Source organism: Quercus lobata, chromosome 11 (assembly GCF_001633185.2).
Source record: "Quercus lobata isolate SW786 chromosome 11, ValleyOak3.0 Primary Assembly, whole genome shotgun sequence".
In the NCBI taxonomy this organism is placed as follows: Eukaryota; Viridiplantae; Streptophyta; class Magnoliopsida; order Fagales; family Fagaceae; genus Quercus; species Quercus lobata.
In genome coordinates this window covers 8,421,013-8,565,191 of record NC_044914.1, presented here as the reverse complement: position 1 = coordinate 8,565,191, position 144,179 = coordinate 8,421,013, and the positions used below count along the sequence as shown (strand labels likewise).

The 144,179-nt window shown below is 34.7% G+C and overlaps 3 protein-coding genes and 1 long non-coding RNA gene across 11 annotated transcripts; 1 reads left to right on the top strand and 3 right to left on the bottom strand.

Annotated features, from left to right (window-relative positions):
* The first annotated feature begins 16,801 nt into the window (after positions 1 to 16,801).
* Positions 16,802 to 17,460, top strand: LOC115966346 (probable E3 ubiquitin-protein ligase XERICO). The gene is made up of 2 exons (XM_031085594.1): positions 16,802 to 17,233; positions 17,428 to 17,460. Exons 1-2 carry the CDS (start codon positions 16,802 to 16,804, stop codon positions 17,458 to 17,460), a joined length of 465 nt encoding a protein of 154 aa, XP_030941454.1.
* A 20,997-nt stretch (positions 17,461 to 38,457) lies between these two features.
* On the bottom strand, positions 38,458 to 63,985 carry LOC115968634 (cycloartenol Synthase-like). Of its 5 annotated transcripts, XR_004086781.1 has the most exons (6): positions 62,324 to 62,411; positions 51,845 to 51,934; positions 39,782 to 39,958; positions 39,437 to 39,511; positions 38,987 to 39,070; positions 38,458 to 38,720 (listed from the first exon to the last, which is right to left on the bottom strand). XR_004086781.1 is itself a non-coding variant. In XM_031088073.1 (5 exons), the coding sequence occupies exons 1-5, from the start codon at positions 63,172 to 63,174 to the stop codon at positions 43,345 to 43,347; spliced, it is 447 nt and encodes a 148-aa protein (XP_030943933.1). In that variant the 5' UTR covers positions 63,175 to 63,592; the 3' UTR covers positions 42,229 to 43,344. The 5 variants fall into 5 exon arrangements, 4 of the variants coding, with proteins under 4 accessions (XP_030943933.1, XP_030943934.1, XP_030943932.1 ...); XM_031088073.1 differs by lacking the exons at positions 38,458 to 38,720; positions 38,987 to 39,070; positions 39,437 to 39,511; positions 39,782 to 39,958 and adding exons at positions 42,229 to 43,353; positions 43,472 to 43,567; positions 63,139 to 63,592 and having other exon boundaries at positions 62,324 to 62,539; XM_031088074.1 differs by lacking the exons at positions 38,458 to 38,720; positions 38,987 to 39,070; positions 39,437 to 39,511; positions 39,782 to 39,958 and adding exons at positions 42,229 to 43,567; positions 63,906 to 63,985 and having other exon boundaries at positions 62,324 to 62,539.
* A 22,946-nt stretch (positions 63,986 to 86,931) lies between these two features.
* Positions 86,932 to 89,343, bottom strand: LOC115969253. The gene is made up of 3 exons (XR_004086908.1): positions 88,839 to 89,343; positions 87,257 to 87,445; positions 86,932 to 87,096 (listed from the first exon to the last, which is right to left on the bottom strand). It is a non-coding gene; the product is annotated as an uncharacterized LOC115969253 (long non-coding RNA).
* A 1,256-nt stretch (positions 89,344 to 90,599) lies between these two features.
* Positions 90,600 to 141,687, bottom strand: LOC115969279 (cycloartenol synthase-like). 4 transcript variants are annotated; one of them, XM_031088898.1, is made up of 19 exons: positions 141,583 to 141,687; positions 140,931 to 141,146; positions 139,378 to 139,563; positions 125,202 to 125,291; positions 115,793 to 115,987; positions 113,941 to 114,025; positions 113,088 to 113,254; positions 110,224 to 110,412; positions 100,476 to 100,589; positions 100,199 to 100,321; positions 99,991 to 100,113; positions 95,202 to 95,300; positions 94,099 to 94,155; positions 93,971 to 94,017; positions 93,532 to 93,675; positions 91,959 to 92,136; positions 91,655 to 91,729; positions 91,187 to 91,270; positions 90,600 to 90,920 (listed from the first exon to the last, which is right to left on the bottom strand). In XM_031088898.1, the coding sequence occupies exons 2-19, from the start codon at positions 141,126 to 141,128 to the stop codon at positions 90,798 to 90,800; spliced, it is 2,277 nt and encodes a 758-aa protein (XP_030944758.1). In that variant the 5' UTR covers positions 141,129 to 141,146; positions 141,583 to 141,687; the 3' UTR covers positions 90,600 to 90,797. The 4 variants fall into 4 exon arrangements, with proteins under 4 accessions (XP_030944758.1, XP_030944759.1, XP_030944760.1 ...); XM_031088899.1 differs by lacking the exon at positions 141,583 to 141,687 and adding an exon at positions 141,258 to 141,326; XM_031088900.1 differs by lacking the exon at positions 125,202 to 125,291.
* Positions 141,688 to 144,179: the final 2,492 nt, after the last annotated feature.

Genomic DNA, 144,179 nt, shown 5'->3' with positions numbered 1-144,179 from the left:
AGTGTTAGGGAAAAAATGTATTGACCCCTTGCAAATTAATTAATTAATTACCCAAGTTAATTAATTAGATCAAATTTCATGCAATAGCGTGGTAGCACAAACAAATCACCAAAATATCTAAATGCAGCAGAAAATAAATTTGACACAGGTGATTTGTTTACGAATAGGGAAAACCACCAAGGCAAAACCTCACTGGGTGATTTTAAGGTCACCACTCCCAAGAATCCACTATTATCAATCACAAGCAGTTACAAGTATAAGGAATCTTACCTAACCCTTTGGCCTATCCTGAAATACTAACCTACAGTTGAACCCTTACCCCAATACACAATTGGACTTGTATTGTAACGACAATCTTTTCCTTGATGCACAGATTCCAATATGTGACTAACTCCAGCAACTTGAAAAGATTGTTGGCTACAAAGTTCTTCAGTTCATCAATGATGAAAATCAAGAAGCTCCTTGGTCACAAAACCGTTGGCGTAAAGACACAATAGCTTCTTCAGAGAGAATAATGAACTAGGTTACTTTTTGAATTTTTCTCCATGTATAACAGCCTTTAAAATAAGCTTTATATATGTCTAGGTTTGTGAGAAGAAAAAAAAAAACCTTACACTACATGTCAACTAGGGCCAAAAATCAGATCTAGAATTTCTGATTTCATAAGTCTAGACAAAAACAGCTTCTGTCGAGCTTCGACTTTAAATCTCGATAGAAGTCTTTCTGTCGAGATTGCTGTCGATTTTTAATGAACAACTCTTCTTCACTTGTTTCTTGATAAGATCTTCATGGCTTTAGCACTTAACTTGAACAACATGTTTCTTGAAGTCTTAAACCCATCCTAGATCTACCCAATTACAAGTAAAGTGCATTTTGTCAAAGGATTAGCCAATTACATAAAATATGTCCCTAACAAAAAGGAAAACCCTAATCCTATTCTTTTTCATCTTGGACTATATGGCTGATGAACTATGCTAATCCTAATCTTAAATACCTTGGTATAACTTCTTGCTGCAATAATAATGTTTGTTACACTACTTTAACTGTCTTAAAAGTACGTGATACTTATTTGTGGTATTTGGATAGTGGTTGTTCCAGGCACATAACAGGAAATAAAGTTTTATTCAAGACCCTCTTTGAAGGAAAAATAGGAACTGTCACATTTGGAGATGAAAGTAAATTAGTCATTCATGGTATTGGTACAGTAGATATATCAGGGTTACCTGTCTTTGAAGATGTGTGGTATGTGGATGAATTAAAGGCTAATCTAAGTAGCTTAGTAGCCTAACTGAGAGAAAAGAGAGTGAGAACCTATAGAGCAAGCGTCTCAACTATGAATGTCATCAAAACTAACCTTTGCAACAAATTGGAAACGAGTTTTTTATGAACGCTATGATGTTATTCATTGAAAGGGACATCGCTGCGACAGTTAGTATGGATTCAATCATCGATGATTTTGTAGATTCAAAAAAATTCCGAGTTCCCTTTTCATAAATGATTGCATTTTAATATATTAAGAATACATTATGTCAGATTTAGGCCCCTGAACAAACAAGGTTTAACCAATTTTTAGGCCAAAATGTTAATTAGATTAATTATACAAGCCTTAGTTTAAACATATAATCAAATATATTATGTACAGTGGAAAAGTAAATAACATAATGATATAATGACCCAGGAAACAGTTTCACTATAAGCTGGAGATTTACAATCAAGAATAGCCCTATTCGTAGTAAATTGAACTTCAGTTACCTAATTCAATTTTGAATGCCACAAACTTCCTTTACAATGAACCAATACAACGTGAATCTCCAATCCACACACTTCAAAATCTTATTGAGGATTTAGATCTCTAGCACCCTTTATGACTAGAATGAGGCAGCAACTTCTACCACACCAGATCTTGAGTTTCTTCAAAGAATACCACTAGTAGATTATATGAGAGAGATTTGGGTAAAAAAATCCCAGATTTAGAATAGAAGGCACATGAGGCACTCTTCTCTCTCTAAAACATCTCTAGGTTTGCTTATAATGTCCTTTAAATATTGCAACAAATAGATCACTGTACGTTTTTAGACCCCTCAAACACAAACAGATTAACCTAGTTATTTAGCCAAGTGATTAACTTAGGTAAATTATGCAGATCTAGGTTAACACAGAGAAATCCTATCATTGAAACAGTGTGGAAAATATATAACACAACGATGTGATAACTCAGGAAAACCAAACCAGTAAAAAACTTGGGGAGGATTTAACCTAGCTATCCTCAAGGTAAAACAGATCCACTATGAAAGAATTGAAGTTTACACAATAGTGACTTAGACCACTAACATCCTATTACTACCTCGAGTTGGAAACTTACTACCATGACCACGTGACAACTCCGAGTCTACGGACTACTTCTTTCTTGGATTCACAGCAACCACAAGTACTCCCACTTGTGTTTTCTTTAAGTTCTTTATGCAGCAATTGAAATGGTCACCAAGCTCTCGACATCAATCTTGAGATTGGATACCGTAAGTATGTATGAAGGCAAACACCTCTAGATCTCACAAGAGATTCATACACACAGTATAAACAACAACACTAAAACGTGGCTAGAGTTTTTTCTTTTATACTTAAGGCAAAACATAAAACCCTACACATCAAATGGGCTTAGGCTGAGTTGGAAAATCTACAGAAAAAATAATCTGCACGAGCTTCGATCGATCGAGTCTAATTTTTGATCGATCGAGCCTTGCAGAAAGTCAATAGTAATTTTTTGCAATTACTCAATTCCAACTTTACATACAAATACTTTGAGCAAGTCTAAAACAAGACTAAATATTTTGATCATGGTTTGCCAACATTACATAATGAAATTCTAATACATTTAAACCTAAAGTCTTAGAACCTAACAAACTCCCCCTTTGGCAATCCATGACAAAACACAAAATAAACAAAATGCTCAAAGTTTACAAAAACAACCCATTACAATAACATGCCCAACAAAAACAAATTCAACCTAACTACTATCTATCAGTTGCAAGTGTAAACAGCAGCACGACCGAATCAACCTGTATATTCCTGTAACACTTAACAAACACATAAACGCATGTGTGGAAAATACAAGTAAAACAAAATAAATTCTTGATTTCACATAACATAAAATAAAAGATATATATCATGAATAACCTCATAAATATAAATCAATAATCAATGTAGCACGATGTGAAACAAGAAACAAAAATAAGAAAAAGATGTCTCCCCCTATCTTATACAACTCATAAAAAATAAAGACATCAAATAATAAATACATCATAAGCCAAAAAAAAAAAAAAATCTCCCTCTATCTCCATCCATATGTACTCCCCCTTTTTGTGACGAATTGCCAAAGGGCAATCACTCATCAGCAAAAGGAGGTGGCAAAGGTGACTGTCTAAAACTCGCCAACTCTACACACAATGCCTGTAGCTCGGTAAGCATGTCCACCAAAAGCTGACCATGAGCCACCTTAATGGTCATGACAATGTCCAACATATGATGAATGCTCGAATCATCCGAAATAGAAGGTGGAGGAGCAGCAATAGCAGCAATCGAATCAACGAACTCATCAGCAACCGGATCACCTGAAGAAGAAGGAGGAGGAGGTGCACCAGAGGAAGACCCTACTCTAAGGTGTTTAGAGCTAGCTCTCATCTGAGCAGCTCTCTGCCAAAGGAAGGTGGCACCTATGGGAGTTATGATATGAACAGGCTTAGATGCCTGAAACTCCTCTAAACCTAAATGTAACAAAATCCAATGAATAAAAATGAGGAAAAACAGACCATGAGCAATAGAACTACTCCTATGAACCTTAACCAAAGATTAAATAAAAAGACGAGGTAAACTCATAGGAGCATCTGTGACAAGGGCATACAAAAATGCACATCTCTCTAAAGGAATAGTATGCAAATACGAGATGGGCTAGATCGAATGGCAAGAAATCTGGAAAAAGAGATAATGAATCTCGATTAACTCGTGAGAAGTGATTCGAGGATCAGAACCCCACTAGATAGAAGTCCCAGTAAGATATGACATAATATTATCAAGGGGAGGAGACTCATCGTAAGGATAAAAAGGATGCTGGACCTTAGGCACCCCAAGAGTAGAGGCCACTACCGTAGGAGTAATGGTGTACTCTTCACCTTGCATCCAACTCTTCACATACTGAGTGTTGGAATCATTGGAGTGGACAGAGAGGTTCCAGTAGAACTCTCTGATCAAGGTAGTCGGAGGAGGATGGCCAATATCCATCAAAGGCAACCAACCCCTACGCTCAAAATTTCTCCTAATCTCCAGGTCAAGCTCATCTAAAACTACTTTCCTCTCAGCCCACACAGATCTAAGAAGGGTCAACTTCTCATAAGTCTCTTGGTTTTTCTCACTCAAAAACTTCTCACTATCAAAGGATGGGTCAGAAGATGAAGAGGATGTCCTATGGGCTCTAGTCTTCCTAACAATGATGCTAAGGTTGGAATAGGATAGACAAAAGAGAGACAAAAGAAAAGAAAAAAACAAGAAAAACCCAAGGGCAGACTGCATCAGACACAATTAGAGCAAAAACAATATAGAAAATAACAATTTATATGATGCATGAATAGTATTAACACATGATGCATGCTCTAATGCATTGAGAATAGTCCAATTACACTTTAGAAATACAAAATTGGCTTGAACATAGAGTGTATATCAAAAACCCCAAATTTTGAAAACCCACTTTCAAAAATCCCAACAAATTGATCGATTGATTATTACACAAGTTAGATAACAGAATATAATGACCAAATCAATCAATCAAACAAGCCAATTGCATCAATTTATGCTTAATTGAACAAAATCCCCAATTCGGGTAGTTTCAAGCCCTACAAAATTCAAATTTTCCCAATTCATCAAATTAAATCACAAAGATCAATTTTATATCATCCCTCAACAAAAATCCATTGATCAATTTTGAAAGAAAAGATTGAAAACACCAAAAACCCCAAAATTTTCATAGGTTCGAATTTCTCCCTAAAATGCATAAAAAAATGGATGAAACATGAAAATAAATGAAAAAGGAGGGGTAAAAGGGTCTTACCAGCCTTAGAAGACAAAAACCTTTGAAAATTTTTGGGAGAAAACGACAAAAGTTGGCTTGACTTGGATCAGTCGAAGAGAGAGAGAGCCAAATAGTTTTTGAAAAAGTTTGAATAGTGAAGAAAACGTGTTTTTAAAAAACTCTCTGAACGATTTTCGATTAATCAAAAAATAGATTCGATCAATCAAAAATTAAATTCGATCAATCCAGCAATGATCAAGCATCAATCGAGCCAGGCAGATTCAAACCAAATTTTAATCGCAATTTCGATCGGTTAAGAAATAGGTTCAATCGATCGAAAATCTGGAAAAAACAAATTTTTGAAAAACAGAGCAATTTCATGCAGAAACTCCACAAAACATAGTATTTTATGAATAGTATGCATGAATATGAGATGAAATGTTTTTCAAAATCACTTGTATTGAACCCAGATCTCCCAAAAATAAAATTTTCAATCACTTTCTCCTTAAATTTCAAACTTCAAACACATTTTGCATTAAAATCAAAGAATTTTCAATCTTGGATGTCCACAACAAAATCACACACAATAACATGTACAAAATTTATCAAAGAGTAACTTGTGTAGTGTGTGCAACTAGCAAAAACTTGAGATACATGTGAGGTGATATGTGAATAGTAATCAAGCACAATTTCTACAAAATTCATCACATAAATTTGAAAGAGACTATTACCTAAAGAGTTACATCATATAACTCTCACATCTCCTAGAAAATAAGTTTGCAATCATGCAAGTTTCTTGATTTGCCTCATAATGCACACACCAATTTTATTTGATTAGAAACTTATTGAAATAGCCAAAAAAATGTACTCACCAATTTTAATTGATTGAATTTATTATAGCCCAATAATGTACACACCAATTTTAGCATTTAAACTGAGGCTACACCTTATGTTCTTTTTGTGCATGTGCTATACTTTCTCGAGCACAAAATCTTATGATATGCACTAAGGTGTTCATGATTGGCTAGTAAACAGTGGTGAGATGGTTATTTATGCCTTTCTGAGTAAGTTCAAGTCCAACAATCAAAGGCATGTGACTTCAAGATCAAGATCAAGTGATCAAAAACTATAAACATCTTCCCACACAACATGCACTATAATATTCAAACTAGTAAAGTGCAATAAATAAGCTCATCCAAGCTAAACAAGATACATAAAAATGTTATGTAAAGATAACATGGCCAACCTTGATTTCAAATTCAAGAAAATAATGCAAAACACATTTTGCTTCCCCTTTCCTTTTTTTGGAAAAGAAATAACAAAAACACCCTAGCATGAAATGCATGAATGATATGCAATGCAAATCCTAGAAAAAAACATAAAGCAAAAACAACAAAGAAGAATGGTCACAAAAAATAGAACGACGAAGCACAAGGACCATGTCAGAAAGACTTAATTAGATCGAGCATTTTTCATCCAAAACACTTTTTAGATGCAACTCCTGCATTAGAGTTATTATTCACATTAGAATGGTGAGCAACTCTAAGATTGGAATAAAGGTTCAAAGTCTTTATCAATTCACCAATAAGTACGATAAGATCTTGTGCTTGAGGCACAGATACTTTTGGCTTATTTGCTCACTTAGCAGCTTGCAACTTGAAACAATTTGGACGAATGTGCCTAGACTTTCCACAAAAATGACAAACCCATGCAGGTCTATCGTACATCTTGTCCTTAGAAAGGTTAGAAGTCTTAATTTTAGACTCTTGAAGATCAACCCTAATCTTCCTAGGAGGAGTAACTCTGGCTTGTTTGACAATCTCACACATGAAAGGCTCAAAAGAAGAAACAAAGTTTGTGGAATGAGTCTTAGAAACAGTGATGATATCTTCAAAACCTAGACAAGTTTTGTCTAAGGGAGACTTTTAAATACTCAACATGTTTTCAAGTTTAGAACTAGTAGACCTATTTGTTTGTTCTCTAACAACAGATAATTCAAGTTCTAAATTCTTAACTTTATCAAGCAACAACATGTTCCCAGTCTTCACCTTATCAAGCAATTCATTAGTATCAAAAAATTTCAAGAGCAAATTCTTTTTATCAAGTTTAAGAGAAGCAATTTTCTGTAAGCCTAAGTCAACATTCATAGCATCCTTTGCATCAACCTTGCAAAGCTTATTATAGGCTTCTTGCAAATTAGCATTCTCAAAGAGTTCCCCATCAGAAGGGTTCTCATCAGCCCCAACACTTTCATCAACTATAGCAGTAGCTGTGAAAGTAATGAAATTTCCATCCTCATCACTACCAAACTCATTATCAAAGACTTCATCATCACTAAGGGTTACCGCCATAGCCTTACCCTTTGATCTCAAGAATGTAAGACATTTTGATTTCACATGACGATACCCTTGACAACCAAAACATTGTTGACCCATAGAATCATTAGAGGTTTGACCAACTTTCTCTTTAGGTTTTTCATTATTGTTCACCTTAGTTATTTTTACCTCTTGCCTTTCTGTTATTGTTCCTAAGAAAGTTTCTAAAGTTCTTGGCAAGATATACAATCTTTGTAGTAGAGAGCTCATCATCAAATCCATTCACATCAACATCATCAACAGACTTAAGAGCCATTGATTTGGATTTTCTTGTCTTAGGTATGTCCAACTCATAAGACTGAAGAGATCCTACAAGTTCATCAACAGGGATGGAGTCCACATCCTTGCTTTCAGTAATGGCAGTCACTTTGGGTCTAAAGTCCTCAGTCAAAGATCTAAGAATCTTCCTAAAAACTTTAGGTTGATCATAGATTTCACCCAAATTATAAGCAGAGTTAACAATATCATTCAATTTAGCATAGAATTCATCAAAGCATTCATCATCAGACATTCGAATACTTTCAAATCTAGAGGTTAACTGCTTTAGTTTATTAATCTTAACTGCCTTTGTGCCTTCATGCACAATTTGGAGAATATTCCAAGCAGTATGAGCAACCTCAACATTAGAGATTCTCTTGAATTCCTCTATAGAAACAGTATTAAAAATAACATTCATGGTTTTGCTATTAAAAGCGACTGCTTCTTTTTGAGACGTTTGCCACTCACTAACTAGAGTAGTGGGCTTCTCCCATCCGTATTCAACGGAGTTCCAAACTCTCTCATCAATAGATTTCAGGAATGCTTTCATCCTTACTTTCCAGTAAGTATAGTTGTTCCCATCAACGTGAGGTGGAATCACAAGAGAATGGTCGTGTTCCATGACAGTAGGGGTCAAGGATCAATTCTTAGATCAAAGTATCTAAATGTTAGAGCTAACTTGCTCTGATACCATTTGTACATTTTTAGACCCCTTAAACACAAACAAATTAACCTAGTTATTTAGTCAAGTGATTAATTTAGGTAAATTATGCAGATCTAGGTTAACACAGATAAATCATATGATTGAAACAGTGCGGAAAATAAATAATACAACGATATAATAACCCAGGAAAACCAAACTAGTAAAAAACCTGGGGAGGATTTAACCTAACTATCCTCAAGGTAAAACAAATTCACTATGAAAGAATTGAAGTTTACACAATAGCGATTTAGACCACTAACATCCTATTACTACCTCGAGTAGGAAACTTACTACCACGACCACGTGATAGCTCCGGGTCCACGGACTACTTCTTTCTTGGATTTACAGCAACCACAAGTACTCCCACTTGTGTTTTCTTTAAGCTCTTTATGCAGCAATTAAAACGATCACCAAGCTCTCGACATTAATCTTGAGATTGGAAACCCTAAGTATGTATGAAGGAAAACATCTCTAGATCTCACAGGAGATTCATACACATAGCATAAACAACTACACTAAAATGTGGTTAGAGTTTTTCCTTTTATACTTAAGGCAAAACATAAAACTCTACATGTCAAACGGGCTTGGGCTAAGTTGGAAAATCTGCAGAAAAAACAATCTACACGAGCTTCGATCGATCGAGTCTAATTTTCGATCGATCGAGCCTTGCAGAAAGTCAATAGTAATTTTCTGCAATTACTCGATTCCAACTTTACATACATATACTTTGAGCAAGTCTAAAACAAGACTAAACGTTTTGATCATGGTTTGCCAACCTTACATAATAAAATTCTAATACATTTAAACCTAAAGTCTTCAAAAAAAAAAAAAAAAAAAAAAAAAAAAAAAAACCACCCTGAAGTCTTAGAACCTAACAATCACGATTTAAGCTTGAAACAAACAATTTATAGGCTTTTTACGTTTGCTGATTTTTGTTGATCCGCGACTCTCAATCAAGCAAAACTGTGAAAAATCCAGATCCTTGAATTAGCTTCTTTCTTGTTCTTGCACATTGAATACCAACATCTTGAGCTTTGTCTAATCAATTCTATATACTCTATGAGTTATATTTAGACAAGTTTGTGCTCACGTGTTTGCCAATAAAACTATAAAAGTATAGATCCTAACAAATGATTTCATGTATTTGTCTTTGTCAACTATTTGTTAATACTAAATAAATGCTTATTTGGAGTTTCATAATGATATATATAAATATATATATATATATATATATATATTAATACTTCTGCCTCTAACTCCAAGTTCTAACTCTATCTTTAATCTCAAAGGAAAAAAAAAAAAAAAAAAAAAAAAACCAAGAGCTATCAGGTAGTTGTATGCTCCTAATGAAATTTCTTTGCTATACATGCTTCTATTTCTTTCCCCGATGACCAGGGTTCAGTTTCATGAGTGATTTCAGACCCTCAATAACTCCTACAACGCATTCCACATACCTATATTATGACCTGAGAAAATTACAAATAAAAAAGTTTGGAACATAAGATTATTACAAACCCATTACTTTTGTTATAAATATACAAAACCATTACTTATGTCTACATTAATTATTAAAGACTACTAATCTATATATAAGAAAGCAAAAATTACACTATACCATCTTAAATTATACCCTATATTACACTTTGCACCCTAAACTTTTTAAATGCATGTTTTGTACCCTAAACTATGATCTCTATTACACTTTGCACTCAAATATCAAGTTTACTATTAACTTGGATGGGAATTCAAAGTCTAGGGTGCAAATTAAGTGTAATAGGAAGTATAGTTTAGGGTAGTAAAATGTAATTTTTTTTAAAGTATTGAGAAAATGGGCAATTGGGTCTTTTCACGCGATATCATACTTTTTCGTCCAAGTTAATAGCAAACTTGACATTATAGTGCAAAGTGTAACAAGGGTCATAGTTTAAGGTGCAACACATGCATTGGAAAAGTTTAAGGTGTAAAGTGTAATTAGGGGTATAGTTTAGAGTGGTAAAGTGTAATTTTTCCTATAAGAAAGATCATACGTAAATATTTAGAGATTAAAATTGGAGCTAAGCAACATAGAATGATGTTGATGTCTTGCAGTAATGTAATACAAGACTTGAGTATCTATGCAATAAAATTAAAAAAAATAAAAAAATAAAAAATAATAGTTATTGTCAATTTGGTTTTTACATTTTGGTAAGAGTCAATTTAATTTTTGATGTTTTTAACTTGCAGCAATTTGGTCTATATCGTCAACTCATTAACGAAAATTGACTACAATTGACTATAAGTTGAAAATAACAATGACTAAATTGACTATTACCAAAATGTAGAGACCAAATTAATAGTGACCACAAAATATCAAGACCAATGCGGAATTTTTGTTTTTGTTTCTTTTTTTAATCTAAGACTTCTTTTTGGTTTCCTCTTTACCATTATTACCAACAAAATAAATAAATTAGTAAAAGACTTCCATATATTTAGCAAAGCCAGTAGTGGTTCTAGGAATTCTTTTTAGGGTGGTCACTAAGAAAGTTAAAATATACAAAATCTAAAAAATAAATAACTTAAATATATCAATGTCACCAAAAAAAAAACACGCAAATAAATGAAGTATTATATGAGAGAGAGAGAGAGAGAGAGAGAGAGAGAGAAATGATATTTACTAAAACTATGAGCAAAGTCGCAAAGGAGAGCAAAATTGTTGCTGGCACTGCCAAGGAGAACCCACGACCATAGTGTTTCTCTTTATATCTTTTTTTTTTGAGGAAAAATATAATTTAAGATTATATTTAAGTAATGTTTTGCACGGGTTACAAATTTGAATGATTAGAGATTTTTATTTATTTTTGTTTATGAATAGGCTTTGTTTAAAAGAATTTTTCACCTGTTGTTGTTTGATCTAGTCTTATTTTTGTTTGAGTTATTTTTGTTGTTATTTGGACTAATTTTTATTGTTAATATTTAAGCCTTTTTTTAAGAGGTTCAGAATTATATTTGGGGGGTCAGAATTATTTTGGAAAAATAATATGTCTACAGCATTTTCATAACATATCTTATGCTATAAGTTATTATTTGTTGGTAAAAAAGTGATGTTAGTATTGAACCTAAATTAGATTAGTAACATCTTACCATATAAGATTTATTGTAAAAATTATTATGATTCTCAAGCCAAGGTGTTCAACATTTTTTTAAGGGTAATCACAATAAGTTAGTTTAGTATATAAATTGTTTTTTGCAAGTTAGACATCAATGTAAAAAGGCCTGGACTTGGGACTGCATTTCTTAAACTGATCTTTCAAACTGTCCTGTTGTCACTTGTCAGTAGTGGTATCCAACCCACCTACCCAACTTGACCATACCCAACCCCCCATCCCGATCTCGGTGGGTCGATTGCAGGTCTCCTCTTTCAAAACCCATGATATCTCAATCTTTTCAGCAACCTTTTCAACTTGATTTGACGAATTTCGGCGAGCAACACAACTATACCGGCAGAGATATACTAGATCCGATGAGTTTTCTGCACGATTTGGTGGAAATCTCATTGGATCCAATGAGATCTTCGCCAAATCTAGCTAGATCTCATTGAATCTTGGCTGGATTTGGCTAAATCTCAACGCTTTTCAACGTTTTTTGGTGGTTTTCTACATAACCCGAAACCGATCACCACCCGACTAAAACTCGACACTTGAAACCCAACACTCTTATGGGTCAGTTGCGGGTTTGGGAACTCCCCACTTGATCTAGTCGGGTCGGTTATGGGTTGAGCACAAACCTAACCTGAACAGACCTGTGGACAGACCTACGTGTTAGATTCTATTTTGTCTTTCTTTTTCATTTGTTTTTATTACAAGTTTGATGTCCTTCATAGTTTGATATTTCACGTTTATGATAAGCGCTAGTCTTAATCTTAAATTTGTGGGATCATCCTCAATAAATAAAGCCATAAGCCTAATATGACATCTCTTAGACCTTGCAAAATTCAGAGTTTTATGCATTAAATATGAATTTCTTTTTATGAATATATCCTCAACAAAAGTAGTTACAATAAATTTAATGTTTCTTATCGATATATTAATCATTCCCATCTACTCATGACCAAATTTTCTTGAGCGACTTTCCCTCATCTCTTCATCCTAGGGGACCATTCCTATCTTTAAGTCAATTTTCACAATTCAAATCCTATATTTTATTGTATTTTCACTTAACCATATATCTTAACATTCTCATTTAAGCTACACTCATTTTCTGAATATGTTCCCTCTTAACAAATGAACATTCAAGTAAAGTTTATTATACGACTTGTGTGATTTTGATTAGCTTTGTTCTTTTAGTTTGTTAACTTCTTTATTTAGGTAAAGTTTTTTAATAATTATTTAAAATTTTATTTTCATCAATTTTTAACAAATAAGCAAGAAATGGAATGCTAAAACTAATTCAAAATTTACTATAAAATGTTTACAAATTGATGTGAAAATGAAAATAGTAAAGTTTTGAAAAAAGAAAAAAGAAAAGAGAAGACTAATGGTATGGATATTACAAAATTTACTATATATTACAAAATTGATATATCAACAATCACAAAAAAAAAAAAAAAAAAAAAAAAAAAAAAATTGTAATCTTCATTTAATATGTTGTTGAGGAAAATGCTAAAGTTAGTACAAATTTTAATATAAAAGCTTTACAAATTGTGTATTGGGTTCTAATACAATAACAAGCCACAAAACCACTCAAAATCCATTGCAGTTGAAGAGATGGTATTTGTATAGTTTCATTTTACTGTTTGTCAATACTTTCTTTAACAAATTAATAGCAAATCGTTATAGATTTGTTATACAATGTTCCTAAATACTTGAGTAATTTTTTAAGTGTTTACAACATTTTTATAGTGTTCTTCATCTTCATTTTCTCATTAGTATATTCTTTGGGATTTTAAGAAAACAAATTCAATTTTGTGTTTAAAATTATTTATTTATCTATTCACTATTCACATATTGGATTGGATCATGATACTATCTACACAATACATTTTCTTTTTCTTTTTTTTTTTTTAAAAATTTCCTTTACTTTTTTCCTCTTTGGAATTGTACTCTTGGTTTTTTTTTTTTAGTTATTAAGGAGAAATAGTTGCAATCATCATTTATAAAGCTGCAACCAGCATTTTTGCTTGGGATCAACCACCTATTTCTATTGCATGACTTCAAAACCTTATTAAAAAAATTGAATTTGATTATGCATTGGGTATTTGACTTGATCACATCACATTTGATATGTTTTACATATTCGGGAGAATGAGTTTGACTTTAATGTGAGTTTTATTTTTCACTTTCTTTTTTATTTTGATTGTAGTTTTGTTAAGTTTTTTTTTTTTTTTTTTTTTTTTTATTTTTTATTTAAATACAGTTTTTAGTGTTTTGGATTATAGTGTAGAAAATTTTGGGTTTGAGAAAGTTTTTTTAAAACTAAAAGAATAATTTCCAAATTCTATATAATTTTTAATGAAACATAAAATATTATAAATAACTTTTTTTATAAAAAATGAATATTTTCACTAGCTTACCTTTTGAATTTCTGATAAAAATTGTGTTGATTTCATTTTGGTACAACAAAAATTATATATTACATTTATAATTTTTCTATAATAAATGAAAATATGATTATAAAATACATTACTCTTTATTGAATTAGTCCAAATTACAAAACTAAATTTAGTAAAACCACCTTAAAAAAATTATCATGCACTAGGGGCAGCTGTACATGTAACTTAGGGGAGCGAAATGAACTTCTCGACCAGCTAGTTAATATATATATATATATATATATATATACCAAAAATAAAATTTTGAACACCCTGAACCTTTTTATTTTTTAATCTCAACTAAAATAAGTTTGAATATGATTATTTTAATACTACTTTCACAATATTTTCAATGTAAAAGTTTAGTGGCCAATTCTAACTAGTTGTTATTTGGACCCACAACTAACATCACTTGTTTACCTACTATTAACAACTTGTCACCTAGATTTTGTTGTGAAATTTTTGTGAAAGTGTTGTGTCAGTAGCACTACTATTAAAATATTTAATTTTATTAAAAAAAAGTTTCAAATTTTTGCTCCTTTGTTATTTAAAAAAGAAAGAAAAAAAAAGAAAAAAAACCTTATCTCTAGAACTCTAGCTCACTTTAGCATTGACAGTGGAATGAAGCTGTTTTTCCCTACACTTTTCTTTTTCATTAGCAAAAAATTACACCACCTATACCACCAACATATATTTATCTATATATATATATATATATATATGATTCTTTCTTTATTATCTCTATCTTTTTTTCTCCCTTCTATGTTTTCTTTCTCTCTATCTTGTCAAATAGTTTGATAAGTTATCTACAAATTTCCAAGTCCAAAAAGTATTTTACTATTTGTTCTCATTCCAAGAAAGTGACCACATGTATGGTTAAAAAGCCATACACTTTCAAAACTAAAAACTTATATCAATTACAATTTTTTTTTCTTAATTTCATGTTTATTCACAATCCAATTCCCAAGTGTGTTACTATTCTTATTTATCATACAATTTTATTTAATTGATAATACATATGAATATAATAAGTTATTATTAGTTTGACAAAACTATATGATTAGTTATTTAATTCTATTTGTTCATGCATTCAATGATTGTTGTCATATCGATCTTTAAACTATTAATAATTTTTTTAGGCTATTGTACAATATAGTTGTATTGTATACTAAATTGTATTTAGAATACTATTTTAGATTATTGTATATATAAGGACAAAGTTTAGTTTCAAAATTGGTTGTAGCCTAAAGCTACAACTTTACTTAATAAAATAAACGTTACTACATATTTTAAAAATCTAACCGTTGAATTACATGTTCTTTACACTCTCAATACACATGTCAAATTTTTTGTCAATTGGATATTATTTACTATATGATCTATAAATTTGTATTTTATGCATAATTTTAAATTACAAAAACTTGCAATTTAAACAATTTATTGTATTTAGAATACTATTTTAGATTATTGTTTATATAGGGACAAATTTTAGTTACAAAATTTATTGTAGCTACAAAATTTATTGTAGCCTTAGACTACAACTTTACTCAATAAAACAAATATTACTATATATTTTGAAAATCTAACCGTTGAATTAGACGTTCTTTATGCTCTCAATACACTAGTCAAATTTTTTGTCAATTGGATATTATTTACTATGTGATCTATAAGTTTATATTTTATACATAATTTTAAATTACAAAAACTTGCAATTTAAACAATTTATTGATGATATAACTATTTTTTTTATATACAAGATAGAAATTCCACTCTGGCCTAATCTAAGTATATGTGTGTGTGAAACTCACTCCTGGAGACTTGAATTCTAGCCCTTACCCCCCACACCCCATAAGTACTTAATACATTTAGAGTGACCATTACGTCAAAGGTGCGCGGTGGTATATAACTATTGTTCTTTAATATGGAAGTTGTATACACACAAAAAAGGGCAAAAAACAACTTACCCGCCTGTAGCTTGGCCGAAATTTAAGTTGTTTTGTATACACACAAAAAAGGGCAAAAAACAACTTACCCACGTGTGGCTTGGCCGAAATTTAAGTTGTTTTGTATACACACAAAAAAGGGCAAAAAACAACTTACCCATGTGTGGCTTAGCCGAAATTTAAGTTGTTTACCTTTGATTTAAAATTTGATACTTTACTCACTTGAAGTTAACTCAGTTATAATTCCGTAACTCACTTCTATTAAAAAACAGGGTTAAATATGTCATTTTGCTCTATTTTTATGTCTCTTTCTTCCAAAAATACAAAAATACAAGATCAAATAAGATCAGAAAGAATCTAGCGGTATACTTGTATCAAGGGATTTCAAATAACAGGTAAACAACTTAAATTTTGGTTAAACCTCAAGTGGGTAAAGTATCAAATTTCAAACCACATTTAAATAACATAAATTTCGGTCAAACTAGAGGTAGGTAAGTTGTAATTTGGCAAAAAATAATTTTTATAAAAATAATTTTTTTTACTCACCCCCACTCACAACAAATTCCCAACTCCACCACTATTGACCTCCCAAAAAAAAAATTTCTGGAGCAACACAACGGACAGATCAGCAACTAGTATTTATAAAAATTAAGTATATGCGCATCCGCTCTATATAGCGCGCGGCATTAAGTATTGACTATCAACAGTTGCTTTCCTGTTGATTTCGTACAACCAGGCCCAGATGAGTTGGGATAATATTTTATATAATTATCATATGTCAACCACGAAGAAAAGAAACAGCTCTCTTAATAACTATTTTGGAAAGAAGTGCAAGCTATATCATGGTTTATTTTCTTTCAACCACTTCAACATCTATTTCCCTCTCTCACAATAATCATGGGGTTAGTCTGTATTGCAATGAAGATAGCAAAATCCATAAACATTAGATCTTTACTAGGCATGCTGGGCCATATAAAGTTCATTGTTATGGTGGCCCTCACACGTCTAGGTCTGCTCAAACCGCCAGAACAAGCAGCTGAGACTGAAGAACATTCCACTAGTTATGTTCTTGTAATGGATGGTTTAACTCCATCACTAATCGCAGTCGACAGTCTAATGGTGTTGATCAAGAAGAGGGTTCCTGTGATAGAATATAGTGGTTTTGTTGAAAGACATAGAGCACTGAATGATGATGAAGACGTGGATATGGAAATGGAATGTTCTGTCTGCTTGAATTGCGTGGAGAGAAGCCATGAGATCAGAGAGCTTTGTAATTGCTACCATGTGTTTCACAAGGAGTGCCTGGATAGATGGGTGGATGAGGGTCAGGTGACCTGCCCTTTGTGCAGAACTCTACTGTTTCCAGCAAAGACAGAAAGGATAATTTAGATGTTATAAGAGATATCAAGGTAGTATATTTGTTTGGTTAGAAGTATGAGACAGGAGCTAGTGGGCTCACAAATCTCATCTTCAGGCATCAATGATTCTATATCACTTATCTGAACTTTTTGAATTGGCTCCAGATTGTCAAAAGACATGATGAATATGATGTGTAAAAAACAAAAAATTATGGAAATCACCGTACACAATTCTGATTATGATGTGTAAGGAGTGTATACTATTTTGAGTGTGTAACGATATACGTTTCTTAAGTTACTATGCTTCACATTGTCTCTAGGGCAGTGATTATCACAAATCTGTCCGGTTTCATTGTCATTGTTTTCGTTTATTATGGATATTTGTGTAAAAATTGTGGACATCTTGCACGCAATTTTGGATATGATGTGCATGAAGTGTGTGACAAAAATTTTCTTGATCTCCAAAGCCTAGTATATGGCTTTTTTTTTGGGGGGGGGGGGGGGGTGGGGTTCTCTATCTCTCATTTCTATTTAGATTGACAATCAACTTTTCATGAAAAAATAATGTAGAATAGACCACTATGACATTCCTAGACTCTCACGTGCGCTTGAAATCGTCGCGCAAGGCACTAGTAGAAATCATTGGCCATGAAGTCGGAATTGCAAGAAATTTGGCAAGTTAAAGCGAAACAACCTTCTGAGCAATAGTCATCTCATTGTCACGAGGTACCTCCTGAAAATAGCGAATTCCTCCATTTAGGCCTTGAAAATTGTGATTCTACTATTTATAATAATTTTTGTTTTCTTTATAACTTTTTATTTAAAAGTTAGAATAAGGCCCTACTTCTTTTGAGACGACTTTTAAGATCATTATTTTATGATTCTGCCTTTAACTTAATTTTGTCATTTTTGGAAAATTTTGGTATTTTGTCACCTAATCGTGTAATTAGTGCAAATTAGGGATTCAAACATTTCCTAATCGTCTTAGGGCTTTACTTTCTTAGTATTTATATGTTTTGTAGCCGTCAAAGGCAAATCACATTATTATCAATAAAATTGCAGAGTCTTTCTCAAACTTTTCTTTGGAGGATTCCAGTTTATCTCATTGTGAATTTAGAGAATCCCTCATGGGTTCAAGGTTTACTACCCAGAAGCTAACAGTTTAGTTTCTATCCATCAAAGAGAACATCATGTATGCTCTCTTCAGGCTTTTGCTCTATAAGAAAACATGATATTTATATGAATCAAACTGTAAGTGAATTCAATTTAGAACCAATACAAAATGACAGCAAGATAATCATATCAATCATCCAAGACAAATCAGGGATCTTAATTAGAAAACAAGTAAGATATCAATCATTAATATGGAATAGGAAACTTAATGAAACAAGTGGCAAGTAGTGTGGAGGCAGTCACATAATTATACATATTAGAGCAACAATCACGAGTTAATGACTAATTTCACTTAAAAATAAATTAAGAGATAAACTGTCTTTTGTCCTAATATGTTTTGTTTCACGCACTCAACAACAACGTAACAAATATGTATAGACAACATTGACTTAATAGGATGACTCTAGTCTAGTCTACTATTTTCTTCGATTGCTACGGTATGTGACTGGACCTAATCAAACAATGACTTGATAATGATAGATCCACAAATATTGTTCATATAGTTTCAAGCTTTTTGCCCTTCTCTCAGTTGAAAGTGCAGCGCTTATCTTCGTTGTCCGTTTTCCTGCGCGGTGTCCTTTTCCTTACGTTGTTGTTGTTGAGTGCGTGAAACGAAACATATCAGGACAAAAGACACTTTATCTCTTAATTTATTTTTAAGTGAAATTAGTCGTTCACGAGTGTACAATAATTTGACAAAAATTATATATATATATAAATATAAATGAATTTAAGTTAGATCTAGTATATCTTCGTAAGAAAGCTACACTTATATTTTTGGTTTTGATGTTTATAAGATCTTAAGGTGAGATAGACACTACTTGTGTGCATTTGGTTTCAAATTGAAAAGCTAGATTATTTTACTATTCGGCTTATTTTTTTAACTATTTGTGGACCTCACTGTAATTTTTTGGTACTATCCATGAGTCTTACTGTACCATTTCAACTAACTTTTAATTTTATCTACAATATTTTCAATAAAAAATTTTCAGTTTCAACAAAATAAATGAATTCCAAATAGACCCATTATCTCATTAATGTTTTATATAATTTAATTACGTACTGCCTCCGCAATTAATATGCACCACTTTATAATTTATTTGTTTAATATTCCACACCTTTCCTCTCTGAACTTATCTCTTACAGATTCATCTTCTTGCGTAGGCCACAAAACCAGCAAAGAACAGAGCGAGTTGACATGGCAAGTAGCGTTGTACCCACTGGCACTTCACTTATATTCAAGCAACTCAACGAGACATGTTGCAGTCCCTCATAACTACTCAAGCTGCACACTATGAAGCATGAGTGCGTTTCCGGGTTCAGGTGCGGGTGCGAGTGCAGGACTCGACAATTTTAAAAAAAGTAAGGTGCGACTATTAAAAAATTATTAAAAATATTTTTATATAGTAAATTTAATATTTTTATATAAAAAAATTCAAATAAATGGTAGAATTTATTATTAAAAAAAATTATTTATGATTTATTTTTAATAAAATCAATATTTTTGATAATTGCAAACAAAAACCCCCATTTCAAGAAGGTTCCTTTACTCATTTTCCAATTCCCAAAACCATTCACATTAAATAATTGACTTTTCCACTTACTTAATTTATATTCTTTCGTTACGTACCTTTATTCTTCTATCCATTTTTTTGTGTCTTCTCATCTTCTTCTTTCCTTTTTTTTTTTTCCCTCTCACAAGGCCACATGAAGCAAAAGAATGGCAGCCGCTGCTCATTTCAGAGGCTGTTTTAGCTGGAATCGGCCGTATCAGCCTGTTTCAGTGTCCATATCGGCCGGAATCGACCGTATCGGCATGTTTAGGTGGTCGTTTTGGCCATATTGATTCCCGTTTCCGCTGAAATCGGCCCGTTTTGGCCCGAATCGGCGTGAATCTGGCTGGATCGGTGCGAATCAAAAAAGAAAAAAAGAAAAAAAAAAGGGATAGTCGGTGTGTCGGACACCAAATGCCACGTCTGGCCACATCGGACTTCAATACGGCAACCTTGGAGCCGTGTAGGTGGTTTCTAGGTTGCACATGGTCGGCTTTTGGATACCTTGATGGGTGACATGGCTGACTTGCGTATTATTCAACTACATCAGTTGAGAAGTTTCTTGTGTTGCTCAACCTCCTGGATCCTCTGATTGAGTTTGCTTTAACAATAAATGCAGTGATATGAGTTGATGGATTAGGGGGAGTGTTATTCTTTTTGGAGAGAGACTTTTTTTTTTTTTGGTTCGGTAGTTGTATTTGTAAAGCAATATGATAAAGATGAGTCAAAAAGACCTATAGTAGAGCTGTGATAATACTAAACTGTAGGTAGCTTGAGTTAGGTGTTATCAGTGGAATTAGTTACTGATCCAAGTCCACGGGTCAGCACCTGAATCGTCTATGCATGCGTCAGCACTTGATTAGTTTATGCTATGGTTTGTTAGGTTATTTCTACACTCTACGGAGTTAGTTATGTATTTGGAGTATGTAATTAGAATCAACTAGTTACTAACTCGTGCGATATACGGAATAGTTAAATAATAATTAAAAGTATTTATTTTGCTTAAACGTCTATGACTTGACTTTAAAAATGTATAACTTGAAAATAAATGAAAATAAGTAATTTTTTGTTCAGTATAATGGTTTAGAAAAATTCTTTTTCTTTCATGTCATTGGTTCCACATAACACATCCAGACGTGGGCTATTCTATGGTGATGACTTCACACAATACTAAACTGCAATTAAATTTACTATCTACCACCAATGTAATCTATGTTATCTTGATAGTAGATCTACAAATTATATTCTCACATCCTCCATCATTTAGAAGATAACTGAAGTAATGATTATATATAATGTACAAGTTTTATTCTTTTACAATATAAAATTATTAAAATAATTAAAATAAAATCTAATTTTTTGGAAATTTTTTGAAATAGAATTTTGAATTTTTTAAAACTTAGTTAATAGAGTTTCTATTTTACCTAAAAGTGAACTATCACAATTAATGAGAATTTAACCATTCTTTTGCAAAGAGAAGATAGCCTTAGGCTCAATTTTTATTTTTTATCATAAGATGTTACAGTTAGACCTATACCATATATAATATGTTAGTCCATTATGATAGTTCCAAATAATATCCGAATACCTATCTATATGAGTTTCTTTTTAATGATGCCATAAAGGATGGAGTTTAGTAGAAGTCATTTAAGATCCAATGAATCCAATAATTTTTTTTTAAAAAAAATGTAATTTCAAAAGTCTTTTAATTGTAAATTTTTTTAATCATAAAATAGACTCTATCTAAACTCTAAAGGAAAGCATTCGGAATAATCACATCATTGATACCATATCATGATGGTTGCAAATAGCAATATTATTATTCATGATTAATAAATGAACAATGAAAATGTGAATTAACAATTTAACAATTCAAATACCAAGTTTAAACTATAACAACACATATACAAAAGACTCCAAATATTGAAACATACTTCTTTTGCCATTTTCATTATTCAATCAAAACCAAAGTTTCAAAGATAATTCCAATTCAATTAAACAACAATCTCCAAAAGCCTCTAACTAATACAATCACTGTTTATTTTATTTTATTTTTTTTCAGATTGTGCATTCTTTAGTTCTTTTTTCTTTTATATTTCATCGAACTTTTTCTAATTGACAAAAATATCTCTCATGTATGTTAATATTAAACTTGATAAGAAAAACTTTACATACCTTTTGTTTTGAAGGCGCTCCAAAAAGCAAAATCAATGCAAGAGACTGTATAGCAAAGTAGTGTTGGAAGAATAATCCAAAAAAAAAAAAAAACCTATTTAAAATATAATATAGGAATGAAAGTTGAGTTGAAATTGTAACAAATATTCCCTAAAAAAACTATTTATAATATAATATAGGGTATGGATTCCTAATCAAATTTGGTTATATAATTTTGTTTTAAAGGATGAATATGTTGGTAGAGTCCATTTGATATAAAATTTAAATCCTATTGAAATTAAAAATGATATATATTTGTTAAGTCTCATTTGATATAATTATAGAGTTTAAATCCTATTGAAATTATAATTTCTAATCAACTTTAATATATATAAAATAAAATAAAAAATGAGAAAAAGAAGAGAAGGAAAGCGTGATTGATAGATATAAGGAAATATGATAGATTTTTATTTTTATTTTTAAATGTCATCAATGTCGAAATTATCAAATTAATGGAGATATATTCCGCTTTTTGGGATACATTTATATTAATGGAGTTACTATATAGTTTGTTAGTACTATCCAAAAATTCCCTAATTAGGTGATAATTTAAGATTCCTTTAAGTATAGTGGTTGTATGGCACCAAACAACTAAATTTAATTTTTTAAAAAAGAAATTTAATAAATTTATGCAATTTGGTGTTATAAAATTGAAAGAATTAAATCTAATTAAATCAAGTTAAAAATATAAATAAAAATACTGATGTGGAAAATTGTGGAGAGAAAATCAAAAGTCAAAGGTTTCAGTTATATATATATATATATATATATATATATATATATATAAAAGATATCAAGAACTCAGAATTTCATTCTATCAAAATCTTTCATTTCCCTTACTCTGGTTTTCAGTATGTACTTTGGGGTTTCTGTACTTTTTTTTTTTTTTTTTTTTTAACTTTTTTGAAACTCTATGCTTTCATGGTTTTTGCTAACATGTGGTATCAAGCTATTTAATACCACATGCTCTATATTTGTTGCTTATCTTTAGCATAGCATTGTGAGATACTCTTCATCCATCTTTATTCCACACATGGCTTTGATGGTTTCTTTTGAGTGTTTCAAGAAAGACATGTACATTCCAATCAAGAAACTCAGAGCCTATTTGGTAGTCTTTCAAGTTTTGTTATTCAAAATGATGCGAAAACTGTAGTTTAAAAAATATTGTGAAAATACGTATTTAAAGTACTCATAAAGAAAAAAAATGTGTTTGGCACCATCTTTCAAACAACATATTTTAAAATGTGAGAAAATATAATTCTATGTTTGGTATGTGTATATATTTTTTTAAAAGTGGTAACTTTCTAACAAGTACAATTAGTTTATTAACATTTATTAGAGGAGTACATGTGAGAGAGAAGGAAGGAAAAGAGAGAAAGAAAAAATAAATAAATAAATAAAGATGAGGTGTGCATGTGAGAGAGAGAGAGAGAAAGTCGTAGTTATGTTAAGTCTCATCAAGTGGATCTCACACTTTTCTAAATATTTACAAAAGTGTCATTGAGTAATGTTATTTGAAAACTGAAATCTGGTGGAAGGATATTTCTAAATTCAATGTTTAAACACTCTAAAATGAAAAACACAACTTAAACATTCCTAAATGAAATCCCTTACCAAACGTGTTTTTTTTTTTTTTTTTGGCCCACTGTTTTTAGTATTTAAACTCTGAAAATTATTGAACTACCTTACCAAACAACCCTCAACCTCTTTTTTCGACTTTTAGGTTAGATGTTTTAGGTTGGGAATATTATTTAATTGGGCTTTATGTATCAATTTTGGTTTTGTCATGGATTTCTAAAAGCAGAGATTGTTAGATTTAAGTTTTAGGGTCCGTTCGGTTAGGGTGAAACAGGGAGGATAGAAAATAGATAAGAGAAAAGTTGAGAGAAAACTGATTTTATAGGTGTTTGATTGGAGAGAAGGGGAGGATGAAATTGGTAGAGCCCAAATATTTTCTCCCCTAGCCTACCAAAATATTTTCTCCCGTAGCCTATTTAGGCAGAAAATAGAGGGGAGAGGAATTGTTACAGTCAATGACTAAACTACCCCCCTCCTCCTCTTATGTTTCTTGGTTAATTGCTTGTCGTATGTTTTTTTTTCTCCTTCCCGGGTGTTATACAACAAGTGCCACTATTTTTTCATTTTTGTGGGTGCTCTGACTGCTTTATTTTGTTTTGCTCTTCTTCTTCTTTCCTTTTTTTTTTTCCTTAACTAGACGTGATATTTATCTGTGCTTCATACAAGTACCACTATTATTTCATTTTTGTAGGTCATTTCTTTTGTTTTGCTCTTCTTCTTTTTTAACTAGATGTGAATTTATTTTTATTTTTTACTTTTTTTTTGGGCATATTTTTCTTTTTAAATATATTTGGGTGATTGCTTTTTTTTTTTTTTTTTTTTTTTTTTTTTGGTTGGTTGTTGGCCACTTTTTTTTTTTTTTTAATTGGGCATCATTTTTTTTAATAAGGGCATATGAGTAAACTTATACAAACTCTTTTTTTTTTTTTTTTCATCTCTCCACTTTTCCATCCCCAACCAAATACAAATGAAGGAAACTATGGTTATATTTGATTATCGTTTTTGTTTTTTGTTGACTTGTTTTTAAGAATAAAATCAAAAAATAAATTTGTTATGTTTTCCAAGTTAAAAACCCGCTTGGTTAGTTGAAAAGGAAAAACACCGCACAAAAGAAGTTCTCATTAATTTCTGTATTTTTAGCATCCTTTATAACATAAGCACAGAAGAAGAAGAAAATGGAAGATGAGGGAAAATCTGAAGTTTTGGTTGTGATGGGATTTAAGTCCCTTCCAACGAGATTAATGTATGGGTTCATTTAAGTTCTAACATACATCAGATCAGACCAATATTTGAACTATTGGATTACTTTCCCTTTTTTTTTTTAGTATATGTTAATTTCTTGTCTTAATAAAATATTTATTAGCAAATGTCAAAAGAAATGGTTCTCCTAGCTACCAAAAAAGATTTTTGAGTTAGAAAATAGAAAACTATTCTTTAGATAGAAAACTGGGAGACAAAACAGTTAACAAACATACCCTAAAATCTCTTCTATCCTCCTAATTTTTCATTCCCTTCCAATTTTTTGTCTTCACACTTTTTCATCATCCCAACCAAACGAACCCTTAGGTTGGCAACTTGTGAGCAAAAATGTCTTGTAAATTTAAAGCCTCTATGTGTTGCGCAAGTACTAAAACTCACTGTGCAAGAATTAAGAATTCCACAACTTTCCATAGATGTTCGATTAGCGAAACTGATGTAGGACACAATTTAATATTTAATTTTTTTAATTATTAATTATAGTATTTTTATGTAATTTTTATTATTTTACGTTTAGGTTATTTATTTCCTTCCTTTTAGGTGTTTTTAGTGTTGTTTAGTCAAATTAGGTTTTCATATGCTTTAGGGTTTCTAGTTGCACTAGGTTTTGTTTTTACTATTTAAACGCATTGTAGCCTCAAAAGGCAATTTAGTTTTCAAACTATTATTAATAAACACAAACTTTTGTCAAATCATTTCTTTGGTGGATTCTAGTTTTCTTCAGGCTTCTGCGATATTATTTGGTATTAGAGCCTTGACATACCTTGATCTAATGGCTAATCGGCAAGACAGTAATCACCACAACAATGACGGTGGTAACGATGTCAACAACCCAGTCCTCACTAGGGTTGAGTTCCTCAAGTTTCGTAAAGAGGCTCGTGATGAGAATCAACAATTTCGTGAAAAGAGTCGAAAATTATAGGCAAAATCAAGCAAATGATTACTACTCTTCTTGCTAGGAAATCATCTCACAACAACAATGATCTATATATTCAATGACGCGCTCTTAACTACAAGAAAATTTCATTCTTTGACGGAGACATGTGTAAGTTGGATTTTATTGACTGGCTTCTTGATTTCAAAGAGTATTTTAATTTTTTGGAAGATTTGTGATGAAGAAAAAGTGTGGCTTGCATCTAATAAATTGGATGATGAAGCAGAGGAATGGTGGGAACATATTCAAATAGATAGAAAACGACGAGGTAAGCATCCAATCTACTCTTGGCAAAGAATGAAAATGATATTAATTGATTTATGGTTTGCCAATGACTATTATGATATACTGGATTATACAAGTCTTGATTATAAATCTACATATTCATATGAAAAGCAATATGTTCAAAACAAGGAAGGTCAACCACAAAACCAAAATTATCACAATCAAGCCCATGTGCCAAGTAAAGTAAAGGATCTAAGGGTTGAGAAGAAGCAGCCTATTTCTAAAGAAAATTTTGAAGTGGGGTTAAAAAAGATCAAGACTTGCAACAAGTTATTGAATTGAAAATTGAAGATACCACTTGCCAAAAACTTGATGAAGAGGTCAAAGAAAAGAAGTTTGAGCTGATTGTGGATAATGACAGAAATCAAGAGACGGTCATTGTTGAGAATATTGTAGAAGATCCAATTGAGGTTAAATATGAGGATAAGTCCGCAAACTCACAATCCTCAGGTTTTGGTTGATTTGTTGAAGATGACTACACAATATGTTGATTTTCTTGGAGTAGAAAATTTTAATTTTATTATTATTCCTTTGTTGATTGATGTTGCAAATAAATTGAAGGTAGATGAGAATAAATTTTATGCTACACTTTATGAAGAATTCAAGTTTCAAAACCGGATCAAGTCATTAAAGCATTCAAAGTATTTGTTTATTTGGAGCGGAAAATTTCAGATTTCGACCATCAACTCGTGGAAGAGTTTGTTTCAAGTGGAGGGGTCTGATGTAGGACACAATTTAATATTTAAATTTTGCAATTATTTAATTTTTGTATTTGAAAGTTCAAATAGTGTATAAAACACTCTTGAACGTTTAGAACCCCAATTACAAAATAACCAATTCAAACTTTATGACAAACAACTAGTGTGCGGAAAATAAACAAAAGCTATAAACAGAATTGGTAAACAATCTAAGCCAATTAAAATCACAACCACAGCAAATAATAAAAGGTAAAGATAAAAGGAAAGGAAGATGCAAACACAAGGACAACACACAATGTGTTATCGAAGAGGAAATCGAAGCCCTCGACATAAAACCTATCCGCTGCCCTCCAAGCGGTAAGTAATCCACTAGAAAATGTAGTTGGGATACATGAATAGCAATAGACCCTCCAAGCCTAATCTATCCAGTGTACCTAAGCCCTCCAATCTTCTTGCTCCAATGAGGTTGCGCCGAACCTATTTCTTTTCTAACTTCCCGGATTCCGCTACTTGACCATAGCATCAACCAATGTAAATTTGTCCTTCCTAACTGCTTCCCAGAACACCAAACAACCCTCTCACAGTAATGGATATGGTGAGAAAAAGGTTTTGGTAAAAAGGCCTCTCAAGGGCTTAACAATGGAGAGGAAGAAAGTTGAGGAATTTGAAGAGTCTCTTATGTAAAGATTGTGGATGAATCAATCTTGTTTTAGTTTAGGGTTTCTCTCTCAAAATTCTCTCTGGAAGCTCTCTTTCTTTTGTGGGTATAAGGGGTATTTATACTGGGATGAGAATGGAATGTGAAGAGTCAAGTTTTTCAAAATAAGGCTGGCTCACGGCATGGCCTCACGGCTTAACTGAGTCACGAGATCCAGCTGTGAGATAACAGAATGGCTAGTTGTCCTATTTTGTCCTGTAATGCTCTAGCTAGCATGATGCTTAAACTTCTGGCATGCTTGGCACGTGTGCTGCTTCTGGCGGCTTGAAGCCGTGAGTCACCAGCGTGATCCAATCGCGAGTCTCTGTTTTCTTGCACACTCTTGAGTATTTCAACACTCTATCTCACTCACTACCCTTATAACAATCCCACCTAAATACAGGGTTACTAAATGCTGAAATACAAACAAATTTTTTACGGAATAAAGCTAACAAGATGGTTGATTAAATTCAACCTTATAGTATTTTTATGTAATTTTTGTTATTTTAGGTTTAGGTTATTTATTTCCTTCTTTTTAGGTGCTTTTAGTGTTGTTTAGTCAAATTAGGGTTTTATATACTTCCGTAACCACCTTAAGGTTTTTAGTTGCCCCAGGTTTTGTTTTTACTATTTAAAAGTATTATAGCCTCCAAAGGCTATTTAGTTTTCAAACTGTTATCAATAAACATAGACTTTTGTCAAATTATTTCTTCGATGGATTCCAGTTTTCTTCTCCTTGTGGATTCAAGAAAACCCCTCGTGGATACGAGGTTTACTACCAGAAACTAACTGTTTAGTTTTTGTTCCACCAAGAAAGTATCGTGTGTGCTTTCTTCAGACTTCCGTGACGTCAGAAACAAGATCACTACAAAACAGTGCAACGATGGCATAAATGTGGGCTACCTATTATTTCTTTTTACCGGTTACTTCTCTTTTTCTCTCGTATTTTTTCCAGCTAAAATCTGTTTATATATATATATATATATATATATATATATATTTATATATATATATATATATATATATATATATTCAGTATAGCTAAATACATCCTGATATTCCTCGATATTTGGAGCAGCATGAACAGTGACGGAGCCAGGATTCAAACTTAGGGGGGGCCGAAGTTTTTTTTTCAAAGATTTAAATGATAAAAAAAAAAATTGAATATCAATACTAGAGGTTGACAAAGTTGCTTTATTAGCATTAATTTATTAATTATTATTTTTATTTTTTCTTTTGAAAAAAAATTAATAATAGGATTTTATAATCAAGAGTTTTGTAAGTCAATTGACACGTCTTAATATTTTCAAGGCCTAAATAATGTGTGGATGGAGTGATCAATATGTGGCATAGGAGTTGTCTCTATGGGTAAATGTTATTGGGTTTTTGTGATTTTTTTGCTAGGATTTGTAATTGATTTGTTGTTATTGTTTTTGCTTAGACTGGGTTTATGATTTGTCTAAAGATTTTTCTCATTATCCGAATATGTGCATTTTTTTTTTTTTAGATTTTTCTTGTTATCTATTTGTTGGATTTCTTGGGTCAATTTGTATTTTTTTTTTTTTGGGTGGGGGGGGGGGGGGGGGAAGTGTATAAATTTAAGAGACAGAATTTAAATTCTTTTTGTTAATATACATGCTAGTTTTTTTTTTCAAAGGTTGTGTGTGTGTGTGTTGGGAGGGTGGGGGGGGGGTGGGGGCATGGCCTCCCTCAGCCCTTGAGTAGTTCCATCCCTGAGCATGAAATAGTTGCATTTTTGGGGAGAGAGGGGGGGGTGGCAAGTGTATAATTTAAGAGACAGAATTTAAATTCTTTTTGTTAATATACATGCTAGTATTTTTTTTTCAAAGGTTGTGTGTGTGTGTGTGTGTGTGTGTGTTGGGGGGGGTGTGGGGGCATGGCCTCTCTCAACCCTTGAGTAATTCCATCCCTGATCATGAAATAGTTGCATTTCTGCACTGGCTTAGGTACTAATATAGCAAATATCAACTAGTACAATATGAAATTTACTCCCTTAGTTCAAAGTGCATTGAAAATTAATTGTAATTAACCTCGCCCTCTCCTTCTCTTTCTGTGCAATATATTTAAGAGTTCCATTTTTATTCTGCACGTTACGAAACTAGTAATATATTGTAAGGTTGAATTTATTCAACCATCTAATTGGCTTTATTCCGTGCCAAATTTGCTTGTATTTCAGCATTTAGTAACCCTGTATTTAGGTGGGCTTGTTGTAAGGGTAGTGAGTGAGATAGAGCGAAGTTTTCTCAAGAGTGTGCAAGAAAACAGAGACTCGTGGCTTGGCCCCGCGGGTGACTCACGGCTGTAAGCCGCCAAACGCAGCACACGTGCCAAGCATGCCGGAAGGTGAACAGTCATGCTAGCTGGAGCACTACAGGACAAAACAGGACAACTGGCCATACGGTTATCTCGCGACTGGATCTTTCGACTTAGTCAAGTCGCGAGGTCAAGCCGCGAGCCACCCCTATTTTGTAAATCCTGACGTTTCACATTCCTCTCTCACTCTAGTATAAATACCTCTTTTACCCATAAATGTAAGAGAGCTTCCAGAGAGAATTTTGAGAGAGAAACCCTAAAGAAAAACAAGATTGATTCACCCACAATCTATACATTAAAGTCTCTTCAAATTCCTCAACTCTCTTCCTCTCCATTGTCAAATTCTTGAGAGGCATTTTACCAAACCTTGTTCTCACCATATTCATCACTGTGAGAGGGCTGTTTGGATTTCTAGGAAGCAATTAGGAAGGAACCAATCTTCATTGGTTGATGCTACGATCTAGTAGCGGAATCCGGGAAGTTAGAAAAGAAAAAGGTTCGGTGCAACCTCGTTGGAGCAAGAAGGTTGGAGGGCTTAGGTGCACTGGGTAGATTAGGCTTGGAGGGTCTATTGCTGTCCATGTATCCCAACTATATTTTCTATTGGATTGTTTACCGCTTGGAGGGCGGCGGAGAGGTTTTACTCCGAGGGCTTCGGTTTCTTCTTCGATAACACATCGCGTGTTGTCTTTGTGTTTGCATCTTTCTTCCCTTTTATCTTTGCCTTTTATTATCTGCTGTGGGTTGTGATTTTATTTTGGCTTAGATAGTTTTTTCAATTCCGTATTATAGCTTATTTTAATTTTCCACACACTTGTTGTTTGACATAATGCTTGAATTGGTTAAGTTGTAATTTGGGGGTCTAAACGTTCAAGGGTGTTTATACACATAGTTGAACTTTCGATTGGTATCAGAGCAGGTACACTTTCATTGGTTTCAATACCATTGTGTGATCCTTGACTCCCTTTTGAGATGGATCGTTCTCAATCCCTAAATGCACCTCCATATTTTGATGGTAGTAATTATGCTTTTTGGAAGCTTCGCATAAGAGCTTTTCTATGTTCTATTGATGAATCTGTTTGGGATGCTGTTGAGATAGGTTGGACTAGGCCTGAGGAAGCCAAATCCACATGGGATAAGGCAGCACTTGCTGCATCTAATGCTAATAGTAAAGCACTTAATGCTATTTTCTCTGGTGTGTCTCCAGATGAATTTCACAGGATTTCTCACATAACCGTTGCCAAAGAAGCATGAGAGATATTGGAAACCATCTATGAAGGCACGAAGAAAGTGAAAGACACCAAGTTGCAAATGCTGACCACTCGACTTGAGGAGCTCAAAATGAGTGAGGATGAGTCCTTTGACTCTTTCTATGGGAAGCTAAATGAGGTGGTTGTCAGCAAGTTCAATTTGGGGGAGAAAACAGAGGATTCTAAAATTGTAAGGAAGATCCTCCGATCATTGCCGGAAAGTTTTCGTGCTAAAGTGACGACAATTGAAGAGAGCAAGGACCTTGATGACATCAAACCGGGAGCTGGTTGGTTCTCTTCAGACCTATGAGATGTCGCTGCCCAATCAACGGAAGAGTAAATCTCTTACTCTTAAGACCATTAATGAGAAGGTGGAAGATCAAGACTCATCAGGAGAAGATGTGGTTGACAAAAATGTTGCATACCTTGTTAAAAATTTCAGAAAGTTCTTGAAATTCAAAAATAATGGCAAATTTGGTGATAAAAGAAAATTCCAAAGTTCAGGAAGGGAGAAAATGGAATTCAAAAAGAAAGATGGAAAAGAATCCCAACCTACACAAGGTGTCACTTGTTTCGAATGTAACGGGCATGGACACTTTAAGAAAGAATGTCTGAATTACTTGAAATCGAAAGGCAAAGTGTATGCCACAACATTGAGTGACTCGGATTCATCTGACTCAGAATCTGAAGAAAACTGTGATGGAGAGGGGAACTACTCAGCTTTTATGACCATTGCTCATGTTGAGTCTTCAGACGAGTTGAATCTGCTTGTACGAAACCTTGGAGAACATAGTGATGAAGAATCACTGGGAATTGTTGAAGAATCAGATGCTGAAGAAGATGAAAGCACAACCAATCTTTAAGAGAATTATAACTCACTTCTGGAGAAGTCGGGTGAGTACACAAGAGTGGCCAAAGCTGCTGTGAGAAAAATGAAGAAGGCAGAGGAGGATTACAAAAGTCTCCTAATCCGATATAGGGAGGCCAAATGTGAGATAGAAACACTGAATGGTGAGCTGTCCGAAACTTACACAAAAGTGAGATTTCTTGAGCAAGAAGTTGTGCAAGCAAATGCTAAAATAGAGAGGGTCACCACCAAGAAGCTAGATGATGTTATTTCATCTCAAAAGAGTTTTTCAGACAAATCCGGATTGGGATATACCGGAGGAAGTAGCTCATCTGGAACTGTCACTAAAGAAGTGAAGTTTGTAAAGGCTAAAGATCCTGTTATAGTTGACCTTACTACTGAGAAGCTCAAGATGGAGGAGAAGAAGAATGTGGAGAACCAACGATTGTTGAATCCTCGCAATCAGTATGTGGGCAGGTCTGAATCTCGTGCCAAGTCACGCCCACGACCACAAAGAGGTCCCAGAGCAACTTATGTGTGTCATCATTACGGACTTCAAGGGCATACTCGACCAAATTGCCAAAAGTTGAGAGTAAAGAATAGTGCAACTCCTCAAAGGTCACGAGGACCTAGAAATGATAGAAGAAATTGGGCAGGTGAAATATCTAGAGATCAAAATGGTGATCCCGGAATGATAAACGTGATGAAGATGATTGGTGCATTCACCAACTGCTTGGAAAGCTTCTCACGAAGGTTTGAAAGCCCTAACTCCCGTACCCAATCCTATAAGGAAATCACCCCAAACGCAAGTGACGTGTGCGTGAAAAAGGGTACTCATGCATAAGCATTACAACATGTCCATGCATTAATACTTCCTATGCTTTGCGACGATGTTTGTTTGTTTGCCTGTTATTTTTTGTTGATGGTTGTTTGCTTGTCTACTTGTGCATACTTTTAAATTTTTTTTTTTTTTAATCAATCTTTTTCTTCTAGTGTCAAAAATCCAAAAATCACATAAAAATTAGAAAATCAAAAAGTTTGATTGACATTGTTGAGCTTTTGTCTCAAAACCTGTTTTGCCTTGTACCTTTGTGCTAATGGCTTTGTGCATTATCGAGCATTGCTTGTTTCTTTGCACTCATATCACTGTGGGAAAAATCTTGAAACCTATGTGATTGTTGTAAATAGATCTTCAAACTTGTCATGAATGATTAGTGAATGGTTATGTTGATCTTGAGACATGCATAGACTTGTGTCTATATATCTTCCCACTCTTTATTTTTGTTTTTGCTAAAAAGAGCTCACCAAATGTAAATCTCCAAATGAAAAGAGATATTGAGCTGCAAAAGCCTGTCGCACATTCTAGTATTCAACTAGGAAAAAAGGTAAGCAACCTTATATTAAAGAGAATGTTTATTCAAAAGGCCAAAGGCTAGTTCTTTAATGTGAAATATCATATATCACTCTCACAATGAGAGGTAATTGTCTCAAAGGATCAAAAAGATCAAATGGTATGATTGAAAGTGGAGTCAAATGTAAAGCTCCGAGATATGTTATCAAGTTTTGTGGGAGGTCATATATACATATTTCTATAATTGAGATAGATCACATGATCTAGTGCTAATTGTGTATGCCTTGGTTGAATTGATCATTGAAGCTTCACATTAGACTAAGGACTATCTCATTGTTGATATCCACACACAACATACAAGTTTATGTTCAATAAATGCCATATTCATTTGTGTGATTGCACTTGATGAAATGTGTTTTCACATGCTCAATCTTTGTTAATTCAAGCACAAAAAGATTTTTGAGTTTTTTAGGTGTTTTTGGAAAGTATTTTGTTAGAAAAATCAGAAAATTTCAAAAATCCAGTTTTGCCCTGTTTTGGCGACTCAGTCGAGGGTAAGTCAAGTCGCGAGCCTCAGTCGCGTCTTCGCGGGTCATTTTTGGCGACTTGTTTGCGAGTGGAAGGTCCAGTCGCGAAGGTTACTCAGAGATTTTCGCGGCTCAGCTCGGGACTCTCTCGCGGGTAGACCTTCCAGTCACGAAAAACACTTAGAAAATTTTTTCAAACTTTTGTCTAAGAGTGTTTTGGCGGTTTGAACTGGCGACTTGTTGGTGACTCTCTTAAGTCACGAAAAACGCGTGTTTGACAAAAATAGGGGCAGTTTTTAAATCTTTTTCTGTTTTCCCTCGAACGTTTGTGACTGTTCATCTTCTTTCACAACTGTCTCCTTCCCAAACACTCCGTGTACCCATTTTCAAACCTCATTGGTGCTTCATTTCTTATCCAAATCATCAAGAAAAGGTATGGGTCTATTTTTCCTCATCTCATTTTCCCTATTTCATAGATGTTTTTTCTTACCTTTTGGATTGATATTGTGTTCGAAACATTCCTCTCTTTGTGTGATGGGTATGGCTTGTTATGTTTGTTGTTGATTTCATCCGTTTTCATGTTGAGTGGTCACAATGTGTTTTTTCATTGTTCTGGTATTTGCCTATTGTTGATTCTGAAAATCTTTTGTTAAATGGGTTTGGTATTTATGTGACTTGCTCCTTTCACTTGTTTGTGTGTAGATGTTGGCTTACGACATTGGTTTACTGTGCTTTTATGTTAACATAACGTGTGGATGATGGCATCTTGAAAGTATTCCTTTAAAACAACTTCTTTTTCTGAATGTTGTGTCTCACTGTCATCTGCTCTAGTTTGGGTGCTCTGATCCTTCATTTTGAAATTTTTTCCATGTTCATATCTTATGTGGTATATTTTATGATATCCGTTCTTAATGTTCGAATGCTGTCTTTGTATGCATATCATGGTCATGGTAAATTGTCTCATTGAAAATTCCGGTTGAATTTGTCTCTCTATGCTCTTTTGCACTATCACCATTTTGATGCACCTGTCATATTGTGCACCTTAGTATTGATGGAAGTTCGTTTGGGTCTGCACTGTCTTAAGTCTGTATTTATGTATTGAAATCTCTGTTTTTCACTTCTATTTGTATCGGATCATGTTGATATTTATCTTGTGTGGTACTGTTGTTGGTTCTTTGCTGTGGGCCTATTCTCTTGCAGATGTCTCGTCGATCTTCCAAGGGTAAAGACATTGTTGCTGACGATCCAGCAACACCAGTTGCTAAAAGGACTCGACTATCATCACAGGCATCTCAAGACTCCAATGAGGAGAGGTTCAGAACTCCACTTACCTCACACATCTACTCAAACATCTTTGACAAGTCAACTCCCATAGTGGAACGGGTGGTAGAGTTTAACACATTAGGGACCACTTTTATCCCTCGAATCTTTGAGCAACGAGATTGGGCAAACTTGTTTGGGAACTTTGTCGATCCAATGGATGAATTGGTCAAAGAATGCTTCTTCAATGCAACTGATCTTGGAGCTGAACTTATTTTCTGGGTCAGAGGAAAAGAGTTTGGCATTTCCCCAAACTCCATCGCAAATCTTCTCGGCATCACTAGACTTCAGAATGTGGATCTAACTCCGTACAATGATCGAACTCCAGAGATTCAAGAAATTCTACAAATCCTAGGATCCGATCATGAAGTATCCAATTCAGGAACATCCATCAACACCGCAAAGTTTGCACCAGAGCTGACCTCACTGAAGTTGATCATGTTCACTAATCTCTACCCACTGTCCAACACTACATTCATCAATCTTGGGAGAACTTTATTCCTTTGTGATCTTATTACAGGAGCCCCCATTGATATATGTGCTCACATCTTTTACACCATGAGGAAGACCGCGGTTCGAACTGCAGCTCGAGGAATTATTCCATTTTGCAGTCTCATCATGAAGCTCATTCTTCGTGAAGGCATTGTTCCTCCCACAGATGGAAAAATGTTGACCCGTCAGTGTCCTATTTCCATGTACTCTCTTCAAGCTAGCAGAAGTCACTCCTCTAAAACACCAAAGAGTGCACACATCTCTCCGGTTACTCCATCTACCCTTGAGTCAGAGACACCTGCACATACCACATCTACTTCACATACTGTTCTTCAAGCACAAATTGCTCCTTATACTGATATAATGGGTAGTTTACTTGAACATATTCAGAAACGCATTGATGAGATTGTGACACTTCTCTACTCCACAAACAACCATGTTCAAAATGCGTCTCGAGACTATGGAGAATCAGCTTGACGCTATTCAACAAAAGTTGGACGACAGCCTTTAGCTATTTGTGCCAAAAAGGGGGAGAGCATTCAGTAAGGGGGAGAAAGTTCAAAGGGAAGTATGCACAGTGATAGGGGGAGTACACACATACTTTTGACATACTTTTGTTTTAAGTCTTATCCTCTAAACTTATAGGTTTATGTTTTTGGACTTTTAGTGTTTATATGGGTTTGATACTCTATGGTTTTGGTGTATATTTGTTTCTAACTCATAACTTATACTCTTGGTTTAATCTTTTATATATTTTGTTGATGTTATTCAGGATAATATTGTGTTTGTACCCATGTGCTTATGTAAGCTTTTAGGGTTAGTGTTTTTATGCATAATCTGTAGGCTTTATGGTTTGTACCTTGCTTAATGCAGTCTTTTATGCTATGTTGAAATCAGTACTTCTATCTAAATATCATGCATTTTGATTTTTGTACTATCACTCTTGTGCCCTTGTAGGATTGTTCCTAGATGCATATACTTTGTGTATTATGCATTGGTTGAATGTTGAGCATACAAGTATCTTGCCTTGTGCTTGTTAGCTCGTATGTCCTTGTGTTCATTCCAAGTGTGAATGAGCATTGTGGTCACTACCTTGTAGTGATTACTTGGTTGATCAAGCCATGGTTTGTTTATTAACTCCATCTTTGCTTGATCACATATTGCCTGTTTCATATGCATTTCACGATTTTCTGCTTACAATGATCATGGTGTATTGTTGTGTTTCAGGAGTCTTATGTTCATATGATTCAAGTGCTTCACAGCTTCTAGAGTTAGGTGTGAGTGAGTTTTGCGCAACTGTTCCCAACTCACATGTTAAATCTAGAGTCTATTTTAGGGTTTTGTCACGGAATAGCCAAAGGGGGAGATTGTAAGGTTGAATTTATTCAACCATCTAATTGGCTTTATTCAGTGCCAAATTTGCTTGTATTTCAACATTTAGTAACCCTGTATTTAGGTGGGCTTGTTGTAAGGGTAGTGAGTGAGATAGAGTGAAGTTTGCTCAAGAGTGTGCAAGAAAACAGAGACTCGCAGCTCGGCCTTACGGGTGACTCGCGGCTGCAAGCCGCCCGACATAGCACACGTGCCAAGCATGCCGGAAGGTGAACAGTCATGCTAGTTGGAGCACTACAGGACAAAATAGGACAACTGGCCATACGGTTATCTCGCGACTGGATCTCGCGACTTAGTCAAGTCGCGAGGTCAAGTCGCGAGCCACCCCTGTTTTGTAAATCCTGACGTTTCACATTCCTCTCTCACTCCAGTATAAATATCCCTTTTACCCACAAATGTAAGAGAGCTTCCAGAGAGAATTTTGAGAGAGAAACCCTAAAGAAAAACAAGATTGATTCACCCATAATCTATACATTAGAGTCTCTTCAAATTCCTCAACTCTCTTCCTTTCCATTGTCAAATCCTTGAGAGGCATTTTACCAAACCTTGTTCTCACCATATTCATCACTGTGAGAGGGCTATTTGGATTTCTGGGAAGCAATTAGGAAGGAACCAATCTTCATTAGTTGATGCTACGGTCTAGTAGCGGAATCCGGGAAGCTAGAAAAGAAAAAGGTTCGGCGTAACCTGGTTGGAACAAAAAGCTTGGAGGGCTTAGGTGCACTGGGTAGATTAGGCTTGGAGGGTCTATTGTTGTCCATGTATCCCAACTATATTTTCTATTGGATTGTTTACCGCTTGGAGGGCGGCGGAGAGGTTTTACGCCGAGGGTTTCGGTTTCCTCTTCGATAACACATCGCGTGTTGTCTTTGTGTTTGCATCTTCCTTCCCTTTTATCTTTGCCTTTTATTATCCGCTGTGGGTTGTGATTTTATTTTGGCTTAGATAGTTTTTCCAATTCCGTATTATAGCTTATGTTAATTTTCCGCACACTTGTTGTTTGACATAATGCTTGAATTGGTTAAGTTGTAATTTGGGGGTCTAAACTTTCAAGGGAGTTTATACACATATTTAAACTTTCATATATAACTACAGTTCACTATCATTAATGCCAAACAACAACTTTGTAAACTATTAATATTTCCCCTGGTTCCTAAGGAGAAAGTTTTGATTTCAACTAATTGTAAATATGTGATTTATGGGATTATGAATGTTTACATATTTTGAAAGATAAAGAAAAAATTATCACGAATGAACTTATAAACTTTAATTGTAAGTTTAAGTGTACACAGGAAGAATTAACACATCCTACCAAAAAAGGTAGAAAAAAGAAAAACCAACATAAAAACCACATAGTGAAATTCATCATCCATTTTCACATAATTATTCACACATACACACAAGCACTTCTTCACCTTGATTAATACTTTTACCACTTTTAAGAAATCAGAAGCACATTATTGCGGTACTCTCCAAGGGCCCATATAGCTAGGAAAGATATTTCTGTACGCTGAATAACTGATCATAAAGTTCTTGTTGAAAACTCCCATGATTTCCTATAGATTGGAGAAAACAAAGCTAATAACGTACAAGAAGTAGAATTTGTATCACTTATTGAAGGTTAAGAAACAATTTTTTCCTCACTGAGTATTTGATAGCATATGTATGTAATTAATAAGGGCAATGTTTTTCGAATGCAGAAAGTGGAATATAAAAAGTTAGACAGAAGATTTTTATTCCTTCGATAACTAAACTTCCTAACTAAGAGACCATTTTTTAAATAGTCACACATTCCTTTTCTTTTTGTTTTGTATAAATTTACCTGTTGAGGGAAGACCCCATTTTCCATTTGTGCATTAATCAAAACCTTGGCTGCACGATGTAAGGGAGTCGCATCTCGCTGGGCCTAACCATCAAATTGGTAACAAAAAAACCAACATATCAAATTAGTATTATCTTACTTACTAATTAGAGAGTTAGATCCTAAATGCAACATTAATTTGTGCAATAGTAGAAACTATGATACCACATTGTGCATGACCTAGTTACCTAGGTTGAGACGAATTGCGCGGGAGCTTTCTCATTCATCTCTTCCCAGATTTAATCACCCACATTCTTGAACTTCCTAGCCTTCCCAAGTACATTTTATGTACCCTTTATTATTATATTATATTATTCGTTTTCCTCGATAGAACTAATGTACATTAATAAGGCATGTTGACAGATGAATTTTCTTTGTGAATGGGAATAAAGATAAAACATTGTATCGTACCTGGCCAGCTTCAATAAGAGCTAACATAGCCCATCCAGTATTTACTATGTGTGCTCTGTCCAGACTGCTGTATACCTGTTCACACGTAATAAGATATAAAAATACGTAGAAAAACTATGAGCCGTAGCTTAGTTTTTGTAACCGGAACTGAATATACAGCTTTACAATGATCTAAATTATGTTGTAAAATTGGATCATACGGGACCTCATTGTGACTCTTTTCTTTAACCATCTTACTTTTCACCTAAACTCATTAATTAGCTTAATTTTTTTTTTCCAAAAATTCAAGATAAATAATGTGTTTTAAAACAATTCTTAAAATACAATGCTTGAAATGGTTTTTACCTTATCTTGGCATGACAGGTAGCTTTCTCCCCAACACCTGAATCAAGCTGTTTGGAAAGTAAGAAATCACATGCTCTTCTAATGCTGTAGCTATTATGGTAGGTCTTACCACTAGCCACCAGACCCTTTATCCCCAACCATGTTGCAAAGGTGAAGCAAACTCCCCAAGATCCAATCCTATTTTAGAAACTATATATTGTCATGCTCAATGGTAAAGAAATCACCTTAACATTTATTAACTACAGCAGCACTAAAAAACCTAGCTTGAAGAGTAACCAAGCTAGTTCATGTCCAAGAAGAGGTCAAGAAGGATAGGAAGGTTGCAAAGAACCTAATTAGTTAAATCCTTATGTTTACCTAATGAGTAACCAATTATTAGTAACTAGCTTTGATTCTTACCAGGTTTTGGCTAACAAATTATGTTCGTGAATGCCCAATTTAATGGCTATATTGATTGCTAGTGGATTTGGCTTTTCGTTTGGAAAGGTTATTCAAGTTATGCATGTTTACATTATATATAAGAGCATCACCATTGGTAGTGGTAAAATAGCTTTTTAGCCATTTTTCCACCTTAAACTTCAATTAAGTGCCTAACATTGGTGGAGCCAAATGCAAATTTTTTTCTTTCTTACTACAGTGAATTGCCAAGACTAGCAGTTTACTATAACAAGAAGGTATAAAATTTTTTTTTATTACTTTATCACTTAGTTGGGTTTGGAGGCAGAGAGGAAGAGAGAAGAAGGGAGAAAGAAATTAAGAAAAAAATGAATAGTATTTGGTTGATGGTAAATAAATGTTCAAATAGTGTATAAAACACCTATGAATGTTTAGACCCCCAATTTACAAATTACCAACATAAGTTTATAATCAAACAATGAATGTGCGGAATATGATAATAAGCTAAAATAGAATTGGTGAAACAATCTAAACCAAAATTAATCACAAATACAGTAGTAATTAAAAGACAAAGATTAAGGGAAGAGAAATGCAAACACAAAGACAACACAGCGATGTATTATCGAAGAGGAAACCAAAGTCCTCGGTGTAAAACCTCTCCGTCGCCCTCCAAGCGGTCAATAATCCATTAGAGAATAAAGTTGGGATACATGAATAGCAGAAGACCCTCCAAGCCTAATCTACCCTAAGCCTTCCAAGCTTCTTGCTCTAATAGGGTTACGTCGAAACTTGTCTTATCTAGCTTACTGAATCCCGCAATAGCCCATTGCACCAACCAAAATGAATTGGTCCCTTCTGAACTGCTTTCCAAGCACCAAAATACTTTCTCACAGGTATGGATATGGTGAGATAAGGATTTAGCTAATGTACCTCTCAAGGATGTATCAATGGAGAGGGTGAGAGTAGAGGAATTTGGAGAATCAAAGGATGAAGATTGTGGATGAGTCAATCTTATTTTTCTCTAGGGTTTTTCTCTCAAAATTCTCTCTGGAAGCTCTCTACATTTCTGGGGTATAAGGGTATTTATAGTAGGGTGTGTATGGAATGTGAAGAGTCAGTTTTAACCAAATGGGGTGTTCTGGCGACTTGAGCTCGCGATTGGAATGAGTTGTGAGCTAACTGCCTTGCTAGACTGGAGGTTTTTATCCTATAGTGCAACAGCTGGCGTAATCCTTCAGCTCCCCCTGCATGCTTCACACATGTGCCATTCTGGCGACTTGCCAGTTGCAAGCTAGTCGCGAGATCCAGTCGCAAGGCTTTTCTTAATTGCACACTCTTGAGCTTTTCTTCACACTCTCTTACACACTACTCTTACATGATTCCCACCTAAATATAGGATTTTTAAATGCTGAATCACAAGCAAATTTGGCACTGAATAAAGCCAACAAAATGATTGAATAAATTCAACCTTACAATCTCCCCCTTTGGCTATTCCGTGACAAAACCCCAAAATAAACTTTAGACTTAACATGTGAGTTGGGAATAGTTGAACAAAACTCACTCACACCTAACTCTAGAATCTGTGAATCTCTTGAACCATACGAAAAAGTATTTCCTAAAAACAATAACACAATACGATCATTGTAAGTAGAAAACTTGAAATGCATATAGAGCAAGCACAATGCGATCAAGTAAAAAAGAATGAAGCAATAAAGCATGGCTTGACCAAAAACGAACAATCACTATAAATAGTGACCACAATGATCATTTACACAAAGAATGAACATCCGGACTTGCAAGGTAATAAGCTCAATGCAAAGTATCATTTGCATATCCAATACCCAACCGATACAACAACACAAGGTAATTGCATTAAGGATATAAAATCCAACAAATGGCATAAAAGTGATGTACTTAAAGAAATGCATAATATTAACAACAAGTACTAAGCTACAAAGCATGGGTACAAAGACAATATACTGAATATAAACTTAAATATATAAACCAAAGTACCAAAAACTTTAAACAAAAGCACAGTAAAAACATCCATGAGTTTAAACCAATATAAAAACTATAAAAAAATAACTGTAAACTAGATAAGCCAATCATAGGTTAGTCTATCCAAAAGTATGTATGTGTAAATGTATCAGCTTCCTCCTCTTGAGCAAACAACTCCCCCTGTCACTATGCACACTTCCCTTCTAGTGTTGCTCTCCACCTTACAACATGCTCTCCCCCTTTTTGGCATGAATAGCTAAAGACTCTCCTCTAGTTTTTGCTAAATAGCATCTAGCTGTGTCTCAATGGTCGTGAGACGCATTTGGACTTGATTTTTGGTGGAGTAGAGAACCTTTTCAAATCCAGCAGTACGCAGATGCAGACTCTCAAACAAGATACCAAACTTGTCATCTTGAGGGCTAGATTGTTCATGCTGAGTGCTAGTTGTCTATAGCTCAGGGGTAATGGGAAAAGCAATCTCGGTATGCACAGGTGTAGCTGAGCCATAACCGGATGGAGTAGCATGAGGGAAAGATTCACTCTTAGGTGTTTTAGAAGAGTGACTCTTACTTGCTTGAAGAGATATCATGGATAATGGTCGAAGACATGCCAATATTTTTCCATCTATTGGTGGACGAACACCTTCAAGAACCATGATCTTCATGAGAAGACTACAAAAAGGAAGACATGTTCTGGTTGCCGTTCGAGCTGCTGTTTTCCCAATGGTCTAAAAAATGTGAGCACAAATGTCAATCGGAACTTCGGTGATGAGATCACATAGGAATTGTACTCATCCAAGGTTGATGAAACCGGTGTTAAATAGTGGGTAGAGGTTGAAGAACATGATTAAAGTGAGAGTCTTCAGTTCAGGTGCAAACTTTGCAGTGCCTATGGATATGCCTTTACTTGAAATCTCATGATTAGGCCCAAGAATTTGAAGAATGTCTTGTACCTGAGGCTGTCTATCATCATATGGAGTGAGGTCCACATTTGCTGGTCTATTAATTCGAAGAGCCTTTGCAATGTAGTCTGGATTGATGCTGAACTCCTCTCCTCGTACCTAACACTTTAACTCAACCCCGATGTATCTAGCATTTGAATAGAACTCCTTCACCAATTCATCAATTGGGTTCTCGAAGTTTCCAAACAGATCAGCCCAATCTTTTGCTTCAAAGATCCTAGGAATAAATGTTGTCCCCAAGGTATCAAATTTTACAACCCTTCCCACCACAGTAGGAAACTCTACAAAAATGCTTGAGAATGTCTATAAATTGAAGGGAGTCCTGAATCTCTCACTATTTGAATCTTGAGACGAATGTCGAGTCCGTTTTGAAACAGGGGAGATGGAACATCAATCACAGGCTCTTTTACTCGAGAGGAACGGTGAGACATCTACAAAAGAACATACACACAGCAAAGAACCAAGTGCAAAACCACAAGACACAAACATAAACTTGATTAGATCCAAGTTAGTCCCTGAAATAAGCACACATTGGTAATTAGAAAGACATATTACACAATCATGGTAAATGAACCAAGTATGCAGTATTTAAGCATGTGCAATAGTGGTGCATGTAGTGTGCAAATGTGAGGAATGTGCAAGTACAGTTGAGCACAATGTAATCTATGAAATCCACAGAATCACAATAAAATGCCTATGAGACTTTTTACCATGGGCAAGATATGCACAACACAATACAAGCATGATATACTACTAAAAAATGAGAAGCAAACATGAAAGCATGTAAAACAAGCATCATATTATCAATATCAACAGAACCCATTCAACAAACTCAACAATATACACCCAACCCATATTCGAACATCTCATTTTTCAAATTTCAACAAAAACCCAAAACTCAAGAAATCAAAGGCTATTAACATGAAATACTTTGAGAAAAATAGAAAACCCATACCTTTTATTGAAGTTCGAAGTAGAGATGATGAAGAAAAATGGTGGATTTTTTAGAGAAACATGGTGAGTTTGTGAGAAAGATGAACGAACAAGACAATGAACAGTCAAAATGAACGAGTGAAAACTGAAAAGTTTTTTACAAACTGTCCTTAAAGCATAAAACACATGATTTTCGCGACTGAATTAAGTCGTGAACAAGTCACCAGACCAAGTCACCAAAAAACCTTTGAGACAAAATTTTGAAAACTTTGTCTAAGTGTTTTTTGCGATTAGAAGGTCCACCGTGAGGAAGTCGTGAAGGGAGCCGTGAAACTTTCTGAGTAAACCTCGCAACTGGAGCTACCACTCGTGAACAAGTCGCTAAACTGAGTCGAGAGAAATCTAAAACCCCAGATTTTTGGAAAAATTTCTAAGTCTTTTTCTAACACTAGGAGTTCATTGTTAGAACACCCTTTAAACATACTCATAGAGTCATTATCACAAACATTTAAACTACAATTCAACATAGCCTTTTCCATAGCTTCATCCATAGCTAAGGGGTTTACGATCGCACTTAGGTAATTAAACCTTAGCAAGTGCACCTGCTTTGATACCAATTGAATGTTAAAATAGTGTATAAAATACCTATGAACGTTTAGACCCCCAATTTACAAATTACCAACACAAGCTTATAATTAAACAATGAATGTGCGGAATATGATAATAAGCTAAAATAGAATTGGTAAAACAATCTAAACCAAAATTAATCACAACCACAACAATAATTAAAAGGCAAAGATTAAGGGAAGAGAGATGTAAACACAAAGACAACACAGCGATGTGTTGTCGAAGAGGAAACCGAAGACCTCGGCGTAAAACCTCTCCGCTGCCCTCCAAGCGGTTAATAATCCATTAGAGAATAAAGTTGGGATACATGAATAGCAGAAGACCCTCCAAGCCTAATATACCCTGTGCAACTAAGCCCTCCAAGCTTCTTGCTCCAACAGGGTTATGCCGAACCTTGTCTTCTCTAGTTTACTGAATCCCGCAATAGCCCATTGCAACAACCAAAATGAATTGGTCCCTTCTAAACTGCTTCCCAAGTACTAAAATACTTTCTCACAGGTATGAGTATGGTGAGATAAGGATTTGGCTAATGTACCTCTCAAGGATATATTAATGGAGAGGGTGAGAGTAAAGAAATTTGGAGAATCAAAGGATGAAGATTGTGGATGAGTCAATCTTATTTTTCTCTAGGGTTTCTCTCTCAAAATTCTCTCTGGAAGCAATCTACATTTTGTGAGTATAAGGGTATTTATAGTAGGGTGTGTATGGAATGTGAAGAGTCAGTTATAACCAAACAGAGTGTTCTGGCGACTCGAGCTCGTGACTGGAACGAGTCGCGAGTTTAAGTCGTGACCTAGCTGCCTTGCCAGACTAGAGGTTTTGTCCTATAGTGCAACAACTGGCGTGACCCTTTACCTTCCCCTGCATGCTTCACACGTGTGCTATTTTAGGGACTTGCCAGTCGCGAGACAATCGCAAGATCCAGTCGCGAGCCAATCGCAAGATCCAGTCGCGAGGCTTTTCTTGATTGCACACTCTTGAACTTTTCTTCACACTCTCTCACACCTTACCCTTACATGATTCCCACCTAAATATAGGGTTTCTAAATACTGAATTACAAGAAAATTTGGCACAAAATAAAGCCAACAAAATGATTAAATAAATTCAACTTTATAGTAAAAATAAGATCATTGATGTAGGGTGTGTTGTGAAATTGTGTGTTAAAATAGATAAAATAGTTTTTTGAGGTGTTAAATACTAAAATTTTTATCTCCATCAATCTGTGTTAATTTTATTCCTTGTAGTATTTTAAAGCATGGGTTGTTCATTAAAGCTCGATAGTTAGCATCTATCGAGCCCTAAAGAACTGTTCTAGCTCGTGGCTCGAAAGCAGCTCGACAGATAGGATATCCGTCGAGATTTATGAAATTCATATTTTTTGTTCTATTTTTCATCCAATCCGTGATTATATGTTTAGGCTTTCTTTTCTCACAACCCTATACATATAAAAATATTATTTTAAGGGCTGTCAAAGGTGACACAAGTTGCACAAGTGTTGAGCAAAGTTTGTTCAAACAAATTGTGACCGGAGATAGAATTTGCCCTAGTTCATCTTTCTTGTGAAGAAGCTGTTGTGTTTATGCACCGTAGGGTTTTGTAACCAAGGAGCTTCTCGATCTTCATCATGCGATGAACTGAAGAACTTTGCAGCCAATAACCTTTTCTAGTTGGTGATTGAGATTGCGTACTGAGATCCGCGCAATTGGTTAGTCACATACTGGGAGCCGTGCATTAAAATGAGAGATTGTCACTATAGAACAAGTCCAATTGGGTATTGAGGTAAGGGTTCAATTGTAGGTTGGTATAAGGTACTAAGATTCCTTTACTTGTAACCGCTTGTTTTAATAATAATGGATTCTCGAGAGTGGTGACCTTAACATCACCCGGTGGAGTTTTTACCGTGTAGGTTTTCCCCATTTGTAAACAAATCACCCTGTCAATTTAATTTCTATTGCATACTTTAGTTTATTGGTGATTTTTTTTGTGCTGCCACGTACATTGTATGTTAATTTGATTAATTAATAAATTTGGCTAATTAATCAATTAATTCATCACAAGGGGTCAATACATTCTTGGCCTATCAATTGTCATTAATTATCAATATATTTACAATAAATAGTTAAAGGGAGCAACTAAAACGTATGTTGCCTTAGTGGTTAACGAGCGTACCATGCATATTTTCCAAGGTTCTAACCACCATGACAGTCTTTTTTTTTTTTTTTTTTCTTTTTTAAAGTTACTATTATCAAAACTACCTTATTTTGGTTCTATTTAAAACTAAACATAAAAAACCCTACACATCTCATTCTCATTCAGCCGCCCTCATTCCCCATTTCCTCTCTTCTCAACCGCCCCCATCCCCTCTCTCCCTCTTCACTCATCCCTTACCTATTTTTTTAGCCACCATCTACATCTCTTAGATGAGAAGCCATTGAAGATCAGAAGAAAGATATGTATTTTCGATATTTTAGATCAATTTCATTCTAGAGTTAGAAATCCCAAAGATAGTTATTGAGCCTATGTTGTTAGCAATATCCATGAGAATGGTTAAGGGTGTTTTTTTTTTTTTTTTGGGTTGGTTATGGTAATATCGAGTTTTGTTTGAAGGTAAAATTTTGAAGTGTGATTAATTTTCTTTCTAATAGTGTCCTTGGTTGGTCAGAAAATTTAGGAAAGGATGTACCATGTAAAGTTCTAAATTTGTCATGTTCTTATTTGGGAACCAATGAAATCTAATCCTTCATTTAAGTGTGTACTTTCAGATCTTTGATTTTCTGCTTTTTGCACTAGTCCTTCAATTTCCTTAGTTTTGTAGAAAACGGCGTTATCTGTCTGATTTGAGCTATAAACTTTTTGTTTTGTGGATGATGGATGTCTGAAAACTCTCGCTCATTTGGATCTTTCTAAAAATTTGGGTAGGATTCTTCTAGAAATGGTACAGGAAAAGTTGAGAAATTAAAGTTTTGAATTTTAGTTCTATCTTACACTGAGGTCTTTAGTTCCAAAATCTCATTTAGATCCTATGTATTGGGATGCATTTTATTTGGATTTGGCATATTAGTTCTGATCTACTAGGCTTTGGATGTGTATTTTCTTGAATTGTGTTTGAAATGGTTTAGTGGTTGTCCCACTTAGGCTTTGGGTCAATTTTTAAGGGATAGTTCTTAGGTTCAGAAAAACATAAAAAAAAAAAAAAGTAAATTAATAAATAAAAAACCAAATAGGTGTTTTCAGTAATCTATGTTTCTTTAATATATTCTTTAAAAATGGTGCTTTGGATGGTTGGTCTCTCAAAAGACAAATGTTTTTAGCTTGGTTGCAATAAGGAGACTGCTTGATTTTGTTCAGTGATTTAGTGTGTCTAAGTTATGAGCCTTCTGGTTTAGTTGACTTAGTTCTATATTATAATTTTCCCTAGAAAAATTTGGATTTGGGAGTAAAAATCATATTTTTGAAGTTTCAACTATTTTAATGTAACGAATGGATGGGAAAAGAATTGAAAATCACATTTTAATTATTTAGGCCCTCAGAAAGCAAGGAACCTCAAGCCTTATACAATTACTTAGCTTGGATAAGGTGAGTTCCCATTTTTATGCCAAAAGAAAATGTAGAACATTAGGTTCAATATATTAATTTCTATTCTTTTCCTACATATACTCACTAACTAGAACTTACTATGATTAATGCTAACATGATTGGATTGTATTAGACTTTTTTACTTATGTTGTGAAAATTTTACTGCTAGAGTTAGGGTGCTTACAAATTCATTGCTTTGGGTATTTGTTTGTTTGTTCGTTTTTTTTTTTTTTTTTTTTTTTTTTTTTTTTTTTTTTGTGCTTCTTTTTCTAATGGGGTCTAAGAAAAAAAATGAAAAGAGTATTGTGGACCATGAGTGTTCTGTCTCTTGCTACCTTTTTTTCATGTTTGTGTGCTAGTTTGGATTTGGTTCATCCACAGGCAACCTGCCTAATTTAATTGCTACTACACACTTCCAGAGCAGCTATCTCTCTCTCTCTCTCTCTCTCTCTCTCTCTCTCTCTCTCTCTCTCTCTGTGTTTGTGGTGAGTTGTTGAATTGGGGCAAGCAGGTGGCTTGCATGAAGTTATAAGGTGGTTTTAGTTGATATTGGGAGTGTTGATTGTTTTATGAAATTTTGCATGATTCTTGTTGAGTTTTTTTTTATTTGATTAGTTCATTTTAGGGGCTCCTCTCTATCTTTTTCACACATGTGGGATACTAAAATGAAATGGGATAGTTAAAGAGATATCCATTACTAAAGAATATTGCTAGTAATGATGTTATAGTTACCAAATGTATTGATAACTTCTTTATGAGTTTAAATTTGTTGTTTTCTTAGGAACATAGGTTTGTTAAATTTGGGTTTTGATAGAGGTTGAAAATGATTGTAATGTTTTGGATATAATCTGCATGTAGTTAATTGGCTGTGCTTCATGCTTCATAAAGGTTATGCTTCATGCTATATTCGGTGCGATGTGCTTTTTATATTGGTAAATGAAATGAATTTCTTTGGGTAATGATTGTTTTGGTAATGAAAGATTGGATCTTGAATATGTTGATGGCTGTTTGGTGTTAAAACAATGAATAGAATGTAAAATAAAGAAAGATAAAATACTCAACAATGACATCTAGGTTATCCTAAGTAATTACAATTAGGTAGGAGAGGTGAAGGCAATTGCACTCTCAAAGCTTAAGATAAGCTATTAATTTCATAAAAATCAATCTTAATATTAATGTAATTGACTACAATAAAGCCTTTAAATAGGTTATTCCTACCACTTTCCTAAAAAAATAACCTATTCTTAGAAAGATCGAGATTACTAATAGCAAAGAAAAAGTACTCAAGAACATCTAAACAAAATAGGGAAAAGACTCAGAACACAAAATAAGACTCATGGGCCTCTAATTATAACTGAACTAGCAATTTTCTAACTCAAAAAACTTAATTCTAAGACTCCATAATAACTAAAGCAGCCTATAAAGTTCAACGTCTCACTTGTTCAAACTTGTTTGAACCATGGTGTATGCTTTTGATGGATTTTTTGTTTGGATTTTTTACTTTTCATTAATAATTGTGTCTTTAGAACCAAGACACTTTTTGGGACATGAAGAGCCTATGTCATGCTACATGCTAATGGTGTTGCAGTGGAGAAATAGCTGATGAAATTAAATGAAGAAGCCCAACTAAATACATAGAACCATATCAAGTCCCAAACAAAATCATGGAAAAGTCCTAACAGGCTTGATGAGCTAATATTTATATGCACTTATTGAGTAATCTTGGTTTGTATGCACTTATTGAATGAGCAAGGTGAAAAGTCTTAAATCTCTAAGATTTTCTTGTCATTCTACTTGATCCATTTATATGCACTTTTTAAGTAATCTTGGTTTGTATGTAGGATGTTCCTTCGGTCCAACAATCTCCAGCTTTCCAAAAATCATCAACTGCATTCCATCAATCAAGCAACTTAAAAGGTTTATGTTAGTGTTCGAGGACTTTTTGTGTACAAAGAAGTACATTTGAACAACCGCATTTTTTTGCAAGTGTTGAAAGATATTTTTAAACACTTTGGAACTTTGATTATGGTATTAGTTTAATTTAAGCGGTTGTTTTATTCAAAGGACCACATCTATCTTTTGTTAATTTTATGATGATGGTTATAGACAATGTTAATGTATTTGATAATATATTTCTACGTTAATATAATGTTAGTTTGGAGACATTTGTGGTGTTATCTAGTCACATTTGTGGTATTGTCTTAGTGGAGCTGAAATTATTACATGTTATTTGTAATAGAACCCAGGAAGAAAAAAAAAATTAGTCAATAGCGGTGGGCAAAAACCGCTGTTGAAGGACCAAAATTATGAAATAATTGAAGACCTATAGCGGCGTTTATAGTCTGCTATTAAAGCTTCACACATATAGCGGTGGGCGTAACTGCCGCTAAAAGGTGCATAGGGTATGTTGTTTCATAAACCCTATAGCGGCACTTATTGTCCACTGCTAAAAGGCCACTTGACCCAAATGGTAACCTCATATGGCGGCGGTTTTTAGCTTGTTGCAATAGACCAAAAGCGCCGCTAAATGGCAGATCTGTTGTGGCGTTTTTTTGTTATCGTGTAATGTTGGCGGGTGGAATCGCTGCAATAGGCCAAATGAACCTTTAGCGGCGGTTTTTTGGGCTTTTGTGGTGGTTTTGGCCAACCGCAATAGTCCCTTTTTTTGTCATGTGAGTGTCTAAAACGCATAATCATATGTTCACATACAATATATTTATGAAGGTATGAAATACCATTTGATTTAGATTTTAGAGTTCATTGACTATGTACTTACTAAGATTAATGTAACCTAATTTGAAGTAATTACACTCTAACCTATAAGCCATCAGCCTGATGAAAGAGACAATAAAGTAATAAACCCGGCCAGATTATATAAATAAGTTTAATCCTAGGCTTAGGAACTTAAGGTCAAATTAAGTGACTAGATAATTTAGCTAAACAATGTTTATCTTTACATCTCAATGCTGTAATCTTAACAGATATAGCTGAATTTACTTAATAAAATTTACAGTCTTCTTCTCAAAAAATTTTAAAAACTAAGTGGCAATCTTTAAATTGGGCTATTATGTCACCCACTTATTGTTTTATTCCATTAATTATGTTTTTCTTTTTTCCCCGATATGGAAACCTTGTTTATAAAACTAGTATAAAATTAACCATTCTATTCAAATCTTGCTTATAAATCTATATAAACCATTTGGCCAGGGAAAGATCGAGTATATTCACTATGATCTGGTGCCTTTTGAATTTTCTTTCCATACCGCAAAAGAAGGGGGGTTGTAAGTTTTTATAGGCTGTACGTCATTGTCAAATTAAATGCAAATTAATTGCCCAATAAAAGAACAAATTAATAATAAATTTTTATTTAACCATTTTTTGTTGTGAACTAGTATTTCTTATCCTATATAGAAGATATGACATTAGTGACTGCTCTTTCTCTTTTTTCTTTTTTCTTTTCTCTTCCTTATTTTTGTGCTTATTGTGCCTATTCAAGATTCCATTGGTCAATAAAATTTTAAAAAATCAAAATCAACCAAAATGAAGACCATATTTGAAAAAAGACAATATACCTGATGGTTGTAGAGATAGCGGTGTATCTCATGTCGATGCTCAAGAGGCAAGATTGCATTAAGGGCCCCCGTTATAGATAAGCCAATTACCTATGACAAATGATTGTGTTTATTATTGTGTTTTTTGCACCAACTTTTTAATAATCTAATTGATATATCCACAGCCAGCCTCTTACAAATAACATAGATTTGAAATCTTTGTCAGTAAGCATTGGATTCCAAGATTCATATATGGTGCATGTTGGGATTTACCCACCAAAGTTTGACTTTCATTTATGTTGAAAATAGAGAAAGTTCATACTTTTATGTCACAAATTTTTTTCATAATTCTAATATAATCGACTATATATGATTAATGATGAAAGAATGGTAAGTATATATAAAACTGATTGTACACTACTTATAACTAATTACTTCATCAAATTATTAATTATGGCAAATTGTTAAGAATGTTTGAAAATATCGTCATTGAAAACAGTCAACCTTTTTAATATGTTTATGCTCAAGCAAAAAATAATAATAATAATAATAATTAAGAAAATTACCAAGTTGCCTTTTTGATTTTTTTTTTTTTTTAAATTTACAAATGATAGAAGAACCTTTAACAGTTAATACTACAAACTCCCCACCTAGGGTGGGTTGAATCCAAATCTTTAGCTTTATGAAATAGAAAATATACTAATAAGTTATAATAATATAGCTACCATTCAATAATAATAATATATGTACCACTTTGTTCTTTCTCTCTCTCTTTTTTATTTATTTTTATTTTTATTTTTTGTTTCGATAAGATTTACACAATAATACATATATATTTAACTTTGAGGCAAAATTGATCAACATTGATTGATAATGTTCAGGCAACCCTCACAGAAGTTGCTTTCTTCAGAAATATATTATAGTACAAATAATTGTTGTTTAAAATGACTCAATATGATTATGACATTAAATTGATCCATATTTAAGGATTATTTAATTGAAAAAACAACTGTAAGTTGGAGGAGGAAGCAGACTTATGGTCATGGGCGGCGCCACCTTAAGGCTGGGACCACCCTAAACTGATTTTTTTTTTTAATATATAAAAATTTAAAATTTTTTATTTGTCTACCCTTAAAAAAAATTTGGGAACACCATCAGTTTTTTTTTTTTTTTATGCGAATAAAATTAAATTTTGTTCCATGATTTATTCTACATTCAGTGGATGAATAATTGCTTGGTTGTGTACATTGAAAGAGATGTAGCTTGTAACATTGATAATGAGATTATCATGCGCCAATTTCAAAATATGAAAACTCGTAAAAAGCAATTGTAAATTTTATGTATTTACATATTTTTTTATTGTTGTTGTTGTCAATATATGAATTTTTCTTTTTATTAGATTATATAATTTATGCTTCTTAAGAAACACCTTGATAAAAATTCTTGGAGTTGTCATTGCTTGTGGTGAGGGGACCATAATGAAAAGGTATACACTACACATGATATTTCTCTAAAATGAAAGCTTGTTTCTTAACCAAAAAAAAAATGAAAGCTTGGTCTGGTTCGTAATTTATAATAACTATTTAGAGTTTGTACAATAATTCTTTTCATAAAAGGAGCTAAAAATAACGTATTCTTAATTTATTTGATTAATATATTATTATTGCACGTAACATTTTTTTTTTAAAGGAAATGCATGCATATAATAAAATGATTGCAAATATGATATGACTATATGCATTATGTGTTAGATCAACATCCCGAAAAATTTTGCATGATTTCCTTTGAAATGAGAGGTTCACAATTATATATAATGAAAAAATTTTGCTCTCGACAATCAATCTTTATCAGAGCATATATCCATCAAAATATATATAACGAAATATTTTTCTCTTTTCCGTACAAGAGAGATCAACATCAATGCATACACGTAGCGTGAGTGATTTACAGCTTTGTTTTTTAGATGGGCTTGGGAGTTGGGACCAGTGCGTGATTGCTTAGTATTTTCAAGTTTTACTCACAAGAAGCTGACTTGTTTGTAATTAATGAAAAGTTTATAGTCTCTACGTTCAATCTTTGTCAAAGCATCATCTCTATCAATATATTTTTATAAAATATTTAAAAGATATATGTCTTTTTCTTTTCCGTACTAGTGAAGAACATTTAATAAACATAAGTAATTTTTGCCTTTTTTTTTTTTTTTTTTAATGAGCTGTGAAACAATGACTTGTGTAAGTTTCAAATTTTATTAACCATCTTTTTGGTTTTAATCCATACCAAATTTGCTTGTATTTTAGCAATTAGTAATCCTGTATTTAGGTAGGAGTCATGTAAGGGTAGTGTGTGAGAGAGTATGAAGAAATGCTCAAGATTGTGCAAAGAAGAAGGGACTCGCGATTGGATCTCGTGGGTGGCTCGTAGCTTGCAAGCTGCCAAAAGTTGCACATGTGCCAATCATGCTAAAAGTTGAAGCGTCATGTTAGCTGTTGCACTACAGGACAAAAGTCCCAGGTTGGCTAGGCCGTTAGCTCACGACTTGAACTTGCGACTCAGTCCAGTCGCGAGGCCAAGTCGCCAGACCATCCTGTTTGGGAAAAACTAACTCTTTGCATTCCTTTCTCACCCCACTATATGTAGACCTTTATACCCACGAAATGTAGAGAGCTTCCAGAGAGAATTTTGAGAGAGAAACTCAAGAGAAAAACAAGATTGACTCATCCCCAATCTTCACATAGAGACTCTCCAAATTCCTCCACTCTCTTCCTCTCCATTGTTACATCCTTGAGAGGTACATTACCAAAACCTTTTTTCACCATACTCATATCTGTGAGAAGGCCATTTGGTGCTTTGGGAAGCAGTTAAGAAGGGACCAATTTCATATTGGTTGATGCTATGGTCAAGTAGCACGTAATCCGGTAAGCTAAAGAAGAAATATGTTCGGCGTAATCTCGTTGGAGTAGGAGTTTAGAGGGCTTAAGTACACTAGGTAGATTAGGATTTGAGGGTCTTTTACTGTTCATGTATCCCAACTACATTCTTTAGTGGATTATTTACTGCTTGGAGGGCAGCAAAGAGGTTTTACACCGAGGGCTTTGGTTTTCTCTTCGATAACACATTGTGTGTTGTCCTTGTGTTTACATCTCTCTTCCCTTAATCTTTGTCATTTAATTTCTTCTGTGGATGTGATTTTATTTGGTTAGATTGTTTATCAATTCTATATTAAGCTTATATTCATATTCTGCATATTAATTGTTTGATATTAAGCTTGAATTGATAATTTGTAAATTGGGGGTCTAAACGTTTATAGTGTTTTATACACTAATTGAACTTTTAACTTGTTTACAAGTTTTATTTATGCATTTATGCTATTTTACGTTCTCTTTATCTTTCAAGATGCATCAAGCAAGGGAAATCTAGGTATAGTTTGAGTGGGACACATTTGACTCATCTGAAATTTGGGGGAAATAGTAGATAGCATTTACAGTAGTAAGCGTTCAACAGTTTTTTTTTTCTTCTATGTTGCCCCCTCAAAGTTAAGAGGAAGAAAAATAATTAATTAGTATTCCGAGAATAACATTCTCTCATCGTATATAATAGTGAATTACTAATTAGATTTATAATGCGATTTGTCATTGTGGAATAGGATTCTCTATATATATTTTGTAAGGTTGAATTTATTCAATCATGTGTTGGTTTTATTCCGTGCCAAATTTGCTTGTAATTTAGTAATTAAATACCTTGTATTTAGGTGGGAATTATGTAAGGGTAGTGTGTGAGAGTGTGTGAAGAAAACTCAAGAAGTGTGCACTCAAAAAGAGCCTTGCGACTGGATCTCGCAACTAGCTCGCGACTGGTAAGTCGCCAAAAGTGGCACACGTGTGAAGCATACAGGAGAGCTGAAGGGTCACAACAACTGGAACACTATAAGAAAAAACTTCCAATCTTGTTAGGCAATTAGCTCGCGACTCAAACTCGTGACTTGTTCCTGTCGTGAGGTCGAGTCGCTAGAATACCTTGTTTGGTTGAAATTGACTTTTTGCATTCCTTATAGACCCTATTATAAATATCCTTATACCCACGAAATGTAGAGAGTTTCTAGAGAGAATTTTGAGAGAAAAACCCTAGAGAAAAACAAGATTGACTCATCCACAATCTTTATCCTTTAAGTCTTCAAATTACTCTACTCTCACCCTCTCCATTGACATATTCTTGAGAGGTAAATTTAGTCAAATCCTTATCTCACCATACCCATATCAGTGAGGAGGTATTTTGGTGCTTAAGAAGCAGTTCAGAAGGGACCAATTCATTTTGGTTGATGCAATGGGCTATTGCAGGATCTAGTACGCTAGAGAAGAGAAGGTTCGGCATAACTCTGTTGGAGCAAGAAGCTTGAAGGGCTTAGGTGCACTGGGTAGATTAAGCTTGTAGGGTTTTTTGCTATTCATGTATTCCAACTTTATTCTCTAGTGGATTATTGACCACTTAGAGGGCGGCGGAGAGGTTTTTCGCCTAGTATTTTGGTTTCCTCTTCGATAATACATCGTCATGTTATCTTTGTGTTTGCATCTTTCTTCCCTTTCTCTTTACCTTTTAATTACTGTTGTGTTGATTATTAATTATGGTTTAGAGTGTGTTACCAATTTAGTTATAGCTTCTTTTCATTTTCCGCACATATATTGTTTGATTATAAGTTTATGTTGGTACTTTTAATTTGGGGGTCTAAATGTTCATAGGTGTTTTACACACTATTTGAACTTTCATATTTGAAATTCGATCTATAGTTTATGGGTTTTTTTTAATTTATTTTTTTATTTTTTTTAACAGCACACAGGCCCAAGTAGAAACAAGGATCCTGACCTAATACTTTACATTTAAGGGATTGGGCTTAGTTTACCGCAACTAAGTTGGGCTGATTTCGAACCAAGTTATGCACAAAGCATGGATCCTACAACACATATGTACTAACACATAGAAAATATACACGTATTGTACAGCAAAGGACAATAAAGAATGATATAAGTAAAATGAAAAGTGAAATAAACATTAGGGATCCTTAGGATAGTAAGAAATGATTCATTATTTTCTTAAGTTTTTAATACATCATGCTTTTTTTGCACTAGAATATGTTACAAGGTCCAAATAAGTTCAAAAATCACAGACTTGGATAGCTCCTCAGGCTTCCAATACTTGTGAAATTTGAATCCCTTTGAATCCAAGTGTATTCTCTAGTGGCTGTTTTAGGGTCTCAAACGGTGTTTTCCTTCTTTTCTCTCCTTTTGAATTTTAAAAAAGAGTTTTCTAAATGATCTTTTCCCTTCGATTCACTGTTGCTGAATGCCTTTCACTGTTGGCTCTCCTTCCTTTTATAGTGCCACCTTAGGGTTTTTGGTGTACCATTGTTTCCCTCCATTTGCTGCCTTAGGTACTAGAACCAATGTTGTGTCAGCAACATTGGTGGCTAGACCCTTCCTCATTTTCTCACTATTTCCTTCTTTTGAGGTTCTCACTTCAAAAGCCCCTAGCTGACTTTCCTGTTCTAGGAGGTCCTAAAGGGTTGACTTCTAATCTTTCTTTTCTCAAGGCTTCTAGACACCACCTTTTTCAGACTCACCTTTTTGGCTACTTTGCATTTTGTCCTTTTCCCTAAATGGGCAGATTCTTTTCTATCAGGTTGAAGGATCCCCAGTCACCTTCTTTCATGGTGCATCTTCCTGGGTTCCCCGAGGTACCGAACCCTTATTAATGAGTTGCTGGTTCCCAAGTCTTCTACTCCTTTTCTACATCATTGGGTGGCTGATGGGACACATTTGCTCTCGTTCTTTGTGTTCTTGGGCATGCTCCCTTGAGATGTCTCAATCCCAACTTGGCCCTGTTGCATATCTCAAGGATCCCAGGCTTCTGGGAATCCCCAAGTATTCTAGTTCAGTTTTTCTCCCTGGGTTCCTAGGGATTTTTTCCCTTAGGGGCTGGGATGAGATTCTCTTTTCTTTGTTTCGTAAGGCCCAAAGCTTGCCCACTCATGGGCTTGGATCCCTTCCTATTGACTTTTAATGAATTTGGGCATTGCCCTTTCCTTGAAAGCTCAAATGGCTCATAGATTTCAATTTTTTTGTATTGTTTTGGGTTTTGATATAATATTGTGATATTTTGGACCTTAACATAGTTCAAATCAAATACTACAAATACAAATATATCCAATAATGTCACATCATTTAAAATTTTTAAATGATATGACACTCTATAAACCATCAAACAAAAAAAACAAAAAACAAAAACAAAAACAAAAAACAACCGAAAATTGACCCTCTCCAAAAAATAAAATCTCAATAAAAAGTTAATTAACTACTTTAAAACCGACCTTTTTTTTTGGGGGGGGGTTAAAAAGACACCTCTTTCCTTTAAAAAAAAAAAAAAAAAGGAAGGTCTTTCACTTCAATATGTATGGAAAAATAAGGATTTAAGGGAGAATTCTACTATAACTGCAGATTACCATTACTGTTTCATAAAATAAAAATAATAAAGAGAATAAAAACAAAAACCTATTTTGAAGTTGTGGGTCCGAGAGGTCTGCAATCCGGCCCAAACTCTATCTGGGCCCAGGGCTCGTGCCGAGGAGGTATCTTTCCGAAGACGAATGATCAGTGGCCGAGGTAGCAAGGGGAACGGCTGAGAACTTACCCTGTCCTCGGCATTCCAGAGCTTCAATGGGAAGACCAACACCATGGTGTAGGCAATCCCCAAACAGCCCCCTCAAGGGGATGTGAACGGAATGAGGCCCATAGGGAAGCAGAGTGTGAAATTGGACCAAGGAAAATGCGTCCCTTCTTCAGTAAATGCACCTGCCAATACCCAGAGTTGATTAATGAGAAAAGACGTTTGGACGGTGTAAACTTCGATCCATGCAACTAATAGAAAGTTAGACGGGACGGTTGATAGGATGGAAACAGAAATAAGCTCCTGCCTGACCTACAAGTGGAGGGTCAGGATCAACCAAGACGGACTATATAATAAAAAGGAAGGTGCACCAACAAGAGGTTGGGAAAAATGGTCAAAAACCAGAACCTCCCAGCCCACCTCCAGGAGAAAGACTCCATGGGTGAAGGAAAACTTAACCTTGTATGAACACCACGAAAAACCCACCGCCTGTCGATCAAGGCCTAGCCTTCCAAACCCACGCTCTACAAATGATATTGTTAGGGCCTTTTCACGTGCGAACCCGACATCGTTACGGTCCGCCACGAATCGCGTCCTTACAATTGGCGCCGTCTGTGGGGATGGCTTGTGTGTTGGTATAGGATGTGGGTCGATAAAGTTTCTTCGTTATTTCTAACCGTTGGTTATAGAGTTCTAGTATAAAGTTCTGCTAGGGGCTACGTTTCTTGACTAGGGGCTTGGTTGAGGAGTTAGCTCCCTTAAAGCCAAGGTCCCCCGTAAAGAGCAAACTAGGCACTTGATAGCGTTAATCATATGGATAAACTCTAGGGGCTTGGCTGAGGAGCTAACTCCCCTAAAGCCAAGATCCCACACAAAGAGAAAACTAGGTTTTGGACAGAACCAAGGCATTGCATGGTCCACGGACTCAAGCCTCTGGGGAAACCAACTACCTGGATGTGGAAAACTAGGTTTTGGACAGAATCAAAGCATTGCATGGTCCACGGACTCAACGTGGTTGCCATTGCCTCCTCAGTTATTTCTTTCTCAGTTTTCACTTTCACCTGTGGTAGCTCCATCTCACATGGATTCTCCCTTGAACACTATAAATTAAATAGAGAGAAATATAATCAGGGACAGAACACATTCATTGTCCTATCAATTTGAAAATATTATGTAGTAAAATTGATAGTAGTTTTTTAATTTTATTTACCTATTTATTTATTTATATATTATGATATTGATGTGAGTATAATTGTCATGTTAGTTTGTAAGCTTTTAGTATAATTAGTAGCAGCTTTATCATTTTTCTTGTCAATATTTTATTAATACTAATTTTAAAAAATCAATTATACTCTAGTTCCCCTAAGCTAAACTCCTGGCTAGATCCCCGAATATATATTTTTTTGACAAAAAAGGTAGAAATATATTAACCAAAGAAAAACCATTACAAGGCAAGCCAGGGTGGCTCCCACTGAACTGGCCCCCATAAAGACAAACTCCACAGAGGAAAAAATGAAGAAAACAAAGGAACAAAAAAGAGGAAAAAACTAATATATAACGTGTACAAAGGAACTCTGCACGAGCAGACAGCAAGCACAGGTGCATCAGGTGCGAAGCCTACTATTGGCCAACCGTTGGTACTCCTCCAGCAACGAGACAGCCCCCTTAAGGATAATCTGCGGAGGAGTTTGAACTGCTTCGAACAGGAAACGGTTTTGCGCGTTCCAAATGGACCAAGCCACCATTGCCCAAGTGTCAAGCTCCTGCCTGCTTAGCTTCTCCGACAATGCCTGAGCCAAGCTAAGGAAATCAAGAGCTGAGGTATCACATTTCTGAAGCTTCCCCCGAACCAACGCCCAGACATTACGCACCAAGGGACATTGCCAGAGGATATGGATAATGGTCTCATCATGTACACCACAAACCGCACACTTAGGATCGATGTGAACCTTACGCCGGGCAAGGTTTGCCCGAGTTGGTAGAACGTCCGAGCTCGCCCGCCACACAAAGTGTCGCACCTTCGGAGGGATGGGCAGCCTCCACAGCCTATTCCAAAGCCGTTTATCGTCCCGCACCCTGGAGTGTTCTGCACTCGACTTCCGATGCAAGCAGAGAGCCACCTGGTACGCTGTCCTCACGGAGAAGGTCTGCGACTTATTCTCATTCCACACTAGCTTATCTCGGCTGTCCAGACCTCCCAACCGAATCCGCAGCACTTCGTCCCTAGATGAAGGCAGGAACCAGGCATTGACCTTGCCCCTATCCCACTGCTTGGTGTGTGGGTCGATAAAATCCTTCACCTTCAGTGACGTGTCCATACCATCATGGAAAGCTGGGGGGTGGGGGAGCCACCTATGGCTCCTGATACCAGCCGTGCAACCATCACCAATACTCCACAAAGAACCTTCCCTTATCACGTCCCTAGCACTAAGGAGGCTGCGCCAAACATAAGAAGGGTTACTACCCAATTCTGCCTCCATGAATGAGCAACCGGGGAAGTACCTAGCCTTGTATACTTGGTAAAAGAGCGAGTGGACCCCCTGAATCAGACGCCATGCTTGCTTGGCCAACAATGCGAGATTAAAAGCATGAACGTCCCAAAATCCAATCCCTCCCCTATCTTTGGGAGTGCACAACCTGCCCCAATTGATCCAGTGTATCTTCCGCTCACTACGGGTCTGCCCCCACCAATATTTAGCCAAGGCCGAGTTCATACCGTCACAAACTGCCTTGAAGATGCTCATGGAGTACGTCGGGATAGCTTGGGCCCGAATATATTAAGTGTAAATGAAAACATATGTTCATGTAAGACATGTTTTGTAAAAAGTCTCTCTCTTCATCAAATCAATGCTTTTGAGTTTTGAGCATTCACTTCAAATTTATATCGAATAAAAGGCAGGTTGTATAGAACGTATATCAAATTCAAGATTCATTTTCTTTTTAAATGGATACATATATCCTCACAAACTTCTCAAATCTGATGCTTATGTGTAGCACTCACCAGTACTGCCGGTCTAATTATTAATTATTAAGTAACTCCCCTATAGTCTAGACTCTAGAGCTAGTACTCCTCCAACCCGAAGAGCTTTTGCATAAATTTGACCCTATTTTTTTAATTGCCGATGCATAAATTTAATAATTGGGAAATCAACTTTCAGAGTACTTCATTATTCATACCATGTTGGTTCTGACTTCTGACTGGGAAAAAATAATCCCATATTAGTGAAATATATAAATGGTGTCTTGACCTAACATCAAAAGATGACCATGCTTAATTTCTATATTTTCATCCAGTTTTACATTCCCTTTTCTATCTATGATTCTATATCAAGGGAAACACAAAGAAAACAAGAAAGGAAAGAAAATTTTTCATCTTCAATTATTTAAACTATTTAATATTAACCACTGCATTCCTTTTTCTTTATAAACAAATATACACACATGTTCTTCTCCAAAAAATATATATATATATATATACACACATGTACTCACAGACTTATATAATTACCAAAAGAAATGTAAAAGTTTGATGTTTTGTAGCATTCATATCCCACAGAAGAAAAAATTGAAATACTACAAGGATACTTACCACCAAGAAAATATTTAAAAAGAAGAAGAAGAAGAAAAATCAAAATCAAAATCAAAATCAAGAGCATTTTAAGTTTCAACCGCATTAATCTGATAACAGGAAAATTAACTTAGTTGTACTTTGTTAATATTACAGGAGGGAAAAACGATGAATAATTAGTCAAAGAAATAAAGAAAGGACTTTTTAAGCTAAACTACTTTCTTCTCAGAAAAGAAAAAAAAAATCTCAATGGATTAAAGGAGAGCGCTTAGTTTCACCTGAAGTCTCATTAGGAGATCAGAACTTTGTTTATCTTGAAACCGATTCTTCTTAAACTCATCACGAGCTTTCTCCACTTGAGCTTGCTCTTGGGTTGTTCCGAGATTCGGGTCAAACTCCCAGTATTGCCTTCCAATATGATTATTTGCGCTTTCAAGCCTCACATCATTGCCCTCACTAAACTTCAGCTTCCACATTGTTTCAGACTCCGAAAACTGAAAAGAAAATTCATGATAAAACGATTAAAACTAGTCCATATTATCTTCAACCACAACATATGTTATTATTCTCTGATACAAAGAATATATCTAAGCTAATTAATATACTATGATTATAGGGCTTGGTTTGGTGCAAAGTGTGGAAGTGTGTGGAACTTAGGTATATGTGTGTGTGTCTATTTATATATCATGAATAGGTTAGAATATTTATCCCCGAGGGAAAAAAGAAGAAGTTATAAATAGTCTTTCAATGTTAGAGACTAATAAGCTAGGGTCATTACAATGAAAAAGAAGTAAAATGATTAAAGAGACTAATGACCGTTCTATAATAATTTGTCACCTACGTTCATGCATCGAGCAACTAAAATTCAATAGTGGAATAGCTAGTTAGAGCATCACCAGCAGTCTCTCCAAATTTTTGCCTATTTTTACTTGTTTGGAGAGTGAACAGTTCATTTTACCTTTTGTCTAATTACTTTTTCAAATACACTTTCCAACAGACTCTCTATCTTTTACTCTATCTAATTTAAATATTATTTTTTCATTCATTTTTTTTAATCTCTTTTATTTATTCTTTTATCTACTTTTTTTCATACACGTTTCTCAGTACTACTAAATCCTCCACCATTCATTTTTCACAGAGAAAATATCTCCTTCCTTTGGCCTTTCCTCTCCAGTAGATTCTTCTTCTTCAGCCAAGCATATACTCATGTGTTGGTTGTAAAAATTCTTCTATCCATCAATTGCTAAAATCATTTAGATCATCAACGACCTTTCACCCAAAGTCTCTCAGATTGATCTGGTAGTTTTGGAGCTTCGGTTGCCGGTTTTTCTGGGCTCCAATGGTAGATCAAGAAGGTTTTCAAAGACATAGGTGCATGCTTTTGGGTTGACTTGCTAAGACTTTGTGCATGCAGCCGGATTTGGTTAGATCGGCTTCTCTATATATAGTTTTTTTGTTCTAATTTTTGTTTGGGGTTGAAGGAATTGCAGTTTGCTGGATCGTTTTTGTGAGAGAAAGTTGTGTTGATTTTGTGAGAGAGAGTTGCTTCCCCTTTGTAGAGAGACCGAAGAATGAAAGAGAAAGGGAGGAAAGAGGAAAAATAATAATCTTTTATTCAACCGGTGATTATTTTAATTGAGGAAAATGTTTGGAGTTGCTACAGTGATTGCTACAGTACTCTCCATGCCTGGAGAGCTACTGTAGCAAATCTAAAAAAAAAATTGGAGTTGCCGAGTCTGTTGGAGTGCTTGTTTTGCGTGAACAGTGTCTGTTTCTCTCCAAAATTTGGCTTTGCCGAGTCTATTGGAGATGCTCTTAGGCTCTATATATGCAAATGAAAAGGGTTGCAAAGCATTTTACCTTCCTCAACTAAAAGGCTATGAAGAAAGGAGGATTTTCCTTCCTATAGTACACTAGGAAGCTATTTGGCAAACTCTAAGTTTAATCTAGTAATATTGTCAATTGCACATTGGGGTACTATATAGACATCCATGTGTGACAGAATTACCAGAATATCCTTTCCAAATGGAATTCGAGTTTAGATTAATAGCAAAATATCATGGTTATGAGATAAGGTTTATTCTAATAATTTTTAAAATATGGTTTAGATGAAGTGTCCATTTGAGAACAATTTTAATAGCTTTTTGTTAGTGTGGCTTGAATTATGCCACAAGCCCATAAGGGCCAACCAAGCCCAATCCGGCCAAAAAGGTGACCTAATACAAGTTGAAAAAGAATCCCACTTGACCGACTTACATAAAGTAACATATATATATTGCTTTATGAGATAGGCGGCTACATTGCAGAGAAAAGAAAAAAATGTGTAATTCCAATTAACCTAGTTAGCAGTCACATGAGAGAAAATAGAGAATAGAGAGGCAGTCAGTTTCTATTCTTATTTTTCTGTGAGAGAGTGCTAGGGTGTAATTGGGATTTGGGTTTCTTGAGAGTGTTCTTGTGCACTATTGTATTTTCCCTGATAATAGTGAAATCCCTGCAACTCCGTGGACGTAGGCAAATTGCCGAACCACGTAAATATTGTCTTGTGCGTGTGATTATTTTCTTTGACGTGTGTTTTCTCTATTTGTTTTGTTTCTCACAGGTTAGGAATTTTTTTGGTTAAATTCCCTACAACTGGTATCAGAGCCTAGGGTTAGGTTTGAGTGGGAGCAATGGCAGAGGAAGCAGGAAAGGCGTCTGGAATAGAAAAGTTTGATGGCACAGACTTCGCGTATTGGAGGATGCAGATTGAAGATTATCTCTATGGGAGGAAATTGCATCTGCCTCTTTTGGGGACAAAACCTGAGGCTATGAAGGCTGATGAATGGGCTCTTCTTGACAGACAGGTATTGGGAGTTATTAGGTTAACTCTGTCTAGGTCTGTTGCACACAATGTTGTAAAGGAGAAGACCACAGCAGATCTGATGAAGGCTTTGTCTGGTATGTATGAAAAGCCGTCAGCAAACAATAAAGTGCACTTGATGAAGAAACTGTTCAATCTGAAGATGGCAGAGAATGCATCAGTAGCACAACATCTGAATGAATTTAACACTATCACAAATCAATTGTCGTCTGTAGAAATTGATTTTGATGATGAGATTCGTGCTTTGATCGTCTTGGCTTCTTTGCCAAACAGTTGGGAGGCAATGAGGATGGCAGTAAGCAATTCTACAGGAAAAGAAAAGCTCAAGTACAATGATATACGAGATTTAATTCTGGCTGAGGAGATTCGCCGAAGAGATGCAGGCGAAACCTCAGGATCTGGTTCTGCCCTAAACCTTGAGACAAGAGGCAGAGGTAATAACAGAAATTCAAATCGGGGCAGATCAAAATCCAGAAATTCTAATCGGAACAGAAGTAAATCTAGATCAGGCCAACAAGTACAATGCTGGAATTGTGGGAAAACAGGTCACTTTAGGAATCAATGCAAAAGTCCTAAGAAGAAGAATGAAGATGATTCTGCTAATGCTGTAACAGAAGAGGTACAAGATGCATTACTTCTTGCAGTAGACAGTCCACTTGATGATTGGGTTTTGGATTCAGGAGCTTCGTTTCATACCACTCCACACCGAGAAATCATACAGAATTATGTTGCAGGTGATTTTGGTAAGGTGTATTTGGCTGATGGTTCAGCCTTGGATGTTGTGGGTATGGGAGATGTTCGAATATTGTTGCCCAATGGGTCTGTTTGGTTACTGGAGAAGATTCGACATATTCCTGACCTGAGGAGGAATCTGATTTCTGTTGGACAACTTGATGATGAAGAACATGCAATACTATTTGTTGGTGGTACTTGGAAGGTTACAAAGGGAGCTAGGGTATTGGCTCGTGGAAAGAAAACTGGTACTCTGTACATGACCTCAAGTCCAAGAGACACAATTGCAGTTGCTGAGGCAAGTACTGATACAAGCCTATGGCACCGCAGACTTGGTCACATGAGTGAGAAAGGGATGAAGATGCTGCTGTCAAAAGGAAAACTACCAGAATTGAAGTCCATTGATTTTGACATGTGTGAAAGTTGCATCTTAGGAAAGCAGAAAAAGGTGAGCTTCTTGAAAACTGGCAGGACACCGAAGGCTGAAAAATTGGAGTTAGTACACACTGATTTATGGGGGCCTTCTCCGGTTGCATCTCTTGGAGGTTCAAGGTACTACATCACTTTCATTGATGACTCAAGCAGAAAGGTATGGGTTTATTTTCTGAAAAATAAATCTGATGTATTTGAAACTTTTAAGAAGTGGAAGGCCATGGTTGAGACAGAAACAGGTTTGAAAGTAAAATGTTTGAGGTCAGATAATGGAGGAGAGTACATAGATGGAGGGTTCAGTGAGTATTGTGCTGCACAGGGAATTAGGATGGAGAAGACCATTCCTGGGACACCACAGCAGAATGGTGTGGCTGAGCGCATGAACAGAACTCTCAATGAGCGTGCTAGGAGTATGAGGTTGCATGCTGGACTACCAAAAACTTTTTGGGCTGATGCTGTTAGTACTGCAGCTTACCTGATAAACCGAGGACCTTCAGTTCCCATGGAGTTCAGACTTCCTGAGGAGGTTTGGAGCGGTAAAGAGGTAAAGTTTTCACACTTAAAAGTTTTTGGTTGTGTTTCTTATGTTCATATTGATTCTGATGCTCGTAGTAAACTTGATGCAAAGTCTAAAATATGTTTTTTCATTGGCTATGGTGATGAGAAATTTGGCTATAGGTTTTGGGATGAACAAAACAGGAAAATCATCAGAAGTAGAAATGTGATATTTAATGAACAGGTTATGTACAAGGACAGGTCAACTGTAGTGTCAGATGTTACAGAGATAGATCAAAAGAAATCTGAGTTTGTCAACTTAGATGAATTGACTGAAGGTACTGTCCAGAAAAGGGGTGAAGAAGATAAGGAGAATGTAAATTCACAGGTAGATCTGAGTACACCTGTAGCTGAAGCCCGCAGATCTTCCAGGAACATTAGACCTCCACAGCGTTATTCACCCACTTTAAATTATCTCCTGTTGACTGATGGTGGTGAGCCAGAGTGTTATGATGAAGCCTTGCAAGATGAGAATTCAAGCAAGTGGGAGTTAGCCATAAAGGATGAGATGGATTCCTTGTTGGGGAATCAAACATGGGAACTAACTGAATTGCCAGTAGGAAAGAAGGCTTTGCACAACAAGTGGGTATACAGAATAAAGAATGAGCATGATGGTAGCAAACGTTACAAAGCCAGATTAGTTGTTAAAGGGTTCCAGCAGAAGGAAGGAATTGACTACACAGAGATATTTTCTCCAGTTGTGAAGATGTCAACAATCAGACTAGTACTGGGAATGGTGGCTGCAGAAAACCTACATCTTGAGCAGTTAGATGTGAAGACAGCATTCCTTCATGGTGACTTGGAGGAAGACCTTTACATGATTCAGCCAGAAGGGTTCATTGCTCAAGGACAAGAGAATTTAGTCTGCAAACTGAGAAAGAGCTTGTATGGCCTAAAACAAGCTCTTAGACAGTGGTACAAGAAATTTGACAGTTTTATGCACAGAATTGGGTTCAAGAGATGTGAAGCTGATCACTGTTGCTATGTTAAGTTTTTTGACAATTCTTACATCATATTACTGTTATATGTGGATGATATGCTTATTGCAGGGTCTAGCATTGAGGAGATCAATAATCTGAAGAAGCAATTGTCCAAACAGTTTGCAATGAAGGATTTGGGAGCTGCAAAGCAAATCCTTGGTATGAGAATCATTAGAGACAAGGCTAATGGTACATTGAAGCTTTCATAGTCAGAGTATGTGAAGAAAGTTCTCAGCAGGTTCAACATGAATGAAGCTAAACCAGTGAGCACACCCTTGGGTAGTCATTTCAAACTAAGCAAAGAACAGTCACCGAAGACAGAAGTAGAAAGGGACCATATGAGCAAGGTACCCTATGCCTCAGCTATTGGCAGCTTGATGTATGCTATGGTGTGTACAAGGCCAGACATTGCACATGCAGTGGGAGTTGTGAGCAGATTCATGAGTAGGCCTGGAAAGCAGCATTGGGAGGCAGTCAAGTGGATTCTGAGATATCTGAAGGGTTCATCAGATACATGTCTTTGCTTCACAGGTGCAAGTTTGAAACTGCAGGGTTATGTAGATGCTGATTTTGCTGGTGATATTGATAGTAGAAAAAGTACTACTGGGTTTGTTTTTACTCTGGGTGGTACAGCTATATCATGGGCTTCAAATCTACAGAAGATTGTTACTTTGTCTAGTACAGAAGCTGAGTATGTTGCAGCAACTGAAGCTGGAAAGGAGATGATTTGGTTACATGGTTTCTTAGATGAATTGGGTAAGAAGCAGGAGATGGGCATTCTACACAGTGACAGTCAGAGTGCAATCTTCCTTGCCAAAAATTCGGCTTTTCATTCAAAGTCGAAGCACATACAGACAAAATACCACTTTATCCGTTACCTTGTTGAAGATAAGCTGGTAATGCTTGAGAAGATTTGTGGATCTAAGAACCCGGCAGACATGTTGACTAAGGGTGTCACTATTGAGAAGTTGAAGCTGTGCGCAGCTTCAATTGGTCTTCTAGCTTGAGGACAGGAGGATGAGTTGCAGGGATGAGGGATTGTGTTATGGAGGATTGTGGCTGATGTTTGCAGCTTGTGAGCCCTTAAGGGTTAAGGTGGAGCTGATGGAGGAGTTTGCTCGTGAAGCTTGATCAATTCAAGCCAAGGTGGAGATTTGTTAGTGTGGCTTGAATTATGCCACAAGCCCATAAGGGCCAACCAAGCCCAATCCGGCCAAAAAGGTGACCTAATACAAGTTGAAAAAGAATCCCACTTGACCGACTTACATAAAGTAACATATATATATTGCTTTATGAGATAGGCGGCTACATTGCAGAGAAAAGAAAAAATGTGTAATTCCAATTAACCTAGTTAGCAGTCACATGAGAGAAAATAGAGAATAGAGAGGCAGTCAGTTTCTATTCTTATTTTTCTGTGAGAGAGTGCTAGGGTGTAATTGGGATTTGGGTTTCTTGAGAGTGTTCTTGTGCACTATTGTATTTTCCCTGATAATAGTGAAATCCCTGCAACTCCGTGGACGTAGGCAAATTGCCGAACCACGTAAATATTGTCTTGTGCGTGTGATTATTTTCTTTGACGTGTGTTTTCTCTATTTGTTTTGTTTCTCACAGGTTAGGAATTTTTTTGGTTAAATTCCCTACACTTTTTGCTGAAAGTTTTTTGTTAAAAGTGCTGTAAATAAAAGATAAATGCTAAATAAATAAGTAGAGGAAACGTATTGGAACAATTCTAATATTTCTTATCAAGTCAATGTTATCTATACATACCATATCAATCCCAGAAAATAGTAAACTAGAGTTATCCTATCTAGTCAGTGATATCTATACATATTTCTTACATTGTTGTTGTTGAGTGCGTGAAACGAAAAATATTAGGACAAAAGACAATTTATCTCTTAATATATTTTTAAGTGAAATTAGTGGTTAACTCGTGTACAATAATTTGACAAAAATGATATATAAATATAAATGGATTTAAGTTATACTTAGTATAACTTCGTAAGAAAGTTCCACTTATTTTTTTACCGACTATATACCATACCATTCCTTGGTTGACATGACAAATTAGTATCACAATCGGAGTCACTATTGTGAAATGTTTCAAATTGAAACGAGTGGACCAGGGTCTTAATTACTTGCACATATAAGTATAGCTTTGGTTAATAGTTATAAGCAGCCATCAACTTTATCAAAAACCTAACCAAGCGCTATGAGAGACTGAAAGGGACACTGAAAATAGCGCTATGTGAGACTATAAATATCCTAGTAGGCATATCCGGCTGCACTCTTTTTCATATGCACCACCACCCCGCATTAATTTCCTTTACTTGCCACCCATATGATCCTCATCTAAATTCTAACCCACAACCATTAACTCTCACACATGCAGACACACACACTCTCTCTCTTCATAATTTTTGTATGCACATCCATTCAAGGCAACATTGATAGGTCGGTGTCTGGTGACTGTTGTTCTGTTACATAATGTAAATGGCCATTTGCACTCTTTTCTTTCTTATTAGTATGTGTTTTGCTTGATCACCTACACATCTCAAAAACTTTTAGTTTAGGTGTGGTGGTAGATACACTATGGAGATTGAGGTAGCTAGTAGTTTTCATAGTCTCTCATATAGTCTATCTATAAGATGTTAAGGTGAGAAAGACACTACTTGACATCTCATTAATGTATTAAAATTTGCGCAAAAATCTAAAACTGACACTTTAATTTTCAATTTTTTTTATTTGAGTCTTCTAACTTTTAGTTTTGTCATTTTAGTTTTCTAACTTTTAATTATTGTCAATTTGGTACTCTGTTAAATCTTAGTTACCTGCTGCCGTTAAGTGAGCCAAAACAACCTTGTTTTGGCTCTTTTTTTTTTTTTTTTTTCTTTTTTTTTCATAAATTCTGGAATTAAAAGAAAAAAAAACTGTTATTAAAAAAAAAAAAAAAACCGTCGTGTTCTTTGTTCTCAGGCTTTCCCAATATACTCCCATTGGTGGACAAGTCTAACAAAGCATTAGAACAACAATCACCATCTTGACCCGTAGTCTTGAACTCATTTCCACTGCAACGATTTAGAGGTCTCATATCATCTAACCTGGTCTTAAAATCAGATGTAGGTACCCTCACATCATCAAAAGGGGTGGTTTTCCCGTAGATATCCCTCTCATTGGCTTCGACACTATTCTACAAAGCAGGCTCCCTCACAATCTTCTGCGCATTTGCAGCAGCATCATTACGATGGTATGACACCAAGATCCCTAACTTGGAATCTGGAGCTGCTTGTACTGCTTGAAAGGGGAACGACCTTAAATGTATGTTTTTTTTTTTTTTTTTTTTTTTTTTTTTAACAGATTTTTCTTATTTCCTTTTAATTCCAAAATTTAAAAAAAAAAATTGTCAAAACAGCGTCGTTTTAGCACCCTTAAAAGCAACACATAATTGAGCTCTAACGGAATTTTATATTGACAAAAATTAAAAATTAGATAACTGAAATGACAAAACTGAAAATTAAACGATTAAAATAAAAAAGACTGAAAGTTAAAAAATCAGTTTTAGATTTTTGCCTAAAATTTAATTACGTGACTGCGTCCACAATTAATATTATCCTTCTTGCGTAGGCCACAAAACCCGCAAAGAACAGGGCGAGTTGACATGACAAGTAGCGTTGTACTCCCTGGCACTTCACTTATATATATTCAAGCAACTCAACGAGACATGTTGCAGTCCCTCATAACTACTCAAGCTGCACATGGTTGGCTTTTGGATACCTTGATGGGTGACATGGCTGACTTGCGTATTATATATTCAACTACATCAGTTGAGAAGTTCCTTGTATTTTGCTCCACCTCCTGGACCCTCTGGTTGAGTTTGCTTTGACAATACTGCAGTGTTATTCTCTTTGGAGAGAGACTTTTTTGTGTTCGGTAGTTGTATGCAAGGTTATTAAACTCGGACCGGACCGTACGGTCCGACCGGAAAACCCGAGAACCGTTCAGATTCACGGTCCATTTAAGGTAAGGAACCGTTCCATGCGAAAAAAGCATGGAACCGTCCGGACCGCGGTCCGACCGTCCGGGTCTGTGAACCGTGACCGGTTCACACGGTTCGGACGGTTCCCTAATTTCAGCCTTTTTTTTTTTTTTTTTTTTCCCTATACGGCGTCGTTCCACCTTTTTTTTTTTAACCCTCTCTCAAAAATCACTCTTAGCCTCACTCTGAAACCCTCTCTCAATCACTCTCAATCCTCACTCGTCTCTGCCTCTCTCAAAAATCACTCTCAATCCTCACTCTCTCAAGTCTCAATCACTCTCTCGTCTCTGCCTCTCCCTCGTCACCGTTGCACTGTCGCAGCTCAGCCCAGATTTCTTCCTCAATCCTCACTCTCTCAATCACTCTCTCCCTCGTCGCCGTCGCACTGTTGCAGCTCAGCCCAGATCTCTTCCTCACTCTCTCAAAGTCTCAATCACTCTCTCGTCTCTACCTCTCTCCCTCGTTGCCGTCGCAGCTCAACCCAGATCGCAGCTCACTCTCTCACGCTCATCTCTGCCTCTCTCCCTCGTCCCTATCGCAGCTCACTCTGTGCCTCGTCGTCGTCGCCGTCGTTGGTACTTTAATCTGTTTTTTCTTTGTTAATATTTGCAAGTTGATTGTGGATGATGATATAGATTTGAAGTGTTGGTGTGTAAATTGATTTGGGTCAATTGAAAATTGATTGTGGATGATGATATAGATCTGAAGTGTTGGTGTATGTGAAGACAAGGCTTGTGATATTATTGTAATTGTGAAAATTGATTTGGGTCAATTGGTGTTTCTGTTTGCCAAAATTACTTTGTTGTGTCTGCAACTTCTTGCTGCATGTTTTTTTTTTGTATTTTTTATTGCTGTTGGTTTCAATAATATTTACATTATTCTCAAATCATTTGCCCCATTACTAAAAGCAATCTCAACATAATTGAAATCCCAGAATTAACATAGCATCTGAATATGCTAGATTTCAAATTTACTTAACTACAGCTATCAGACCACATATTAATAAAAAAATAAAAAGAGAAGAAGAAAAATGACCTTCAAGAATAGAACAGGTGGACCATGGACCTGTTTCAAAATGAGTTCAGTGATAGAACAGGCAGACGCCTTATAGTATCTTAACTAGCTTTTTCTTATGATGGTGTCCTGAAAACAATTGGCCCTAATGTCTCACATACTTGACAAGCACAATGAAGAAGAAATGACTAATCAAAATGTGAAACAAAAGTAAGCTAATAGCTAGTCAAAGTGAGAAGAAGCAAAAACAGTAATACAAGTACCAATGACTTGCAGAAACCCTGTGCTTTCCCAGATAAGAAGACATTATTCTTAGAAACCCTATGCTTTCCCAGCAATACAAGTTAATTATTTAGTTTTATTTTTTTTTTTTTTTGGGTCTGTTGCATAATGAGTAGGTTCTGTGGAAAGTTGAAAAGGAAAAGTGAATGTGGGATTAGGATGTTTTAGGGATCAATTTTTGTATTATGGTTCAATTAACTTGTGGAAAGGATGTTACATTTGAAAAGTTTTTTTGTCTAGTGACTTGTTTCTTTCATGCATTTTTGATGGGAAGGAGTTTTTTTTGTCTAGTGTGTAACAATGTGTAATTGTGTACTGTATTTTTGTAAATTTTATGTATTTTTTAGAAATAAGCTTTTCTAAATGAATTAGGCTATTTTAGTTAATTTTTCTATTTTTTTTATTAATTTAATGTTTTTATATATATTTAAAATAATTATTAAATTAATTATGACGTCATCACGATTCGACCCCGGTTCGACCTCGGTCCAACCTCAAAACCCTTGAACCTCTCCCTTTTACGGTTCAATGAACGGTCCGGGTCTGAAAACCTTGGTTGTATGTACTTTGGGTATCAAACTATTTAATATGCAAATAAAAAAATAAAATAAAATAAAAAACTGTTTAATATGCTTCACGTGCTCTATATTTTTTGCGTATCTTTAGTATAACATTGTGATATATTCTTCATCGGCCTTTGTTCCACACATGGCTTGGATGGTTTCTATTGAGTGTTTTAAGAAAGCCAAGTACATTCCAGTCAGGACACTCATCTTCTTCTTTCAACCTCAAGATTAGATGTTTGAGGTTGGGAATATTATTTAATTAGGCTTTATGTATCAATTTTGGTTTTGTCATGGATTTCTAAAAGCGGAGATTGTTAGATTTAGGTGAAAATGTACTTCTAGTCCCTAATTTTAGGTCTATTTTTATTTTCGTTCCTAATTTGATTTCGCACCTACTTCAATCCTTGAAAATGAAAAATCATATCCATTTTGGTCTTTGTCGTCATCTCAATAATAGAAAATTTATACGTGGCAAACGGAGTGTATATGTGGCATATTAGATACTAGCGTGATTAATAAAATAATAATAAAAAATTTTATTTGATTTTAAAAAATTCCATGTTAGCATTTAAATAAATAAAAAATTACAAAAAAATTAAAAACAAAATTCTGAATTTCTAATTTTTTAAATTTAATTATTATATTTTTTTAAATCTAATTAAAGTAACTTAAAAAAAAAAAAAAAACTTTTCTTATTATTTTCATCTGATTCGCCCCGGGAATTTTTTTTTCTTTTGGTTTCATTCTCTCTCTCTCTCTCTCTCTCTCTCTCTCTCCATAAACAACTCTTCAAGCTGTATAAAACCACCACAAAGCCCACATGCTTTCAAGGTTTGATTTTTGGTGGTTTTCAAGAAAGGACGAAGCCAGAATTTAGAGTTAGGAGGAACGGTTTTGCTGTTTGTTGTGTGTAGTGACTTCGGCCTCCAACATTGTTGCTACTTAGTGCCGGTTTGGATCCAGCTGAAAGTCAAGTCTGCGTTTTGCGTTTTACCTTTTTTTTTTTTTTTTTTTTTTTCTCCGCACTGTTTCTGCTTTAAGGGGACAATGGTACTGTTCATATACTATTTGGCACTGTTCATACACTGTTTGGCACTGTTTATGGATTAAAAAATATTAAAAATGGGTCCCACGATACTATTCACACATTTAAAAATAATTTTGCTACAGTGTTTTCAGTTTTCAATTTTCAGTTTTCAGTTTCAGCAACAATAAGTTCAATCCAAACGGATCCTTAGTCTCGTAGTTGCTAGTTGTTTAAAATTTTTTAAAGGGTCAGATTGTTTATTTTAGGTAAAATTGGTTGTCTAGGCTTAAATTTTTTTTTTTTTTTTTTTTTTTTAGTTTTACTATTGGTAATTTTTGTTATTGTACTAATTTTTTTGGACTTGTATATTTCTTTTTCAGATTTTAGACTTATAAATATTTTTTTAATAGTCTTTAAAATGAGGAAAATGTTTGAACTACAAATTTTTTTTCTTACAAATTGCTGATAATGTAAGTGATGGGCTCAAATGCGAACTAATAAGAATTTGCTACCTTAACAATTTGAAAAAATGTTATAAAAAAATTTGTGACTATACCAATACTCCTAAGAGAATGGGGCAAAAGTGTACTTTTCTAAAACAAAATTGCTAAAATTAGTACCCATATATATAATAATATTTGTAAGGTTGAATTTATTCAATCATGTGTTGGCTTTATTCCGTGCCAAATTTGCTTGTAATTTAGCAATTAGATACCCTGTATTTAGGTGGGAATTATGTAAGGGTAGTGTGTGAGAGAGTGTGAAGAAATCTCAAGAAGTGTACAATTCAAGGGAGTTTCATGACCGGATCTCGCGATTGGTTTGCGACTGGCAAGTTGCCAAAATGGCACACATGTGAAGCATGCAGGGAGAGCTGAAGGGTCATGCCAGCTAGAGCACTACAGGACAAAACTTCCACTTTGACCAGGTAGTTAGCTCACGACTCAAACTCGTGACTTGTTCCAGTCGCGAGGTCGTGTCGCCAGAATGCCTTGTTTGGTTGTAACCGACTCTTCGCATTCCTCATACACCCTACTATAAATACCCTTATACCCACAAAATGTAGAGAGCTTCTAGAGAAAATTTTGAGAGAGAAACCCTAGAGAAAAACAAGATTGACTCATCCACAATCTTCATATTTTGATTCTCCAAATTCCTCTACTCTTACCCTCTCCATTGACATATCCTTGAGAGATACATTAGACAAATCCTTATCTCACTATACCCATATTAGTGATGAGGTATTTTGGTGCTTGGGAAGCAGTTTAGAAGGGACCAATTCATTTTGTTGATGTAATGGGTGATTGTGGGATCTAGTAAGTTAGAGAAGACAAGATTTGGCGTAACCTTGTTGGAGCAAGAAGCTTGGAGGGCTTAGGTGCACTGGGTAGATTAGGTTTGAAGGGTCTTCTACTATTCATGTATCCCAACTTCATTATCTAGTGGATTATTGACTGCTTGGAGGGCGGAGATGAGGTTTTTTGCCGAGTACTTCAGTTTCCTCTTTGATAACACATCGCCGTGTTATCTCTATGTTTGCATCTTTCTTCCCTTTCTCTTTACTTTTTAATTACTGCAGTGATTGTGATTAATTATGGTTTAGAGTGTGTTACCAATTTGGTTATAGCTTATATTTCATATTTCGCACATATATTGTTTGATTATAAGCTTGTGTTGGTAGTTTTGTATTTGGGGGTCTAAACGTTCATAGGTATTTTACACACTATTTGAAATTTTAATTGGTATCAGAGCAGGTGCACTTGTTGTGGTTTAATTACCTAAGTGCGATCCTAGACCCCTTTGCTATGGATGAAGTTATGGAAAAGGCTATGTTGAATTGTGGTTTAAATGTTTGTGATAATGACTCTATGAGTGTGTTTGAAGGTTTTCCTAACAATGAACTCCTAGAGTTATTAAAAACAAAGAAACATACTAGAATGTTTGTTCACATGCTGAAATGTTTTGAAAATGAGAATCACATCCTACATAATAGTCTATGTGAGTCTAATTCTTTGATTAAGAAGTATAAAAGAAGAAATAGAATATTGTGTGATAAGGTTGATAATCTGAAAAAGAAAATTCAATCTAACAAAAGCATGGAAAATGAAGATAAGTTTCTGTTTGAAGGTCAAGAGTGCTTGTCCCATGCTTCTTTGTGCACACTTCTTTGAAGGTATTTAATTCGTGTTTATGGTATCTTGATAGCAGTTGTTCTCGCCATATGACAGGAGATAAATCACTGTTTAAGTCACTCAAAGAGAAGGTAGGTGACTATGTGACATTTGGTGATGGAAGTCATGCTCAACTTCTTGGCAAAGGGACTGTTGAGATACTGGGATTACCTCTATTGAAGGATGTCTTATACATCAAAGGGCTTAAAGCGAATCTCTTAAGTATCACTTAAATATATGATGAAGACTTCTTTGTTCAATTCTCAAAGAAGGGGTGTATAATCATTGATGAAGAAGGGATTCAAGTCTTGGAAGGAAATAAGACTACTAACAATTGCTACGGAGTAGTTCCTATGGCAAAAATTTCCTACAGAAGTGCTCGTGTTGACATGTTGGAACTTTGGCACCAAAGATTTGGGCACAAATTTCAAACAACTAGCTAAAGTATCTAAACTTGAAGCTGTTGAGGGACTTCCAAAATTTGGAAAGGTGGAGAAAACCATTTGTAGTGCATGCCAAATGGGGAAGCAAACAAAGGCAAGTCATCACAAGGTAAATGTGATTGCTACTTAACGTTGTTTAGAGCTTCTTCATGTTGATCTGATGGAGCCCACAAGAATTGAAAGTCTAGGAGGAAAAAGGTACATTATGGTCATTTTTGATGATTTCTCAAGATACACTTGAGTGGAATTTCTCAGAGAAAAATCAGAAGCATATGAGAAAATGGAAATTCTATGCAAGAGACTTCAAAATGAGAAAGGGGTTCCTATTGTCAAGATAAGGAGTGATCATGGCAAGGAGTTTGAGAATGCAAGATTTGAGTCTTTTGTGAGAAGAATGGGATCAAAAAGGAATTTTCAGCCCCCAAAACTCCTCAACAAAATGAGGTGATTGAAAGGAAAAATCAGGTGATTCAAGAAATGGCAAGAGTTATGCTACTCAATAAGCAAATTTTCTTAAAAGTTTTGGGGAGAAGGCATGAACACCTCATGTCACATTGGTAATAGTATATTCTTCCGAGTGAGAACAAAGAAGACCGCTTATGAAATTTGGAATGGAAAGAAGCCAAAAATGAAATACTTCCAAGTATTCGGAAGCAAGTGTTACATTCTAAATGATCGGGAGAACCTCGGAAAATTTGATGTAAAAAGTGATGAAGGCATCTTCCTTGGATATTCTACTATTAGCCGGGCATATAAAGTCTTCAACAAGAGGACAAAGATGGTAATGGAGTTCATCAATGTGGAAGATGATGCTATAACAAAGGTAGAAATGGTTGATGATGGAGAAGGGACAAGCTCCAAAGAACCCATAGTTGAAGTCGAATTCCAAGATATTGAAGTCAAAGGACCTACACCGAAAAAGGAATCAACTCCCGTGAACTCAAGAATGGAAATAAGATCAATGTCTAGAACATCAAGTCCTCTCACTCCTCTGAAAGTTCATCCTCCTATCTCCCGGAATGATGAAATGTCCACCTTAAAGAAGCCATCATCAAGAGTGATCAAAAACCATCCAGATAGTAACATCATTGGATCTTTAGATGAAGGTCTTCGTCTTAGAAAGGGAAACATACTTCTAGCTAATCATATAACATACCATTGCTACCTTGCCCACTTTGAGCCGAAAAAGGTAGAAGAAGCTCTTCAAGATGAAAATTGGGTTAAGTCAATGCATGAAGAGCTAAATCAATTTGTGAGAAATGATGTATGGGAACTTGTTCTTAGGCTTGAAAATGTTCATGTCATCGGCACCAAATGGATCTTCAAAAACAAGACTGACGAAGATGGAGAGATTATCTGGAACAAGTCTCGACTGATGGCTCAAGGATACACTCAAGTGGAAGGAGTAGATTTTGATGAATCCTTCACTCCCGTGGCAAGACTTGAGTCTATTCGCATTCTTATGTCAATTGCATGCACTATGAACTTCAAACTCTACCAAATGGATGTGAAATGTGCATTTCTCAATGGTTACCTAAATGAAAAAGTGTTTGTTGAATAACTCGAAGGCTTTGAAGATCCTCACTTCTCGGACCATGTGCTAAGATTGAAGAAAGCTCTTTATGGTTTGAAACAAGCTCATAGAGCTTGGTATGATCAACTTACCCATTACCTACTACACAGAGGATTCAAAAAAGGATATGCCAACCAGACTTTATTTGTCAAGAATGATGAGGACTACCTTCTCATGGCTCAAGTATATGTGGATGACATAGTATTTGAAGCTACCACTGATGCTCGAGCTATAGAGTTCTTTGAGGAGATGAAGAAAGAATTTGAGATGAGTATGGTGAGGGAGCTTACATTTTTCTTAGGCCTTCAAGTGAAACAAAAGAAGGATGGCATATTCATTTCATAAGAAAATAATGCTAGAAATATTGTTAAGAAATTTGGATTAGATTCCAAAAAGCATGCCTTTACTCACATGAGTTCATCTACAAAGCTTAATGTTGATTCTTCCGGGGTAGAAGTAAGTCAAACTTTGTATAGGAGCATCATTGGGAGTTTACTCTATCTTACAGCTAGTAGACTGGATATTGCTTTTAGTGTGGTGAAGTGAATCATACGATATGTCAATGGCACTCCAGATTATGGCTTGTGGTACTCAAAGGACTCTAATGCTTGCCTTGGGAACAATCTTGTCTCTTGGATGAGCAAGAAACAAAATTCGATGTCCCTCTCTACGGCGAAAGCAGAGTACATAGTTGCTGGAAGTTGCTGCACACAACTTCTTTGGATGAACAAGCTACTTCATGACTACGAGATTCCTCAAGATACAATGTGTGTTTTCTATGACAACACCAGCCCTATAAATCTCTCTAAGAATCCGATTTAGCATTCAAAGTTGAAGCACATAGAGATACGTTACCACTTCATCCGGGATTTGGTGGAAGATAAAGTTGTTTGTCTTGAATTCATACATACGGACAATCAAAATGCGGATATCTTCAACAAACCTCTCGATGGTCCATGGTTTGAATCACTCCGTAAGACCATTGGCGTTGGTACAATTTCTTGAATCTCATGTGTGATGTGTGCTTTACTTCTTTATCTGGATTTGATCTCACTAGTGTAGAGCACACACTACTCTGTTGGCTACATGTATATTATGTTTTGAAAATTTTTGTTTGTTATTTTCTTTGAATTTTTTTACATTATTTTTTTATCAATCTTTACTTGTTTTTGTGTCAAAAAAATCCAAAAACACATAAAAAGTAGAAAATCCAAAAAGTTTGATCGACATTATTGTGTTTTGTCACACGCATGTTTTGCCTTGTACCTTCATACAAATGGCTTTGTGCATTTATGAGTGTAACTTGTTCTTTATGCACTCATATCATTGTGGGAAAAATCTTGACATCTATGTGATTGTTGTAAATAGATCTTCAAACTTATTATGAATGATTAGTCAATGGTTTTGTTGATTTTGAGACCTGCATAGACTTATGCCTACATATCTTCCCACTTTTTTATTTTTTCGCTTAAAGAGCTTAACCAATGTAAATCTCAAAATTAAAAGAGATAATGAGCTACAAAAGCCGTCGCACATACTAGTATTTGACTAGGAAAAAGGGAAAGCAACTTATATGAAAATGTATGATGCCCAAAAAGCCAAAGGCTTGTTCATTAAATTGAAATATCAAAAATTTCAGGCATCGATCTCAAAATGAGATGTATTGATTCAAAATGATCAAGTATTATGATGTGTATGGAGCTAAATGAAAAGTTTTAAAATTATGTTATCAAGTTTTGTGGGAGGTCATATATGCATACTTCTATAATTGAGATTGGTCACATTTCCTCGTGCTAATTGTATATGTTTTGGTTGAATTGATCATTGAACATGCACATTAGATTATGGACTATCTCATCTTTGATACCCACACACAACACACATGTCTATGTTCAATGAATGTCTTATTCATTTGTGTGATTGTACTTGTTTAAATGAGTTGCACATACTCAATTATATGTTAATCAAAGACAAAAATATTTTTGAGTGTTTTAATTGTTTTTGGAAAATATTTTTTTTTCGAAAATTTTTAAAAATTTCAAAAACTATTCAACTCTGTTTTGGCAACTCTATTTTGCAGGTCAAGCTAGTCACGAGCCCCCAGTTGTGAGCTTACTCAGAAGCTTTTACGACTCTCTGGCGAGTCAGGCCCCCAGTCGCAAAAAAGACTTAGAAACATTTTCAAAATTTTGGGTTTTTAGGATTGTCGCGACTTAGTTTGGCGAGTGGTTCATGAGTGAAGGCTCCAGTCGCAAGGTTTACTCAAAATGTTTGGCGACTCCCATCTTGACTTATTCGTGAGTGGACCTTCCAATCACGATAAATACTTAGACAAATTTTTCAAAATATGTCCTAGGGTTTTTGGCGACTTGTTCGCGACTTAATCGTCACGACTTAGTTTGGCGACTGGTTCGCGAGTGGAGGCTCTAGTTGCGAGGTTTACTCAGAATGTTTAGATGTTTGAGGTTGGGAATATTATTTAATTGGGCTTTATGTATCAATTTTGGTTTTGTCATGGATTTCTAAAGCAGAGATTGTTAGATTTAGGTGAAAATATACTTTTGGTTCCTACATTTTAGGTCTATTCTCATTTTGGTTCCTAATTTGATTTTGCGCCTACTTCAATCCTTGAAAATGAAAAATTATATCCATTTTGGTCTCTGCCATCATCTCAATAACAGAAAATTCATATGTGGCAAACAGAGTGTATATGTGGCATATTAGATGCTAACGTGATTAATAAAATAAAAATAATAAATTTTATTTGATTTTAAAAAATTCCACGTCAATATTTAAATAAACAAAAAATTACAAAAAAAATTAAAAACAAAATTCTGAGTTTCTACTTTTTTTTTAATTTAATTATTATAATTTTTTTAATCTAATTAAAGTAAATTAAAAAAAAAAACTTTTCTTATTCTTTTCATCTGATCTGCCCCCGGGATTTCTTTTTCTTTTGGTTTCATTCTCCCACATGCTCTCTCTCTCTCTCTCTCTCTCTCTCTCTCCATAAACAACTCTTCAAGCTATATGTAAAACCACCACAAACCACATGCTTTCACGGTTCGATTTTTGGTGGTTTTCAAGTAGGGACAGAGCTAGAACTTAGAATTAGGGGGCGGCTTTGTTGTTAGTTGTGTGCTGTGACTTCGGCTTACAACTTTGTTGCTACTTAGTCGCTTAGTTGCTAGTTGTTTAAAATTTTTTAAAGGGTCAGATTGTTTGTGTAACGACCCCACCCCACCTGTGTAGATATTGTCCGCTTTGGAGCCTCATACCCCTCACGGTTTTGTTCTCCCCTAAAGCACACAGTAGTGGGGGAAAAGGCCTCTTAGCGAATAATATCTACACAGGTGGGGTGGGGTCATTACAGATGGTATCATAGCCGGCCTAGTAACCCCGTGTGGGCTCGAAGACACTACTCTACAAAGTGGACCGTAATGAGGACGTTAGGGATTTAAAGTGGGGGAGATTGTGATACCCCAATTTGATTGATTGTATGATGTGTATGGGTGTCTAATGAGTCCCACATCGGGTATTTACTGGGTAAATCTAGGCTTTATTAACTACTATAAGAAACCTCAATTGTGACTAGTCCTTTTAAGGTATGGCACAAATATGATTAGCGCTTTTCCTTAGGTCGTTACAGTCTGTTTTAGGTAAAATTGGTTGACTAGACTTTTTTTTTTTTTTTTTTTAGTTTTACTATTGGTAATATTTGTTGTTGTACTAATATTTTTGGGCTTGTATATTTCTTTTTTAGATTTTGGACCTATAAATATTTTTTAAGGGTCTTTAAAATGAGGAAAATGTTTGAACTACAAATTTTTTTACAAATTGTTGATAATGTAAGTGGTGGGCTCAAATGCGAACTAATAAGAATTTGTTATCTTAACAGTTTGTAAAAATGTTATAGAAAAATTTGTGACTATAACAATACTCTTAAAAGAACGGGGCAAAAGTGTAATTTTCTAAAACGAAATTGCTAAAATTAGTACTCATATATCTAATAATATTTTTTTTAAAAAAATTTGGGGTCCAACCATGGCTCTGTCCATGTTTTCAAGGATCCACCATGTAGTATCTAGCATTAATATAGCCATCCATAGAGGATGAAGTCGAAAAGAATCTGTTGGGGAAACTCTGCTAAAAGATCAGTTTTATTTCAAATCAAGCCAATGTTCCATAGGGAAACTCTACCATTGTATCTTACTTTCTCGGCCTCTATGTTACTTGATTCATTGAAGTACTTACAGGCATTAAGTGATGAAGACGATGACTAGATTGACGACGACAACAAGGACCTACTCCAAACCCAAAAATTTAGATCTGCTCTAGATACATGAAGAACATAAAAATAAAAGAAAAACCCAGATCTGCTCCAAACCCAAAAACAAAATTGAAGGAGATGAGAGTTTTTTTTTTTTTTTTTTCCCCTGTGTTTGGTTGCTGAGAGAGTGGGGAAAAGGATTTTGGTGTTGGGTTACTTGCTGTTGTGTTTGCTCTAGGTTTGTTTTTTTTTTGGTGGATTTAATGATTTTTCTGGGTTTATGGATTTGATTTGCTGGAGGTTTTGGTAGAGAATAAAGATTTTTTATGTATTTTTGCATGTTTGGTTGCTAAGAAAATGCAAAAAAATAAAAATAAAAATCTTTTGTGATTGTTGTAATTTTTTGGGCAACAATGTTCTTCCACAAAGAACATGAAGAAAACTCTTGTTCTTCCAAAAAATTAATGAAAAGAAAAAAAATATTAATTACTATTTTTAATTAGAATGTTTTTTTTTTTTTGTTTGTTTCTTTACTAACATGGTTTTTTTATTATTTAAAAAAAAAAAAAAAAAAAAAAACCTAATGTGGCATTTTTAAAAAATCAAATAAAATTTTTTATTATTATTTTATTAGCCATGTCTACATCTAATATGTCATCTATGCACTCCGTTTGCCACATATGAATTTTCTGTTACCGAGATGATGACAAGAACCAAAATGGACATGATTTTTCAATTTCAGGGACTGTCATAGACACAAAATTAAATTATGGGCCAAAATGAGAATAGACCCAAAATGTAGGGGACAAAAAATGCATTTTCACGTTAGATTTAAGTTTTAGGGTCTGTTCGGTTGGGGTGAAACAGGGAGGATAGAAAATAGATGAGAGAAAAGTTGAAAGAAAACTGATTTTATGTGTGTTTGGTTAGAGAGAAGGGGAGGATGAAATTGATAGAGCCCAAGTATTTTCTCTCCTGACCCACCAAAATTTTTTCTCTCCTATTTGGGGAGAAAATAGAGGGGAGAGGAATAGGTATAGTCAATAACTAAACTACCCCCTCCTCTTACGTTTCTTGGTTAATTGCTCCTCCATTTTTTCCCCTTCCTGGGTGTGATACAACAAGCACCACTGTTGCATCATATTTTGGGGTGCTTTGACTGCTTTATTTTGTTTTGCTCTTCTTCTTCTTCTTCTTCTTCTTTTTTTTTTTTTTTTTTTTTTTTTTTTTTTTTTTTTTTTTTTTTTTTCAGTTGGTTGTTGGCCACTTTTTAAAAAAAAAAAAAAAAAAAAAAATTGGGCACCATTTTTTTAATAAAGGCATATGAGTAAACTTATACAAACTCTTTTTTTTTCTATTCCTCAACTTTTCCACCCCCAACCAAACACAAATTAAGGAAACTAAAGTTATATTTGGTTATCATTTTTGTTTTTTTGTTGACTTGTTTTTAAGAATAAAATCAAAAAATAAATTTGTTATATTTTCAAAGTTAAAAACCCGCTTGGTTAGTTGAAAAGGAAAAACACCGCACAAAAGAAGTTATCATTAATTTCAGTATTTTTAGCATCATTTATAACATAATCACAGAAGAAACAAATAAATAAATGGAAGATGAGGGAAAATCCAAAGTTTTGGTATTGAAGGGTTTTAAGTCCCTTCCAACGAGATTAATGTATGGGTTCATATAAGTTCAAACATACATCAGATCAGACCAATATTTGAACAACTGGATTCCTTTTTTTTTTTTTTTTTCAGTATATGTTAATTTCTTGTCTAAATAAAATATCTATTTGCAAATGTCAAAAAAAAAAAAAAAAAAAAATGGTTCTCCCATTAGCACGTAGCATTGGCAAACCCACACATTAAACCTCAAGGCCGCCACTTCCAAAAGCTACTGCGCCAACATGATCTTCTAGCAAGGCAAACATATATCAATATCAAATTCTTGCTACCAAAAAGCAAACAAATTGCACCTCACCTTGGCTAATTTGCTGAAGCCACCAATGAGCAAAGGTGGTCCTCTTCTTTAAGATTGCCTAGTTACACAAAGTGGCGTGAAAATAAACAGTCCCGGTGATGAGAGAGAGAAAACAAATGCTAAAATCCCTTGTTTTGCTTCCAATGGGATTTGAACTGAGGCGCTAATTCATTAATTGTGGGTTTCAAGTTGTTTTCTCCATGTTTTTAAAGAACTTGAAATTGAAAACAGGTAAATGCATGTTTTCTATTTCCTTTGTATTTTGAGAATTGAGAACTATTTTTGTTTTTAGCTTGTTTTTGGGTTAGAAAATAGAAAACTGGAAAAAAAAATAGTTAACAAACATACCCTAAAATCTCCTCTATCCTTCCATTTTTTCATCCCCTTCTAATTTTCTATCTGTTAGGTTCTAAATGTTTAGAACAATTGGCAAATCGTGAACACAAACCTGTCTAGATATAGATCTTAGAGTCTATAGGTATTATTAGACAATATTCAAGATGATTCAAGTCAAGATTCAAGAACATACAAGCTGCAGGAAGAAGATTTCATAATCTGTCTAGTTTGATCGATCGAAAGACAGGCTCGACCGATCGAAAGTCGTATCTACAAAATTTTAATTAAGTCCAAACAGCAGTTCAAGCCCATTAAGGATTAGGGTTTCAGATCTACTTCTCCTAGTATATAAAGAAAACCCTAAGCACGTTTTTATAAGGCTTTTTAGAGAGAGAAGAGTGTGCCTCTTTTGTATTTAGGGTTTTATACCTAAAAAGCTCTCTCATATTTTCTACCAGTGTTATTACTTGAAGAATCTCAAGATCTGATGTTATAGAAGTTGCTGCCTTCTCTAGTCATCAAAGGTGCTGATGATCTAAACCTTTAAGGATGGTCTTGGAGTCACAAATAGGAGAGTTTGTGTTGCTAAACCTTTGAGTGAGATCTTAAAGTCACAAATGTGGGTTTTTGTGTTTTGCAAATGCCAAAGAAAGAAGTAGTCCGTGGACTCGGAACTATCATGGGGTCGTGGTAGTAAGTTTTCTACTCAATGTAGTAATAGAATGTTAGTGGTCTAAATCGCTATTGTACAAACTTCAATTCTTTCATAGTGGTTTTGCTGTTTTACCTTGAGGATAGCTAGGTTAAATCCTCCCCAGGTTTTTTACCGGTTTGGTTTTCTTGGGTTATCATATCGTTGTGTTCTTTATTTTCCGCTGCTTTACATGATATAATTGTTATTATTTTAACCTAGATCTGAATAATAAACCTAAATATTCACTTGGTTAATTAATTAGGTTAAACAACACTACAACAAAATGTATTTTCAGTGACGAAAAAATTCGTCACTAAAAGTCCAGTTTTTCGTCACTAAGGACTTTTAGTGACGAAATTAGACTTTTAGTGACGAAACTCATTTCGTCACTGTAGCCCCGTCACTAAAAGTCTTGGTGACGAAAAATTTCGTCACTAAAAGTTCGATTTGGTTTTTTTAAAAAAAACTTTTAGTGACGAAAACGTTTCATCACTAAATGTTTTCCTCACTAAAAACACTATTCAGTGACGAAAATATTTCGTCACTAAAAACTCTTTAGTTTACCAAATCATATTTAGTGACGAATAATTTCGTCACTAAAACTATGTTCGGGTACATATAGTGACGAAAAAATTCGTCACTAAAACTATATTTAAGAAAATCCAAGCACATATAGTGACAAAAATTTTCGTCACTAAAACTATTTCTTACAAAATTTTGCTATATTTAGTGACGAAATTTTCGTTACTAAAACAATTTTTTGTTGCTATATTTGTGACGAAAATATTCATCACTAAAACTTATTTTCTGTTTTTATTTTTTTCATGGTTTTGATATTAACCTGTAACCTGTCATTACATTATTAAAACCTCACATTTGAATAACACATTTATCTCAACAACACATTTATAAAAAAAGATCCATAACATTCCATAAGTAAAAAATAAAACAAGTATATAATTCAAACTCCTTCCATACAATAATTGTTTGCAATACATACAATAACTCTACCTAAACCCTATTTTAGAACTAATGGAAGATGTTCTCATATGTCTTCAAGTAATGCCAAAAGTAAATCTCCTAAAAGTCACCAATAAGAAATCTGCACAAATATAAAAACAATAATTCGTTAAAACCATTTAGTAAAAACATTAACTATGTTATAAGAAATATTTCTAACAATGCATTAAGAGTAACCACACCAATAAATTAAAATCACAACTCCTAATGTATAAGTTGTAAAAAGCAAATAAAGTACTAACAAAAAAGTGTTTTAACTACCCTTGTCGATAGTAATTCCCACAATGAATACACGGGCATGGAATATTACCACTCACGTCCACAACTACCCTTGCAAAATTAATAAATGCATTGACCACTTTAATATATGGATGACTTAATCTGCCATCGGGTGTCTTACCCATTGTCATCCAACTTTTATCCATGTTTGACTACAATTACAAAATGATCAATGCTATTTTAGTAAAATAAAGACAACTCATGCATAGTGTATTCTAACATCTAAATCCATATGCTACTTAGATAAAGTTCTATCCTATTCATAAATGCACAAGTCTATATTAATACTTAAACAAATATACATTGCACACACAAATATACACTCCTAATATGCATTTAAATGACCTTATAACTTCACGCAAGCCACTCGCTTGCCCCAACACAACAACCCACCACAAAGCCAATCACAAACATCACAACTATAATGCTTACAAGTATTGAAATTGAATAAAAGAACACAATTGTCACTAATCAACAAGTTTCATTCATATTTGCAAGAAATTAAAAACACTCCCAATATGAATTTAAACAACTTTATAACACCGTGCAAGCCACCCGCTTGCTCCAACACAACAACCCACCACAAAACAAATTTTCAACATCACAACTATAATGCTTATAAGTATTGAAATTGAATAAAAGAACACAATTGCTACTAATCAACAAGTTTCATTCACATTTGCAAAAAATCGAAAACACTTCCAATATGAATTTAAACCACCTTATAACACCATGCAAACCACCCGCTTGCTCCAACACAACAACCCGCCACAAAACAAATTTCCAACATCACAAGTATATATAGAGTTTTATAAGTTTTTAACTAAAATATACTTACTTTGCTCAATCATTTATTCAAGGATTGGAAACATGGACTCAGGCGGATCAATCAATAGTCCAGCAATACAATATGCTGACTCAAAATTCAATTAACTAATATTTAGAGAGGACAAAATATAAGGAATTTTACATATACTTTATTATATTTTATTAGATCAAAAAACTTGTATCAAAATATATTTTGTAAAAAATAAAGCGAGAATAAATTTTAAAGAAATTATATAAAAATCAAACAATTTAAATAAAGTTTTAAAAAATGGATAAACAATCAATACATAATCAAACATTTGAACTGCTCTAGAATAAAAAAACAACAATATTCTAATATGATAAAGGAAATTAGTTATCTGTCAAAAGCTCCACTCAAATTGAATAGTCAAAAATCAGAATCCATATTCACATTAAAAAATAACTTTTCTGTAGTAATCAACACTCTGGTATAAAAGATAACACACAAAATACCCATGTTTCTCTCTCTATATATTTTAAACTATTTTTACCATACCCAAAAAATAAATAAATAAATAAATAAAGGAAATTACACACAAAATAACCATGTTCCTTCTGAAAATTGTTAAAATAAATCGCATAAAAACATTGCAATTCCACTAATTTGACACAAAAATCAGATTATAAAAAAAAAAAATATATATATATATATATATATATATTTTTTTTTTTTGAATGTTAAAAAAAGGAAATTACCGATTTGAGAATGAAGCAACGAAGTCGAAGTTCGGTGAAGGCGAACGGTAGCCGATTCGAAGGAAGGCGAACGGTCGCCGGGAAGGCGAATGGTCGCCGATTTGAAGGAAGGCGAACGGTCGCCGAGAATGCGAATGGTCGCCGTTGAGCTTAATCGGCGACGGTTGGCTCTTAACGGAGCTTCATCGGCGACGGTTTGAGCTTCATCGGCGACGGTTTGAGCTTAATCGTGACGGTGGGAGTTCAACGGCGATGGTGGGAGCTTAATCGCGACGGCGCCGTTGAGCTTAATCGCGACGGTTTGGCTCTTTGTTTTTTTTTTTTTTTTTTTACTGAAATATGGCTTTGATGACTTTGAAAACTTTGGCGGGGTGTGTGTATCACTGCTTAACCCATTTGAAAACTTTGTTTTCGCTGTGGAAACGTGGAAGGCATTTCTAAGTTTTTGGTAGCTAAGGTTCTGAGACGGCCAAGTAGAGAAATGAAGGGTTGAGTGGGGTCTATTTGAAAAATTGAAAGATTTGATTTTGTTTTGTTTTATGGTTTTTTTTTTGGTTATAACGTGATTGGTGGAAATTAAGGCATATTCTATTATAAGATTCAAGAGAGTTCTTTTTTTAATACGTGGGGTGGGCAGGTAGAGTTTGTTGAGAGTACGTGAATTACGAGAATGGTGTTGTGGTGAGGGGACTTGATTTTGTGAGTGAGGGTAGATTTGTCAACTACTTAGATATAGTGCTCTGTTGAAAAAAAAAAAACTCTAAAAGCTTTTGGTGCATGTGCTGGGTATTGAAATTGGACTTTGAAGTCTTTAGTGATGAATTTCAGTTTCGTCACTAAAGACTGGGTTTTGTTAAGATATTTAGGGACGAAATTCATATTTCGTCACTAAATTATACTTTTAGTGACGAATTATGATTTCGTCACTAAAAACATATAAGTGCACAACTATTATTATTTTTAGTGACGAAAGGATTTTCGTCACTAATTCTTCCTTATAGTGACGAAAGGATTTTCGTCACTAATACTATCTATAGTAATACCTACAGTGACGAAATATTTCGTCACTAAAAATTTCAACTTTTAGTGACGAAATATTTCGTCACTATAGATTAATTAAATTTGCGCCAAAATTTCCCTCTATTGGCGCCCATTTTTCAGAACACAATAGTGACGAAATTTATTTTTCGTCACTAAATGTTATAATTTTTTTCATTATCAGTGACTAAATTCATATTTCGTCACTAAAGCTGTATTTTTAGTGACGAAAAATATTTCCTCACTAATTTTCGTCACTAAAAATACATTTTGTTGTAGTGCAATCTAGTTTTACAGGGGTCTAAAAATAAACACTATCATTTCACTTTTTCATCCTCTCAACCAAGCAAACCCTTAGGTTGGCAACTCGTGAGCAAAAATGTCTTGTAAATTTAAAGTCTCTACGTGTTGTCAAGATTGTTGCCCAAGTGCTAAAACTCACTGCAAGAATTAAGAATTCTACGACTTTCACTCCAGAACAGTGCAGCAATGGCATAAATGTGGGCTACCTATTATTTCTTTTTACTGGTTACTTCTTTTTTTCTCTCGTATTTTTTTCCCAGCTGAAATCCAGCTTTTTTTTTTTTTTTTTTTTTTAATTCGGTATAGCTGATACATCCTGATCTGCCTCGGTATTTGGAGCAGCATGAAATAGTTGCATTTCAACTAATTGTAAATATGTGATTTATGGGATTAGGAATTTTTACATATTTTGAAAAAAGATAAAGAAAAAATTTTCACGAATGAACTTATAAAGTTTAATTGTAAGTTTAAGTGTACACAGGAAGAATTAACACATCCTACCAAGAAAGGTCGAAAAAAGAAAAACCAACATAAAAACCACAGAGTGAAATTCATCATCCATTTTGACATAATTATTCACACATACACACAAGCACTTCTTCACCTTGATTAATACTTTTACCACTTTTTAGAAATCAGAAGCACATTATTGCGGTACTCTCCAAGGGCCCATATAGGAAAGATATTTCTGTACACTGAACAACTGATCATACCGTTCTTGTTGAAAACTCCCATGATTTCCTATAGATTGGAGAAAACAAAGCTAATAATGTACAAGAAGTAGAATTTGTATCACTTATTGAAGGTTAAGAAACAATTTTTTCCTCACTGAGTATTTGATAGCATATGTATGTAATTAATAAGGGCAATGTTTTTCGAATGCAAAAAGTGGAATATAAAAAGTTAGACAGAAGATTTTTATTCCTTTGATAACTAAACTTCCTAACTAAAAGACCATTTTTTAAATAGTCACACATTCCTTTTATTTTTGTTTTGTATAAATTTACCTGCTGAGGGAAGTCTCCATTTTCCATTTGTGCATTAATCAAAACCTTGGCTGCACGATGTAAGGGAGTCGCATCTCGCTGGGCCTAACCATCAAATTGGTAACCAAAAAAACCAGCATATCAAATTAGTGTTATCTTACTTACTAATTAGAGAGTTAGATCCTATATGCAACATTAATTTGTGCAATAGTAGAAACTATGATACCACATTGTGAATGACCTAGTTACCCAGGTTGAGACGAATTGCGCGGGTGCTTTCTCATTCATCTCTTCCCAGATTTAATCACCCACATTCTTGAACTTCCTTGCCTTCCCAAGTACATTTTATGTACTCTTTATTATTATATTATATTATTCATTTTCCTCGATAGAACTAATGTAAAAGTCTTTTGAACCTTAAAAATTCTAGGCATGTTGACAGATGAATTTTCGTTGTGAATGGGAAAAAGATAAAACATTCTATCGTACCTGGCCAGCTTCAATAAGAGATAACATAGCCCATCCAGTATTTACTATGTGTGCTCTGTCCAGACTGCTGTATACCTGTTCACACGTAGGTTAGTTTTTGTACCCAGAACTGATCATTCAGCTTTACAATGATCTAAATTATGTTGTAAAATTGGATCATACGGGACCTCATTGTGACTCTTTTCTTTAACCTTCTTACTTTTCACCTAAAGTCATTAATTTGCTTAATTTTTTTCCAAAAATTCAAGATAAATAATGTGTTTTAAAAGAATTCTTAAAATACAATGCTTGAAATGGTTTTTACCTTATCTTGGCATGACAGGTAGCTTTCTCCCCAACCACCTGAATCAAGCTGTTTGGAAAGTAAGAAATCACATGCTCTTCTAATGCTGTAGCTATTATGGTAGGTCTTACCAGTAGCCACCAGACCCTTTATCCCAAACCATGTTGCATAGGTGAAGCAAACTCCCCAAGATCCAATCCTATTTTAGAAACTATATATTGTCATGCTCAATAGTAAGAAATCACCTTAAACATTTGTTAACTACAGCAGCACTACAAAACCTAGCTTGAAGAGTAACCAAGCTAGTTCATGTCCAAGAAGAGGTCAAGAAGGATAGGAAGGTTGCAAAGAGCCTAATTAGCTAAATCCTTATGTTTACCTAATGAGTAACCAATTATTAGTAACTAGCTTTGATTCTTACCAGGTTTTGGCTAACAAATTATGGTCGTGAATGCCCAACTTAATGGCTATATATTATGAACTAACTAGGCCACCTGTCATTGGTGATGGCTAGTGGATTTGGCTTTTCGTTTGGAAAGGTTATTCAAGTTATGCATGTTTACATTATATATAAGAGCATCACTATTGGGGTGGTAAAATAGCATTTTAGCTATTTTTCCACCTTAAACTCCAAGTAAGTGCCTAACATTGGTGGAGCCAAAGGCAAATTTTTTTTGCCTTCTTACTACAGTGAACAGCCAAGAAAAAGAAGGTATAAATAAAATTATTACTTTATCACTTAGTTGGGTTTGGAGGTAGAGGAAGAGAGAAGAAGTGAGAAAGAAATTAATAAAAAAATGAACAGTATTTGGCTGATGGTAAAAATAAGACCATTGACGTAGAGTGTGTTGTGAAATTGTGTGTTAAAATAGATAAAATAGTTTTTTGAGATGTTAAATGCTAACATTTTTAGCTCCACTGATGTGTGTTAATTTTATTCTTTGCAATATTTTAAAGCGTGGGTTATTAAGAAAAAATTATTAAATCATAAAAAATTAACAACTTCCTACACATTTAAGATTTTGGAATAAATGGTAGTTTATCAATGTATATTGGTCTATCATAGTAAGTATCTTGAGTTTGAATCATGTTTTCATTTATCTCTCATTTCAAATTATTAGAAATCCAGGAAAAGTTTTGTAACTTAATGATAGAATTTTGCTCTCCTTTATTAGGAAAATTAAGGTTTATAAATTTCCCTTTCTCTAGTTGTAACTATTAAAATATTTTATATATACATGTTAAAAATCTAACATGTTGGACTCCACTTATTAAGGAAAGAAATGTGATCCATGCATAGGAAAGTGTTAATTAAAATAATGATTAAATTGTTAAATTATCATTTATTAATAATATAAGCTTTTGGAATAAGTGATAGCTCACCATAATATTATAGAGCATGTTTGTTTTAGTATTTCAAGATTGTGTCATTGCAATTTACTATAATTCTTTTCTGTATTTTTGGACTTTAAAAATATAATTCCAAAAGAATATTTTTGAAATCCCATTATTTGCTCCCCCTCTGCTTATCTAGACAAAACCAGAACTAATGTATAATAATGTGAGTGGTATGATCTCAAAGGAGAAAACAAACCAAGAGCCATCAGGTAGTTGTATGCTCTCAATGAAATTAGCTGCCTTTGCTATACATGCTTCTATTTCTGTCCTCCGATGTCCAGGGTGCAGTTTCACGAATGATTTCAGACCCTGTATAGCTGATGAAGTGCATTCCACATACCTACATAATGACCCAAGAAAATTATAAATCAAAATTTTGAAATATAAGATAATTCCAAAACCTTTAGTTATGTTATACAAAAACTAGAGTTGTGTGCTGCGTACATATATAATGTCTACATTGATATTTAAAGACTACTAAGTTTATACATAAGAAAAAATCATACGTGTTTATTTAAAGATTAAAATTGGAGCTAAAAGAAAAACCGCCTTGTTAGTAACTAGTATTATAAATCATAATAATTATGAAAGTCATGATAGTTCGTGAGTAAAATTGTAGGCTTGGTCGATCTTACTGATAATCAATGATATTATCTCCAAACGTTTCCGATGGGTTGATCATCTATGAAAGAAACATGATGTGTTAAAACCATGGGCAAGATTCAATATTACAAACCAAATTGGAAAGAAAAGAATGTCTTACCTCTAACCACGCATAAGATCTTGTGAGCTCGTATGAAGCAAACCCACCATTGTTGTTCTATATTGCCAAGAAGAAACAAATATTCATATTCAATTGGTGTAAAATAGACTCTCTCCTAAAAGAAAAAAGTTTTTTATATAAAACACACAAAATATTTTGTTACAAATGAAAATTATATTGATGAATTCTTCAATATAAAATTATAATTATTAGCATATCCATTTTCACACTAAAATGAAATCTTTTATTATAATCGAAACATATGTGATATGAATTATTTAGGAATTTTAATCGATTTACTTTATCTAAAGAAGATATCAATGAACATCTAAGAAATGGTTTCGCGGGATTTGGCCAATTGTCTTGAACACAAATCCGTGTTATCAAAAGATTTCTTACTATTGTTTTTAATATGGAATAAGTCCACCGTCCATAATTTTTTGGTATCCTATTGAATAAAAATTGTGATATTATTCCTCGTTAATCAAGAGTTGTGAGAAGTATCATAATCATCCAAAAGAATGGCCTCAATTTTTTCAAATGATCAATTCGAAGACCAATTTATTTAGACAAAATCACGTGGATAATACAATAGGCTGAAAACCATGTTTCTTGAAGCAAAGATCTTTAGTTTGAATCTCCCTTTTTCCCTTTTCTTGGTCAAATTAAACTCATTAATCAAAAAAGTTTTATGATTTTGATTCATGAATTATAATTCTAGGTATCAATAGCATGCGTGTTGACATATATATATATATATATATATTTTTTTTTTTGTTATTGTTATTGTTGCAAGAATATGTTTTTTTACATGCTATTATAATATTGACGTGACACATTAAGCCACCTGTTGGTCTCAGCATTATAAGAACATACATAAAAAAACGACTGCACATTAAGAATTGTCGTTCACATAATGACAGTAAGGTATAGTTTTAAAATCAAAAATTGTAACAATCAATAACTTATAGATAAAATTGAAATCTAACTCCTAATGCAGGAATTGAAATTGTATTTTGACTTGATTTTATTTTGCACAATAATTAATATGCAAAAGACTATAATTTAAAACCAATTTCAAAAGACTATGATTTAAATTATACCTGTAGTGATAAAATCACATTAACAGCGTCATATAGTTTATCTGCTGCTATTGCCTCTCCCACAATGTCAGACGGCATTTGTGATAACAAAAGTGCTGACTGCAAATGATTTCAATATGTCAAAACTGTTAAATTACATAATGAATCATATCATTTACATATTAGACTATAATGAGTTAACAAAGGGTTAGCTTTGCATATATGTACGTTTATGAGTTTGATTATGTTTAATGATAATGTTAATGTTATTTTATAAACAAGGGTAAAAATTATACCTTAGGTGTTATACCTTAAACTAGGGGTGTGTACAAAATCGAGAAACCAAAAAAAGGGTCAAAACTGGCCGAACCGGTGCCAAAATTTCGATTCGGTTTCGATGCAGTTCAGTTTCGGTTACCATTTCACAAAAACCAAAAATTTTGGTTTAGGTTTCAGTAGCAGGTTTGCATGCACCAAATCAGCCGAAACTGAACTAAATTATATAATAATATATTATATATTACATATATAATATAAAACACATTTGGGCTTGCAAACATTGGGCCTCCAGCTTGCAAACATCTGTGTTAGGACATATGTGGAACTTGTTAGAACATATGTTATGTAAAATTGGCTAATCTTTTGACAAAATGCATTTTACTTATAATTTAGTAGATTTAGGATGTGTTTAATACTTTAAGGAACAAGAGTTTAAGTCTAGTATTGAAGTCATGCAAGTCTATCTAAGAAACAAGTGAAAAAGTGATGTTTATTAAAGCTTGACAAATAGCTCGATAGATATATCTATCGAGATTAAATGTATAATTCTCGACAGCTCTTAACAAAAGCTGTATCTATCGAGAATTACGAAATTTAGATTTCCAGATCTATTTTCGCACATATCCAAGTTATTTGTGTAGGGTTTCTTTTCTCACAACCCTAGACATGTATAAGGATTATTTTAGCGGGCGTCAAAGGTGATGCAACTTGATGCAAAGTGATTATTCACTCAAATTGTGGCTGGGGACAAATTTGCCCTAGTTCATCTTTCTTTTGTAGAAGCTGCTGTGTCTTTGTACCAAGCATTTTGTAACCAAGGAGCTTCTTGATCTTCATTGTCTGAATGAACTGAAGAACTTTGCAACCAACATCTTTCTCAAGTGTATTAGTCACATACTTGAATCCGTGCATCAATTGGTTAGTTATGTACTGTGAGCCATGCATTGAAAGGAGAGATTGTCACTACATTACAAGTCTAATTGTATATTAGGGTAAGGGTTCAACTGTAAGTTGGTATTAGGTACTAGGATTCATTTTACTTGTAACTGCTTGTTTTGGCAATAGTGGATTCTCGGGAGTGGTGACCTTAAATTCACCTAGTGGGGTTTTGTCTCAGTAGTTTTTCTCATTCGTAAACAAATCAGCTGTGTCAAATTTATTTTCCACTACATTTAACTTAGTTGGTAATTTTTTGTGCTACCATGCTTATTGCATGTAATTGAATCTAATTAATTAAACTACATTTAACTTAGTTGGTGATTTTTTTTATGCTACCACGCTTATTGCATGTAATTGAATCTAATTAATTAACTTGTCTAATTAATTGATTAATTTACCAAATGGGCCAATACATTTTTAGCCTATCAGTCTAGCATTTGTTTTTTTAAAACCCACACGTTTGAGACTCTTGCTATATAAACCCCATTAACACATTAGATTAAGTAAAAACAAAAGAAAAATTTTAGAAACCCTACCCTACATACCCCATGGCTCACAGCCTCACACTTTTCAATTTTCACTCACTCCCAAATAGCCTCCGCCTCCACACTCCACTTTACAGTCCGATTCTGCCTCTGTCGCTGACCTCCACACGCCGATTTCCCCTTTCTTTCACTCTCACTCTCTTTTGATCAATGGCTTGAGGCTTCTTTTGATCATCGGTATGATTCTTCTCTCTTTCTTCCCTTTTCTTTCTTGACTTGCTTCGTTCAACACTTCAACAGCTCTGTCTCTCTCTATGACTCTCTATTGCTTTGTTTTTTATATGTGATTAAAGTTAGGGTTTTGAAAATCTTGATAACCCTCTTTTTTTTTCTTTTTTTTTTTTTTTTTTTGTATTTTGGGTTTTGTTAAATACTGAATCAATGCTATTGTTTACGAGATTAAAGCTAATAAACTGAAAACTGACCAAAACTGAAATAAACTGAAACCGATTGATTTCCAATTATTTTGGTCGGTTTCTGTGTAGAAATTTACAAACCGAAAATTTTGGTTTGGTTGGCCAAACACTAAGAAAACCAACTGAACTGAACCGATTATGCCCCTACCTTATATTATTCAATTAAATTCAAATGAATTTAATTGTTTTTAAGAAATATAATAATGTATATGCTGCATAGATCACTACAAATATGTATTTGAATTTAATTAAGTAGCTGGCAACATTGGTCAATATAATTAGAACCACTAGTCATAAACACACGCGATGCATGTTAAATAGTGTATGTGTTATTTAAAAGTGTAAGGTTGAATTTTATCAACCATCTTGTTGGCTTTATTCCATGCCATATTTGCTTGTATTTTAGCAATTAGTAACCCTGTATTTAGGTGGGAATCATGTAAGGGTAGTGTGTGAGAGAGTGTGAAGAAATGCTCAAGATTGTGCAAAGAAGTAGGGACTCGCGACTGGATCTCGCGGGTGGCTCGCGGCTTGCAAGCCGCCAAAAAGATGCATGCGTGCCAAGCATGCCAGAAGGTAAAGAGTCGTGCCAGCTGTTGCACTACAGGACAAAAGTCCCAGACTGACCAGGCCGTTAGCTCGCGGCTTGAACTCGCGACTCAACCCAGTCGCGAGGTCAAGTAGCCAGAACACCCTGTTTGGGAAAAACTGACTTTTCACATTCCTTTTCACCCTACTATATATATACCCTTATACCCACGATATTGAGAGAGCTTCCAGAGAGAATTTTGTGAGAGAAACCCTAGAGAAAAACAAGATTGATTCATCCACAATCTTCACATAGAGACTCTTCAAATTCCTCTACTCTCTTCCTCTTCATTGTCAAATCCTTGAGAGGTACATAACCAAAACCTTTTCTCACTATATCCATATCTATGAGGAGGCTATTTGGTGTTTGGGAAGTAGTTAAGAAATGACCAATTTCATATTGGTAGATGCTATGGTCAAGTAGCGAAATCCGGCAAGTTAAAGAAGAAATAGGTTTGGCGTAACCTCGTTGGAGTAGGAGCTTGGAGGGCTTAGGTACATTGGGTAGATTAGGCTTGGAGGGTCTTCTGTTGTTCATGTATCCCAACTACATTCTTTAGTGGATTATTTACCGCTTGGAGGGCGGCGGAGAGGTTTTACCCCAAAGGCTTCGGTTTTCTCTTTGATAACACATCGAGTGTTGGCCTTGTGTTTGCATCTCTCTTTCCTTAATATTTTCTATTTAATTTCTGTTGTGGATGTGAATTTATTTGGTTTAGATTGTTTATCAATTCTATATTAAGCTTACGTTCATTTTCTGCACATTAATTGTTTGATATTAAGCTTGAATTAGTAATTTGTAAATTGGGGGTCTAAACGTTCAAGGTGTTTTATACACTTATTGAACTTTCAAAAAGCATTTCCTATTTTTATATGTTTTATGTAATAAAACATATAATGTACTTTGCAATAAAAAATAATACATAGTGATATATATATATATATACATATGAAAATTTTTATTTAATAAAAAGATTTAAATTGCATAATTATAATATTTATATATATATATATATATATATATATATATATATATATATAAATGGACAAGATGTTATTGAAATTGCTTTTTTAAAATAGCAGGTGTAACATGTTACATTAAATTTAAATTATTATATAAGTTTAGAATGGTAGCTCTTTTTCTTTCCAAATATAATGCCTATATCGTTGAAAGTTGAATTTTAATGTGATATTTTGAATATTTATCATTTTTATTGCATTTTTAGAGTCTATATATATATCTAATTATTTTTACATGTAGTTTCAACTTAGGACATTTGCTCTTGATAATTGCTCTTTTATCATCAAATTAAGACACTAATTAGTTTTTTGTGTAAGTGGGAATTAAATTTCAAATCTCTTATTCAACTGCAAAAGACTTTATCCGTTGATCTCTTATATATGTAATTTATAATGCTTATTTTATTTATACTTTTTAGCCCAAAACTAAAGAGTTTTATTCAAATAGAATAAACTTTTATACTTTTAACCCAAAAATTAAGAAATAACAATAATATTTTGAGCCCAAAATTGAAAAGGCAAATTGCAAATATATATATATATATATATTTATATATTTATTTAAGGGTCAATTAATCTAAAATGGACTGAATGGACCAAAGTGGACTGAACAAACTAAATTAGACCTAAGTGGACTTAAATGGATCAAAGTGAATCGAATTGGACCAAAATAGACCGAAGTGAACAGAAATGAACTGAAATTCTATGTAGCTCAACAGGACATAGTAATAATAAATTTTACGTTTCATCATCTTTTAGATATTTTAGATGTGTTGGTATTAAATTTTGTAACTTAAAGTATAGTATACATGAAACTGTACCTTTGTTTCCTCCATATAAACAATGTATCACGGACTGGACCCAATATATTAAGCCAACTACATGTCTGCATCGCAATGGGTTTAATGCACTGGACTAGAGCTTAAATCATGCATCATTATACCGCAAATCACGCATTATGTTCAGCTGACAGAACAACTCAGTAAAATCTAAGAAATAAGATTATGTAAGACAAAAGGTTACCTTCAAACCTTCAGCTGTACAATCTGACACAATCCAACCATTGTCTGGAGTTGAGAAGGGCCATCCACCCTTTGAAATATGGCGATACCAGTAATGAAGATCACCTGAGCTGTTTGTTCTAACCTTCATATCCGAACAAAAATTACAAAATGAATATACTTTTTTGATGATTAATCTTATTTTTGTTTAAACTTTAATGTAGCATTACTTGTGTATTTTTTATAAAATTGTGCGCCTTTTTAAGCATTGAACCATATTCGTCTACAAGGTCGGTAGCCAGGATTGCTTGAGCCGCAAGTGCCACATCCCATAGTTGAGAACCATTATATCCCTATCATTGAAACATTTAATTTACATCAATGTCATATCTCACACCTCAAAAAAAAATATTTTCTCATTACTCAACTTAGTTGAACATTTTGGTGCCAAGATAAAGAAATATAGAAAAGCTAAGTTCACACGGGAACAAGCTTTTGAATTAGAACCTGCATTTTCATTCCATCTTCAGCTACCCATAAATAATCTTTGATTCTTTCAAGGTGACACTGATACGCCTCTGAATTTGGATCTTCCACCCAACGACAGACCATGTTTAGTACCTGTATTTATAATGGAATATGTTTTGCTTCAAAACTGTTAGAGACATCAAGTCCAATAGCTAATGTTAGAGATATCAAGTATTTTACTTGTAACGTAAGTCAATTAATAATGGTTTATTGTATGTTTAGTTTAATATTTAATCTCCTATAAATACCCCATATTTTGCTCATTGTAACAAAATTTGAAATTATAGTAAATGATGGGGTAAGAAATCGCGGAACATTGGGCCTGACGAATTCGGACTCATGGGCCAATATTAAGCGTGGGCCGAGGACTTAGTGTCACTTAAAATACTTGATGAACACGTTTGGAATCCGAGGGAACCCTAGGAAAATCAAGATATTCGCACAAAGAGAATTCTAGAAGATCCGCCTTAGTGAAAAACCCACTCTACAAGGTAATACTTGTCCATCACGCTTGGGATTGTTAGAGGAAGAGTCCCATAAGGAAAATACTTCTAGTCCAAGGAAGGGAAGCCGATTTTCTTCCACTATAAAAGCTTCAATACCCTCACAAATCAAGGTACGCATAATTTACCCTCTCTAGCACTCTAGAGTTGTGAAAATAGTTCTAACTTGACCTTCGGAGAGTATTTGGCCGGCACCACACCGGTGCTCTCTAAGCTTTTCTTTCGACTATTTTTGTTGTGCAGGTTCGCTTCGAGTCGTGAGTGCTGTGTGACCTATTGGTGATATTTTCAGCATCATCAGTTGGCGCCGTCTGTGGGAAGCGTAGCACATTATCGCTTCCTAGACAAAAGAGTTACATGGTACTCACTCGCTCAATGGCGACCACTAACGACGTTCAAGAAGAAGAAGCCCCTACGACTGCTCTTGAGAGACAGGTCAGGACGCTCGCCACAGCCGTGGAGCGCCTCACCAAACAAAACCACGACCTGCAAGAGCAGCTGAACCAGAAAAATGTGGCGACCAATAACCAAGGAGCAGATCAAGAAGGGACCAGCGCTGAAAGGAGGAATCACGAAGGACCACAGGAGAGCAACGCCCCAAGCAGACCAGAGCGACTGGACACTAGCATTCCTTCTCTGGCAGATACGGCTCCGCCACCCATCATCGCGGAGATGCAGGCGATGAAGGAACAGATGGAAGTGATGATGAACGCTCTCAAGGGACGGGTGTCCAGTGATCTTGATGACCTTGTCAACCGAACTGACTCGCCATTTACAACAACCGTCAATTCCTTCCCCCTGCCAAGTAAGTTCTGCATGCCAAATATGGATAGTTATGACGGGGTCAAGGACCCTCTAGATCACCTAGAGACCTTCAAGACCCTGATGCACCTTCAGGGAGTGGCAGACGCGATTATGTGTAGGGCCTTTCCTACAACCCTAAAGGGCGCAGCAAGGATTTGGTTCAGCCGGCTAGCACCCAACTCCATCAGCACCTTCAAGGAGCTTAGCGCTCAATTTACTACGCACTTCATTGGAGGACATCGGTATAAGAAGTCCACAGCTTGTTTAATGAATATCAAGCAGCGAGAGGAGGAGACATTAAGGGCCTACATATCACGCTTCAATAAAGAGGCGCTCTCAATCGACGAAGCCAACGACAAGATACTGGTAGCAGCATTCACGAATGGGCTGAAGGGGGGTAAGTTTTTGTTCTCCCTATACAAAAACGACCCAAAGACCATGTCAGAGGTACTTTACAGGGCCACCAAATATATGAACGCTGAAGACACGCTATTAGCCCGAGAAGATAGGCCCAAGAAAAGAGACAGACAAGAAGACCCCCGACAGAACCAGGGGCGGAAGAAAGGCAGGATGGGAGACCGAAGGGAGGAGAGACGCCCTAAACTCATGGGCGGAAGGTTCACAAGTTTCACCCCGTTAACCGCTCCAATAGACCAAGTCCTAATACAGATTAAGGACGAAGGGGCCTTGACGTTTTCGGCAAAGCTGAAGAGTGATCCCAACAAACGATCCAGGGACAAATATTGCCGCTTCCACCGTGACCATAGTCACGACACAGCCGATTGCTATGACTTGAAGCAGCAAATTGAAGCCCTTATCCGACAAGGGAAGCTGTAAAAGTTAGTCAGCAAGGAGAGAACGGATCCACCCCCGCAAGAACAACACCCCTGGCGAGAGAACGAGCGACCAAGACCTCCCATAGGGGACATAAGGATGATAATTGGAGGAACAGTTGCAGCTGGGTCTTCAAAAAAGGCTCGCAAAACGTACCTCCGGATGGTGCAGAGCGTCCAGCTGACAAGCACCGTGCCGAAAATAGCAAGGAGAGAAGGCCCCATTATCGGGTTCTCAGAAGAAGATGCACGACGCCTACACCATCCACACGATGATGCCCTTGTTGTCAGCATGCGGGTAGGAGACTACAACATGCACCGGGTGTTGATCGACAATGGCAGCTCAGCTAATATCTTGTACTATCTGGTGTTCCAGCAAATGAGGATTGACAAGGAGCAATTGACGCCGACGAACGCCCCGCTCGTTGGTTTCGAAGGGAGCCGGGTATTCCCTTTGGGCGCGATCACGTTACCAGTGACGGTAGGCGATTATCTCCAGCAAATCACTAGGGACGTAACCTTCCTGGTGGTCGATTACTCGTCCCCTTACAATGCTATCCTCGGACGACCCACGCTCAACTCGTGGAAGGCGGTGACATCAACTTACCACCTAATGATCAAATTTCCTACGGATTATGGAGCAGGAGAGCTCCGCGGAAGTCAAATAGCCGCACGGGAATGCTATGTGGCTATGATGGAGATGGAAGACCAAATCCAGGCCTTGAACATAGAAGAGCACCGAACGGTGGCAGAACCAACAGAGAAGCTAGAGGAGATAACTCTCGACAGCTCCAATCCGGACCGAACAACCAAGATCGGAACGCTCGCCAAACCCGCAATCCGCCAAGAGCTCATAGCTTTCTTAAGGAGCAATCAAGATGTGTTCGCCTGGAGTCATGACGACATGCCAGGAATCGATCCCTCGGTCACGGTACATAAATTGAATGTATTACCCTCCTTTCCACTCGTCCGACAGAAGAAGAGAGTGTTCGCCTCGGAACGAGACCAAGCAATAGCGGAAGAAGTCCGCAAACTACAAGAGGCGAGCTTCATTAGGGAAGTCTACTATCCCGATTGGTTAGCGAACGTAGTAATGGTTAAAAAAGCGAACGGCAAGTGGCGGATATGCGTGGACTTCACCGATCTTAACAAGGCATGTCCCAAAGATAGCTATCCCCTTCTAAGGGTCGACGTCCTAGTAGACCCGACAGCCCAACACCAATTACTGAACTTCATGGACGCTTTCTCAGGTTATAACCAGATCCGCATGCACGAGACTGATCAGGAGAAGACTTCGTTCGTGACCAGTCAAGGCCTCTTCTGCTACAAGGTAATGCCATTTGGCCTAAAAAATGCGGGAGCGACGTACCAAAGGTTGATGAACAAGATGTTCGCACAGCAAATCGAGAGAAATGTCCAGGTCTATGTTGATGACATGCTAGTAAAGAACCGGAAGAAGGAAGACCACCTGGAAGATCTTAGGGAAACATTCGGCACGCTTCGATCCTATAACATGAAGCTCAATCCGGGAAAATGCGCATTTGGCGTAACAGCAGGAAAATTCCTGGGATTTATGGTATCTCAAAGGGGGATTGAGGCTAATCCGGACAAAATCCGAGCCATAATAGAGATGGCACCCCCGAGAAATGTAAAGGAAGTACAAAGCCTTAACGGAAAGATAGCGGCATTAAATAGATTCGTGTCGAGAGCCACGGATAAGTGTTTGCCCTTCTTTCGCACGTTAAAGAAGTCTTTCGAGTGGACAGACGAGTGTCAGCGAGCATTCGAGGAGTTAAAAGTCTATCTATCCTCACCACCTCTTCTGAGTCCCTCGCAACCAGGTGAAGAACTCTTCCTCTACTTGGCTGTCTCCCCTGTCGCAGTCAGCGCGGCCTTATTTAGAGAAGAGGACAGGGTACAAAAGCCTGTATACTACGCCAGTCGGGCGCTCCGCGGTGCCGAAGAAAGGTACCCACCTATGGAGAAGCTCGCTTTTGCGTTAGTCACGGCGGCTCACAAGCTCAAGCCCTACTTTCAAGCCCATACCGTGAATGTAATGTCCGACAAGCCCTTGCGAAGGGCATTGAGCAATCCTGAAGCTGCGGGTTGACTGACATTGTGGGCGATAAAGTTAACCGAATTTGATATCAAATACCGCCCATGTGCAGCCATTAAACGACAGATCGTAGCAGACTTCATAGCAGAATTTACTCGTGACGCAGACAAGGGGGCAGAAGAGTCCCCTCAGTGGAGCATATATACCGAGGGATCATCCAATAGGCGAGCCGGAGGAGCCGATATCGTATTGCTGTCACCTAAAGGAGACAGGATTGAATGTATGGTCCGTCTAGACTTCCCCACCACCAACAATGAAGCGGAATACGAAGCAGTGGTAGCAGGCCTTGACCTAGCCAAAGCCGCAGGAGCCAAGAGCGTAATCATTTACTGCGACTCTCAGGTCGTAACCAATCATGTGAACAGAGATTATGAATGCAAAGGGGAAAGGTTGAGGAGATATCTTGATCAAGTAAAGGCGAGAATCAACGACCTGGAAGCCAAGGTCATCCAAATTCCCAGGGAAGAAAATGAGCTCGCCAACCGGTTGGCCAAAACCGCCTCAACAGATCATATGATAACACCGGGTAACGTACTTTCTTTCGTTCAACTTTCTCCACTAATTTACCCTCTCTAGCACTCTAGAGTTGTGAAAATAGTTCTAACTTGACCTTTGGAGAGTATTTGGCCGGCACCACATCGGTGCTCTCTAAGGTTTTCTTTCGACTGTTTTTGTTGTGCAGGTTCGCTTCGAGTCGTGAGTGCTGTGTGACCTATTGGTGATATTTTCGGCATCATCAGTAAAGAAAGAGTTGTCATAAGCTTCCTCTATAGACATAAGCGGTTAAGTTGAACCCCATAATCCTAACATCCTTTTTTTTTTTCAATGCTTTCTTTTCTCTATATTTTTCATAAAAATGTAACAAAAACTAAGCTAACTTGTATCTAGACGTTCCAATATCTCCAAATTTCTTTACGTGAAATTGGCTGGTTGAACATATGATTTTAGTTATAGAGAATTTCCTGATTGAAAAACAATTTTCGGCCTTAGTAGCCCTTACATTAGTGTATTTAAAAATGTCAAAAATAAAACCAAAAGAAAAGAACAACAAATAAGTGGAGCTCATTGGTTGTAGAGGTAATTAAATTTATGAAAACTTTTCTGCTTTCTTACAAATTTTTTTTTGGGGGGAGAGAGAGAAACAAAGAATAATACAAATACTTTAATGTAGGAAGTCTAAAGTCGATTGCAACAAGTCATGAACCATTCTCCTTACAAATATATATATATATATATATAGATATATTTATATGACAAAATTTAGGTACAGTACCTTAGGTACTGTTCCTTGGGTTTCTCTCTTCATATTCTGCCATGTGGCTATTTAACTAAAAAATATACTTTCAACACATGAAAAAAAATTTACATGATAAAATCTTACGAAGGGAATCTAAGAAACAGCACTTAAGTACTATACTTAAGTTTTGCTCATACATACATACACACACACACATATATATATATAGACACACACGAATCATTCTTGGGTATTCTTTGCTTCTTTTAAAATAATCGCATATTCTTCATACATCAAGTGTTTTTATGGTCTTATTATAATTAAAACATTAAATTTAGAATGTCATATATTTACTCTCTCTGTATCTCTCTCTCTCTCTAAAAAGTCAAAACCTTCTTCTCAAAAAAAGAAAAAAAAAAACTCAAAACCTTACATGTAAATTACCAAAAATTAAGGATATTAAAACCTATAACGGTTATCTATGTCCCCAAAAAAAAAAAAAAAAAAAAAAAACTTATAACGGTTATGGAAATGAATGTTTTAATGGAGCTTTGTCGTTGTTGAGAATTTCAACTAAAGAAAGCTATAAATTATTGAGAGTTTAAACTCACAAAATTAAAATTTCTGAGAATTGATATGTATGTTGTTTGGATACACTTTTAAGCAAGGGACTTATTGTTCAATGGTGTTGCGCGTCTCCTAATGAAGAAACTGGGTTCCAATGCCCCACTAATTGTAAGAATAAAAATAATCCTTAGAATTCAAGTCTATATCATATTATAGAAACATAGTATATTAAAATATAAAAATTTCCATTGTATAAAATCCGTGTATACATATAACATTTTATTTTAATAATTACATAATTCATATTGATCCTTATGGATATTTTTTTAATATAAAAAATACCATTGAACATTGATAAACATACTATTTGATGAAAAATAGATTTTTTTTTTCCCTTCTAAACTCAATTCTAATGTAGTTATTTTTAAGAAAGAACAAGAAAAATAATTAGATTTAAGTACTACATTAGTAATTGTGTACAAGATATACGAGAATTGTTCTTATCTAAAATGTGAGAGTTAGAAATCTTGCCATTCATAAAAATTGAGATGTTCATGGAATAGTAATTTTGATAAACAAACAACAAAATTTTTATTAATTTTCAAAAATTACACCATTTCTATCTCAAGCCTACCATGATGAACGCACCATAAAAGAATCCTACAAATTTCCCATAAAAGAAAAAAAAAAATGGTATGGAAACTCTTTTTGCAAAATACATGTAACACAGTATGCGTTAGGATTAGGTTTTTGCCCAAAAAAAATAAATTTGTTTATTTGTTTATAAAGGTTATATTTTATATACTCATAACAAAAAGATTATCTTTTATATAACCTTCATAAAATATTTGTTTATTAAGGTGCAATTGTATTTTTTTTTAAATGAATTTTATAAGTATTACATAAACTAATAAAGTAGCGAAAAATATCCAATAGAAACTATAAAATGCACTAATGTAGTGCCATTTTTTATGAATTAAATGTACGGAACACACTGTCATATCAATTTTTTTTAACAAAACTGTAATATATAATATATCCCGTGGATAGCTTCCAATCTCAATATATATACTGCTCATGTGGATGTCTTGAAAATGTTGATGTGTGTGTATATATATATATATAGTCATATAATGTTCACCATGATAAGGATAAAATAAGTGAAGGACAAGGTTAACGGAACACGTTTTGCCGTCAGCATTTCTAAAGAGCTGACGGCAATTTGGTGTGAAGGAACTCCACTTTGCCGTCAGCGTTTCTAAAGAGCTGACGGCGATATGGTGTGAAGGAACTCCACGTAGAGTATCATAAAGCTGGACATCCTGAAGCTGACGGTGATGAATCTGACGGAACAACATAAACTGATGGCTTCAGTCATTGAACTTGATCACCACGTTTGCGTGTATAAGTAAATAACTTGCTCCCCACGCTTCATGAAACCTAAGGACTCCTATATGGAAAGAATCCCGCAAAATACACCAAGGAGACTCCAATAAGGAAAAGACTTCTACTCCAAGAAAAAGGAGGCAAACCCTACTACTATAAAAACCATGCTCCCTCACAAACCAAGGTACGCATAATTGACCCTCTCTAGCACTCTAGAGCAGTGAGAATAATTCTGACTTGACCTTCGGAGGGGGTTTGGCCGGTACCACACCGGTACTCTCTGCTAGGTCCTTTCTTTTCATTGTGCAGGTGCCGTTTGTAGTGCGGCTTACTGGTGGTATTTTCAGCATCATCACACCATATATATACTATGACATATAATTATATATGTGGTTTTGTGTGAACAATGCTGGATTCTAGATTGTAGCAGTTGTTGGCTTTGGAGTTTGGAATGACCAAATTGAATAAAGAAAGAGAGGGCTCAAATCAAAACGAAGGGTCATAAATCTGAACATTCACGCTAACTAGAATAATATTAACAAAATACTTTTATTTTTTTAAGAGGAACAATTAACAAAAAAACTTTGTCTAGCTAGAAGACTAACCAAGTCATTTATTAAAAAAAATAGTTAATTAAAATCATGGGGATGAGGAAGGCTGTGAGCTGTGATCCCAAGGAGAGTCCAAAAGTATTCCTTGTTAAGAGGTAGTTACATGAAGTATTAAAACTAACACAAAGACAATTTTATTAAAATAAAAAATAAAAATAAAAATAAAAATAAAAAGAAAGAGAAAACACAGCTGATAAACGAAATAAAAAATGCTGAAATTAGGTTATATTCTTGGAAACATGTAGTTTTCCACCAAACTAAGCTGGAAGAGATTACATGGTATTCATAGACAATCTATGTGTATGAAATCACATTATTTATTAAATTATTTAAAGAAGTCATATGACTTTTAAGTAAGCCATGTGAGTTGGAGAAACTTTCCCGTGACCAAAAAAAAAATCTTCCCTCTCCGCTTTTGATAGAGCTCAATAGACTGTAAGTGTGTGTTTGGAACGTACGTTGAACATGCGTTTCTGCATTTTGCTAAAAAATGGTGGGTCCCATGTACTATTCACGGGACCTACAAGTGAGGAATTCAGCCAAAAAAACCTTTAAAATTGAGTTCTACGGCACTATTCACACATTTAAAAATTATTTTGTTACAGTGTTTTCAGTTTTCAATTTTTAGCAATTAGTGATATCCAAACAAACCCTAAATAAATCAAACTATGATGAAGAACACTAGTTTGACTCGGAAATAAATAACCCAAGTTCAAACATAACTATGATACTTGATTTGAGTATATACTATACATAGTATAGTATGTTTATATTTATATATGTTTATAAATGTATACATATATAAACTTAAGACTAGATTGTGTAAGATACTCAATTCCATAGTAAGAATTATATATTTTTTAAATAATAAAAGTTAACGAATCCAACTTTTATAAGTTCATAAATAAAAATCATTCTATCTAATTAATTCCATTAATATAATTATAATTATAATTTTGCTAATAATTATTAGCGTGGATTTGTAAAAACATTATATAAAAAGATTAATCGTAGTGTTTACTATATATGGAGAAAGAATAAGTCAATGAAGTAGCTCATAAAGAAACTTAAAACTTGTTTCACAATAAAATGAACTAAACTTGAATGTATAAGCAAACTTAGTGATCAGCTCAAGCTCGAGCTCAACTCATGTTTGAAATAAAATAAAATAACAAATCATGAACTTTTAATACTCATCTAAGCTTATATACATTCTAAAGATCAGCAACTCAACTTTTGTGCGTGAGCATGCATAGCCTTCTTAAGAGGCCCAACATTATTTAGTTACTTCGATTTTATTTTTAAATTGCATGTGTAGTGCTCCCCCTCTCCCCAAACTTCTCTAATTAATTTAAACTAAACCAAGCTCAAGTTTGTTCGACGAGAAAATGAATTAAACTTAAATATGTAATCTATCTTGGTAATGAGATTGAGCCTATTTCATTTTCGAAATAAAACTAAATAAATAAACCATGAACTTTTAATACTTGTTTCAACTCGGCTCATTTACTCACCTAAAAATTAGCAGCTCTAACTTTTGTGCATAAGCATGCATAGCCATATGGAGGGTTTAATATCCACAGGACCACAACCCTAGGCTCAGTCCAAAACCAATGTTTCCCTAATATTTGGCTTTTCATTTCTTTATAAACAAGGAAAAATGTATATACCTTATTAACAGGACCAAGGCAGATATACCGAGTGTTTTCATCTTCATAGTGGATATGTTGCATCACAGTGTCAAGAGCCTTCTGTCGCAGCTTTGAGAAAGGCCATTGCATTAGGAGAGGTTCCGCAACCTTGTCAAGACAACCCCACAGCATGTCTTGTACCTTCGAATGTGGGCAATACAGGTCCTCCTGTAAAACTATCATCTTGTTCAAACAAGGTTTTTCCTTATATTTCTTTTAACAAATTGCATTTGAGGTTGAGGAAAAGGCCCATACAAGAGGGACTAGGAGTTCATATCATTGTAAAATGGACTTTTATGATGGTTATAACCCCTAAACCCATAAGTCCACAACTATTTGGATACTTCTTTCTTTAAAAAAAAAGTAATTTACAACAGTTAATATTATCCAAAAATTATTTAGTTTTTTACGTTTAAAATTGGTCATTTTAGTCCAATAGTTTTACCTAAAATTCATTTTAGCCTTTTAAGTTTGAAGTTAAAATTAAAATGATTTCTAGACAAAGTTATTGGACTAAAATGACCAATTTTAAAAAGAAAAATTATTTTTGGTCAAAGTTAACAAATGTAATTATAGTTTTTTTTTTTTTTTAAATATCTTTTTATCTTTTTTAAGGAGAAGAGATATTAGATATATAAAAACTCTTTTCCATTTTCCGTCTTTTTGTCTTTCTTTGGAAGGTAATTCTGTCACAAACCCCTAAATTATTTTAAGAGATATAGATCTTAGCAATTCCTCTCTTTTTTTCTCCCTAGGTAGGTAACAATAATTCTTTTTGGTATTTATAATATATCAAGAATATTTGAGTCTCTTTCATAAATATAAATAAACAAATAAAAAAGAATATTTGAGTCTCAGGCCTACCCTAACCACACCTCATCTTTTATATGTTAATGATTTTAAAATTTGGAAAATAGTTAGAATATTTTATACATATATTTTATTAATTTTTATATACATTATTATCATGCCAAGTCATCATGTTCATTTAAATAATAATCATATTTAAATCTGATCACCAAGGTTTTTTTTTTTTTTTTTTTTTTTTTTTTTTTTTTTTACAAGTTAGAAATTCTATTCTAACCCAATTTATGTGTATATGTGTGTGAAATCCACTTCTGGAGACTTGAATCCCGGTCCTTGCCCCCTACACCCCACAAACACTTATATTTGTAAAATAACCATTGCACCAAGGATGTACGATCACCAAGGTTCTACTTGTTCCTCTTTTGGGGAATGACTTTCAATTCTGTGTTTGTCTTTTGACCTCAGTTTAAAATTTTAAGAATATAAAAGATATCTTACTGTAACCGTGGGATTTGAGCTTGTCTCATTCATTTCTTTTCTTTTTCTTTTTTTAGCAAAGTCTCGTTCATTTCTTGGTTGCATCTATGAGCATTTTGACTCCCTCAAGTGTGCATCTGATTAAACTTCAAATATATATTGGTTATAAGGACGTCTTTTACTTTAATTTCAATTATTTGACCTTTTTGACTTAGGATGGAATACGAATATCCTGCGGTCCTCACATTCTCTTTTTTATCTCTTTGGCCTTTCTATATGGACAAAGGTAGGTGGCAATCTATCATATTATTTTCATCTAAATAATAATTTTGTATCTCAACTAGCATCTTATGAGATTTTTATGTGAGACATTCAAGATTCAAATTTCTCCTCCTCCAAATATCAAATTATAAAAAATAAAAATAACAACAACAACACTTCATCTAATTTTTTATGTCAAATAAATATTTTGGTTGGGACTTTTTAAAAAATTGTTTTATGGAATAAAATCCATGTAAAAATTTTCTTTTATTCTCATTTTTCATTATTTTGTATGAATTTAATTCAAAAATATTAAAAAGTTATGTTCGATTAAATAATTAAATTTTCCATTTAACTTCTAACAACTTAAACTTTAGTATCAATCAATAATTTATCATGGTATCAATGATTCAGAGTAAGAGACCTTACCTTCAATCTTGTGTCTCCACCTTATCTTCCATTTAAAATATAAATAATAATAAATAAATAAAAATCATGCACTTGGCCCACTTAATAAGGGCGCTCACATTTGAAGGAGGGAGTTTAAATTAAATGATTAAATTCATCACTTGCTTCATTTTCTAATGAAATGAAGCATTTTAATTAGAATCTCTCATACCCCGGCCCCTCAAAAAAAAAAAAAAAAAACAAGCATCGTCAATAGTCAAACTACTATCAATCAAATAATCGAATGCACGCTAGTTGCGTCTTGTATTTTGGTTAGAATCCCCCGCCACCCTCCAAAAGAACAAAAAATTGCCTCATCAATAATCAACTTGCTATCATCAATATTCAGGCTGATATCAACCAAACAATTGAACGCACACTACTAGTTGGGTCTTGCATTTTGGTTAGAGTTGCCCCACCACCCAAAAGAACAAAAAATGGTATTATCAACAATCATACTGCTATCATCAATAGTCATACTGCTATTAATCAAACAATCAAATGCACGTTGCTTGATAGGTCTTGCATTTTGGTTAGAATCACCCCACCCCCCAAAAGAACAAAAAATGGTATCATCAATAATCAAATTGCTATCAATTGAACGCACACTATTCAGATTTCAAAAAACCACAAATTATTACACAAATTTTTTGTCACAATTGTGGTGTGGTAAAGTGTGAGTGGTAAGAAAAAATGGTAGGTTCATGTGTAAGTAATAGACAACCATTCACAGTCTATTACATCAGAGTTGTAGCAAAAAAAAATTATGGAATAATTTGAACCACTCTTAGATTTAACAAATACCATATTCTTCATGTATTTTCTTTCTTCCAAAAAAAAAAAAATCATACCTTAGCACACAAATTTCTGGCTTGATCCCAATTGATTTGATGGTAGGGTTGAGTATAGAGCTCTCTTCTGAGCGAGAGAATAATACTGTTGATGGGACCCACGTATCTTCTCCCATACAAATACGACATTGGCAAATACACCATCCGACAATGACACCACATTCGTCCTGCATGCATTGCACTCCATGTTATCTTTTTTTTTTCTTTTTTTGGATGATGCAAGAAATTTGTTGTCCCTATTTTTTAAATATTTCTAAGGGTGCACACTTCATGGCATGTGCAATTATATAATTTACAAAGAGTCAAAGACCCATAAAAAATAATAATAATTTAGAAAGAAAGTAGGAGGCCCATAAAAAATAAAAATAAAAAAAGACAAAGATTGGCTACAAAATTGATTGTAGCTTAAGGCTACAATCTTACTAAATAAAATAAATATTAATATATATTTTGAAAATTTAACTGTTAAATTGTATGTTTTTTATGCTCTTAAACAGATGTCAAATTTTGTGTGAATTGAATATTATTTGCTACATGATCTATAAGCTTTTATTTTATGCATAATTTTAAATTACAAAAACTTAATATTTAAAAAATCTATTGATAATATAGCTATTGATCTTTAATTTACAAGAAATTTTGTAAGCATGGAGGATATAAAAAGTAAATGTAATTTAATGGTGGATTTGTCAAACTTCACTTCCAATAAAAAATATAGAGTAAGGTTTGTAGTTTAAGGTTAAAACTAATTTTATAACTAAACATTATCCAAATTTTTTTTAAAAAAAAATACAAACAATAAAGAAACCCCATTTAAAAAATTAAAGAAAAAAAAAAGACAAAAATGAAGAACCTGGATGTACAGGAAGAAAGTAAGGAAGAAGCCATATTTCTGGGGATAATGGATTGTTGCCACTCCACTCGTATACCCCAAGTACCTACAAATTTTTTCAATAATCATATACTATATATAATAGCAGAAGCCTTTTCCTGCAATTAAGGAGGTGTTGTCATGTAGGAAAAATGTCCATCTAAAATTCAGCCACGTACAAGTTAAAAAGGGATAAATTTTGTTGTTTGGAAATGCTACACACCATTTAAAGCCTCTCATTATAAATAACAAAAAAAAATAACTAGTTAAAATTAAAGGGTACAGAGAAATGGAAATAGAGAGAGGCGAGAGGCCAAGGATGCAAAGAAAGAAATAGAGAAAGAGGCTAGGACATGGAGAAAGAAACAGAGAAAGAGGCAAAATGGTAAAAACTACATTGATTGGGCATAAGAAATCAAAAAATCTCAAAACACGATTTTGCAGATGACGTCTCCCAAATTCCTTTCTCTTAGTTTCCGCTAAATCTAAGATCAGAATTCAGAGACGTTTTTCATTCTACTTTTTTTCCGAAATAAGGAGAAAGGAAGATGAAGCGGCCTTCAACATAAGCACGAAAAAAGCCTATTCCAAGAACTCTCGATATCAGACCTTTCTTTCTCAGTAATTTTCAACTAATCTCTTACCCTATTGTCTTCAATTATGTTTGCTATCAATTTAGGGATTTTCGTTGAAATCAGGGAAACAACCTAGAAGATCAAATTCTAATTGAATTGTTATTAGGAATTTTATATTTCTGGGTTTTGTATCAAATTCTAACTAAATTGTTATTAGGAATTTTCAGTTTCTAGGTATTGTTCCTTTGCTTTCATGAGTTTCAGTTTCATATTTTGTTTTGTTTAGAATTTTATTTTATTTTTTTTTTTTTTTTTGACTTGCTATCTGGGTCATTAGAGAAGAAGAAGGGTTACTAGATAAATTATAGTGTATTTCTATGGCACTGGAGTGTTTTTTTTTTTTTTTAATCTAAACATGGGACTGTAGAATTGTGGTAGAAACTAGAGAGCGAACAACAAAGAGAAATTTGGTCAGAAATAGAAAGTGGAGAGTGGAAAAAACTGAGTTGACAGTCACACCTCTACCTCTATCAAATCCATACTCTCCACTGATATGGTTTCTGTTTTTTGGTTCTTTAAATTTGGGGTCAAATATGATTTAGGTCTAGGTATTTTCATTAGATTGGATTGAATTCAGGTTTTGACTTAGATTCGTGACCATATATAATTGATATTATTTTTCTATAATATAATTCCAGCCATAATGATGATAAGTTAAGTGACGTCATCACTTGTGTAATCATAATTGTGATGGAAATTATCAAATTTTATCTAGCAAGACCTACATACATTGTTTCTTAATGATAAAAAATAAAAATAAAAAAACCTACATACATTGAGGTCCACCTTTTTTTTTCTTTTTCTTTTTCTTTTTCTTTTTCTTTTTCTTTTTTCAAAGAAAGGACCACTTTTTAACCTAATACTAAATGTTGGAATAAAAAATAATCTTTTTTTTTTGGGGAAACAAAGAACCACCTTTTAACCCACACTAAATTTTGGAATAAAAAACAATCTAATATTTAAAATAAATAGGAAAGATAATTATAGTCAAGATGATATCAACAATAATAATAATTTAAATTTTATCTATATATATTTCATGTACTCGATAACTGCAATGATTATAAGGTTTATCATTAATTATTCGTCTAAACTTAGGACCACTTGCTAATCTAATATAATTAAACAGAAAAATGTACAGTCCTTTATTTATTCTTTATATTTGATTTTTGAACATGATAAAGAAGTATATGCTTAACTGAAAGCCACATCTTGCCCCATGATGGAATGTAGGTGACGCCACCATGATCAAGAGTCCATTTTCTTGCTTTCTCCATGGAACCATCCCCACCATCCATTGCTTCACCTAGCAATCTTAGGGTGACATAGCAGAGAGCTGTACAGAACATTGTGCTAGTTCCTTCTATATGTAATCCCCAACCTCCATCAATATTCTGCAACCCATTTAGCTATAAAGTTATTCTCAATCTTCCCCCCAAAAAAATCACATTAAAAAAGAGAAGATTAAGGTTGAGCTTAGCAAAAGGTCATGCAACGTTTACTTGTGTACGTAACTAACCGAGTGAGAGAACATTCCTACCATCTCATGCTTGTTTTTCATAAGAAAAAAACATAAATTGAAACCCATTAAACTTATATTTTGCACGATGAACACTAGCTTTTGTAAAGGCAAGATTCAATATATAACTTCTTATAGAAGACAAATAAATCAGCACCTTAATTTTGAGCTCAAAATTATCACATTTGAATTTCTACCACTCTTTTTTTTCTTTATTTATTAAATGGATAACACATGTATAGGGTGATGACACTATAGGTGCAAAAAATGCCGCTATATGTCGCCTATTGCAGCATTTTTTGGGACCGCCGCTATACATAGGGTTTATTGTGGCTTTTTTGGGACCGCCACTATAGATATAGTCTTTTACGATGTCCTACAGTGGCGGGACATAAAACCGCCACCATATATATGTTTTGGTGGCGGTAACGTAGATATAGCAGCACTCTAAAATCTGCCACAATAAATACATCATTTTGCGCAAATGCTATAGTGGCGGTATAAAAGCCGCAATATGTGAGCTATAGCAGCGGTTTGTATAACTGCCACTATAGGGACTCCTTTTTGCAGCACTTTTTCTTAGTTATAACGGCAAGTTGGACTGCCGCAATAGACCATTGAATTTCACAACCCCAAAATTTTTCTCCGTTTTTTTCGCCTTCCCACTTAAAGATCAAATGGTAAATTACATCTGATTGGCATAAAAATTGGCAAGCATATTAAGAACATATAGAACGAGTAATCCTTGAATTTTCAAAATATGAATGCAATAATAAGTTTAGGTTGGTGTAACATTTTTTTGAGTTATATTAGATGTAACTTGAACCCAACCCTATATTTCCTAATTCAATTTAAATTTTGACAAATCTACCGTTAGATTACATTATCTTCATATATTTTTCATGTTTACAAAATTTCAAGGTGATCAAAGATTAATAGCCATGTCATTAATCAAATCTTTAAATTCAAGTTTTTGTAGTTTAGAATAACACATAAAAGATGAGTTTAAAGATCAAATGGTAAATTATAGTTGATTGGCATGAAAATTGGCATGCATGTTAAGAACATATAGAACATGTAATCAAACGGTTGGATTTTGTTAGGTTGAATTTAATCAACCATCTTATTAGCTTTATTCCATGTTAAATTTGCTTGTATTTCAGCATTTAGTAACCCTGTATTTAGGTGGGTTTGTTGTAAGGGTAGTGAGTGAGATAGAGTGTTAATTGCTCAAGAGTGTGCAAGAAAACAGAGACTCGCGGCTTGATCTCGCGGGTGGCTCGCGGCTGCAAGCTGCCAGACGCAGCACCCGTGCCAAGCATACCAGAAGGTGAGCAGTCATGCTAGCTGGAGCATTACAGGACAAAACAAGACAACTGGCCATACGGTTATCTCGCGACTAGATCTCGCGACTCAGTCAAGTCGCGAGGCCAAGCCGCAAGCCACCCCTGTTTTGTAAAACCTAACATTTCACATTCGCCTCTCACCTCAGTATAAATACCCCTTATACCCACAAATGAAAGAGAGCTTCTAGAGAGAATTTTGAGAGAGAAACCTTAAAGAAAAACAAGATTGATTCACCTACAATCTAGACATTAGAGTCTCTTCAAATTCCTCAACTCTCTTCCTCTCCATTGTCAAACCCTTGAGAGGCATTTTACCAAAACCTTGTTCTCACCATATTCATCACTGTGAGAGGGCTGTTTGGTGTTCTGGGAAGCAGTTAGGAAGGAACCAATTTACATTGGTTGATGCTACGGTCTAGTAGCGGAATCCGGGAAGCTAGAAAAGAAAAAGGTTTGGCACATCCTCGTTGGAGCAAGAAGCTTGGAAGGCTTAGGTGCACTGGGTAGATTAGGCTTGGAGGGTCTATTACTGTCCATATATCCCAACTACATTTTCTAGTGGATTGTTTACCGCTTGGAGGGCGGCGGAGAGGTTTTACGCCGAGGGTTTCGGTTTCCTCTTTGATAACACATCGCGTGTTGTCTTTGTGTTTGCATCTTCCTTCCCTTTTATCTTTGCCTTTTATTATCTACCGTGGGTTGTGATTTTAATTTGGCTTAGATTGTTTTTCCAATTCTATATTATAGGTTATGTTCATTTTCCGCACACTAGTTATTTGACTTAAAGCTTGAATTGGTTAATTTGTAAATTGAGAGTCTAAACGTTCAAGGGTGTTTATACACATATTTGAACTTTCAAATTTTCAAAATATGAATTCAATAATAAGTTTTTGGTTGGTGTAACAATTTTTAGAGTTACAACATGTATAACTTGAACTCAACCCCATATTTCATAATTCAATGTGAATTTTGATAAATCTACCGTTAGATTAAATTATCTTCATATATTTTTCAAGCTTACAAAATTTCAAGGTGATCAAAGATTAATAGCCATATCATCAATCAATTGTTTAAATTCAAGTTTTTATAGTTTAAAATAACGCATAAAAGATGAGTTAAAAGATCAAATAGTAAATTACGTCCAATTGGCATGAAAATTTGCATACATGTTAAGAACATATTGAATATGTAATCCAACGGTTGAATTTTCAAAATATGAATCCAATAATAATTTTTGGTTGCTGTAACAATTTTTAAAGTTAGAACAGGTATAACTTGAACCTAACCCTATATTTTTTAATTCAATGTGAATTTTGATAAATCTACCGTTAGATTAAATTCACTTCATATATTTTTCAAGCTTAAAAAATTTCAAGGTGATCAAAGATTAATAGCCATGTCAACAATCAATTGTTTAAATTCAAGTTTTTGTATTTTAAAATAACACATAAAAGATGAGTTTAAAGATCAAATGATAAATTATGTCCGATTGGCATAAAAATCGGCATGCATGTTAAGAAAATATAGAACATGTAATTCAAATGTTAGATTTTCAAAATATGAATTCAACAATAATTTTTTGGTTGGTGTAACATTTTTTAGTGTTACATTAGATGTAACTTGAACCCAACCCAATATTTCTTAATTCAATGTGAATTTTGACAAATTTACTATTAGATTATATTATCTTCATATATTTTTTAGGCTTACAAAATTTCAAGGTGATCAAAGATTAATACCAATGTCATCAATCAATTCTTTAAATTCAAGTTTTGGTAGTTAAGAATAACACATAAAAGATGAGTTTAAAAATCAAATGGTAAAATACAGTTGATTGACATAAAAATTGGCATGCATGTTAAAAACATATAGAACATGTAATCTAACGGTTGGATTTTCAAAATATGAATTCAATAATAAGTTATTGGTTGATGTAACATTTTTTAAAGTTACATTAGGTGTAACTTGAACCTAACCTTATATTTCTTAATTTAATGTGAATTTCGAAAAATATACCGTTAGATTACATTACCTTCATATATTTTTCTTGCTTACAAAATTTCAAGGTAATCAAAGATTAATAACCATGTCATCAATCAATTCTTTAAATTCAAGTTTTTGTAGTTAAGAATAAGACATAAAAGATGAGTTAAAAGATCAAATGGTAAAATACAGCTGACTGGCATGAAAATTAGCATGCATATTAAGAACATATAGAATATGTAATCAAATGGTTGGGATTTCAAAATATAAATTCAATAATAACTTTTTGGTTGGTGTAACATTTTTTAGAATTATATTTGGTTTAACTTGAACCCAACCCTATATTTCTTAATTCAATGTGAATTTTGACAAACCTACCGTTAGATTACATTATTTTCATATATTTTTTATACTTACAAAATTTTAAGGTGATGAAAGATTAATAGTCATCTCATCAATCAATTATTTAAATTCAAGTTTTTGTAGTTTAAAATAACGCATAAAAAATGAGTTTGAAGATCAAATGGTAAACTACGTCCAATTGGCTGAAAATTGACATGCATGCTAAGAACATATAGAACATGTAATAAAACGATTGAATTTTCAAAATATGAATTAAATATTAATTTTTTAGTCGACATAACAATTTTTAGAGTCACAACAGGTATAATTTGAACTCAACCCCATATTTCTTAATTCAATGCGAATTTTGATAAATCTACCGTGAGATTAAATTATTTTCATATATTTTTCAGACTTACAAAATTTCAAGATGATCAAAAATTAATAGTCATATCATCAATCAATTGTTTAAATTTAAGTTTTTGTAGTTAATATAACGCATAAAAGATAAGTTTAAAGATCAATGGTAAATTATGTCCGATTGACATGAAAATTTGCATGTATGTTAAGAACATATAGAACATGTAATTCAATAGTTGAATTTTCAAAATATCAAATGAATAATAATTTTTTTGTTACTGTAACAATTTTTGGAGTTACAACAGGTATAACTTGAACCCAACCCTATATTTCTTAATTCAATGTGAATTTTGATAAATCTACCGTTAGATTAAATTATCTTCATATATTTTTCAAGCTTAAAAAATTTCAAAGATGATCAAAAATTAATAGTCATGTCATCAATCAATTGTTTAAATTCAAGTTTTTGTAGTTAATATAACGCATAAAAGATAAGTTTAAAGATCAACAGTAAATTACGTCCGATTGACATGAAAATTTGCGTGTATGTTAAGAATATATAGAAAATGAAATTCAACGGTTGGATTTTCAAAATATCAATTAAATAATAATGTTTTTGTTATTGTAACAATTTTTAGAGTTACAACAGGTATAACTTGAATCCAACCTTATATTTCTTAATTCAATGTGAATTTTGATAAATCTACCGTTAGATTAAATTATCTTCATATATTTTTCAAGCTTACAAAATTTCAAGATGATCAAAGATTAATAATCATGTCATCAAACAATTGTTTAAATTCAAGTTTTTGTAATTAATATAACGCATAAAAGATAAGTTTAAAGATCAACGGTAAATTACGTCAGATTGATATGAAAATTTGCATGTATGTTAAGAACATATAGAACATGTAATTCAACGGTTGAATTTTCAAAATATCAATTCAATAATAATTTTTGGGTTGCTATAACAATTTTTAGTATTCCAACAAGTATAACTTGAACCCAACCCTATATTTCTTAATTCCATATGAATTTTGATAAATCTACCGTTAGATTAAATTATCTTCATATATTTTTCAAGCTTACAAAATTTCAAGGTGATCAAAGATTAATAGGCATGTCATCAATCAATTATTTAAATTCAAGTTTTTGTAGTTTAAAATAAAGCATAAAAGATGAGTTTAAATATCAAATGATAAATTACGTCCGATTAGCATGAAAATTGGCATGCATGTTAAGAACATATAGAACATGTAATCTAACTATTAGATTTTCCGAATATGTATTCAATAACAATTTTTTGGTTGGTGTAACATTTTTTAGAATTACATTAGGTATAACTTGAACCCAACTCTATATTTTTTAATTCAATGTGAATTTTAGAAATCTACCCTTAGATTAAATTATCTTCATATATTTTTCATGCTTACAAAATTTAAAGGTGATTAAAGATTAATAGTCATGTCATCAATCAATTGTTTAAATTCAAGTTTTTGTAATTTGGAATAACGCATAAAAGATGAGTTAAAAGATCAAATGATAAATTATAACCGATTGGCACAAAAATAGATATGCATGTTAAGAACATATAGAACATGTAATCCAACAATTGGATTTTCAAAATATGAATTTAATAATAATTCTTTGGTTGGTGTAACAATTTTTAGAATTACATTAAGTATAACTTGAATCCAACTCTATATTTCTTAAATTAATGTGAATTTTTACAAATCTACCCTTAGAATAAATTATATTCATATATTTTTCATGCTTACAAAATTTAAAGGTGATTAAAGATTAATAGTCATGTCATCAATCAATTATTTAAATTCAAGTTTTTGTAGTTTATAATAATGCATAAAAGATAAGTTTAATGATCAAATGATAAATTATAACTGATTGGCACGAAAATTGGTATGCAGGTTAAGAACATATAGAACATGTAATTCCACAATTGGATTTTCAAAATATGAATTCAATAATAAGTTTTTGGTTGGTGTAACATTTTTTAGAGTATATTAGGTGTAACTTGAACCCAACCCTATATTTCTTAATTCAATGTAAATTTTGACAACTCTACCGTTATATAACATTTTCTTCACATACTTTTCATGCTTACAAAATTTCAAGGTGATCAAAACTTAATAGCCACGTCATCAATCAATTGTTTAAATTCAAGTTTTTGAAGTTTAAAATAACGCATAAGGGATGTGTTTAAAGATCAAAGGTAAATTACGTCTGATTGGCATGAAAATTGGCGTGCATGTTAAGAATATATAGAACATGTCATCCAAAGGTTGGATTTTCAAATTATGAATTTAATAATAAGTTTTTGGTTGGTGTAACATTTTTTAGAGTTGTATCTGGTGTAACTTGAATCCAACCCTATTATTGATAAATGAAATGAATTTCTTTGGGTAATGATTGTTTTGGTAATGAAAGATTGGGTCCTGAATATGTTGATGGCTGTTTGGTGTTAAAACAATGAGTAGAATGTAAAATAAAGAAAGATAAAATACTCAACAATGACATCTAGGTTATCCTAAGTAATTACAATTAGGTAGGAGAGGAGAAGGCAATTGCACTCTCAAAGCTTAAGATAAGCTATTAATTTCATAAAAATCAATCTTAATATTAATGTTATTGACTACAATAAAGCCTTTAAAAAGGTTATTCCTACCACTTTCCTAGAAAAAATAACCTTTTCTTAGAAAGATTGGGATTACTAATAGCAAAGAAAAAGTACTCAAGAACATCTAAACAAAATAGGGAAAAGACTCAGAACACAAAATAAGACTCATGGGCCTCTAATTATAACTGAACTAGCAATTTTAACTCGAAAAACTTAATTCTAAGACTCCATAATAACTAAAGCAGCCTATAAAGTTCAACATCTCACTTGTTCAAATTTGTTTGAACCATGGTGTATGCTTTGATGGATTTTTTGTTCGGATTTTTTACTTTTCATTAATAATTGTGTCTTTAGAACCAAGACACTTTTTGGGACTGAAGAGCCTATGTCATGCTACATGCTAATGGTGTTGCAGTGGAGAAATAGCTGATAAAATTAAATGAAGAAGCCCAACTAAATACATAGAACCATATCAAGTCCCAAACAAAATCATGGAAAAGTCCTAACAGGCGTGATGAGCTAATATTTATATGCACTTATTGAGTAATCTTGGTTTGTATGCACTTATTGAATGAGCAAGGTGAAAAGTCTTAAATCTCTAAGATTTTCTTGTCATTCTATTTGATCCATTTATATGCACTCTTTAAGTAATCTTGGTTTTTATGTAGGACGTTCCTTCAGTCCAACAATCTCCAGCTTTCCAAAAATCATCAACTACATCCCATCAATCAAGCAACTTATAATTTTTATGTTAGTGTTCGAGGACTTTTTGTGTACAAAGAAGTACATTTGAACAAACGCATTTTTTGCAAGTGTTGAAAGATATTTTTAAACACTTTGGAACTATGATTATGGTATTAGCTTAATTTAAGCAGTTGTTTTATTCAAAGGACCACATCTATCTTTTGTTAATTTTATTATGATGGTTATAGACAATGTTAATGTATTTTATAATATATTTCTACGTAAATATAATGTTAGTTTGGAGACATTTGTGGTGTTATCTAGCTACATTTGTGGTATTGTCTTAGTAGAGTTGAAATTATTACATGTTATTTGTAATAGAACCCAGGAGGAAAAAAAAAAATTAATTGATAGCAGTGGGCAAAAACCGCCGCTGAAGGACCAAAATTATGAAATAATTGAAGACCTATAGCGGCGTTTATAATTTGCCATTAAAGCTTCACACATATAGCGGCAGGCGTAACTGCCGCTAAAAGATGCGTAGGGTATGTTGTTTAATAAGCCCTATAGCGACGCTTATTGCCCACCGCTAAAAGGCCACTTGACCCAAATGGTAACCTCATATGGCGGTGGTTTTTAGCTCGTTGCAATAGACCAAAAGCACCACTAAATGGCAGATCTATTGTGGCGTTTTTTGTTATCGTGCAATACTGGCGGGTGGAACCGCCGCAATAGCCCCTACCGCAATAGGCCAAATGAACCTTTAGCAGCCGTTTTTTGGGCTTTTGTGGCGGTTTTGGCCAACCGCAATAGTCCAGTTTTTTTGTAGTGTGAGTGTCTAAAACGCATAATCATATGTTCACGTACCATATATTTATGAAGGTATGAAATACCATTTGATTTAGATTTTAGAGTTCATTGACTATGTACTTACTAAGATTAATGTAACCTAATTTGAAGTAATTACACTCTAACCTATAAGCCATCAGCCCGATGAAAGAGACAATAAAGTAATAAACTCGGCCAGATTATATAAATAAGTTTAATCCTAGGCTTAGGAACTTAAGGTCAAATTAAGTGACTAGATAATTTAGCTAAACAATGTTTATCTTTACATCTCAATGCTGTAATCTTAACAGATATAGCTGAATTTACTTAATAAAATTTACAGTCTTCTTCTCAAAAAATTTTAAAAACTAAGTGGCTATCTTTAAATTGGGCTATTATGTCACCCACTTATTGTTTTATTCCATTAATTATGTTTTTCTTTTTTCCCCGATATGGAAACCTTGTTTATAAAACTAGTATAAAATTAACCATTCTATTCAAATCTTGCTTATAAATCTATATAAACCATTTGGCTGGCCAGGGAAAGATCGAGTATATTCCCTATGATCTGGTGCCTTTTGAATTTTCTTTCCATACCCCAAAATAAGGAGGGCTGTTAGTTTTTATAGGCTGTACGTCATTGTCAAATGTCAATTAATTGCCCAATAAAAGAACAAATTAATAATAAATTTTTATTTGATCATTTTTTGTTGTGAACTATTTCTTGTCCTATATAGAAGATATGACTATAGTGACTGCTCTTTCTCTTTTTTCTTTTTTTCTTTTCTCTTCCTTATTTTTGTGCTTATTGTGCCTATTCAAGATTCCATTGGTCAAAATTTTTAAAAATCAAAAAAATCAAAATCAAAATCAACCAAAATGAAGACCATATTTGAAAAAAGACAATATACCTGATGGTTGTAGAGATAGCGGTGTATCTCATGTCGATGCTCAAGAGGCAAGATTGCATTAAGGGCCCCCGTTATAGATAAGCCAATTACCTATGACAAATGATTGTGTTTATTATTGTGTTTTTTGCACCAACTTTTTAATAATCTAATTGATATATCCACAGCCAGCCTCTTACAAATAACATAGATTTGAAATCTTTGTCAGTAAGCATTGGATTCCAAGATTCATATATGGTGCATGTTGGGATTTACCCACCAAAGTTTGACTTTCATTTATGTTGAAAATAGAGAAAGTTCATACTTTTATGTCACAAATTTTTTTCATAATTCTAATATAATCGACTATATATGATTAATGATGAAAGAATGGTAAGTATATATAAAACTGATTGTACACTACTTATAACTAATTACTTCATCAAATTATTAATTATGGCAAATTGTTAAGAATGTTTGAAAATATCGTCATTGAAAACAGTCAACCTTTTTAATATGTTTATGCTCAAGCAAAAAATAATAATAATAATAATAATTAAGAAAATTACCAAGTTGCCTTTTTGATTTTTTTTTTTTTTTAATTTACAAATGATAGAAGAACCTTTAATAGTTAATACTAGAAACTCCCCACCTAGGGTGGGTTGAATCCAAATCTTTAGCTTTATGAAATAGAAAATATACTAATAAGTTATAATAATATAGTTACCATTCAATAATAATAATAATAATATAGGTACCACTTTGTTCTTTCTCTCTCTCTTTTTTATTTATTTTTGTTTTTGTTTTTTGTTTCTGATGATGCACAGAAAATCAGTAGGCTGAATGCTCCGGGCTTCAATGGGCTAATGGTTGCTTGGAAGGCCTGAAAAGAAAGAAACATAAGATCAAAGGTGACCGGGGTGAACCGGCCAAGAACCCTTCGATGCTTAAGTTAGTCTTTGTGTTTTGGAAACTCAGGAATTCCCAACTTTTATGTAATAGTGAAAAAACTCTCCCTTATTTTGCATGGATGAGTCTTTATATACTAGGACTTATAGCGGTTACTTGTTTAGTAACCGCCCCAATATTCATGGAGATTCCGAAGATTCAGACTCAACTCCCACAACCGCTATAGCAGTTAGAATAAGAAGTCTTATCTTCTATAACTGCCATAGCGATGAAGAAGATAAAATAGTAACGCGTGGTCTGAATTACAAGCTGGTGTAGACAAATCCATCTTCGGAATTTTTCCTAAGTGTTGGGAGATCGTCTAGGTCACTTCGTGAGCTAGACGACCCTTATGGTCTTGGATGACCTTTCCGGTCCTGGACGACCCTTCTGGTTGTGGACGACCCTTCTAGTCTTGGATGACCCTTCTGGTCTTGGACGACCCTTTTGGTCTTGGACGACCTCTCTGGTCATGGACGACCTCTCTGGTCTTGGACGACCTTTCTGGTCATGGACGACCCTTATGGTCTTGGACGACCATTCTGGTCTTGGACAACCTTTCTGGTCTTGGATGACCTTCCGGGTCTTGGATGACCCGAACGACCTTCCGGGTCTTGGACGACCCTTCCGGGTCTTGGACGACCCTTCTGGTCTTGGATGACCTTTCTAGTCTTAGACGACTCTATGGACGAACTGGAGATAGTCCGATTTTTAGTTCACCATCAGTTGCCCCCTTTGTCCATGAGTTGTCTTAGTCACTGTAGCAAAATTCTTGTTCATTGTTCATTTTTGGCATGTGTCGATGTTTCATTAGTCAATTGGCATGCCACGTGGTGTCATTGTTGTTGTCGATTTTTGACACCTCAGACTGTGCTACATGTTATGATCTCATTGGTCAACGTATTATGTCGATTCGTTTACTGAGGAGATTGCCACATGTCAGCTTTTGGTTGGTCCACATCAACCCATTGACTTGGTGCCTATAAATTGGTACAGTCTCTCTCTTGCCCTCTCATTTTTCTCCTCTGCCATCTCGTCCAGGAGCCTTGTCTAGTCATCCTTGTCCTTAGGCTTTCGTCAGGTACTTCTTCTTTTTCTTCGTCCTTAGGTTTGCCTTAGAAAATTCTATATTTTTCCTATCATGTCTTCATCTAGTGGTAGTACTGTGAGAGCGATAGACGATTATTAGGATGAGTCCAATGGAAGTAGCGGTAGCACCAAGAGTAGTAGTAGTAGCTTTAGTTCCCAAGACGAGCATTATTCGTCTGGGGCTCTTGGAGTTCCTTTGGAGGTCTTCCAGGAAGAGATGAGGCGGAGGGTAACTTCCAGTTCTAGAGCTAGCTCATCAAAGAGGGTTGAATCATCCAAGACTCCTTCTCAAGACGAGTAAGAGAATGTCATCTATAGTTGATTAGGGGTTGTAGTTCTTCTAATAGGTTATGGAAGACGAAATTTTTCTTCGTCTTTGGAAATTGGGCTGGGGACCCAATTGATGTAAATAGAACTCTGTTCCCTCCTTTTACCAGTGCTTTAGGTCGTCTTCGTCCTGAGGGTATGTTTTCTTTGAAGTTACTTCATCTTTTCATTTGCTCTTTCCCTCATCTAACAATTCTTCTCGTCCATGCAGTTGTTACTCGTCCACACTTAGACGACTATAGAAAAAGCTCGTAGTTATCTTGATAGGTCCTTCCATAATTTGGCAACACTTCGTCGTCTTGAGCCCACTAAGGAGAATATCATTCACGAGGAGACCACTCATCGAAGTAAGAGTCGTCTTTCAAAATTTTTTATTTTTATTTTTTTAGTCGTCCAATTCTTCATGCTTTCTCCAGTATAGGACTAGTCACCATGAAGGAGAACAAGGGTAAGAATGTTGCCAGTGGGATTGAGGAGGAGGAAGTCCAAGTTCTCTAGGACAAACTAGTTCCTTTGGTCGTCTAGAGCCCCACCATCCAACCTCATGCTTGGAAGAGCAAGGGTATCTCCATTGATGTGGACCTTAGAAACCTTACTAGTCGTCGACATCTGAAGAAGGTCAGAACTAACAAGACCCCTTCTATAACCCCCTCGTACAAGGCCCCCAAATCCAAAGATGCGATGGCATACCTGGACGGACTGGCTGTGAACTTGGTCTCTTCTGAAGTTCCTCCTTCAGCCATCCAGACTGAAGCTCTTCATCCTTTTGTTGGTAGACCTCCTTGCAAGACTCATCCTTCAACTCTTGTTGAGGCTCCTCCTATCTTGGTGTTGGACGAAGGCCATGCATTTTCTTTGTTGATTTTTTTTTTTTAAGAGAAATTTTAACTCTTCCTCGTCCATTCCTATGTCAGGCAATGGAAAAGTTTTATGCTACGTCCTAGCAGGCTAGGGAGTTGAGTGACGATGTTAAGGTTCTGGCAAAAAAGAACGAGTTGGAGGACAAGCTTCGTCTGAAAAAGGGAGAGAGGATCAGGCTTGGCGAGGAGCTTACTTGTCTTCTGGAAGTAGAGAGGGAGCTGGGGAATCAAGTTGAGGAGCTTAAGGAGACTCGTGTTGGTCACCTTAAAGGAAAATGCCAAGAGTTATCCTCGTCCTTAGAGAAAGCAATGGACGAAGCAATCGAAGCCTTCAAAATGTCTGACGAGTTCACTAGGCGTCTGGACGAGCAATATGCTGCTGGCTACGAGGACTTTCTCTTCGATGCTAAGGAAGCCTATCCTAAGATGGACTTTAATGTCTTCAAGGTTCCAATTTCTGCTGAGAGTTCTTTGCTTCAGACGAGCTCTGAGGATGTCAATATCATGGACGATGCCTCTACTGAGCCTTCCAAGGATGATCCAAAGTCTGGGGATGCTCTCAGTGGTTTATCAAAGTAATCTTCAATTTAACTTTGTTTTTATATATTGTTCATGGTGCCCTTTTTTTTGGGGGGGGCTTATTTTAAGTTTTATCTAATTACAATCTTCCCGTCCAAATGTATGGATGTATGATAACAGATACAACTGCCTTTATTGGCATGTACAATTTAAGGGTTTTTGGATGATGGTCGTCTACTCTTTTTATGTTTTATGAATGAATATTTACTTCCATTTTCATTCTTCATTTGGTGTTGAATATGTTATATGCTTTATGTATGAACGAATTTTCCCTTGTTTACATCGTCCATGTTATTTCTATGGTTTTAAGTGTGGTCCATCCACTTATAAGACATTTTATCTCGTCTTAACTATATAAATGAATTTCCTTTGTTTACATCGTCCATGTCGTTTTTTATGGTTTTTAAGTGTGGTCCGTCCACTCATTAAGGCATTTAGCTCGTCCATGTTAGAATAATTTTTTATGTTCAACACTTTTACCATTCTTTAAATTTTACAAGTATAACTTGTCTATGAATGGTAAATCTTTTGCTAGCTTTATTCGTCCATAGATTTGACTTATAGCTTGCATTATCCCTCATCCATAGGCTAGACGGTCCTTTACTCGTCTTTGGGCAAGATGTTGCCAGCATTTACTCGTCCAAAGATTGGACTGTTTAGCTGGTCAAATTCATCCATGGATTTTGAATATTTTTACGTGCATATTTTTCCTCATCCATTGGTTAGACATATACCTTAGGTTTTACCTCGTCCATTGATTAGACGAATATACCTTAGGTTTATTTTTCTTTGCTTTATCCTTATTTTAAGGAAAGCTTATAGACGTTACATCCCTGCGCCCAGAGATTTTACTCGTCTTGGGCTTTTAGCCTTCTTGTGGATTAGTTTGAATGAAAACAACATGAAAATTAGGAATTCACACAACATTGTATACATTGGGAATCCAAACTGTAATACACAATATAAACATCGTCCACAAGCATAGCACATGCTTAGAAGCTAGTGCCTTTAGGGAATTAAAAATACTTATGTACAAATAGACTAAGTCCATGACTTCGTCCATCACAATTTCGTCCATAGACAGCGTAGAAGTTGGAAACTAATGCACTTTTTAGGGAATTAAAATATTAAAAACATGTAGTACTAGTAATAAACATAAATAAAAATGAGGGAAGTAACACATAACTCCAACTTCATTCACTGATACTATCTTCTTCGATGTTCAACATTCCAAGGGTGCTCTAGCTTCTGTCCGTCTAGGGCTTCCAAGTAGTATGATCCTTGTCTTTTGCAATTGACAATCCTGTAGAGTCCTTCCCAGTTAGGCCCTAGTTTTCCATGAGCCGGGTATCTGGTTGCCAAAGAGACCCTTTTAAGGACGAGGTCCTCAATATTGAAACACCTAGGTTTCACCATTGCATCATATTGTCTAGCCATAAGATTTTTATATCTTGCTGTCCTCTGCTCTACATCCATCCTTACCTCGTCTATTAGATCGAGGTTAAGACAAAGTTGCTCTTCATTCTCCTCGTCTACCCCCCTCGTCCTTGGTGGTCGTCCAGAGAGTTGGACATTCTGCACCACCTTCAGGTATGTCTTTCTTGACTTAGAAGATTGCCCTGTTGAAGTTCCTCCTACAATAACTCTTATTTCTCCAAGTGAGGGCCGTGATGGTTCTTCTACCTTTCCTTTCAACTTCTCGTCTTTATGATCTCATCCAAGAAAATTCCTCAACTTTCCATGCCTGATAAGATTCTCTATCTGCTACTTTAAGACATAGCACTCGTCCGTGTCATGCCCGTGGTCCCTGTGGAAGCGGAAATACTTGTTCTTATTGTGCTTATTAGGATCTCCCTTCATCTTCTCTAGCCACTTCAAGGATGGGTAATCCTTGATTTGCATAAGCACTTGATCAAGTGGAACATTCAAGAGCATATAGTGCTGACTCCTTCTTGAAGACAAACTTGCCTTCCTGTTGTTTTTCTTCTCTCCCATCCGGGCCTTCTTTGGACGAGGGCCTTGGTCAGGATGGCATGGGAGATCAGCTTCCATTCGCTCTGCTCTCTTCCTCTTCTTGGCAATGATTGCACCCTCTGCATTCATGAATTTTTGGGCTGAATGGACGAGTTCAGCCATGGTTTGTGGTTCCTAATCATAAAGCTTATGGATGAATACATTCGAACTAACTCCATTGTGGAAGGCTACCAACAGCAACGTGTCATCCATCTCGTCTACCATCAGGGCTTCCCTGTTGAAGCGAGTGATGAAGGACCACAAGCTCTCATTTTCTCCTTGTTCTATAGTCAACAAGCTGGACTAGAAGCGTTTATACCTTTGTCCTCCAATAAAGTTGTTGACGAACAACTTGTTTAACTCCTCGAAAGAAACAACAGTATCCGGAGGTATTTTACTGATCCACACTCATGCTGGCCCCTTAAGGGTGGTTGGGAAGGCCCTACACATTATCTCATTTGAAACTCCTTGAAGGTGCATTGTGGTCTTGAAGGTTGCAATGTGATCACACGAGTCACGTGTTCCATCATACGAATCCAAGGAAGGCATCTTGAACTTGGAAGGCAAGGGATAACTATTGATGGAAGCTATGAAAGGGGAATAATATTTTCTCCTTCTCTAACTTCTTGACTCTAAGCTTGCCCTTCTGCGCACCATTCATGACCTTGCCTCGTTTGGTTGATCTCTCAGGTCAGTTCTTGATTTTGACGCCATGGTGGCTGCCATGGACTGTATTTGTGGGACGGAAGGCGGTTGCATGATAGGTGCTGACTGGTGAGCGTTGGGGTGGCTGGAAGCATTCCCACTCTCCTGGTGGCCTGGACTAGTGGCCATTGACCTTGTCCGGACCATATAGCCTTTTATCTAAGAAAGATAAATTGCAAAATACAAATTTAACTTCCCCACAGACGGCACCAACTGATGATGCACAGAAAATCAGTAGGCTGAATGCTCCGGGCTTCAATGGGCTAATGGTTACTTGGAAGGCCTGAAAAGAAAGAAACACAAGATCAAAGGTGACCGGGGTGAACCAGCCAAGAACCCTCCGATGCTTAAGTTAGTCTTTGTGTTTTGGAAACTCAGGAATTCCCAACTTTTATGTAATAGTGAAAAAACTCTCCCTTATTTTGCATGGATGAGTCTTTATATAGTAGGCCTTATAGCGGTTACTTGTTTAGTAACCGCCCCAATATTCATGGAGATTCCGAAGATTCAGACTCAACTCCCACAACCGCTATTGCAGTTAGAATAAGAAGTCTTATCTTCTATAACTGCCATAGCGATGAAGAAGATAAAATAGTAACGCGTGGTCTGAATTACAAGCTGGTGTAGACAAATCCATATTCGAAATTTTTCCTAAGTGTTGGCAGATCATCTAGGTCACTTCATGAACTAGACGACCCTTATGGTCTTGGATGACCTTTCCGGTCCTGGACGACCCTTCTGGTCGTGGACGACCCTTCTGGTCTTGGACAACCTCTCTGGTCATGGACGACCTTTCTGGTCTTGGACGACCCTTGTGGTCTTGGACGACCCTTTTGGTCTTGGACGACCTCTCTGGTCATGGACGACCTCTCTGGTCATGGACGACCCTTATGGTCTTGGACGACCATTCTGGTCTTGGACGACCTTTCTGGTCTTGGATGACTTTCCGGGTCTTGGATGACCCGAACGACCTTCCGGGTCTTGGACTACCCTTCTGGTCTTGGACGACCCTTCTGGTCTTGGACGACCCTTCTGGTCTTGGACGACTCTATGGACGAACTGGAGATAGTCCTCTTTTTAGTTCACCATCAGTTTCAATAAGATTTATACAATAATACATATATATATTTAACTTTGAGGCAAAATTGATCAACATGGATTGATAATGTTCAGGCAACCCTCAAAGAAGTTGCTTTTTTTCAGAAATATATTATTGTACATATTTGATAGAGAAGCGGAAAATAATTCCATCTCCAGCTCGTCCAAATGGCTCGTCCAGATCCTACAACGCAGTTCGATCCCAAAGTTTATCCAGAAGAAGAAGAAGAAGCGTCCATGAATAATAGCACCACTCCATAAACTGTCCTCCATGAAAGACATGATCGTCCATTAGGTTCGTCCATGAATAATCATTAGATATCCTTGGACGAACCAAACCGTCCTACGCTAGACGGACGGAAGCTCAACACTTAGACTTTCAACTAAACCCACAACTATCTCAACAAACCCTTCGAATAAAGTTAACTTCCATTAGCGGTTACAATTTTATATCCGTTGAGGTAGTTAACTCCGGAGTTGTTGGTTTCCACAAATCCTGGGACGGTTATTGGACAAGTAACCGTCCCAGGCCTCCTATATAAGGGACCGGTCTGAACCCGACAGAGGTAAGATTTTCACTCAGACAATTTTCCAAAATACTTGGAACTTCCTTCTCTACGAAACTAACTTCTCCATCGGAGGGGGTTCAACCGGTCTTCTCCGGTCTCCTCTTTGATTGCATTTCCTTCCTTGCAGGCCATCAACCGTTTCGATAGCCCACCGAAGCCAGGCCATCCACCTTACTGATTCGGAGCGATATCAATATTTAATTCTTTTTATGGTAATAATTTATATTTTAGTACAAATAATTGTTGTTTAAAATGACTCAATATGATTATGACATTAAGTTGATCCATATTTAAGGATTATTTATTTGAAAAAACAACTTTAAGTTGGAGGAGGAAGTCGACTTATGGTCAGGGGCGGCGCCACCTTAAGGCTAGGACCACCCTAACCTGATTTTTTTTTTTTTTTTTATATATATAAATTTAAAATTTTTTATTTGTCTACCCTTAAAAAAAATTTGGGAATACTATCAGTTTTTTTTATGCGAATAAAATAAAATTCTGTTCCATAATTTGTTCCACATTCAGTGGATAAATAATTGCTTGGTTGTGTACATTGAAAGAGATGTAGCTTGTAGCATTGATAATGAAATTATCATGTGCCAATTTCAAAATATGAAAACTCGTAAAAAGCAATTGTAAGCTTTATGTATTTACGTATTTTTTTGTTGTTGTTGTTGTCAATATATGAATTTTTCTTTTTATTAGATTGTATAATTTATACTTCTTAAGGAACACCTTGAGAAAAATTTCTGGAGCTGTCACTGCTTGTGAAGAGAGGACCATAATGAAAAGGTACACACTACACATGATATTTCTCTAAAATGAAAGCTTGTTTCTTAACCCAAAAAAAAAAAAAAAAAAAAAAAAAAAAAAAAAAATGAAAGCTTGGTCTGGTTCGTAATTTATAATAACTATTTAGAGTTTGTACAATAATTCTTTTCATAAAAGGAGCTAAAAATAACGTATTCTTAATTTATTTGATTAATGTATTATTGCACGTAACATTTTTTTTTCAAAGGAAATGCATGCATATAATAAAATGATTGCAAATATGATAAGACTATATGCATTATGTGTTAGATCAACATCCCTAAAAATTTTGCATGATTTCCTTTGAAATGAGAGGTTCACAATTATATATAATGAAAAAATTTTGCTCTCGACAATCAATCTTTATCAGAGCATATATCCATCAAAATATATATAACGAAATATTTTTCTATTTTCCGTACAAGAGAGAAGTACATCAATGCATACACGTAACGTGAGTGATTTACAGCTTTGTTTTTTAAATGGGCTTGGGAGTTGGGGCCAGTGCGTGAGTGCTTAGTATTTTCAAGTTTTACTCACAAGAAGCTGACTTGTTTGTAATTAATGAAAAGTTTATAATCTCTACGTTCAATCTTTGTCAAAGCATCATCTCCATCAATATATATTTTATAAAATATTTAAAAGATATGTCTTTTTCTTTTCCGTACAAGTGAAGAACATTTAATAAACATAAGTAATTTTTGCCTTTTTGTTTTTTTTTAATGAGCTGTGAAACAATGACTTGTGTAAGGTTGAAATTTTATCAATCATTTTATTGGCTTTATTCCGTACCAAATTTTCTTGTATTTTAGTAATTAGTAACCCTGTATTTAGGTAAGAGTCATGTAAGGATAGTGTGCGAGAGAGTACAAAGAAATGCTCAAGATTGTGCAAAAAAATAGGGACTCACGACTGGATCTCGCAGGTGGCTCACGGCTTGCAAGTCGCCAGAAGTTGCATACGTGCCAAGCATGCCAGAAGTTGAAGCGTCATGTCAGCTGTTGCACTACAGGACAAAAGTCCCAGGCTGGCTAGGCTGTTAGCTCGCGACTTAAACTCGCGACTTAGTCCAGTCGCGAGGCCAAGTCGCCAGACCACCCTGTTTGGGAAAAACTGACTCTTCGCATTACTTTCTCACCCCACTATATATAGACCTTTATACCCACGAAATGTAAAGAGCTTCCAGAGAGAATTTTGAGAGAGAAACCGAAAAGAAAAACAAGATTGACTCATCCCCAACCTTCACATAAAGACTCTTCAAATTCCACTACTCTCTTCCTCTCCATTGTTACATCGATCCTTGAGAGGTACATTACCAAAACCTTTTTTCACCATACTTATATCTGTGAGAAGGCCATTTGGTGCTTTGGGAAGCAGTTAAGAAATGACCAATTTCATATTGGTTGATGCTATAGTCAAATAGCGCATAATTCAGCAAGCTAAAGAAGAAATAGGTTCGACGTAATCTCGTTGGAGTAGGAGCTTGGAGGGTTTAGGTACACTAGGTAGATTAGGCTTGGAGAGTCTTTTACTGTTCATGTATCCTAACTACATTCTTTAGTGGATTATTTACCGCTTGGAGAGTGGCAGAGAGGTTTTATGCCGAGGGCTTTGGTTTTATGCCGAGGGCTTTGGTTTCCTCTTCGATAACACATCATGTGTTGTCCTTGTGTTTACATCACTCTTCCCTTAATCTTTGTCATTTAATTTCTGCTGTGGATGTGATTTTATTTGGTTTAGATTGTTTATCAATTCTGTATTAAGTTTATGTTCATATTCCGCACATTAATTGTTTGATATTAAGCTTAAATTGGTAATTTGTAAATTGGGGGTCTAATTAAACGTTCATAGTGTTTTATACACTAATTGAACTTTCAACTTGTTTATAAGTTTTATTTATGCATTTATGCTATTTTACGTTCTCTTTATCTTTCAAGATGCATCAGGCAAGGGAAATCTACGTATAGTTTGAGTGGGACACATTTGACTCATTTGAAATTTGGGGGAAATAGTAGATAGCATTTACAGTAGTAAGCGTTCAATAGTTTTTTTTTTTTTCTATGTTGCCCCCTCAAAGTTAAGAGGAAGAAAAATAATTAATTAGTATTCCGAGAATAACATTCTCTCATCTTATATAATAGTGAATTACTAATTAGATTTATAATGCGATTTGTCATTGTGGAATAGGATTCTCTATATATATTTTGTAAGGTTGAATTTATTCAATTATGTGTTGGCTTTATTCCGTGCTAAATTTGATTGTAATTTAGTAATTAAATACCTTGTATTTAGGTGGAAATTATGTAAGGATAGGGTGTGATAGTGTGTGAAGAAAGCTCAAGAAGTGTGCACTTAAGAAGAGCCTCGCAACTGGATCTCGCGACTAGCTCGCGATTGGCAAGTCGCTAAAGGTGGCACACGTGTGAAGCATGCAAGAGAGCTGAAAGGTCAAGACAGCTGGAGCACTATAAGGAAAAACTTCCAATCTGGTCAAGCAATTAGCTCGTGACTCAAACTTGTGACTTGTTCCAGTCGCGAGGTCGAGTCGCTAGAATGCCTTGTTTGGTTGAAACTGACTTTTTGCATTCCTCATAGACCCTATTATAAATACCCTTATACCCACGAAATGTAGAGAGCTTCCAGAGAGAATTTTGAGAGAAAAACCCTAGAGAAAAACAAGATTAACTCATCCACAATCTTCATCCTTTGATTCTTCAAATTCCTCTACTTTCACCCTCTCCATTGACATATTCTTGAGAGGTACATTTAGTCAAATCCTTATCTCACCATACTCATATCAGTGAGGAGGTATTTTGGTGCTTGAGAAGCAGTTCAAAAGGGACCAATTCATTTTGGTTGATGCAATGGGCTATTGCAGGATCCGGTAAGTTAGAGAAGACAAGGTTCGGCGTAACCCTATTGGAGTAAGAGCTTGAAGGGCTTAGGTGCACTAGGTAGATTAAGCTTGTAGGGTCTTTTGCTATTCATGTATCCCAACTTTATTCTCTAGTGGATTATTGACCGCTTAGAGGACGGCAGAGAGGTTTTTCGCCGAGTATTTTGGTTTCCTCTTCAATAATACATCGCCATGGTATCTTTGTATTTGCATCTTTCTTCCCTTTCTCTTTACCTTTTAATTAATGCTGTGTTGATTATTAATTATGATTTAGAGTGTGTTACCAATTTGGTTATAGTTTATATTTCATTTTTTGCACATATATTGTTTGATTATAAGCTTGTGTTGGTATTTTTAATTTGGGAGTCTAAACGTTCATAGGTGTTTTACAAACTATTTGAACTTTCATATTTGAAATTCGATCTATAGTTTATGGGTTCTTTTTTTTTTTTTTTTAACAGCACACAGGCCCAAGTAGAAACAAGGATCCTAGCCCAATACTTTACATTTAAGGGATTGGGCTTGGTTCACTGCAGCTAAGTTGGGCTGATTTTGAACCAAGTTGTGCACAAAGCATGGATCCTAAAACACATACATACTAACACATAGAAAATATACACGTATTGTACAGCAAAGGAAAATAAAGAATGATATAAGTAAAATGAAAAGTGAAATAAACATTAGGGATCCTTAGGATAGTAAGAAATGATTCCTTATTTTCTTAAGTTTTTAATACATCATGCTCTTTTGCACTAGGATATGTTACAAGGTCCAAATAAGTTCAAAAATCACAGACTTAGATAGCTTCTCAGGCTTCCAAGACTTGCGAAATTTGAATCCCTTTGAATCCGAGTGTATTCTCTAGTGGCTGTTTTAGGGTCTCGAACGGTGTTTTCCTTCTTTTCTCTCCTTTTGAATTTTAAAAAAGAGTTTTCTAGATGATCTTTTCCCTTCGATTCACTGTTGCTGAATGCCTTTCACTATTGGCTCTCCCTCCTTTTATAGTGCCACCTTAGGGTTTTTGGTGTACCATTGTTTCCCTCCATTTGCTGCCTTGGGTACTAGAACCAGTGTTGTGTCAGCAACATTTGTGGCTGGACCCTTCCTCATTTTCTCACTATTTCCTTCTTTTGAGGTTCCCACTTCAAAAGCCCCTAGCTAACTTTCCCGTTCTAGGAGGTCCTAAAGGGTTCACTTCTAATCTTTCATTTCCCAAGGCTTCTAGACACCACCTTTTTTAGACTCACCTTTTGGCTGCTTTGCCTTTTGTCCATTTCCCTAAATGGGCAGATTCCTTTCTATCAGGTTGAAAGATCCCTAGCCACCTTCTTTCATGGTGCATCTTCCTGGGTTCCCCAAGGTACCAGACCCTTATTAATAAGTTGCTGGTTCCCAAGTCTTCTACTCCTTTTCTACATCATTGGATGGATGATGGGACACATCTGCTCTCGTTCTTTGTGTTCTTAGGCATGCTCCCTTGAGATGTCTCAATCCCAACCTGGCCCTGTTGCATATCCTGAGGATCCCAGGCTTCTAGGAATCCCTAGGTATTCTGGTTCAGTTTTTCTCCCTGAATTCCCAGCGATTTTTTCCCTTAAGGGCTGGGATGAGATTCTCTTTTCTTTGTTTCGTAAGGCCCAAAGCTTGCCCACTCATGGGCTTGGATCCCTTCCTATTGACTTTTAATGAATTTGGGCCTTGCCCTTTCCTTGAAAGCTCAAATGGCTCATAGATTTCAATTTTTTTTGTATTGTTTTAGGTTTTGATACAATATTGTGATATTTTGGACCTCAACATAATTCAAATCAAATACTACAAATACAAATATATCCAATAATGTCACATCATTTAAAATGTTTAAATGATATGACACTCTAAAAACCATCAAACAAAAAAAAAAAAAAAAACAAAAAACAACCGTAAAATTGACCCTCTCCAAAAAATAAAATCTCAAAAAAAGTTAATTGACTACTTTAAAACCGACCTTTTTTTTTTTTTTTTTTGTGGTTAAAAAGACACCTCTTTCCTTTTAAAAAAGGAAGGTCTTTCACTTCAATATGTATGGAAAAATAAGGATTTAAGGGAGAATTCTACTATAACTGTAGATAACCATTACTGGTTCATAAAATAAAAATAATTAAGAGAACAAAAACAAAAACCTATTTTGAAGTATATCCTGCAAGTTTCTGAAGTTCACCAATATGTCTATTGCTGAGTACTAGACTAATGTGAAAGGCATACATTACATGATAGTTGATCTTAATTTTACTTTAAAGAAAGAGGGCAAGCAAAAAATAGGAGCTTACCAAGCCAGGTAAGAGAAATAAGGGGCCACCATAGTCACCTGGCCAGAACCCATCTTTAGTCTGCAATGTTGAGTAGAACCTCAAGGCCCTTCTCAATGTGGTTGTCATTGCCTCCTCAGTTATTTCTTTCTCAGTTTTCACTTTCACCTGTTGTAGCTCCATCTCACATGGATTCTCCCTTGAACACTATAAATTAAATAGAGAGAAATATAATCAGGGACAGAACAGATTCATTGCCCTATCAATTTGAAAATATTATGTGGTAAAATTGATAGTAGTTTTTTAATTTTATTTACCTATTTATTTATTATGATATTGATGTGAGTATAATTGTCATGTTAGTTTGTAAGCTTTTAGTATAATTAGTAGTAGCTTTATCATTTTTCTTGTCAATATTTTATTAATACTAATTTTAAAAAATCAATTATACTCTAGTTCCCCTAAGCTAAACTCCTGGCTAGATCCCCGAATATATTAAGTGTAAATGAAAACATATGTTCATGTAAGACATGTTTTGTAAAAAGTCTCTCTCTTCATCAAATCAATACTTTTGAGTTTTGAGCATTCACTTCAAATTTATATAGAATAAAAGGCAGGTTGTATAGAACACTTACACATGCGCATAATATTCTATACTATATCAAATTCAAGATTCATTTTCTTTTTAAATGGATACATATATCCTCACAAACTTCTCAAATCTGATGCTTATGTGTAGCACTCACCAGTATTGCCGGTCTAATTATTAATTATTAAGTAACTCCCTTATAGTCTAGACTCTAGAGCTAGTACTCCTCCAACCCGAAGAGCTTTCGCATAAATTTGACCCTATTTTTTTATTGCCGATGCATAAATTTGATAATTGGGAAATCAACTTTCAGAGTACTTCATTATTCATACCATGTTGGTTCTGACTTCTGACTGGGAAAAAATAATCCCATATTAGTGAAATATATAAATGGTGTCTTGACCTAACATCAAAAGATGACCATGCCTAATTTCTATATTTTCATCCAGTTTTACATTCCCTTTTCTATCTATATCGAGGGTAACACAAAGAAAACAAGAAAGGAAAGAAAATTTTTCATCTTCAATTATTTAAACAATTTAATATTAACCACTGCATTCCTTTTTCTTTATAAACATATATACACACATGTTCTTCTCCAAAAAAAAATATATATATATACACACATGTACTCACAGACTTATATAATTACCAAAAGAAATGTAAAAGTTTGATGTTTTGTAGCATTCATATCCCACAGAAGAAAAAATTGAAATACTGCAAGGATACTTACCACCAAGAAAATATTTAAAAAGAAGAAGAAGAAGAAAAATCAAAATCAAAATCAAGAGCATTTTAAGTTTTAACCGCATTAATCTGATAACAGGAAAATTAACATAGTTGTATTTTGTTAATATTACAGGAGGGAAAAACGATGAATAATTAGTCAACGAAATAAAGAAAGGACTTTTTAAGCTAAACTACTTTCTTCTCAGAAAAGAAAAATAAAAATCTCAATGGATTAAAGGAGAGCTCTTAGTTTCACCTGAAGTCTCATTAGGAGATCAGAACTTTGTTTATCTTGAAACCGATTCTTCTTAAACTCATCACGAGCTTTCTCCACTTGAGCTTGCTCTTGGGGTGTTCCGAGATTCGGGTCAAACTCCCAGTATTGCCTTCCAATATGATTATTTGCGCTTTCAAGCCTCACATCATTGCCCTCACTAAGCTTCAGCTTCCACATTGTTTCAGACTCCGAAAACTGAAAAGAAAATTCATGATAAAACGATCAAAACTAGTCCATATTATCTTCAACCACAACATATGTTATTATTCTCTGATACAAAGAATATATCTAAGCTAATTAATATACTATGATTATAGGGCTTGGTTTGGTGCAAAGTGTGGAAGTGTGTGGAACTTAGGTATATGTGTGTGTGTCTATTTATATATCATGAATAGGTTAGAATATTTATCCCCGAGGAAAAAAAAAAAAAGTTATAAATAGTCTTTCAATGTTAGAGACTAATAAGCTAGGGTCATTACAATGAAAAAGAAGTAAAAATGATTAAAGAGACTAATGACCGTTCTATAATAATTTGTCACCCACGTTCATGCATCGAGCAACTAAAATTCAGTAGTGGAATAGCTAGTTAGGCTCTATATATGCAAATGAAAAGGGTTGCAAAGCATTTTACCTTCCACAACTAAAAGGCTATGAAGAAAGGAGGATTTTCCTTCCTATAGTACACTAGGAAGCTATTTGCCAAAGTCTAAGTTTAATCTAGTAATATTGTCAATTGCACATTGGGGTACTATATAGACATCCATGTGTGACAGAATTACCAGAATATCCTTTCCAAATGGAATTCGGGTTTAGATTAATAGCAAAATATCATGGTTATGAGATAAGGTTTATTTTAATAATTATTAAAATATGGTTTAAATAAAGTGTCCATTTGAGAACAATTTTAATAGTTTTTTACTTAAAATTTTTTGTTAAAAATACTGTAAATAAAAGGTAAATGCTAAATAAATGAGTAGAGGGCAAAAGACAATTTAGTGCGTGAGTGCGTGAAACGAAAAATATTAGGATAAAAGACAATTTATCTCTTAATATATTTTTAAGTGAAATTAGTGGTTAACTCGTGTACAAAAATTTGACAAAAATGATATATAAATATAAATGGATTTAAGTTATACTAAGTATAACTTCATAAGAAAGTTACACCTATTTTTTTACTGACTATATACCATACCATTCCTTGGTTGACATGACAAATTAGTATCACAATCGGAGTCACTATTGTGAAATGTTTCAAATTGAAACGAGTGGACCCGGGTCTTAATTACTTGCACATATAAGTATAGCTTTGGTTAATAGTTATAAGCAGCCATCAACTTTATCAAAAACCTAACCAAGCGCTATGAGAGACTGCAAGGGACACTGAAAATGGCGCTATGTGAGACTATAAATATCCTAGTAGGCATATCCGGTTGCACTCTTTTTCATATGCACCAGCACCCCGCATTAATTTCCTTTACTTGCCACCCATATGATCCTCATCTAAATTCTAACCCACAACCATTAACTCTCACACATGCAGACACACACTCTCTCTCTTCATAATATTTGTATGCACATCCATTCAAGGCAACATTGATAGGTCGGTATCTGGTGACTGTTGTTCTGTCACATAAGTTAAATGGCCATTTGCACTCTTTTCTTTCTTATTAGTATGTGTTTTGCTTGATCACCTACACATCTCAAAAACTTTTAGTTTAGGTGTGGTGGTAGATACACTATGGAGATTGAGGTAGCTAGTAGTTTTCATAGTCTCTCATAGAGTCTATCTATAAGATGCTAAGGTGAGAAAGAAACTACTTGACAACTCATTAATGTATTAAAATTTGCACAAAAATCTAAAACTGACACTTTAATTTTCAATTTTTTCCATTTGAGTCCTATAACTTTTAATTGTTGTCAATTTGGTACTCTGTTAAATCTCAGTTACCTGCTACCGTTAAGTGAGCTAAAACAACGTTGTTTTGGCTCTCTCTTTTTTCTTTTCCATTTTTTTTTCATAAATTCCGAAATTAAAAGAAAAAAAAACTGTTATTAAAAAAATAAAAAATAAAAAACCGTCGTGTTTTTTGTTCTCAGGCTTTCCCAATACACTCCCTTTGGTGGACAAGTCTAACAAAGCATTAGAACAACAATCACCATCTTGACCCGTAGTCTTGAAATCATTTCCACTGCAACGATTTAGAGGTCTCATATCATCTAACCTGTGTAAGGTTGAATTTAGTCAACCATCTTATTGGCTTTATTCCGTGCCAAATTTGCTTGTATTTCAGCATTTAGTAACCCTGTATTTAGGTGGGTTTTGTTGTAAGGGTAGTGAGTGAGATAGAATGTTGATTGCTCAAGAGTGTGCAAGAAAACTGAGACTCGCGGCTGCAAGCCGCCAGATGTAACACATGTGCCAAGCATGCTAGAAGGTGAACAGTCGTGCTAACTGGAGCACTACAGGACAAAACAGGACAACTGGCCATATGGTTATCTCGTGACTGGATCTTGCGACTCAGTCAAGTCGCGAGGCCAAGCTGCGAGCCACCCCTGTTTTGAAAAACCTGATGTTTCACATTCTCCTCTCACCTTAGTATAAATACCCCTTATACCGACAAATGAAAGAGAGTTTCTAGAGAGAATTTTGAGAAAGAAACCCTAGAGTAAAATAAGATTGATTCACTTACAATCTATACATCAGAGTCTCTTCAAATTCCTCAGCTCTCTTCCTCTCCATTGTCAAACCCTTGAGAGGTATTTTACCAAAACCTTGTTCTCACCATATTCATTACTGTGAGAGGGCTGTTTGGTGTTCTGGGAAGCAATTAGGAAGGAACCAATCTACATTGGTTGATGCTATGGTCAAGTAGCGGAATCCGGGAAGCTAGAAAAGAAAAAGATTCGGCACAACCTCGTTGGAGCAAGAAGCTTGGAGGGCTTAGGTGCATTGGGTAGATTAGGCTTGTAGGGTCTATTGCTGTCCATGTATCCCAACTACATTTTCTAGTGGATTGTTTACTACTTGGAGGGCGGCGGAGAGGTTTTATGCCGAGGGCTTCGGTTTCCTCTTCGATAACACATCGCGTGTTGTCTTTGTGTTTGCATCTTCCTTCCCTTTTATCTTTACTTTTTATTATCTACTGTGGGTTGTAATTTTAATTTGGCTTAGATAGTTTTTCCAATTCTACATTATAGCTTTTGTTCATTTTCCGCACACTAGTTGTT

Coding starts and splice junctions, on each gene's coding strand:
- LOC115966346 (XM_031085594.1), top strand. CDS start 16,802: ATGGGGTTAGTCTGTATTGCAATGAAGATAGCAAAATCCATAAACATT. Junction 17,234..17,427: donor GATGGGTGGATGAGGGTCAG/GTGACCTGCCCT, acceptor AATTGGCTCCAG/ATTGTCAAAAGACATGATGA.
- LOC115968634 (XM_031088072.1), bottom strand. CDS start 63,174: ATGAATGGTGGAGGATTTAGTAGTACTGAGAAACGT. Junction 62,540..63,138: donor TTAGTAGTACTGAGAAACGT/GTATGAAAAAAA, acceptor TTTTCTTTTCAG/TTTTCGGAGTCTGAAACAAT. Junction 43,568..51,844: donor GCTATCTCTACAACCATCAG/GTATATTGTCTT, acceptor GTTCTTTTGTAG/ATGTCTCACCGTTCCTCTCG.
- LOC115969279 (XM_031088898.1), bottom strand. CDS start 141,128: ATGTGGAAGCTGAAGCTTAGTGAGGGCAATGATGTGAGGCTTGAAAGC. Junction 95,301..99,990: donor GTACAGCTGAAGGTTTGAAG/GTAACCTTTTGT, acceptor AATCATTTGCAG/TCAGCACTTTTGTTATCACA. Junction 92,137..93,531: donor CAACTACCTGATGGCTCTTG/GTTTGTTTTCTC, acceptor TTTCTAAAATAG/GATTGGATCTTGGGGAGTTT.